The sequence below is a fragment of the Enhydra lutris genome, unplaced genomic scaffold (assembly GCF_002288905.1).
Source record: "Enhydra lutris kenyoni isolate GAN:26980312 unplaced genomic scaffold, ASM228890v2 scaffoldscaffold53, whole genome shotgun sequence".
Taxonomy (NCBI): domain Eukaryota; kingdom Metazoa; phylum Chordata; class Mammalia; order Carnivora; family Mustelidae; genus Enhydra; species Enhydra lutris.
Window position 1 is genome coordinate 1,851,440 of NW_019154137.1, and position 144,179 is coordinate 1,995,618.

At 40.5% G+C, this 144,179-nt stretch overlaps 1 protein-coding gene across 4 annotated transcripts; it reads left to right on the forward strand.

Annotated features, from left to right (window-relative positions):
- Positions 1–16,976: 16,976 nt before the first annotated feature.
- Positions 16,977–104,801, forward strand: LOC111157289 (WD repeat domain 44). Of its 4 annotated transcripts, XM_022518593.1 has the most exons (21): positions 16,977–17,297; positions 47,265–47,298; positions 54,024–54,098; positions 56,582–56,632; positions 60,460–61,093; positions 61,521–61,651; positions 62,748–62,843; positions 64,979–65,115; positions 65,901–65,984; positions 71,837–71,943; positions 72,705–72,856; positions 77,121–77,259; positions 78,506–78,570; positions 90,750–90,863; positions 92,945–93,067; positions 96,938–97,129; positions 97,307–97,408; positions 97,629–97,744; positions 98,616–98,743; positions 99,717–99,851; positions 103,656–104,801. In XM_022518593.1, exons 1-21 carry the CDS (start codon positions 17,221–17,223, stop codon positions 103,748–103,750), a joined length of 2,787 nt encoding a protein of 928 aa, XP_022374301.1. In that variant the 5' UTR covers positions 16,977–17,220; the 3' UTR covers positions 103,751–104,801. The 4 variants fall into 4 exon arrangements, with proteins under 4 accessions (XP_022374301.1, XP_022374302.1, XP_022374303.1 ...); XM_022518594.1 differs by lacking the exon at positions 56,582–56,632; XM_022518595.1 differs by lacking the exon at positions 56,582–56,632 and having other exon boundaries at positions 98,640–98,743.
- The last annotated feature ends 39,378 nt before the right edge of the window (positions 104,802–144,179 follow it).

The following is a 144,179-nucleotide window of genomic DNA, read 5'->3' on the forward strand; positions in this document are numbered from 1 at the left end:
TGTCCTATTAAAGGACCCTCTCAAATCCTTTCACCCCGTTTCCCTAGACACACATATGGTATTTGTGGACCAGGACCATTACCCCTCTCTAAAAGAACAGATCCCTGAACATTCGAGAAGGCCGTGAACTGGCAGTAAGAAAGTGCCTTGGTGCATGTGTGGTCAGAACAAGAAAGCCAGTGTTCAGAAGCAGTTGGGGCACATATCCACAAACGCACACAGGAGCATAAACCAAAGCTACAGACAGCTGGGAGCCTAGTTGTTGGCCGCAGACCTGGTCTAAGGAGGACTGTTTGGATATAAAGGTATTCTTCCTCTTTTCAGGACTTAAGGGGTGAGCATCGTGTTCTTCAAATGAAAGGTCTGTGGGGGCTGTTGATGGAATGAAACGGACCTGGAGGGGTGCCTGGGTGGCTCAGTCGGTTAAGTGTCTGCCTTCAGCTCAGGTCATGATCCCAGGGTCCTGGGATCAAAACCCGCATTGGACTGCCTGCTCAGTGCGGAGCCTGCTTCTCCTGTCCCTCTCCCTCTGCCCCTGCCCCCTGCTCGGGCTCATGCACTCACTCACTCTCTCTCTCTCTCTCTCTCTCAAATATGTTAAAAATCTTGAAAAGAAAGGAAGGAAGGAAGGAGCCTGCATACCCTCCAGCTGGGGTCCTCATTGTTGTTTCTCTACTGACCAGGTCCCTTGGTCTATTCCTAATGCAAGTAAATTTAAAGCACTAAGAGGAAAATCTGGGTTGGGGAGGGAGCTATTTACCTTTGTAGTGATGGCAAAGTACAACTCAACTCCGCATAGCCCGAGCTACTAATTAGGTCCTTCCGGAAGTCCGGCTAACATTCCTTGTAGTATAGAGGACTCCCCATAGTGAGTAAATCCTTACCAGAAGACCAGTTTTGCTAATTAATTTTCCCTACTTGCACCTTCTAATTCCAGATTACGATATAAGCCTTTTGGTCTTTTGAGGAGCAAAGTTCTTTCTTTTTTCTTTTTCTTTTTTTTTAAGATTTTATTTATTTATTTGACAGAGAGAGACACAACAAGGGAGGGAACACAAGCAGGGGGAGTGGGAGAGAGAGAAGCAGGCCTCCTGTGGAGGAGGGAGCCCAATCCCAGGACCCTGGGATCATGACCTGAGCCCAAGGCAGCCACTTAATGACTGAGCCACCCAGGTGCCCCAAGCAAAGTCCTTTCTTGTCTAGCCTTCAGCAGACATGGTTTTGGGCTTTGGACTGAAGCAGCACTAACTTTCTGCCCACCTCTCAACACCCAGAGGGCTAGTTTCCCTCTGGCTGCTCCCAGGATGTCCTGTTTCTATCTCTTCCTCCCTGAGGCCCTGAACCCACACTGTTCCTATCCCTGCCCCTAGGATTAGAGCATCCTGAATGGTCCACAGTCTTTCTCTCTGTTGTCTCTCTCCAGGCTCCCTGGCTGTTGCACCTTCCAACTTCCAACATATATTCTGTACCTAGCTTTCTAAAGCTTCTCTCTGTCCCTGACTCTGGTTGTCCTGCACATTTTCTGTCTCTTCTTTTTCAATAAACACTTTAGAATTTTGGATCTTTTTTTTTTTTTTTTTTTTTTTTTTACAAATCTACCCCTAGGGAACACACCCACCTCCCCCAACATTTCCTTACCTCCCTCTAGTTCAATTTTCTCCCCCATTCAGGCTTGAATAACATTTATCTTCAGAACCATCCCACATATATATGCGAACTGCCATCAAGCATTTGCAAAGACTTAAGATACTTATATTTATATTTTAATAGTCCTGGGGTGCCCGGCTGGCTCAGTTGGTGGAGCATGTGACTCCTGATCTCTGGGTCATGAGTTTGAGCCCCACAGTGGTATAGAGATTACTAAACTATATATATTTATTTATTACTAATATGTATGTATATATATATTTACACTAATATATATAAAAGAAGTATGTTTATAAGTATATTTCTATATAAATATATGTAATATATTTGTTACATATGACATACATAAATATATATTAGAGTATAAATATACACTAAAATACATATATATATATATTTTTTTTTAAAGATTTTATTTATTTGACAGAGAGAGAGAGAGAGATCACAAGTAGGCAGAGAGGCAGGCAGAGAGAGAGGGGGAAGCAAGCTCCCTGCCGAGCAGAGAGCCCGACGCGGGGCTCGATCCCAGGACTCTGAGATCGTGACCCGAGTTGAAGGCAGAGGCTTTAACCCACTGAGCCACCCAGGTGCCCCAAAAATATATATATTTTTTAATAGTCCCACTTTTAGACCCCTCCTCCCCATTGTCACTGTCACTTAGAGAAAGGAAGGCATTTCTTCTATAAACGTCTCTTTCTATAAAAGTTTTGATGGCTGGGATCTTCAGTCCAATGGCCAAATGGCAATCCTTAGGTATGAAAACATAACATGAAGCTTCTTCAAATCAACTTTGTTTAAAGTGTTGCCAAAGCACCACCTGCATCACAGTAAAATGCTGATTTCAGGGGCGCTTGGCCGGCTCATTCGGTAGAGCACGTAGCTCTTGATCTCCGGGTTGTGAGTTTGAGCCCCACACTGGGTGTTGAGATCACTTAAATAACTTTTTTTAACTTTTAAAAAATAAATAAATAAAATGCTGATTTCAGGGTCTTCTCAGAGATCAGATTTGACAGGTCTAGGGTAATGTCCCAGAATCTATATTTTAACAGGCTCCCCACATGAGTATATAGTTTGGAAAGCACTGCAGTGAGACATGCTGCTTCACGGCTTTATTTCCTTCAGGTGTCAGGACCTTGACTGTGGTCATCATGACAAACCCATTAACAGGTGTTTGTGAGAGAGAGAGAGAGAGAGAGAGAGAGAGAGACAGCGTGACTGGCAGAGGTGGGGAGCAGAGGGAGAGGGAGAGAGAGAATCTTAACCAGGCTCTACGCCCAGCATAGAACCTGATTGGGGCTCCGTCTCACATCTCTGAGATCATGACTGGAGCCAAAATGAAGTATTGGGCACTTAACCGACTGAGCCACCCAGGTGCCCTGTGGTGTTTTTTCAAAGATTTTCTTTTTTTTTTTTTAAGATTTTATTTATTTATTTATTTGTCAGAGAGAGAGAGAGAGAGAGAGAGAGAGGGCACAAGCAGGTAGAGCAGTAGGCAGAGGCAGAGAGAGAAGCAGGCTCCCCCGCTGAGCAAGGAGTCCGATGTGAGACTTGATCCCAGGACCCTGATCTTAGCCGAAGGCAGACACTTCACCAACTGAGCCACCCAGGCGTCCCAAGATTTTCTTTTTGAAATCAGTTTCTAACAGATTAAACCTCCATTACTTCCTAGACAGACTAGATACCCTTATACTCTTCCGGAGAGAATGGAGTCTCACTTTCTACCCAAACAGTGCTCGAACCCCTTTCTGCAATTCTCCAGTCCAGAAAAGTAGCCTCTTCAGAACCAGCTGCGGGGTGAAGTAGTTGACACACTACCTGATCCAGGGCCTCAAACATCCTTATTTTTTCAGAGACACTGTAAAATCTGATGACAACATCTCCACCTCCACAGCTATGTTATAGCCTGATCAAGAGAAACCCAAAGGCTGAGCTTCTGTATAGTCACTTTTATTATCTGCCAGACAGACTGCATCCATGACAATTCTCCCAGGACTGAATCCCCCTCTCCAAAGCCCTATCTTTCCGTGGAACAGAACTGAACAGAGGTAATAGAGCAGTGGAGATGGCTGAAGAAATACCTGTAGTATAGCACATCTTAAAATGAGAGATGAGACAGAGAGAGGACAGAGAAACTATGTCCTTTTAAAGATTTTATTTATTTGAGAGACAGAGAGCGCGCGTGAGCACCCACGCCGGGTGCAGGGTGGGGGAGGCAGAGGCAGAAGCAGAGAGACAATCCTAAGCAGGCTCCACGCTCAGCATGGAGCACCCCATGCAGGGCTTGATCTCAAGACCCTGAGATCATGACCTGAGCCGAAATCAAGAGTCAGAGGCTTAACTGACTGTCCCACCCAGACACCCCAGACAGTGTCCTCTTAAAAGCAGGGCTGATGGTTGAGATGGTGGGAAAATAAGAACCAATAAGAAGACATGAGCACTAATCCAGAGGAAACAAAGGAAGCTATGAAGCTGGCTTTTACCCTCCGATAACTACTGCTTCTTCAGGATCCCGGAGAATAGTTTTAATGGGTCAACCAAGTGCAAGGGACAAAAGGAACAAATGGCCCAGGCAAGGTTACAAGTTGGATCAGGCACACAGCATCTCCTTCCTTCTCTGCTTAAAGTCACATCCCCAGAGATGATGTCCTTAATGGATGAAAAGGGGGGAGGGACCACCAACAACAACAAAACACTACCTAGAGGCAGATGGAAGAGATATGTGCTGGTCTTGGTTTTGTCTCTGGATAGAACAGAAAAAGAGGGGAGAGAGAAAGAGAGACAGAGAGACAGAGAAATTCCCTTTAGACATCATAACCCCAAACTTGTACTCAGGCATGTTTGGGTCCAGAATTCACATTACCTATGCAGTTAAAACCCCACACATCAGAAATGTAGCTTAAAATAGGTTGTATTGGCAGTGCAATTGATCCTTGAACAACACAGGTTTGAAAAGCAAAGGTCCACTTACATGCAGATTTTTTTAAATAAACACAATATTGTACTGTAAATGTATTTTCTCTTCCTTGTGATTTTTTTAAAAGATTTTATTTATTTATTTGTGAGACAGAGAGCACAAGCAGGGGGAGGGGCAGAAGGAGAGGGAGAAGCAGGCTCTCCTCTGAGCAGGGAGCCCGGCGTGAGACTCGATCCTAGGACCCTGGGATCATGAACTGAGCTGAAGGCAGACGTCCAATAGACTGAGCCCCCCAGGTGCCCCATCTTCCTTATGATTATTTTTTAAGTAAGCTCTACATCCATGTGGGGCTTTGAACTCACGACCCTGAGATCAAGAGTCACATGTTCTATTGACTGAGCCAGCCAAGAGCCGGTCCTATGATTTTCTTTCTTTCTTTTTTTTTTTATGATTTTATTTATTTGACACAGAGAGAAAGAGCACAAACAGGGGGAGTGGGAGAGGGAGAGCAGGCTTTCACGCTCAGCAGGGAGCCCGATGCAGGGCTCCATCCCAGGACCCTGAGATCACAACTCGAGCTGAAGGCAGATGCCCAACCAGCTGAGCCACCAGGCGCTCCTTATGATTTTCTTAACATTTTCCTTTCTCTAACTTACTTTACTGTAAAATACAGTGTATAATACACACAACATACAAAATAAGCATTAATTGGCTGTTTATGGTATCAATAAGTCTTCTGGCCAACAGCAACCTATTAGTAGTTAACTTTTTTAGGATGGCAAAAGTTATAAAGATTTTGACTACATGGGGGTTGGTACTCCTAACTCCCACATGTTCAAGGGCCAAGTGGATTTCCAGGTGACTCGTAGGAGGAAATACAACTCTCTTCCGGAAGAATTCACTTCAAAACCAGATCTCAAAGAATCTCCAGAGAAGGGTCCAGTGAAGGTGTGCTCTCAAATAAATATCACATCCACGAAAGGAAAAACATGAAGCACAGCTTAAAACATATAAAGGATCTAATGAGAAGGACCAACATGCATCTAATAGGAATTCTAGAAGGAAATATTAAAGAAAATAAGAGAGGTGGGGCACCTGGCTGGCTCAGTCAGTAAAGTATGTACCTCTTGATCTTGGGGTCATGAGTTCAAGCCCCACACTGGGTGTGAAGATTACTTTTTTTGAGACTTTTTTTTAATTAAGAGAGAGAGAGCAAGAGAGAGAGACAGTATCTAAAGACAATGGCTAAGGATGTTCCAAAAGTAATGAAATGAAAAAACCCTCAGGTGTAGGCCACAGTTAGTTAGCAGCCTTACTCTGTCTACTAAACTTACTAGGCTAAGGCCAACCCTTCACTTGCCCACATGAGGTACCCAGTCATGTCTCATCCCCAAAAGGAGCAAAGGACAATTAGCATAGTTGCTTGAGTAAGTCTCAGAAGGACTAGGCCATACCTTGTCATCCTACCACATGGCACATAGTAAGCCCTTAATAAACGTCTACTGAATGAATGAATGGATGATCAAGCCGCCACAGGGAAGCCGGAGAACAATACTGAAAGGTCGTAGTAACATTAACATTGAAACTCAACCCAGATTCTGAACGCAAGGAGGTTCATTCAAGGGTAAAAGACCACAGAAGCAGGGGCTCCTAGTCCCTAATATCACATGGGTAGCAGGATTACAAGGCTTCAGAGATTTTGCAAATGGGGTTGAATTTGGGGGTGTAGTCTGGGTGGGAGTGTACATGAAGCAAGATACTTCTTTCATATTGTAAATGCATGTTGGGTTATTTTTTCTAAATTCACTGTTTTTCTCTTCTGTTGCATTACACCTGAATGTTCGCTCCAGCATGAACATTCATTCCCGAGTGCGTTCAAGGACTTCAGAAAGCAAACAACATCTGTTGACCTATTACACTTGTTTTACCATGACCTACTTAGATCTGCTGTCCTTTTTTTTTTTTTTTTTTTTTTAGATTTTATTTTTAAGTAATCTCTGCACCCAACGTGGGGCTCGAATTTACAACCCAGGGATCAAGAGTCGCATGTTCTGCTGACTGAGCCTGCAAAGCACCCCTAGATCTGTCGTTCTTAACTGGTAGAGGGAGAATAGGAATATTTATCCCTGTAATTGTTTTTTGTTCTTTTTTTAAGTAATCTCTACGTCCAACGTGGGGCTTGAGCTCATGACCCTGAGATCAAGAGTCACAAGCTCTACCCACTGAGCCAGTCAGGTGGCCCTCCCTGTAATAGTTTTTATTGCTTTGTAACAAATGACCCAAAAGTTAGTGGCTTTGAAAAATACAAATTTGTTATCTTGCAGTTCTGTAAATCAGAAGTCTTGGGGACAGTGGCGGCCAGGCTCGGCTCAGGGTCTCACAAGGCTAAAATAAGGGTGTTGGCCTGGCTGCATTCTTGTAAGGAGCTTGGGGTCCCTTTCCCAGCTTGTTCAGACTGCTGGCCGAATTCAGTTCCTTGCAACCACAAAACTGAGGGCTCCAATTCCTTCCTATCAGCAAGGGGCCATTCTCAGTTGGTAGAGGCCACATTCCACACCTCATCAGCAGTTCACAGCATGTTTGCTTTCTTCCAAGCCAGCCAGAGTGCATTGCTCTGACTTCCTCTTTCCCACCAGCCAGAGAAAACTTGGCTTTTATAGGGCTCATGTGATTAGGTCAAATCCACCTGTATAATCTCCCTATCTTAAAGTCAACTGATTTTGGGACTTTAAGGACATGTGCAAAATCCCTTCCTAGCAGCACCTAGATGAGTGCTGAATTGAATAACTGGGAGGAAGGGTGAGTCCACTGGAGCTAGGAAATCTTGGGGTCTATCCTACAATTCTGCTGATCACAACACCCAATGTTGAGATGTACCCATTTAGATTAGGAATATATAAAAATAGAAGAAAGAAAGAAAGATCAACAAGTTGCTTTAATCTTTTTGTTGTACGTTTGTCATTTCTGACACTTCGCTCGTTAACATGGCTCAGTTGCTACAGGCTAGTAAAACTACAGGACACTCTGGGGAGATAATGAATAAAATAAAATAAAAGTGTGACCTTCCGCTCAAATCTTGACCACTGAATGCCAGCTGTGGAACTTTGGGCAAGTTACTTAACTGCTCTAAATTTGTTTCCCTAATTGTAAAATACTATATTCTTCATACATTATATGGATTACGTGAAATAATACATGTAAAGTACATAATAAAGTACCTAGAACTAACCTAATGAGAGCAATTATTAATATATTATCGTTGAATGACGTAAGAGATGTGAAACTATCTCAGAAAGTATAGTTATTCTTTTTTTTTAAAGATTTTATTTATTTATTTGACAGAGAAAGAGAGAGATCACAAGTAGGCAGAGAGGCAGATAGAGAGAGAGGGGGAAGCAGGCTCCCTGCTGAGCAGAGAGCCCAATGTGGGGCTCGATCCCAGGACCCTGAGATCATGACCTGAGCTGAAGCAGAGGCTTAACCCACTGAGCCACCCAGGCGCCCCTATAGTTATTCTAATGTAATATATTATTACTAGGTACACACAGAGAGCATACTGTTAGGCAAGTACCCTACATAAGGGTAGACATGTTTAGCATGTACACATATTAGCCCATACTTCTTTTTTTTTAAAGATTTATTTATTTGACAGAGAGAGACATAGTGAGAGAGGGAGCACAAGCAGAGGGAGAGGGAACATAAGCAGAGGGAGAGAGAGAAGGGCTTCCCACCAAGCAGAGTACCCGACGACGACGTGGGGCTTGATCCCAGGACTATGGGATCATGACCTGAGCCGAAGGCAGACGCTTAACGACTGAGCCACCCAGGCGTACCTGTCCCCTACTTCTTTAATGTACATTTGCGCATTTGAAATTCCCATTTGTCTTTGTCTCTGAACACATTTAGTGTAAACACATCAGTGTATAGTCTCAAAATAAAAAATAATAGAAGACGGATAACCATGTTTAAATAGATTAAAGGTTTTATATAGACTTACTAACCAGAATTATAACCAGTAGATGTAAATTAGAAACACAGATTCGGGCTAAATACAATGAAGAAATTTGTTAACATTTATCAAAAAGTGGGCTAGAAAAAAAAGAACAAAAAAGTGGATTGGGTAGGGGTGTCCTGGTGGGCTCAGTCAGTACAGCATGTGACTCTTGATCTTTAGGTTGTGAGCTCGAGCCCCACATTGTGTGTACAGATTAGCTAAAAAATAAAATAGTATAAAATAAAATAAAATAAATAAAATAAAATCAGGGGCACCTGGGTGGGTCAGTAGGTTAAGTGTCTGCCTTCGGCTCAGGTCATGATCCCCAGGTCCCAGGATGGAGCTCTGCATTGGGCTCCCTGCCCACTGGGGAGTCTGCTTCTCTCTGCCCCTCTGCTCCTCTCATTCTGCCCCTCTCCATGCTCGTGCGCGCTCTCTCTCTCCCTCTCTCTCGGTCTCTCTTGCAAATAAATAAATAAATAAAATCTTTATAAAAAAAAGTTAAAAAAAAGTGGATTGGGTAAATAGTAAACTCCATGTCCCTGAACAACCATTTATCAGGGAGGCTTGTAAAAGGAATTCATGTTTCAGATATGAGGTCTGGACTAGTGATTTTTAAAGTCCCTTCCCGTTATAAGAGTCCATGAAATTCTAATTGTTGCTATTGAGTGTGTCTCTGTGTGTGCACGCAGATGTGTGTATTAGCCTGATGACTGAGATTTCTAAATAAATGTCTGTCATCTGATTCAGTTTTAGCAATTAAAAATACATGTAGGAGGGCCTGGGTGGCTCAGTGGGTTAAGCCTCTGTCTTCGGCTCAGGTCATGATCAGGGTCCTGGGATTGAGTCCCGCGTCTGGCTCTCTGCTCGGTGGGGAGTCTGCTTCCTCCTCTCTCTCTGCTTGCCTCTCTGCCTACTTGTGATCTGTCTCTGTCAAATAAATAAATAAATTCTTTAAAAGAAAATAAAAGTAAATGTCAAGGTGGGGAAAAAAAACCTCTTCTCTAGTTTTTGACCTTAAGTAATATTTGAAGCATAAAGTTGATATGTTTTAGTTTACCCCTGTTTAGATCAGGCCATATATATTGCTTGTTGTTCTGAAAAACAAAATTATGGTTAGTTCATATTATTAAAAGTAAACCTCTAATACTATACTTTGCCTCTAGAAGCTTCACATCAATCCATCATTTCGTAGCTGCTTTGGAAATTTCTATTATCATTCTCTGTGTGTCAGGCCTGCAGTGCAAAAAAATAGTACTTTTTACTGGTAGACTAACTATATTCCAAGATTTGCTTTATGGGTATTTTTTCCAAGTTCAGCTTTTTAGTGGCACTTACTGAACTGGTCTTGAAGCTAAGTGTGACACCTTCAATAGGCCCGGGACTCAGAGTCGTGTATTATACAGGCAACAAATCTCAGCTCTTTATTTTGTATTTAAGTCTACCTTGGATATGATTGGTTATTATTTCTTTTACTATTTTCCCTCATTTATTTTATTTTTTTAATTTCTTAAAAGATTATTTATTTTTTTATTTATTTGAGAGAGAGTGAGAGAGACAGAGGGAGAGAACATCAGCAGGGGGAGGGAGAGGAAGAAGTAGACTCCCCTGCTGAAAAGGGATTCCAACTTAGGGCTCAATCCCAGAACCCTGGGATCATGATCTGAGCTGAAGGCAGACGTCCCAACTGACTGAGCCACCTAGGCGTCCCTATTTTCCCTCATTTAAAAAGTAATATGGGGCACCTGGCTGGCTCAGTCAGTGGAACATATATATGACCCTTGATCTCGGGGTTGTGAATTCAAGCCCTGCTTTGGGTGTAGAGATTACTTAAAAGTAAAAATCTTAAAAACAAAAAATAAAAAGTAATATACATTCACTGTAGAAAATGTAATCCTTATATGAAGATATAAATAAGGCACATATCTCATTATTTTAATTAGCAGCCAAAGACCATCATCACCAATCATTTCCGAACATTCTTCCAAAATTCTCTATGCTTAGACACACATATACATAGATAAATGATTTTACATAAATGGGATTATTCCACATGCAGTATTTCATAACATCTGTTTTCAATTAACACTCACGAGCTTTTGTCATGTCAATGACTACAGAGACCAAGCCATTAATAACTGTGGTTAGCACACTGTTCCTGTCTGCTAGTAACCCTCTTTTGGAAAAAAACAACCACTGCATATTCCATGTGGTCCTAGTGAGAAAGATACTCACAGTTGTCTCTTCCCACTTGGTGTGTAGCAGGGAATCAGCCTGCCTTAGCCTGACAAATAAGAGTTCTTTATGCCCTTATCTAGAGGAATTTCCTAAGGCCAATCAACATCATCTCTGAGACTTAATATATGGCCACTGGGACAAAAAAAGTCTCACTTCTTTTAGGATGGAGAATTATTAGGACATTATAAACTCAAGTTGCCTGTAGCCCTCTTCACTGACTTCAAGAAGGAAGCTGTCTGTGATAGGAAAATTGAAGCCACATGACAAAAAGAAGCAGAGATAAGCAAAGATGAGAAATGGGTAAGAGGAGAGAGTACTCATATATTGGACCCTGGATCCCACTATATCTAAAGCTACTTCTTCTGGACTACAGTCAGTGCTGCCATGGGGTGACACATGCTTTCCTAAAAATCACTCCACTATACAAAGTTGTTCAGTAGAAACCCCAGGGTTTATGTGGAAAATGCGGCTAGGAGTACACCATTCAAAAACTTCGATTATAGACAGGGCGCCTGGGTGCCTCGGTCGGTTAGGCATCTGTCTTTGGCTCAGGTCATGATCTCGGGGTCCTGGGATGGAGCCCCACATTGGGCTCCCTGCTCAGTGGGGAGTCTGTTTCTCCCTCTAATCCTCCTCCCTGCTCATTCTCTTTCTCCTTCACGCTCTCTCTCAAGTAAATAAAAAATGTTTTAAAAAAACAACTTTGTGTATAGAGATGTGAAGTCACTATATTGTACACCTGAATCTAATGTAACACTGTTAACTATACTCAAATAAAACATTTTTTAAAAACCATACCAAGAAAATATGTGTTTCTGAAAACTGAATAACACCTAACTGCTCTAAAAAAAACCAAAAACCCACACCGAAAACCTTTGTCAGTGGCACATACCCAAAACATCCAAACCTAATAAAAATGGTAGTGGCAGGATTTTACACTTATTAAGTGGTTATGAAGTAAACAGATAAATAATGAAACAAATAGGGCACTTTATTTTGAAAAAGACCTGAAGTTTGCTTGTGGAAATGGGTAGCAGAGGGGCTGTAGCTTGTGAGTTATTGTGAATGGTAGAAGGAGGGTTCTCTGAAATCAGACTCAGAAGGAAAGTTCTAGTGCTTAGATATGGAGGGGTGGTGACTCAAAACACACACAATGATCTGAGGTAGCTGGTGGTTGTCTGAGGTAGATGGGTGTGTATTTTGTGCATTCCTATGGGACTTGATTGAGCTGGGTGTACTTTTCTGCTTTTACCTAGTGCTGACAAAAATCTGGCTGACAAAAATCACACTTAAGGAAATGCAAAATTTGCTTTATGCTCAAATTCTTCTCTAATATATGAATCACAAAGGAACAGACAAGCGTTATCACAGTCTATGTTTGATTATGCAAATGAATAAATTCCTTTTTTTGTTGTTTTGTTTTGTTTTGTTTACGATAATCCCAGTTAGTTCGATTCCAGAGTCCTGAACAGAATACACGGCTACTTAGTATTCCATTACATAACAGTAAGACAATTTAAATCCCAAGCTGACTTTCCTGCATCTCTCTTTCTTTATCCTGCCTCTCTCTTTTTTTTTTTAAATATTTTATTTGTTTATTTGACAGAGAGAGATCACAAGCAGGCAGAGAGGCAGGCAGAGGGGGGGGGGGAAACGCCCCCCCTCCCGCCCCGCTGAGCAGAGAGCCCGATGCGGGACTCGATCCCAGGACCCTGAGAACATGACCCGAGCCTAAAGCAGTGGCTTAACCCACTGAGCCACCCAGGCGCCCCTCCTGCCTCTCTTAACACATTTCTAGACTCTCTTTCTCTACTTTCAGTTCTTGTGTGCGCAGATATTGAAAATTCACTTTAATATTAATATCAAGAAAACATCATTAAGAAGGTGGTACGGACCTAAAAAAGGTATAAAGATTCCAAAGCCAAATAGAAATGATTTTTTTTGAATATTTACCATCATAATCTGGAACACAGCTGATCTTTCCAACATAACTGGCAGTTGATGATTACAGAATTTTAGCTTGGTCCTGAGAAATTTTGGCCAGTTTCAGAATTATTTTCTTTTACGGATTCTGATACTCCAAAATCCATAAAAACCCTCACAGAGATTGCAATATTAAATCAGGTAATGTCAATATTGTATCTCAAATCCTGACCCTGTGTATAAAGTTTCTCCCTGCGTTATCACTTTAACTCTCGTTTGTAACAAAAGCCTACCCCCGTGACAGTCTTGTCACTGATCTTCCCAGTGATTACTCTTGAGGTTAGAGCAAAGTTGGCCCCAAGTATACTTCTGGTTTGTATTATTCTTGCCAAGTGAAGAGAGAGAGCATCCCACAGACAAACTCTTCCATACACTGTGACTTCTCGCTTTTTAACTCCTAAGTAGAGTTTATGCTGTGCAGATGAGACAGAAAAAGCTTCCTTAACCCCACTTTAGCCTTAGACCTGGGTAGTTTTTATTTTATTTTATTTTTTATTTTTTTAAAGATTTTATTTATTTGAGAGAGAGAGAATGAAAAAAGAGAGAGAGAGAAAGAAAGAGAAAGAGAGAGAGAGAGAGAGAGCATGAGAAGTGGAGGGTCAGAGGGAGAAGCAGACTCCCTGCTGAGCAAAGCCCAACGGGGGACTTGATCCTCGGACTCCAGGATTACGACCTGAGCCAAAGGCAGTCGCCTAACCAACTGAGCCACCCATGCGCCCCTAGACCTGGGTAGTTTTTAAAGCTACTAGGAATGAGCCGGGGGGGAAAAGTTTAATCCTCATTCTTATTTGTATATATGATTTTGTGGCATTGTCCAATTCTGTTGTGAAACGAATTCAAATAACCATTTAATATGCATGTACTTTCAGTTCTGGGGTACCCTAGACAGTAGCATCCTATGGACCAAAGGTGGGCAAAATTTTGTGTAAAGAGCCTGGTAGTAAATATTTTAGTCTTTGTGGGCCATGCAGTCTCTGTCCCAATTACTCAACTCTGCCCTAAAAGCAGACATACAATACGTAGACAACGAGGCCTGGCTGTGTTCCAATAAAACTTTACAGTAGTCCTGCTTTATCCATGGGGAATATGTCTGAGGACCCCCTGAGAAACTGAATCCTGCAGTACCTGAAACTACATATAGGACCGAACCCTATATATACTGTTTTTTCCTATACACACATACCTACGATAAAGTTTAATTTATAAATTAGGCCCAGCAGAAGATTAACAACAATAACTAATGATACAGTAGAATAATGATAACAAGATAGTCTAAGAAAAGTTATGTGAATACGGGCTATCTCAAAATATCATATTGCATTGTACTCACCCTTCTCGTGGTGATATGAAATGATAAAATGTCTATGTGATGAGATAAAGGGAGGTAAACGATGGAGGTGTTCTGATGTACTGTTAGATGACACGTCAGAAGGAAGAGCATCTGCTTCTGAACCACAGTTGATCTTGGGCAACTGAAACTGCAGAAAAGCGAAACCACAGATAAGGGGGAATTGCTGTTTTCACAAAGACAGTGGGACAGATTTGTCCAGTGTACCATCATTTGCCAACCCCTGCTTTGGATCAGTAGCCTCTGATTTTTTTTAATGGTGCCCTGGGGCAGTCTCTGGACCCTCAGGGACCTGAACTATCCCTGCTTCAACTGGAGCAGTTTTTCTTTCTATGATAAGTAGACTTTAGGTTTAATTAAAAAGTTTCATTTCTAATAAGGAGAAAGGCTTTAAAACTACTCCCTTGGACTAAACCTAAAACCTGCTGCTTTAAAACTTTAGATGATTCAGGCAAAACATCTTTAAAAATGATAACACGGGGTGGGGGGAGGTGGCTGGCTGGCTCCGTTGGTGGGAGTGTGCCACTGTTGATCTCAGGGCTGTGAGTTCAAGCCCCATGTTGGGTGTACAGATTACTTAAAAGTCAAATCTTAAAAACAGTTATGAGGGGCACCTGGGTGGCTCAGTGGGTTGAGCATCCAACTGTTGGTTTGGGTTCAGGTCATGATTTCAGGGTTACGGGATCAAGTCACTGGTCAAGCCCCTGCCCCTCCCCCAACTTGTGCTCTCTCTCTAAATAAATAAATCTTTTTAAAAAAAATTATGACATGTAGTACACATGTGTTTTGATTTTACCAGAAACTCACTGTCTCACATAACTGATAAAAGCATTTAAACAGGCAACTTTAATAGCTCTAATGTTTTCTGCTTATCATTTCTCCACTTTAATTTTTTCTAAGCATAATGTTTATGGTAACTGAAAAGGTCCAAGAGGAAAAGAAAGATCCAAGAAAGGTGATATGGTATAGTGAAAAAAAAGGCACCAAATTAGGAATCCATATTTGGATCTGTTGCTAGATTGTGAGCTCCTGGAAGACAGGAACTAAAATATCTTACTCATATTTTTTTAAATGATCTCTACGCCCAACATGGGGCTCAAACTCAGGAACCCAAGATCAAAAGCCACATGCTCTACCAACTGAACCAGTCAGGAACCCCAACACCAAACTTAATTTTTAAGGCAAACATAAATTCACTACTAGAAGACTAGGAAGAGAATACACTCAAGTAGTTTATCTTCCCATTATCCATAAGGAAACAAAGCATATCTTTCCTAGTGAGCAATAAAACACATAAAAGCTAATAATTACAAGATTGTGACAAAAGGACACAAGGACCCAGAAATCTGCTATTTTGAAATCCAAAAAGCTCTGGAAACTAAGAATTTTCTTTGTAGTTTTAGTAACTTATTTGACAGTCTAATTAATCTTACCTAAACTTATTTGGCAGTACTATCTGACCTGAACCGAATGAGGTTATTCACTGCTATTCATTTACTCCATATGAATTATTACATGGCTTGCTGAAAAAAAATTACCATATTTGAACATGCAGTGTTTCCCCTGAATTCCCTGGGATGTTACGGAAGTTACAGTATATGGCATTTGGTTTCACGCCAGTACACCAGACAATGCCAGGTCTTTCTCTGGTTGCTTTACATGGAGAAATTTAGAACTTCATTTTAGCCTCTAAGGCCAAATGCCCATACCCAATCCAGTCTTTCCTGCTGCCATCTTGAGCAGTAGTTGAGTCTGAGCAAACAGTCCTGAGAGCCTTCCTGTCATGACGTCAATGGTAAACAAATGTGTTTCAGCGATCATATAGAAAGTCAATGTTATCACTTTGGTGGTTAATGATCCGGTAAGAAAGAACATCTTGGTCTTTCAAAAACTATTTTTCTATTTTCATCACTAGACATTGGGCAATCAAGGGTCAGAATAAAGTTACTAGCTCTTAGCTTTGCAACGGTATCTGTTCAATATATATTTACCATTGACTGATCCACCTCTTGGCCGGTCTAAGAATTTCTCTCCCGTTAAGCATGGGCAGCAACAAATATTTGTAGAAGAGAGTAACTGGAGGCCCTATGCTGGCTCTGATCCAGCAATAAATTCATCATTACTTCATGGAATTGGCACACTCCCCATGTATCTCTTGTACCCCACCCTCTGGCCCGCAGAATATTATCTAGGGGTCTCAACTAGAGATTCTGTAGTAAATAGGGTGAGTTATTCCCGTAACGCTAGAGAAGGTGGACCTGCCTATGCCCTAGGGTGGGATATTCTGGGCTTGGATAAATTAAGACGACGTAAATAAATGTAAACCACAATGCCAATGCTTCCCGACAGCATTTCCTCTCAAGTGAAAAAAGCAGACTCAAAACCACCCCTCTGAAGATGCCTCTCTTTGGAACTGCAAAGTTACAGTATAAGATCATCCGCCGGACCCCACCTACGTCGGGCTCGCTCGCTCAGCTCTAAGGTACCACGCCGCTCCTGCGCAGGTTTAGACTCCACCCTCCTCGGCTACTTCCGGCCTTCACCGAACGCCCTCAACGCGCTTGCGCCGTTTTGATAGGCCTCTCGGGTACAAGAAATCTGAGTGCTGCAGCTCTGGAACCGCCCCCGCCTCCTCGTCGCCCCGCCCACGCTTTAACCGGCCCCTCCCGAAATCTCGCGAGGTTAGGTGCGCGTCCGTATTTTGCGGGCAACTGACTCTCTCAGCTGCTGTAATTGCTGCTGCGGGAGAAATTGGAGCTGCTGTCGTCGGCGCGCCCGCCCTCCCCCACAGAGAGCCACCGCCTCTTCTCTCGCTCTCCTTGTACACCTATAGCCGGGAGCGGCGACTGCAACAGTCCGTGGACCTACCGCCGCCTTCTCAGGCTGCTGCTCGGCCGGTCATTCCCTCAGCCCGGCAGCTGACGGCGGCCCCTGCCCCTCGTCGGCTCCTCACTCTAGATCGTCTCCCCGGTCCCTGTCCTCGCCCGGGACCCACCACCCCACGGTCTCGCCGGAGCGGAGGACGACGAGGAGGAGACGAAAGTCACCCTCCCTCCAGGCGGCGCCGGCCCCCTCACCCGCGGGTGTGTCCTATAAATGGCGTCGGAAAGCGACACCGAGGAATTCTTTGATGCCTCTGAAGATGTGCACCTGGGGGGCGGCTACCCTGTGGGGTAAGTAACTGGAGCTATGGCCCAGAAGCCGCGCGCTCCAGTCCCCGGGCTTCCCCGGTGCCTTCCTCCGGCACCCCTCCCAGGTCCCGCTGTGTCCGCCACCGCTGCTCCTGTGTCTCACTCGGGCACTTCAGAGGGAGTCGGGGGAGGGGGAATCGCCCACCTCGGCCAAGCCCCCGCCTTTCTCTGGTGAGCGGCCCCTGGGGCTAAAGATCCCCTCTCCCGTCTGGTCTTCGAGGTGGGACAGCTTACGTGCCCGAGAGCAGGCGATTTGTATTTGTGGGGTTTCTGCGCTTTACCTTCGAAACATCCGTTTTGGCCCTGGGGACCACAGATTAAAGGAGCAGTAACAGGACAAATTGCATTTCCCATGGGTTTTTTTCTTTTGCCACTGACTTACCTGTTCGTTTCAGAGGTAGCTGTAACTATCTGCCGTCCTCTTCGTTGCACCGAAAGAAAAGGAGCGGGGGAATGGTTGGGTATTTTACTTGGGAAAGTCCTCTAGCTGATGTACTGTAGATCAACAGTGTTTAATTAAAATAGCACCTTACGGTGAGGCAAAGGAAATCAAAGCCAAGGTCCTTACCATTAAGGGAGAATGCCGTCTTAAAAGAGTAGCTGGACTCAGTTGTACATAACCAACTACAGAGATACAAACAAGTGCTGAGTAATCTGGTGGTTGGAAGGAGAGCCACAGCTTTGTGTTATTTATCTAATTCTGCAAGATGTTTTAGTGATGATTCGAATGAGAGATTCTGCGTAAGGAAGCGCAGTACTTGGAATGCTTCGCTTGACTGGGACTTCTACTTACCCACTCCTCCACTTTTCAAAGTTGAAACAGGATTTAAAGCTATTTTGCCGAACTCTTCTACCGACTTGTGTGGAAGTAGAGGCAGTGAAATATATTTTCATGCTGTAAGAACTTAAGAATTGGTAAAATTTGTATGTTAATGTAAGTAGACAGTAATACAGTTACAGGAGTTCCACTGCCTTCAATTCCCACACTTATCCCTGGAAGAAATACCGTGTTTGATGCAAATAAAATTCATCTGTACTTTCTAGAAGTCATTCTAAAGCCTAATATATTTTATATATAACATACACCAAAAAAGTTGGGACAGCAAAATCAGAAAGAAATGTACATTCGTGGGCCGCAGATGTGTTTCCACCAACCTCCTATCACTATTATGAGATTTTTGGGTGGCAGTGACCAGTCTTGAGGCGGTACTGAGTCTCCAAGTTCAGTATCTGAAACGAGTTCATAGCTGGATCGTAGAGGATTGAAAATACTTTTGAATTTCCAAATAGATTGGATTCCCTTGAAATTAAATTTTGTTTCCCCTCAAAGTAATGAACTGTTGAACTGTCGATTTAGGTTAAATGACAGACCTAATGCTTTAATGCTTTTCAGTGTGTGTATGTGGAGTGGGGGAAGGAAATAACTATATGATCTTAATCAGTTTAGAAACATGTGAATATTGTTCCTTTTCAATGAATGAAACATTTAATTTTGAAGGATAGTTATATCAGGAGAGGAGTGTATATTGTCTAGCTTAGAACCTGGCGCAGAGAAAGAACCCAAATGTCCATTCCCTTCCTTCTTTCTTGGAATTAAAAAATTTAACTTCACACAGTGGTTACTTTGGGAGGAAGTATGCAGAACTTGGAGCTGTTTAACTTAAACCCAATGAGTCATTTTGATAGAATTGATAGAATCACTTCTTGCTTCTTGGGATAATAGAGCTTCTCAAGCACTTTGATCCTTTGATATTAGGTGAAAAGTAAAAATGTCTCTCCCATGGGACCCAGCCTTCTAATTTTAACTCTGACCTCTCCAACCTCTCCAAATACTAATGGTGTTGAGCTCTATGGGTAAAGCTTTAGTGTCAGTCTGTGAATTTCATGGCTCCATTCTGTACTAGTTGGGGGATGGGGGTTGGAAGAGAATTAGATTCATCTGGAGAATTGCATCTGAAAAGAACTAGCAGTACTGGGAGGACTGAAAATGTTAGCATCATTAACATTTCCTCTGTCCTTTGTGACTGCTTTTGTCTTTTGCATAAGGTACCATAAAGTACCGTGAAGAGAAAGGCAGTGAGAAATCTTGATTTGTGGAAACAGTGGTTATCGCTAGATATCTGGTCATCAGAAGTATCTTCTGTCCCTTGATAATGAATTGGAGTGGCACACCATACAAACTCTGAGAGGTTAACAGACTGAGTTTGCAAACTTTAGTAAATGATCCTTGCTGTTGGGTGTGCCACAGTACACAGACCATTTCATCAAATTGTAGTAAACGGATGGGCAAGTGAGAGTTCTCATATGTTTTGTTAATCAGAATCCAAATACACAATCCTTTGTGTTACCTGAAATTTATTTATTTCTTCTGTTCCCCCCATTGGTGTCTTCAGCTTTGTTGTTCTACTCTTTGAAAGTTCAAAATCAGCCCAGTTTTTTAATAGAAAGATTTGATTGCAGTACAGCCTACTTTTCCACAGTGGCAGATCTCCAGTCACCCAGCTTTGCAATATTACCATGTTAATTTTTTTTTAATTTTTAAAAAGATTTTAATTTATTATTTATTTGAGAGAGAGAGCACAAGTGGGGCGGGGGGGGAGTTGTCCGGGGAGAAAGAGAGAAGCAGGCTTCCCACTGAGCAGGGAGCCTGAAGGGAGACTCGATTCCAGGACCCTGGGATCATGACCTCAGCTGAAGGCAGAGGCTTAAATGGCTGAGCCACCCAGGCGCCCCTTGTACCACATTTATAATGCTTTATTTTGACTTATATTTTAGGTCAGATTTCCTTGTTTTCTCCATTTTTACCTATGAGGAGCCTTTGGCTCAGAGAGGTTTATGAATTGGCCTCAGAGACATAGCTTGTAAGTGACAGAACTGGGATTTGAAGCCAGTTCTTTAGACTCCTCGTCCGGTATTTTTTTTTTTTCCAGTACATTATAGCTGTCTCACACTGTGTATGCATTTGTGTGTAGAGATTCCGGAGTAAAATGCTTTAGGACCAGTTTGCTGAATTGAACTGATAATTTCTGTATATAAATTGTGAAAATCGAAGCCTAGGGACTTGTCCAAGGTGCCACAGCAAATTAATGGCAATTAGATCCAGAATTCAGGTCAGTTTCAGTCTAGCATTCTTTTTGCTACTATGCTGTCTTTTGATAAAGCAGGAAAGGGAGGAGGAAGTGTGGTATAGTAGAAAAAAGCCCTGGACTCTGAGTCATTTCATTTCTTAATCTTTAAATTGAGATTACACTGAGAACTCTTCTTAATTCTAAAAGTCTCTCATCGTTTTGAGGTTTAATAGTGTGCTTTTACTGATAAGCTTTTGTTCTTGGGAAATCTTTCCATTTTTTTTTTTTAATATTTTGTTTATTTGACAGAGAGAGAGACAGGGAGAGAGGGAACACAAGCAGGGGGAGTGCGAGGGGGGAGAAGCAGGCTTCCAGCTGAGTGGGACTCAAACCCAGGACCCTGGGATCATGACCTGAGCCAAAGGCCGATGCTTAATGACTGAGCCACCCAGGCTTGCCCCTATTTTCTTAAAGTTTTTGAAAAAATATTTTATTTATTTGAGAGAGAGAGAACGCACAAGCAGTGGGAGCGGGAGCCAGAGAATCAGGCTCTCCGCTGAGCAGGGATCATGACCTGAGCTGAACGCAGACATTTAACGGACTGAGCCACTCAGGCACCCTTTTTTAGTTTTCAGTTTAACAAATCTGATACTATTTAGTACATGATTCAGGACCCATAGACTTTATTTTTTGTTATTTTAAGATCAATAGATTTTATTTTTATTTTAAAAATTTTTAAAAAGATTCTGTTTGAGAGAGAGAGCGTGCATGTGCAAGAAGGGAGAGGCGAAGCAGACTTCCCGCTGAGCAGGGAGTCCCACATAGAGACTAGATCCCAGGACCCTGAGATGGTGACCTGAGCCAAAGTCAGATGTTTAACGACCCAGCTGCCCTCAGACCCATAGATTTTTAAATTAAATGCTTACTGGGTAAATTATATATGAGATGAATGCTCCTCCTAGTTTGTGTGAATTATACATACACATACTAAAGGCTGGCAGTGAGGACATGTTATAAAAATGAATGTGACATTTTGAGCAGTCTTTATTTTTTTAGTGGCAACCAAAATATTTTTGAGGCCTTGAAAGGATGGATAGAATGGTAACATTTTTATTTTAATGGAACACAAGCAGGGGGAGTGGGAGAGGGAGAAGCAGGCTTCCCACTGAGCAGGAAGCTTGATGAGGGGCTCTGTCCCAGGAGCCTGGGATCATGACCTGAGCCAAAGGCAGGCGCTTAACGACTGAGCCACCCAGGCGCCCCTGATGGTAACATTTTTAGAGAGGAAAGGATCAGAGATCATTCAGTCCAACCCTCCCATTTAACTGAAAGAGAAACCTAGGCTCAGAGAGGGGAAGTCAACACATTGCTGATTAATGGCAAACTTGAAACTGGAACCCAAGTCTCCTTATTCCTCATTTATACCATGCTGCCTTTTCTCTGGAAGGAGGGAAGTATTGATAGCTATTCCTGCTCTAGGTTACTGGCACTTACCCTGTTAGTGGGGCTCTGTTTGTTTGTTTTTCTTTCTTCTTTTTTTTTTCCTGTTAGTGGGGATCTTAAGGTGGTCTTCTATCTAATGTGATTCTGTTTTGTTGCTGTCAGAGGGCATGGACTGTTCTGTCTAGGGTTCTAACTTTTGCCCACTAATTTTCTCCGAATCAGGATGGTGGCAGAATAGTTGATCTAAGAACAGTGATTATTATTTAGTTCAGTTTCAGGAGTCTATAATTAGTATGAACCCCACTCTTTTTTTTTTTTTATTAAATAGGCTCCATGCCCAACATGGAGGCTTGAACTCAAGACCCTGAGATCAAGAGTTGCACGCTCTCCCAACTGAGCCAGCCAGGCGCCCCACTAGTCTATCGTAATGGGTGAAATCTTGATTTTCAAGTCATGAGAACCGAGATCAGACTGTCCTGAAGAATTGTTCAATCTGAAAACAAAAAGTTGCATAGCTGCCTCTGTTGAAAACATAGCTTCTCTCTTTCTTAGGCATTAGATTTCCCTCTGAAGTGAAAATTGATACAAGTTTGAATTTAAAAAACGTTTGTGCAATATGGGTTACTTTAAGAATGTTTGCTTCAAATGGCTGTTCATGGGTTGGATTTAATCAGATTATATTTATAAATACTGGATTATTGTTGATTGCTTCTGATGTTGTGGATTGATAGAAATACATTTGTAAAAGCTGTTTATCACACCCACATAACATCATGTTGAAGTGAGGGGAACCTACATATAAGGTAAATTCAGGCTCTAAATTTAGTGTCCTCCAACTGTCAATTGGTGACTCATGGAGGTAGGACAGTCCTTATTAGTATGGCAATTTGGGGGTCTCAATTTGAATCTGTACAAACTCCTATAAACTAAAAATTTTACTCGGTTCTTGTGATAACCTACTGCATAAAATAGAGTAGATAAAATTTGATTTTGGGGGGGCGCCTGGGTGGCTCAGTGGGTTAAAGCCTCTGCCTTCAGCTCGGGTAGTGCATCCCGCATCGGGCTCTCTGCTCAGCGGGGAGCCTGCTTTCCCCCCCCACCACCTCTCTGCCTGCCTCTCTGCCTACTTGTGATCTCTGTCTGTCAAATACATAAATAAAATCTTTAAAAAATTTGATTTTTGAAATGTATATAGTTTTAGGATGTTGACAGTTCAGTGGTGGACCTACAGAACAGAAAGAAGTTTGTAATTGTTGGTATTTGAGACTTACTGTGTAACCTTTACATTACACAGCCATCCATGTGTTCTCTACATTATTTTAACTTTGAAAAAGTCAGGTGAATTTGCCAGGCAAGCCCCTTAAAGACGCTGTTTGTTTGCCCCTCATACTGGGCTGCAATTCTGGTAATTACCTCCCAGGGTAGTGTAGGTGGAGGATGGGTTTGGTTGGTGGGGGTGTGGTGATGGAGGTAGAGGTGGTGGAGGTAGGCCCAGCAGCTGCCATGGAGACCAGGTTATAAGGCTGCTTCCTGGAGTGTAGATAACTGAGATAAAACAAAGCACACCATTTAGTATTGTTTTAGATTCACACCTACACGGGGCGAATTAAATAATCCTTTTTGTAAGAGATTTAGAGCCCATAAGGAATAACTCAAAATTTAAAGTAACAAAAATTAATAGGTACTTTAGGATGTTCTCCTGATAACTAACTTGATAAATAACCTACATTCTGTTTTTCTACCCAGAGCTAAACTAATTTCTACAGACTTTCACAAGGCCTGTTCTCTTTTAGCTGTGGGATATTAATGAGCTAAACAGCTAAACCTTTAATTGGGTGCTTTCCTTACTCTTCAGAGCAGAAGCCCATTCTCTTCTTTCAAACCGAGTGGTCTTTGTGTTAGTTTGTCATCTGGTGATTGAAAATTGAGGAAAGAAGCACATGAAACATAATGTGGGCCTCATACCTGATGGCAACCCCAGTGTTTTTCCCAAGTCAGTATACAAATTTACCTTGGTTACCCTAGCAACCAGCCTATCAGTTATTCTTCCAGCTCCTTTGCCTTGTCTCAGATACTGGGATTACCATATAATCAGGTTCTGCTAAAGCTCTTCAGGTTTTAGCGTTTTATTACCAGCTGCAGCTGTCCCGCAGTTTACAGTTTGGCATTCCATCAGGGTCAGTTAGTTTTAAGTCCACAAAACCTTTTTGTCTCCCAACATTTTAAGCATACAGAATTTAACAAGACTGCATTTAGGCAACAGTTCCTCACTCTCATGTTCCCAGTTCCATTGTTAGTCCTTGTCCTTGTCACAGACATCCAATGGCCATCCTTTTGTAATATCAGCTAGAGTAAGTTTCAAGATCAAGAGTGGCCATGTAGGGACGCCTGGGTGGCTCAGTTGGTTGGGCAGCTGCCTTCGGCTCAGGTCATGATCCCAGCGTCGTGGGATCGAGTCCCACATCGGGCTCCTTGTTCTGTGGGGAGCCTGCTTCTCCCTCTGCCTCTGCCTGCCACTCTGTCTGCCTGTGCTCGCTCTCTCTCTCTCTCTGACAAATAAATAAATAAAATCTTTTAAAAAAAAAAGAGTGGCCATGTAAGAAATAGTATTTGCAAATGTGATTTTAGACTAAGTATCATCAGAAGCTAGCTCAAGTGATTTAAAAGCCACCTTGATTCATCAGCAGCTACCAAATAAGTAATCTGGCTTATAACAAAAATAATTTCTGTAGGTTATAGAAAGAATGGCCCTTAGATTAATTCATTCTAATTTGGGAAAATTGTTTAGATATGTAATAGGAAAGGTTATCTTTCTTTTTCAGCCTTCGAATAAACAGGAAAGGAAAGGTAAAGACTGAATAGTTGTGTGGGTCATTATTATAAGCCTTTCTATTTACTTGACAAGTGCATTTTTTATTTCTTAAAAACCTCGGAATTCATATAAATATATTAGTTTTGAATTATAAATGTTTACTTGTCTTGCTAAAAATAAGAATATTGAAGGGGCATCTGGATGGCTTTGTTGTTTGTAGAGGGTGTGACTCTTGATCTCAGGGTCATGAGTTCAAGCCCCACATTGTGTAGAGTTTAATTTTAGAAAAAAAAAAGGATGTTGAAATATTTAGGATTTATGAATGGTTGGTTTATGTATTAGTGTTTGTGTTACTGTTTGTCTTTGGTGCTAATGCTTGTTAATACTGTATGGTGTTGTAGTGACTTCTAAATATGCACAATTAATCTCTTGGGTTACCTGAATTGGACATGGTTAATCTGCTAATGATTTAGCCAATACTGGTATCTGTTTCCATATATAAGCAATGTCGATTTAAAAATCAAAGTAGTGGGACACCTGGTGGCTCAGTCGGCTAAGCTGCTGCCTTCAGCTCAGGTCATGATCCCCAGGTCCTGGGATGGAGTCCCACATCGGGCTCCTTGCTCAGTGGGGAGCCTGCTTCTCTCTCTCTGCCTCTGCCTGCTTGTGCTCTTGGTCTCTCTCTGACAAATAAATAAAATCTTTTTTTAAAAAAATCAAAGTAGAATTTCAGTCTTAGGATTTTTTTTTTTTTTTTTACTTTTCAAAACATGTTTATCTTGTTGAACTAGAAAATTACATAGTAAGATTGTAAATTTGTGAAGTGATTACATCTTCCTAGTTTGAATTTTTGTTGAAATCATGATTTGAATGGCTTCATTTTAGGACTGGTGTATCCTAATCAAAACTGTGGTTAAAGTCTGATAATTCTCCAAGGAGAACTTTATTTTAGTTGCACAGATAGATTTAGGGGCAGTAGAAGTTTTACTTTCTCCATAGGGCCCTAATCCTGAACATTGTTTTATAGAAAGCTGGGGGTGTAGTGGGGAGGAAGATAAATAGTTGTGTTGTGTTGTGTTGTGTTTTATTTTAGAAGCGTGAAGGGGGTGCCTGGGTGGCTCAGGTCGTGGTCCCAGGGTTCTGGGATCGAGCCCCGAATTGAATCCAATCGAGAATCGGGCTCCCTGCGCAGCGGCAAGCCTGCTTCTCCCTCTCCCACTCCCCCTGCTTGTGTTCCCTCTCTCTGTCTCTCTCTCTCTCTCTCTCTCTCTCGCTGTCAAATAAATAAATAAAACCTTTAAAAGTAAATAAATAAAAGCATGAAGCATAAAATTTTTGGAAACTTCTGACTGAAAACCTTAACAATATTTTCCAGTAGGCAGCCTGTATAGAGCAAGCCATTCCTGTGTAAAACCTACCAGAGCACTACTAATTGTCATAGACTGTTCCAGTGCAAAATAATTGAACTGTGGGCATTCTTTTGAACCACAGGTCAGACTTTCTAGAGAACCAATAAATAGAATGTAGAGCTGTATTCAAACCCACTTTCTCAGAAGCAAGCATTCTGGTTACTAAGTAGGTTCATGAGAAGAGGTAGGAGTGGTTTTTTTTTTTTTTTCTGGCATTGCTCTTGAACTGGAAAAATTAGCCATGGATGAACTTAATATCAATAGTTCTCTTTTAAATTTGTTCCTGAAAGTGTGTTTAAATTGGGAGACTGAGGGAATCATCTTTCTGGTTATTAGCAGTACTATTAATAATTCGTGTTTTTATTTATTTTTTAAAATTTATTTATTTATTAATAAACATATAATGTATTATTAGCGCCAGGTGTACAGGTCTGTGAATCGATATTTATTTATTTTTAAAAAGATTTTTTAAAAATGTGCTTATCTATTCATGTCAAACTGAAAATGGCAGGTTGTTTGAACATTACTCCAGCCCCAGTTTCACCCCTTTTACCCCCATCTTTCTCTTTTGCTTACCCAATGTCATTAGTACAGAGATTCACTACATATAATAACTTAATTGTCCCTTAGGACGGAAAAGGGGCCCTGATGGCTGAAATATAGTGGGTGGGTCTTTGGGAAGAGGTAGAGAAAGATTGATTAAATAGGGTATAGTGAATGTGTTGGTAAGTGGGATAGGTTAGCATCACAGGTGGGGTAGATTTATTGGGTTAGTGGAAGATAGGTGAACAGAGTGAATAAATAGGTAGTTTGATAAAACTTAGGACATTTGTGAATGAAAGTGAGTATTGTCAATATTTTGCAATTGGTATTTTATCTTTATTGGGTTGGCTTTAGAGATTACGGCTAATGACTGAGGTCAGTTTTTTTTTGTTTTTTTCCCTTTAGGTGAACTTTACTATCCCTATTTTGTTTCAGGTCATAGCTCTTGGCTATTGACTTTTAACCTTTGCCTTATTTCCCAGCACAGAGAGATGTTTACAGCTGCTGTGTAGTAGCAACAAAGGGTTTAGATGGTGATAGGGATGGTGAGTAGGCATGCTCTGTGGTGTTCCACTTCTTTTCCCATTTTCTTCTACTTTTGAACTTCCTGGTTCCCTCAAATCTGCACTCCCACCCCCACCCCAGTTCCTTAAGAGCAAAGAGGGAGGAAAAGAAGGGGGCTGAGGCCAGGACAGTGGTTTGGATTTATGGAACCTTTGTAACTTGAGGACATCCTGTACTCAGCAAATATTAAATGTTAACAGTGAAGCCTTGGGAGGCGTTGCCAGTTATCCTGTAGTCCTATCAATTTCTTGTTATCAACTTTTTCTTCTAGTGATGAATGGGTTCATAATAAGAACCTGTAATAAGAATATAGCCCTACGTGTTGTTACATGTAAAGAATGATGGTATACCATCAAGCAATGTTGGTCATTAGTTTACAAGGTACTTCTTTAGTCTCATTATCTCTTCTGATTTCTTGCAGCTCCGTGAGACAAAAGGACAATTTTTGTGAGATAGGTAGGACAATTATTATGCTAATTTTGCAAATAAAACTCAGCTTGGGGGTAGATTAAGGCCAGCCAGCAGAAGTGGAACTTAACTACTTTGTGATAATTAGGTGATGGTTTTTTTTTTATAATTTTTTTTTAAAGATTTTATTTATTTATTTGACAGAGATCACAAGTAGGCAGAGAGGCAGAGAGAGAGAGAGAGAGAGAGGAGGAAGCAGGCTCCCTGCAGAGTAGAAAGCCCGATGTGGGGCTCGATCCCAGGACCCTGGGATCATGACCTGAGCCGAAGGCAGAGGCTTAACCCACTGAGCCACCCAGGCGCCCCTAGGTGATGGTTTTGAATGAAGATCTAAAACATTAGGTCTCATGGCGCCTGGGTGGCTCAATTGGTTAAGCATCCATCTTCAGCTCAGGCCATGATCCCAGGGACCTGGGATTGAGTCTTGGCATCAAGCTCCCAGCATCGCAGGGAGCCTGCTTCTTCTGCCTCTGCCTTCCTCTCTTTCTTTCTCTCTGTCTCTCATGAATAAATACATAAAATCTAAAAAAAAAAAAAGATTAGGTCTCTCCTTATTTTGCTTTTCTAAACTATAAACATTTGTGATGTCATGTTTTAAATGTGAATTATTAGAATGATGAGACTTAACTCTTCTGCCATTTGGGTATGTATAATTTATTGTTTAAAACAATAAAAAGCAGTATTCTTAAAAAAGATTTTATTAGAGAGAGTGAGAGAAAGAGCGCACACGCACACACAAGCAGGGGGAGTGGCAGGCAGAGGGAGAGAGAGAAGCAGGCTCCCGCTGAGCAGAGCCTAGACCTGAGCCAAAGGCAGATGTTTAACTAACCAACAGAGCCACCCAGGCGCCCCTAAAAAGGAGTATTTTTAATGTTCTTTTCAAACTTTGACGGAATTAATTATGGTACAGTAGCTGGGTCAGAAAATGACCTTGCTACTGCAAGAGCTGGAATTCCAGATACTGCAAACTACATTTCTTAGGGTATGTTCTTTGTTCCTAAGGGAAAACCCCTCAAGATGTGAGCCCCTGCTGATTGGGCTTCTGTGCCGCATCAAAGAAGTCTTAATCCTAGATTTTTTTTTTCCCCTGTATTTGTTTTATAGCTTGTTGTCAGTTTACTTAGACCACAGTTTGGGGGGCGGCGGGGGGGACGGGGGTTAGGTCTTTTGTTTTTTGTTTTTTAGTATAACTGATTCATATTTTTGGCTACAAGCCACTAATTGGAAACACAATGCTTCTTTTTTTCCCCTTCCCCTTCAGAGGTGTTTTCTAGCAGTCACAATGAATGCATGTGGTAGTTATTAATTTCTTCCACCTAATCAAACCTCTGTTGGCTGTCAAATTAATGGGGAAAATGCATTCCTCGTAGCTGAGTAATTAGAAAAATAACATTATTAGTAATTACTATTTAAGATCTAAATAAGATTGAATAACCATTTTTATAATAAATAATAAACTTGCCACTCAGAATGTGATTTTAAAGAGTTTATTTATTTATTTGAGAAAGAGAGAGAGAGAGCCTGAGAGGGGCAGAGGGAGAAACCAACTCTCTGCAGAGCAGGAAGCCAGATGCGGGACTCGATCCCATCCCAGGACTCCAGGTAGTCGCTTAACCAACTGAACCACCCAGGCGCCCCCACTCAGAATATTTTATGTAGGTAAGCATTCTAGGTGATTCGATATTTTTCTAGAGAATTATCAAGTCTTTAATACATATTTCATTAAAGAATGCAAAAGTAGAAATTCAAATACATAAAGCATAGTAATCAAATTTATAAAATAAAATGCTTACTATTAAATGTACTGAAATCTGATCATTTTTCTATTATTCATGATATGGGTGGAGAACATGAACAATTAAAAACTATCAGTTACACCAATGCCTCTGTTCACTCATTAGTTTACAGCCTCCTTTCCCATCAACCTTTTATCACAGATAGCAGTAAATTTAAAAAAAATCAAAAACAAAATAAATGGTTTCGTTTGATTTTTGTCCCGCTGCCCATCTTTGGTGATAAGCAGTAAACTCAGAGAAAAGTGAAGAATCTCAAAGTCTGAATAAACCTGTTCACTGATCATAGAATTGATTTATGTAAAAGTTTTTAAAGGGGGAATTGTGACAGATTTTTTTAAAAGATTTTATTTACGTATTTGACACAGAGATAGAGAAAGAGCACAAGTATGCAGAGCAGCAAGGGCAGAGGGAGAAGGAGAAGCAGGCTCTCCACTGAGCAGGAAGTCCGACGCAGGGTTCATTCCCAGGACCCTGGGGTCATGACCTGAGCCGAAGGCAGACTCCTAACGGACTGAGCCAGTCAGGTGCCTCATGACAGATTCTTTAAAGCTCTAATTTTTATATAGGGTGACCTTAGATGTTATAGGGATTTACTTTTTTTTTTAAAGTAAGCTCTGCCCAACATGGGACTTGAACTCAAGACTGAGGATCAAGAGTCCCCTGCTCCACTGACGGAGCCAGACAGGCACCCCTGGCATTTACTTTTTAAGATTAGTACACCACTGGATGTTTAGATAACTTGCAAAATCATATTAGCACATTAACTTGCTAAAGCTTTTGATATATGTAGACCAACCTCTTGTTTACTTTTTTAAAAAGTAGGTTACAAAGTGATTTAGCATGACTGCATTAGTAATGACTTCTCTAGGCAGTCAAAAATTTTGTTAGCTGTTTCTGTTATGGTTTTACTAAAAATTACTTGAAATCATTAAGAGATGTGATTTTATCTAACCCACTCTGACAAATTGGGACATTGTGAGATAGATGCCCTCTCCTTGAATTACTGTTTTAATGTGGGTATTTATTGAAAGTCTGTAAATGTGCAAAGTAGAATGTTTTTAGTTTAGAATTCTTGAGTAGGCCCAGGGAATGGATATATTTTTCTGTTATTTTTGTCAGTAAATAGATTATCAAGATGTTCTTTTCGGAATATGGCATAAAACTACATGGATTATGTAAATTAGTTTTGAAAAATCAGGTTGTCATTTTAGAAAAAATACATATCATTAAGGATCTACTTTAAGTTTGTAATTACTTCACATGTGACTGTATTTATATTTATGAAGTTTTCTTTTATTACAGACTATTTATAAATGTCACAAAAATACACTGAAAAAAACAGAGCCATTGTGCCGAATTTTTTTCACTATCTATTCCCATTAATATGATGGATAAAATAGTTCTATTAGGTATTTCAGATATATTCTACTTCTTCACTTTCATAGTATTTAAAACTTAAAATGGTCTTTCAAAGAATAATAGAAATAGTAATTCACATCTCGAAGATTCAGTTAATTCCCTATTTGATAATTATAACTATATTCTTGGCTTTTGTTAATCTTGTTAATAAATCAGTGTCTCCATGTATCTAGGGAAATATGAGTCCTATTTTCAACTGCTTAGTTAAAACATGCCATTATAGATTGTACTAGGAAAATAAGACTCATTTGTGATTGCCTAGCATTTTTTTTTTCTGCTCTTCCTAGACTTTTCCGGTTGGGATTTTCACTTTTGATAGCAGCCAACTTAAAATAGAGCTGTGAGAATGGGTGTGGTATTGTCACAAATTATTTTTTTTATTTTTACAAATGATTCGATTTTGAAAGGCCAGCAAATAATTTTCTCTTAGATCTCATTTCTTTAGTTCGAGTACTATTATTTTTTTTTTTTTTTTTTTAAGATTTTATTTATTTATTTGACAGAGAGAGAGATCACAAGTAGATGGAGAGGCAGGCAGAGAGAGAGAGAGAGAGAGAGAGAGAGAGAGAGAGAGAGAGAAGCAGGCTCCCCGCTGAGCAGAGAGCCCGATGCGGGACTCGATCCCAGGACCCTGAGATCATGACCTGAGCCGAAGGCAGCGGCTTAACCCACTGAGCCACCCAGGCGCCCCTCGAGTACTATTATTAATTGAAGGTGTTCTTTGACTTACCACTTTCTGTGGATGATTTTATTGCTTCATATTTGATTAGTAAAACTTACCATAAGAATCTGCCTGGGCACCTGGGTGGCTCAGTAGGTTGGATGTCTGACTCTTGATTTTGGCTTGGGTCATGATTTCAGGGTTGTGGGATTGGGCCCCTCATCGAGCTCCACACTCAACGTGGAATCTGCTTGTCCCTCTTTCTCTGCTCCTCCCCAAGTGCACTTGCATGCGTGCTCCATCTCTCAAATAAATGTTTAAAAAATCTTAAAAAATGTGATTAATAAAATCAGTGTATATACCTCAATTCCAATAATACTGCATACCAAGTTTTATTCATTTATTTATTTATTTTTAAGATTTTATTTATTTATTTGACAGAGATCACAAGTAGGTGGAGAGGCAGGCAGAGAGAGAGGAGGAAGCAGGCTCCCTCCTAAGCAGAGAACCCAATATGGTATCATAACCTGAGCCGAAGGCAGAGGCTTAGCCCACTGAGCCACCCAGGCGCCCCTATTTATTTATTTTTAAAGATTTTATTTATTTGACACAGAGGGAGAGGGAACACAACCAGGGGGAAGGGGAGAGGGAAAAGCAGGCTTCCCGCTGAGCAGGGAGCCCGATGCGGGGCTTGATCCCAGAACCCTGGGATCATGACCTGAGCCCAAGGCAGATGCTTAACAACTGAGCCACCCAGTCACCCGCCCCCTCCCTTTTAAGATTTTATTTATAGAGCAAGATTTAAAAGATAAAACTGTATCTTATCTAAATTTGAACTGTTTTCAGTTTTTGTTCAACCCTGGGTTTTTGTTTTTGTCTTTGGCTTTCTGTTTGATGTTCTTTTCCTGCCTGACCTAAGTGGGGAGAAAATCTTCATGTCAAGGTTTTCTGATCACCAGAACCCTTCTGATTCCTAATTTAGACTTAGCCACTTGGGTGTTGGTCTTAGTTTACCATCATATCTTCCTGTTTCAGCTTACTGGGTTTTAGAAAGTAAAACTCTTTAATTACCTGCTTACTTTAATGATTTGGTAAGGCCTTATCTATGCTCATATCCTATTCACCTCAAGGACCTTAGAATCCCAGCACCCACTTTGTACAGGCAAGGGGTTCTTTGTTCTGCTTGATTCAGTTCCCTGAAAAACTGCTTAAGTTCATTTTACTTTTATATTTTCCTGATGGCAAAGGCAAAAAGAAGAGGAGGATAAAAACAAGATCAAGCTATAGGGTAATTCTCTGTTAAGCCGTTGGTAGTCACCTTCTTATAAGAAAAATGTTCCCCCAGCTTTGTTCCAGTTGATTCACTCTATATTCCTTCTTCCATGTCATTGCTGCTTTTTACCCCTTTAGGACCCTGCCAGGAATTTTGCAACCTGACAAGAGACTTCTTCAGAGCCAGCCACCTTTTTTTTTTTTTTTCTCAGAGCCTAGAAAAAGGTGCATCCTCTTACTGACAGAAAAAGGCTTTGTTCATCCATTTTTCTTTGTGTTGCAAAATTGTTTTGGTATATTCTTTTCATCCAGTATAGTATAAAGTCTGGAAATGTGAATGTTAACTATGAGATTGCTTTTAATATTTTATTTGTGTGCTTTAGGAAGTGGGTCTTTGAGTTCCTAGTCGTTTAGTTGACTATGAAGCAGGTGGCAAATGTAGGTTTAGTTTGCACTCTTCTTCCTTCCTATTGTCAGAAGGCTTACAGATTGTGTTTGTTTGCTTTTCAGATAACCCTCAGGTAAGAGGTAGAGGAACACCAAGCCCAAAGGCAGGATCTGTAACTAAAGGATGAGAAACTAGAGGTAGGGTGGTTCATGGGATCTGGTTTTTTTGAAACCACAGAAATGCAGTATTCTTTTCTAAAGCAGACTTAAGCACTTGCACCATGATTTTAAGGCCTGATTACCATAAAGTGATAGCACATGAGTGATGAAGATTTAAGTTTTTAAAATTGGAAAAGGTGGGGTGCCTGGGTGGCTCAGTGGGTTAAAGCCTCTGCCTTTGGCTCAGGTCATAATCCCAGGGTCCTGGGATTGTGTCCCGCATCGGGCTCTCTGCTCCTCAGGGAGCCTGCTTCCCTTCCCCTCTCTGCCTGCCTCTCTGCCTACTTGTGGTCTCTGTCAAATAAATAAAGTCTTTCAAAAAAAAATTGGAAAAGGTGATCCAGTGATTGCCTAGAGAGAAACCACTAGCTGAAGCTCTGAAAAACCAAGTCTCTTATCTATAATCACACAGGTCAATACCTGATTTCAAAACGTGGGTTTTGCAGTAAGCCAGACAAAACAGTGCATTCAACTAGCTTCTATTTGGGGAATTTAATCTATAAAGGTTCTTAATACACACTTGTATTGATTGCCATTCAAATCTAGGAGCTATTAGTGCTTCTGGTTGTGGAAGGATTTTGAGATTATGTAATGACAGACTTGGGAAGCAAATCCTTCATATTGCAGAAGACTCATCCATTTTTTGGTTGACAAATAATGTATCTGAAGTATTTCTAGTATCCTTTTTATAAAATGAAGAGTGTCCTGGGGTGCCTGGGTGGCTCAGTGGGTTAAAGCCTCTGTCTTCAAATTCAGCTCAGGTCATGATCCCAGGGTTCCGGGATCAAGCCTCGCATCGGGCTCTCTGCTCGGCGGGGAGCCTGCTTCCCCCGCTCTCTCTGCCTGCCTCTCTGCCTACTTAGGATCTCTGTCTGTCAAATAAATAGGTAAAATCTTAAAAAAAAAAAAATGAAGAGTGTCCTAAAAAGATATTGTATATATAATAATTGAATCCCCCCCCCTTTTTTTTTTAAGATTTTATTTATTTGGGAGAGAGAGGGCATGAACAGGAGGAAGCTGCAGAAGGGAGAAGCAGATTCCCTGCTGAGTGGATCATGACCTGAGTCGAAGGCAGATGCCTAATGGACTGAGCCACCCAGGCACCCTGAGAGAATTTTAAGCAGGCTCCATGCCCAGCACAGAGCCCAAGCAGGGCTTAATCTCACAAACCTGAGATCACGACCTGGGCCAAAATCAAGAGTGGGACACTTAACTAACTGAGCCATTCAGGTGCCCCTTATTTATTTATTTTTAAGGGTTTTAGTTCTTTAAGTAATCTTTATACCCAGTCGTGGGGCTTGAACTCAAAACCCCAAGATCAAGAGTCATATGCTCCACCTACTTAGCCATCTAGGTGCCACTTGAATCCCTTTTTAATGACAACATAATTTTAATTGATATTGATCTAGAAAGTTGGCTGTTGATGTTTATTTGAACTATATAGGTTAACCTCACTTTGAACATGTTGACTGAGAACAGCTTCAAAATGATATAAATATCTTTAAATAATGGTTATAAGTCAATTTGCATATCTAGAGGTTTTGTCAATTTCTTACAGTAGCCATCTTGTTTTTTTATTTATTTTTTGGTTTTTGGGGAAGGGGATAATCTAAGCCAAAATAATTAAGCTATTAATACGCCTTCGTACTCTTTGCTGAGTGCTTTTGAAAAATGAAAATGTACTTAACTGTATATATACAGTAGTATTTGCTTTTGGGCATATGCACTGAATGCATTGTGGGAAAGCTTTGAATTCACACATGTGCAAGGTTTTTTTTTCTTTTTTTCTGGTCAGTGAACACTATTGTATACTTTGATGAATATTTATGCAATGATATTGGCCATTCAATTCCTCCCACTTCTTCCCTTTACCACACACTAACAGATCATAGGATTAATTGTCCACTTAATTAACTTGGGTGTGGAGTAGAGTCGCCAAATAAAATACAGGACTGCCAGTGAAATTCCAGTTTTAGGTAAATATACCAAAAATGTATTTGTTATTTATCTGAAATTGGAGTTTAACTGGACAGCCTATATTTGTAGTTGCTAAATCTGGCAGCCCTTGGTGGGGGAGAAGCAGAAGATGACTGGTGGTTATGGGCACAGTTGTGAGATTTAAATACAACTAGAGTGTGCAATGATAAAGGTAACTTTATCACTCTAACAGGTATCACTAACAGGTATCACTACTCTAAAGGTATCACTCTAACAGGAATACTAAAATTTTTGAGTGCAGTGTTTAATTTTGAGTCCAACACTTTTTTCTTTGGAAGTGCATCAGTGAAAACAAAGCTCAGAAACAAAAATGTATTGTTTAGGGATACCTTATTTTTTTTTTTTAAGATTTTGTTTATTTACTTGACAGAGATCACAAGCAGGCAGAGAGGCAGGCAGAGAGGGAGGGGGAAGCAGGCTCCCCGCTGAGCAGAGAGCCCAATGCAGGGCTCACTCTCAGGACCCTGAGATCATGACCCGAGCCGAAGGCAGAGGCTTAACCCACTGAGCCACCCAGGCGCCCTGATACCTTACATTTTTAAATGATAAAGTAAGGGAACAATAAATCAAATCTGGGCTAGTGGTTTCCTCAAAGGGAAAGGCAGCAGATAGAATAGAGCAACACAGTAGCCATGCTGGTCTTGACGCTATTCTCGTTCTCAGGTGACATGGGGAATCATTGTTCATTGTATTTGTTATGCTTCAGAATTACATGCATATGCTACATGTACTTTTTTGTACATATCAAATATAAAGTAAGAGTTCAGAATATGTTTCAGTGAGAAAATTAGACTATATGCAAAGTTTCACTGCCTGTACTTTCCAAAATAAATTCCAAATCCAAAAAGTAGAGTCATTCATTTCCTTCCTTATCTTCTCCAGGTTAGCATCCTTAGTTTTATGTATAATTGGGCTTGGTTTCTAGAACATTCACTAAATTGTTTCTCTTTTTCAGATATGTTCTGTATCATCAGTGCTTCTCTTAAAATGTGGTATCCTAATTGTACACAATATTCTTATTTATTTATTTATTTATATTTTTTACAGAGGGAGAAAGAGTAGAGTGGGTGGGCGGAGAGAGAGGGAGAGAGAATCTCAAGCAGACTCCCCGCTGAGTGCAGAGCCTGATGCAGGACTCGATCTCATGACCCTGAGATCATGACCTGATAACTAAATGTTTTTACCTGGTTTGCTATTAAATCACATCTCCCCAGTCATGCATTTTACCATTATCCCTACTACACTGCAGTCTTCTAAGATTTGGTTTATTGTTCTAATGTGTTATAAAGTATTTTTGGACCTTGTCAGCTAGTATATTCCTTATCCCTCACTTTGTGTCATCCGTAAATTTGGTAGATATCCGTAAATTTGGTAGATAGGCCCTCAGTGTCCACATTCAAGACATTAATAAAAATAAATAGGATGGGGTGCCTGGCTGGCTCAGTTGGTAGAGCATGAGACTCTTGATCTCAGGGTTGTAAATTCAAGCCACATTGGGTGTCAAGATTACTTTTAAAAAAAGGGGGGGGGGAGGAAGATAGAGCACAGGAGAAATTATTTAATAGTTCCTTATGATTTTTCATTGATCCATTAATCAGCATACCTTGAGTAATGTTTAACCAGTTACAAACCTACCTAAGTATATTCTAGCCTACATCTCTTTGCTGTCTATAAGGATATCATGGCTGGCTCAGTCGGTCAAGCATGTGATTTTTGATCTCGGGGTTATGGGTTTGAGCCCCACATTGGATATAGAGATTACTTAAAAATAAAATATTTATTTCAAGATTTTATTTATTTGACAGAGAGATACAGTGAGATAGGGAACACAAGCAGGGGGAGTGGGAGAGGGAGAAGCAGGCTGCCCACCAAGCAGGGAACCTGATGCAGGGCTTGATCCCAGGACTTTGGGATCATGACCTGAGCCAGAGGCAGATGGTAAGGACTGAGCCACCCAGATGCCCTTAAAATCTTTTTAAGAAAAGGGATTTAGGGGCGCCTGGGTGGCTCAGTGGGTTGAGGCCTCGGCCTTTGGCGCAGGGCATGATCCCAGGGTCCTGGGATCGAGCCCCGCATCGGGCTCTCTGCTCGGCGGGGAGCCTGCTTCCTCCTCTCTGCCTGCCTCTCTGCTTACTTGGGATCTCTGTCTGTCAAATAAATAAATAAAATCTTTAAAAAAAAAAAAAGGAAAGAAAAGGGATTTAGTGCTTAAATCCAGATTTTTTTTATGTATAGGTATACCTTTATATTGTAACCCTATCAGAAAAGGAAATTAGGTTAATCTCATATGATTGGCTTTCTGTGAATGCTTACTGACTCTTAATTATCTTTTACCCACACCTAGGGCCCTTAATCCATTTAATAGTATACTCAAGAATTTTGCTTGGAATTGACTCTGTTTATAGTTTTTAGCATCTACCTGCTTTCCAATGTTGACTATCTAGTGTTTTTCTCATTTTCTTCTTCCAGACTCTGATTCTTTAAAGGTTTTAGATAAGGAAGTAAGCTGTGTAAATTCTTGGGGGTATGCTAGGGTATAATTTGTCTGGGACAGGAAAACTGAACTCATTTAGATTATCTAGATACTTTTATCTCTTTGGATGCTTTGGAATTAAATTTCCTCATTCTGCAGTTTTGTTTTTTCCTTTTCTGGTTTGACTATCAGTAATCATGATAGGAAAAAGAAAAAGAATCAAGGCAGCCTTTTACATTATACTATTTGTCTGTACATATAAGCAGACCTGTACCTTTTCTTGTTCTTGTTCTGAATATAAATTAAAATAAAATTTGTGTCTGTTTTTTTTTTTTAAATCCTAGCACATTTTGAGCACCAGTCTTTGTGATATTGTTCTTAGAGGTGTTTGCAGTTTTCTTTGGACAAGTACCTGTTTCCTCCTTCCAGTTTCTTCTGCATGTTTTCCTTTATTTTTTTTTAATATTTTTATTTATTTATTTGACAAAGATCACAAGTAGGCAGACAGGCAGGCAGAGAGAGAGAGGAGGAAGCAGGCTCCCCGCTTGAGCAGAGAGCCCGATGCGGGGCTCAATCCCAGGACCCTGAGGTCATGACCCGAGCCGAAGGCAGAGGCTTTAACCCACTGAGCCACCCAGGCGCCCCCTGCATGTTTTCCTTTAAAATATTTTTTATGATATGACATTGTGGAAATGCAGTCAACAAAATTCAGACCATGAGAATTTCTATAGGATGAACAACCTAGTTTCTTTTTTTGTTGTTTGGTTGGTTGGTTGAAGACCTTTTTTTTAAAGAGCAGTTATAGGTTCACAGCAAAATTGAGAGGAAGGTACAGAGATTCCCCATTTACCTCCTCCCACTCACACACGCATAACCTCCCACATTATCAGCATCCCTTACCAGAGTGGTACACTTGTTACAATTGGTGAGTCTGCATTGACACATCATAGTCACCCAAAGTCCATAGTTTACTTGAGGGTTCACCCTTGGTGTTAGACATTCTACAGGCTTGGACAAATGTATGACATGTACTCCTCATTATGGTATACTCATAAGGAGTAGTTTAACTTCCCTGAAAATCCTCTTCAGGATGAATAACCTATTTCTTCCAATACATGATCTGCAAGAAATAAGAGATTGAAGGGGACCCTACTCATTGAGAGAGACATATCAACTGATTATAACACATGGACCTTATTTGGATATTAATTGAAAGAAACCAGCTGTAAAAACTAATTGAGACAATCTGGGCAATATGAATTCGTGACTGTGTGTAATAGAGTATTGTTAAATTTGATAATAGTATTGTGGTTATGTTTTATTTTTTAACATGTTTTTTTAAAGAATTATTTATTTATTAGACAGAGAGAGAGAGAGAGAGAGAGAGCAAGCAGGCAGAGCAGCAGGGAGAGGCAGAGGGAGAAGCAGGCTCCCTGTTGAGCCAGGAGTCAGATGTGGAACTGCATCCCAGGACCGATCATGATCTGAGTCGAAGGCAGTCACCAAACCAACTGAGCCACCCAGGTGCCCCTGTGGTGTTATGTTTAAATAGAAGTCTCTTTTAGATACATAACATTTTTATGGGTAAAAATAAAACAGTTTCTGGGATTTGCTTCAGAATAATCTGGCAGGAGTGTGGGGGAAGAGTATTGGTATCATTATTGAACATGGTCAATACATTGTACATGTGGGTTCATAATATTCTCCAATTTTGTATACGTTTGAAATGGCCATAATTGAAAGTTGGAAAAACTCCCCCAGAATATATTTTTATGGTCAGTCACATTGTTACTAGCAGATTCAGGACTAAAAGTCCTATCTCTTGATTCTAGCTCATGTTATTTTAGCTAAACTTCTAGCCCTTCAACTTCCAAATTGATGTTATGTTGCCCTCTCGGTCTCTGGGCCCCCCATGTCTTCCCCGGGCAATTTGTGGTGGCACTTTGGATTATCAAGGCTATAATAAGTGGCCAGTTTTACTTGGTTGGCTACATACCCATGTGAAACCATGGTTTTTAGAATTATTAGGGTAAGTTCACAGGCTGCATGGGTTGTTAGAATCAGCAGAGACTTGTGTCCTAGTCCTAACTAGGCCTTTGATCTTAGCTTAAGCTCTACAGTGGTCGGGATCATGTTGGCTTTGTTCATTGTTTCACGCCCAGTGCTTGGCACTGTGCTGGTACATGGTAAACAGTAGGTAAATGTTAAATGAATGGGTTAATGTCTCCTTATTTAGCCTCATTTTCCTCACATATGAAATAAGATCATTAGTATAAATGGTTCTTAAACTTCCTTCAGACACTTAAAAAAAATTATTTTTCCCATGGTACCTGAGTGGCTCGATTGGCTAAGCGTCTGATTTAGGCTCAGGTCATGATCTCAGGGTTGGGAGATCAAGCCCCATGTTGGACTCCGTGCTCAGTGGGGAGTCTGCTCCCTCTTCCTCTGCTCCAAACCCTGCTCGCTTGCCCGCTCGCTCTCTCAAATAAATAAAATCTTCAAAAAAAATATTCTTCCCTTTAAAAAAAAATCCTTTTAGGATTTCAGGGTTTGGTTTTGTTCTGTTTACTTGTTAGGATTTTGAAAAGAATTACTATAAATTTCTTTAACGCTAGGCAACATCAATAGATAGGTATATGTACTTCTGTCCCCTGTGACAGAAAACCCACAGTTATGTTGCATCCACATCTCTTAAAAATAGCCTGCTGCTCTGCATTTTCTGTAAGACTGATTTTGTTTTTCCAAAGTAAATGAGTATGTTCTTGCATTTACTAGAGAGTCAGGTTTAGCAAGTTACAAAGTCAAGGTATCTAAGAGGATTAATAAAGTGTTGTTTGCGTGCATATTTGTTAAGCTTTCACTGAAATTGTATTGAATGCAGTATTATTGTGTCAGAGTGTCGTGGCCGGCGCGACAAATCGACCAGGGTCGAGAGGGTAAGAGGATGCTGAAAAGAAATTAAGAGACAAAGAGATGGGGGCAGGAGGAGCACCACGGAGGATGTCCAATAGTGCCAATTTTATTCAAGGCAGCAAGGCATTATATAGCTAACAGAAACAATCATAAGAAAGTATCTATTTTTAGCTGACTACTAAAGAGTTTGCAACATGCACAGAAAATCCTTCAAGCTTTCCCATTATCTATTTCCCAAGCAACAATAGCAGACCCTCTAGCGCCAGATGTACTGACTTCAAGGCCACTCAAGACATAGTTTATGTAAGCACAGCACAGTCTTACAGTGGTGTAGTCTATAGCCCGTGCAAGGACAGCAAGGACCAGCCAAGAATTTCTGACCCCGACCAAATTGTTTCTATCTGACTAGCAAATGTGTGGGAAGTCACGTAGGTGAGCGCACAACACATAGCACAGACCCTTTCTCAGTGCTACTCGACTTTATCGACCTAAGCCTTTTGTTCGGCTATTCAGCCTTTAAAGGAGGCACAAGTCAGGGCCTGGTTTGGTTCTCGTCTCAAGCCCTACCGTGGCCTCCCACATCAGAGCTTATAAAGGATTGGACATTGTGCTTCCCATGGACACTTGGTGAGCAATTTTTAGGTAAGTTGCAGTTATTGTCCTCAGATCCAAGTCTAGTGACCGGGCACCAGAAGTGTGACCTTATTATTCTAATGAAATTGTGCTGAAGGTATGTATAGGCTATCGCTGGATCAGGTCAGAGTTTATAAAAGAAAAATAACTCCTGTACTGTCTTGCACAATCACCAAGGCAATGTTTTGAAGCCATGTAAATTTAAAAAATAATGACTATCGTGCAGACGTTAAAATGAATTGTTCTAAACACAAATATCCTAGTTGCAAAAGGAAAACTATAATTAAAATGCTAAATGGATAGGGACTTAGAGAAGCCATCTGTCACATGTTATTTTATATACAAACATGAACTTTGTTAGTGTAAGCTCCACATAGCGAGTACATGAAAATAACTTTCTTATACAAAACAGAATATAATGAGGGGCGCCTGGGTGGCTCAGTACATTAAGTATCTGCCTTTGGCTCAGGTCATGATCCAGGGGTCCTAGGATGAAGCCCGGTGCTAGACTCCCTGCTCAGCAGTGAGTTTGCTTCTCCCTCCTCCTCTCCCTCTGTGATCTCGCTCACTCTCACTTTCTCTCAAATAAATTCTTTTTAAAAAGGGTTTAATGACTTGAGATACTCTCTCTGTATTGAGAATTACTGAAGTTCTAGTTTGATAATTTTATTTGTATTCAAAACCCAAGTGGAAGCCACAGTAAAAATAATTTTAATGCTTGATCTGTAAGCCCTGTGGGGTTTTTTTTAGTAGAATACCAGTAATTTTTTTTTTTACAACAGCCTTTATTATAAAGCTGTTTTAGAAATTGCTTGTTTTTCATGTTTAAATTTAATAGTGTCATTGGTAGATACTGTCTTCAATTTCAGAAACTTGCAAACTCAAAGATTTTCTTTGTAACTAGTATTATTAGTATGTTTGAAGTTTTACTTATGCTATTAGGTAGTCAAGGAAGTTTAGCTTTTATGTTTTTGTTCAACTTCATAAGAAGCACATTTATTATTTAAATTAAACTTTGTCAATCAGATATTTAAATATGTTGAAAATATTTCATTAAAAAATACCCTGTTGGGGCACCTGAGTGGCTCAGTCAGTTAAGCATCTGCCTTTGGCTCAGGTCATGATCTCAGGGTCCCGGGATTGAGGCCTGCATCAGATTCTCTACTCAGTGGGGCCTGCTTCTCCCTCTCCCCCTGCCTGCCACTCCGCGTACTTGTGCTCTATCTCTGTGTCAAATGAATAAAAAAATCTTTGAAAAAAATAAAAATAAATAAAATTACCCTATGATAAAACTTTTCAAATGAAAAAATGAACTTTTGAAGCTCTCATTTTGGTTTGTTAGGTTTTATTTAAGTAGGGGTATACCACCAATACATAAATATGTCTACCTATTTGGAGTTTGGTTTGCTTTGGTTTTTTTAAGCAGGCTCCATACCCAGTGTGGGGTTTGGATTCAGGACTCAAAGACTGAAAGTCCTTTGCTCTACCGACCAAGTCAGCCAGGCGCCCCACTTTAGAATTTCTTTAAGATTTCACTTGTGTGGGGTGCAGTAAAAGTTATTTTATGTAGGCATTTAGACTTTTCCTGGGGAAAAAGGTACTGACCTTATCCTGTAAAAACAAGGAATCTATTTTACAATATTTAGTATCTACAAAATTTTGAAGGATTATTTTTCTAGTTAACTAGATGTATGAAGTAATACTGGCCGTTTCTGGATGTGTGTGTTGGATTATGTCAGTGTTTCCTACAGTATATCTCAAGTTTAAGGGAAATCCGAGGGTATAAAATTTAGATCATTAATCATGGTATAAATCAGCATCTTCTCTCCGAAGCTAATGAACGGTCTTAAAATTTCCTAAAATTACAGGAACTCTAAAAAAACTCCTGCTTAAAGGTCATGCAGCTGTTTGTTGGAAATACCTAAAGTAGAACTTAATTTTCTTGACCTCTAGACACCCATTTCTCCTGTCCCCAAACTTGAACATGAATAGTTTAGGCCCATAATCGCCTTGAAATAGTATAGTGTTATCTCTACTTTGAAGTTAGAGACTGAGAAACAGAGGCTGAGTTGAGCTATTGTCCAGAGATACTTAAGATTAGGGACCCTCCCTTACCTGGCCACTTCTTTGGAAATGGATTCTCTAGTACAGCTGAAAATAAGAAGTAATCACTTAAACAGTCTGACCAGTCAACAAAAGTGCCACAAAGTCCACAGTAAAATCGTGTACAAAAATTCTCATGGGGAGACCCCCACTCAGAATTTCTGGATTCTTCCTTTAGTAGATTTACAATTCCATTTTTGAAAACCTGGTTTCCCCTCTCAATGAGGATTAGAAGCAAAAATTAGAAGGGGATGGGGTGCCTGGGTGGCTTAGTTAAGTATCTGCCTTTGGCTCAGCTCATCATCCCAGGACTCCTGGGGTTAAGCTCTTCGTGGGCTCCCTGCTCCCAAGGGGGAGCCTGCCTCTCCCTCTCCCACTGCCTGCCACTCCCTGTGCTTGGACTTGCTCACTTTCTCTCTCTGTCACATAAATACATAAAATCTTTTAAAAAAATTAGAAGGGGATGGGGAGAGAAGCTTTTAAAGACAGGTACATGGCCAACTGTAAGAAGTGACCAATTAAAATGACCACTTAAATTGAAGAAAGAGATTGAAAACTGTAAAACAGACATTCCAGCCATAATAGCCTAGGGTCCTATAGTGTGAAGGCAAATAAAGTCCCTGCAAATAAGTGTCCCTGGAGGGCAGTACTATATTAAAATGTAGTGTGGTATTTGAGCATAATTACTCTAAGTCAGTAAGAAAGGCAAAATTTTATATCCTTTAAGAAGGTATTTTCAAGGGAAAGATTACTGAAATGGCAAGACTTAGCCCACGATGTGCTTATTTACAAACAGCTTTTGAAATGGAAATTCAAAAATAATTAAAATACTTTCAAAAATTTGGCACTGAAAGAGAAGCTTCATCTCTCTTGAAATATTATATATGGAATGTTTCATTATTTTATTCCCTAGTAGTGTCAAATCAATTAGGTGTTAATTGTATGTAAAAGGCAGATTAGGATTCAGAGCTTTTGACTTAATCAGTCTGGTCCAACTCAAGAAGCAGCACTAATTGCTTTTACTTCGGTGTTCATTTATAGCACCAACTAGGATATTTTCATAATCGTCATCTTAACACCTTACCCAGAAAGGAGGCAGTATTGCGAAGTATTTTAGAGAGTGGGCTCTCAGCATCAAACTGCCTGGGGTCTGATTCTGGCCCAACTATTTATTAGCAGTGCAATTTAAATGACCTCATCTGACCCAAGCCTCAAGTTTTGTTGTGTAAAATAGGGAAGGTAATAAAACTACCTCATAGGATAGTTGTGAGGACGAAAGAAGCTGGAACAAGTCAAGTCTTAGCAAGGTTTGGGGCACATGCTTAATAAATGGTGGCCATTGTTTTATTATTATTACAATGCCCCATTAGGAACACTTCCTGTGGGAATACTAAATAATGATTTACTGTTTCTTAGGGTGAAACTAATCGTCCTTTTCTCATCTTGGCACATGATACAAATCATTTTAGCTAAGATTTTATTTATTTGACAGAGATCACAAGTAGACAGAGAGGCAGGCAGAGAGGGGAGGGGAAGCAGGCTCCCCGCAGAGCAGAGAGCCCTACTTGGGGCTCGATCCCAGGACCCCGAGATCACGACCCGAGCCGAAGGCAGAGGCCCAACCCACTGAGCCACCCAGATGCCACTACTTTCACTTTTTACTAGATGCCAATGTTCTATAAATGGTTCAAAAAAATGTATCATAAAAGAATTCTGGTCTTACCTGCAGGCTACCCTGGTAAAGATAATCTTAGGCTTGATTAGCCTAGAAGAAGGTATAGTAGTCTGAAATGTTTTACTGCCTACCAAGGCCATAACAACTTCATAACATTTAAAATGTTTCAAACATGAGTGTCTTTTGTTACTAGTTTTTTGTTTAATGGCATCACAGAATGTAAGCCAGATCCCATTTTAATCACCAGCTCAATATAATCTGATTTTTTTCATAATCCCTGTTGGTAAGTGGGCTGGAGTTTGACAGCCTTTAGGGTATATTTCCTATGTTCAAAAACTGGACTCGGGCTCCCCGCTGCTGACAAACTGCCAGAGTATCTTGGAGGCACTTGCTGAAGCTCATCATTTGTGAGTTTGGATGAAGCAGTTTAAAGCTGCTAAAGAAACTCCCACTTACTGTGCGTGCCCTATGGCTCTCACTTAGTCCTTACAGAAGTTCTGTGAAATAGAGTGCTTTTGCCCTTTTACAGAGGAGATTGAGGTTTGGAGAAATTAAATGATTTGATCAAGATCACATGTAGAGTAAATGGTAGAAAAGACTATTGAAGCAGAGTCCATATGCTTGAAAGCTCTTGCTCTTTTCATTATGTCCCCTTGGCTCTCAGAAGGAAGTAATAAATTACTCTTTACAGTTTGTACATCGCTATATGTAAAGTCCTGTTAGAACCAATCTGGAATATTTCCATGTGTGTCAATAATTGGCCCATAATTTAGATCCTGTGATTCAACAGCCAGAAAGCGTTCTTTATGAAATCGGTTACATAACAGATAAATGTGGTTCCACATTCTGTGTGTATTTTTTTTTTCTTTGACAGCTAAAAAACCTGGTCAGATTTCTCAAAGTGAAGGCCATAGGGAAAGTAGATTTTCTTTTTCTTCCCTTTTCTACCTCATACGGGGCTTAAGGTTTTTTTTTTTTTAATCTTATTTCATCTTGCAGCTACACCTCTGAGGCGGGTGATTTTTTTTTTTTTCCTAATTGGCATTCAGAATATATGCCGCATAGAAATTCAAGCCCCTTCAAGGTTTTTGTTTTTATTTTTGTAATTTTGATTGCACTTAGATTGTTTTAGACATCCTCTGTGTGGAATCTTTTTTCTTTTTTTAAGATTTATTTATTTGAGAGACAGTGTGCTTGAATGGGGGGTAGAGGGAAAAGGAGAAAAGCAGACTCCCCATGGAGGGTAGAGCCGAATGTAGGGCTTGATCTCACCATCGTGAGATCAGATCAAGAGTCCAAGGCTTAACCTACTGAGCCACCCAAGCACCTCTTTTTCCCTTTTTTAAAAAATCATAATAGCCTTGGTCCTAATCACCTCTGGATAAAGAGAATTTGTTACATAGCAGTATAGGTTTGCCCGGGAAGCCAAATAATTGGGAATATATTTTTCATTTCTGGAAATTGTCCTTTGTTAACATGGAATTATATTGTCTGGGTACTACAATTACATGGTGCGCACTATTTTATATAGCTACTGGGGTTTTTGTTTGTTTGTTTTGGGTTTTGTTTTAAGATTTACTTATTTTTAGAGAGAGAGAAAATACACATGACTTGGGGAGAAGGGGTGAAGGGAGAGGGAGAGAGAGACTCTTAAGCAGGCTCCATGCCCAGCGTGGAGCCCTACTGGGGTCTTGATCTCACGAACCTGAGATCATGACCCGAGCTGAAATCAAGAGTTGGGAGCTGAACCGACTGAGCCACTGAGGCACCCATAGAAAATTTACTTTAAAGACATTTATCATGGAAGAGCACAGAATTTTATTTCCAAGGATGCTTATTATAGTGTTATACATCATAAGTACCTGGGAAGAGAAAAGGTACATACACAAATCTTTAGATTGTAGGATTATGGGTCACTTGTATTTTCTTCTCTACTTTTTTATGTTTTCTACATTTTCTATGTGCACAGAAGACATTTTTCAATCACAAACTATATAAATTTTTTTTTAATGTGGGCTTCTCTTTAATAAATGTATAGAAGTATTTCCCTTCTTGATTCCACTCTTCACCTACTTCCTTTTATTTCTGTACAGGTCTCCAGGAAAGGTTGGGATTTCAACATTAAAGGTAAGTTGTGTTTTCTCAGAGTTCTATTTCTACAAGTAGTGTACACTTCTCATTCATTTTTCTATTTTATGTAAATCTTCATTTTCTTGCTTTTGCTGTTACTTATTTTTTGGTAAATAATATTGTCCCTGTGTCCTACTGGGTTTTATTAGGTACTCTAGAAATAACAAATATTGTGCTATAAGGAAGGGACTATAAATATTTTAGATTTCCACTAATTTTGTTTTATAATTTTTAGAATAGAAGAATACTATAAAATACGTGTGTATGTTAATTGAAAAAATAATACTTGCATGACGGAAATGCAGAATAACCAAAACAATTGTATGCTTCTTATGGGCACATGCATTGGTATCATCACTCTATATAAAAATCAATCCCAGCTTTATTTCCAAGCAAAGGAGTTTGATATTGAGATATTATGCAAGTGAGAGCCATTTTAGGTCCAAGAATATCACCAAACAAAACTATTTCCATCAAACAGAATATATACTGTATGTGTATGTTTGAGTATATCTGTGTATAATGTATGTATAATTTCAAACATGCTATATATTTTTTTTAGTACCAGTGTCCCTACCTTCTATTTATACACATTGGATACTGATCTCTTTGATAAATTGTGATATGTTCATATGGCATATTCTACAGCAGCAGATATGAATGAATTGGTAATATACAGTGACATAGATGAATTTCAGCACCATAGTGTTAAGTGGGGGAAAAACAAGTCACAGTAAGATACATACAGTAAGATTCCATTTATATTAAGTTCAAAAACACGTGAAAGAATATATTCTTTAGAATGTAATGTTTAGTGATAGAAACATGGTAAAACTGTAAAGAACGGCGAGCGATGATAAACACAAAATTCAAGGTATCCGGCATCTCTGAGGGGAAAAGAATGTAATAAAAATGAAGAAGGATATGCAAGAGGTTGAAAGCTAATGGTAATGTTCTTTTTCTTAAACTGAGTGTTTAAGGTTGTTCTTCATTCCTTATATTTTTTAATAAAAGTTCTCATATTTACTCTATTTGATGAAAACAGTTTTTAAAAATAATTCCTGACGTGGTTAAAATCTGCTCAGTACAAAAAGTAGATGGTTGAAAATGGAGCTTCCCTCCCATTCCTCATCCTCCACTTCCCAGACCCCACACCCAGAGACAATTGCTGTTTATGCCTATACGTTTTAAAAGCCACTTAGCTCTAAGATATTTATAGGTTATAAGAAATAGGTTTGCGAGAAAAAAAAAAAGAAATAGGTATGCGAAATTTACTTTATCTCAGTAATTATAGATTGTGCTTAACTTGAATAAAATTAGATAGAAAATGTACATATTTAGTAAAAAAAAAGTTGGTTGGTGTTCTTTTTTACTTTTTATTTTGAAATAATTACAGATTACAAGAAGCTGCGAACAGAGTACAGAGGACTTCTGTCTATCTGTCATGCATTTCACCCAGTGGTTTTATCTTAATTATAGTACCATATCAAAATCAGAAATTTGACATTGGTACAACAGGAGTGTATGGTTTTGCTTCAGTTTATTACATGTATATATTTGTGTAACTACCACAAGGTGCAGATCTATTTCATCACCACAAAGATCTCCCTTGTGCCACCCTTTTATAAAGTCACACCTGCCCCCTCCCTCACATCATCCCTAACCCCAGGCAGCCACTAAGCTGTTTTCCATTCCGGTAATCTTGTCATTTGAGAATATCCTATAAATGCAATTATATAGTGTGTGACCTTTTGAGACTGGCTCAAAGGATTGTGAGCCAAATTGTTGCTTGTATCAACAGTTTATTCCTTTTTATTAAATAGTAGTCTATGGTATGAATGTACTCAGACTATTGAGTGCATATCATGTATAACAGTGTATCTATTGGTATTAAGCAGTCCAAAGAAAGATTTGGTATAGTCCTGATTTTTTTCTGATTTTACGGTCTCACAGAAGAGGGATGTATATGAGGTATTAGTGTTTGTAGAATAGAGTACACTTTAAGTGCTCCAAGCAGTTTGGAAGAGGAAGGGGGAGATAGAACAGGAGAGAGCATGGGTACCTGGAATAGCAGAGAAAAGTTTCAGGGAGGAGGTAGAACTTGGGCTGGCTTTGAAAATTGGGAGAGAACTGCATAGGCAGATAGAGAAAAATTGGGAAAGCATTGTATGTTAGGCAATAGTATAAAGCTCATTAGTATGCAAAAGTATAGAATTTGCTGGGAGCATTGAAAAACTGGTGTGACCTATATAAATGTTTCAGCAGTGAAATGATGGAAAAATAAAGTGGGGCCAGATTTTGATGAACCTCAAATGTCAGTTTAAGAACTCTGGGCTTTGGGACACCTGGGTGGCTCAGTTGGTTAAGCTTCCAACATTTGGTTTCTCTTCAGGTGATGATTGAGCCAGGGCTCTGTATGGAGTCAACTTGTCCCTTTCTCCCCTACCCCCCAGTTTCCGATGAATAAATAAAATGCTTAAAAAAAACTCTTGGCTTTAAAATTTTGAAGCAAGACATTTAAAAGTCAATTTTTATATGTCTTAACAGTTGTGCTCTTCAGAGTTTTTTGGCTGGGGGACTTAGCAAAAGATTAAATGGTGGAAGGGTGGGAGATAGTTTGGAGGAAAGAGACTAAGTGCAGAGAGAGCTGTTAAGAGAGAGGCATTTAGAATGTTAAGACTTGAGACTTGGACAAAGGAATTGTGTTGATAGGAATTGATGGATGGACATGACCACTATTTTAAGAATTATTTCTTGGTTGTTTTTCTTTTTTACTCTTCGCAGCAAAAGAGAGTAGAGGTCATGTCTCTAAATAAAATGGTTTTTTATTTTGTTTTTTATTTATTTATTTTTTATTTTTTATTTTTTTTTAAGATTTTATTTATCTGACAGAGAGGGACACAGCCAGAGAGGGACACAAGCAGGGGCAGTGGGAGAAGGAGAAGCAGGCTTCCTGCCGAGCAGAGAGCCCGAAGTGGGGCTCAAACCCAGGACCCTGGGATCATGACCTGAGCCGAAGGCAGAGGCTTAACGACTGAGCCACCCAGGCGCGCCTAAAATATTTTTTAAAATTTCACTTTTGGGGCATGTAACTGCTTCATTCGGAAGAACATGCGACTCTTGGCTTGATCTGAGAGTCATGAGTTGGAGCCCCACATTGGGGGTAAAGGTTAACAAAAAATAAAAACAATAAATAAACTTTAAAAAAGTAAATAAGTAAATACATAAAATTTTACTTCAGTCACTGTTAATAGCTTCCCCTTCCTCACCAGTAAGAACTAGAAGTGACCTGAAGTTTTTAGTGACTGACATTTTTAGCTTACTGTTCTTTAGTAGATAATAATGAAAATCTCCTAGAGTGTAGATTACTTTTTTTTAAGATCTTATTTATTTGGGGCTCCTGGGTGGCTCAGTGGGTTAAAACCTCTGCCTTCGGCTCAGGTCATGATCTCAGGGTCCTGGGATCAAGTTCCGCATCGGGCTCTCTGCTCGGCGGGGAGCCTGCTTCCCCCCACCCTTCTCTCTCTGCCTGCCTCTCTGCCTACTTGTGATCTCTGTCTGTCAAATAAATAAATAAAATCTTTTTTAAAAAGATTTTATTTATTTGACAGAGCACAAGGACGGGGAGCAGCGGAGGGAGAGGGAGAAGCAGGCTCTCTGCTGAGCTGGGAGTCAGATGCAGGACTTGATTCCTGGACCCCGGGATCATGACCTGAGCCCAAGCAGACACTTAACTGACTGAGCCACCCAGGCACCCCAGGTATAGATTACTTTTGTACAAATTATTGGTTAAAATGATTAGTCTTTTATTGGATGTGCTTATTAAAATTAAAAGCTCAAACTGTAGAACTGAGTACTGTGAGGAGGGTACAAGTGGCTTTCTAATATCCAACAGAGGTGGAGGGAAACAGTGGACTGAGTTGCTAGACACTGAATGATCCTACCATACCTCTTTTTTTTTTTAAGGTTTTATTTATTTATTTGAGAAAGAGAGCATGATCAGGGTGGGAGGGTGGATGGGGGGAAGGGACAAAGTTTGAGGGAGAAGCAGACTCCCTGAGCAGGGAGCGGGATGCAGGACTCAGTCTCAAGGCCTTGAGATTATGACCTGAGCTGAAGGCAGATGCTTAACCAGCTGAGCCACCACCCACGCACCACCCCTCCCCCAACTGTACCTCTTAAGGAAATCTATTCCTGAGGTTGTGATAGGTATGGGTTAGAGCAATGGCCTGATGGTGGGAAGCTGGGATTTGGTAGGCCTTGTGCTTTAGTAATGCAGCAGCCCATCTTCCGAAGGAGGTAATAAATGAGGAGTGTCTGAAGTTCTAGTTGGTGTTGGTTGTCTGCAGACACACTCTTGGCTTCCATTGCTTTACCTCCACAGCCTGATCAAGGTGCTAGGGGAAAGACATGGACCTTAGACATACCTGAGAGAGAATCACAGATGACTCTATATGTGCTAGATCAGGTTTTACTAAGAAACCTTCTGATGAACTTCTCTAGAGATTAGATCCTCTGGTAGGTCCATATCACTCCATTAAACTTGTGACTTAACCACAGTTTACCTTATAGAGGTTGATACCTTTCAAAGGTTCAAAGTTCAGGAGAGTTTTGTTAAAGCTAGATAAAATAGAAGTCTAACCACTGCTTGGCAGTTTTGATCAGTGTGACAATGTTAATCTGTGATGGTTGTAAGTACTTAATTCAAACAAATTAAATTGAGGCACAGGAATTATTAGTGTGTATGTTTGCTAGGTTTAATTTAGGGAACATACCCATGGAATTAATTTTGTATAGTGCTTCTGATTTTCCTACTGGTGAACAGTTATTGGAGGATAATTGTATAAATATACTTAATTCGTAAGATAGTTGAAGGTGGTTCTCTAATATGCATTAACTGTACTGGATGACCATCAGCCTTTCAAATATTCTCTGTCCTTCATCTTGTCAAGATTATCATACTAATTGGTTTTGATTAGAGTTCTTTTTCTTTTAGTTTAAAACCAGAATTTGATTAAAGATATATAAACTTAAGGTATGTGTATTTACTGAAGAAATGCCAGAGCCATGCATTATTCAGCATTCATTTAGCAAATGATTACTTTTCCTGGCACTGCTTTAGGTACTGGGTACATAGTGGTAGACAGAACAAAGCCCCTGCTCTCATGGAGCTTACATTCTAACGGGGCAGGGAAGAGACAAAAAAAATAAGCAAGTCAACAGGGTCGTTTCAGATGGGGATAAGTACGATGAAGAAGTGGAAAATATAGATAATGTGATAGAAAGTTAAGCAGGTAAGGATATTTTAAGGTGGTAGGGGAAGGTTTTTCTAATGTGATAACACTTGAGCTGTCACTCTAAGGTGGTAAAAAACCATCCAGTTGGCCACAGTGTGATTGTGGGGTTATGGTGGACAAGGGAGGTGAGAAATAAAGAAGGTGTCAAAGATGTAGGCCTTCATGGGTTGTGGTAGAGTTAGGATTTTTTTTAACCTGACACTTTAAACTCCATGAAACAACTTTTCAGCTTGTAGATATCGGAAATCCTACAGAAATGTCTATTAACGCATTAAATCTTCAGCATTATGTTGATCTGGAGTAATTTTATCACATCACCTATCATGATCATATCCTAATACTTGTATAAGTGCTACCTTCATGCGTACATCGTTATGTGCCTTAGGTTGCTTATCTGTCAAAAATGGTTATTGTGACCTTCTCTGACTCAATCATGTGTGCCAAAAATTATGAAAAGTTTTTTTTCTCAGTATCATTAATAGCATTCAAATTGCTATACTTCTGTAAACATAATGACATTTTAGAATGGAGACAAATAGTATGTTTACATTTGCAAATGTGTAATTGTCTTATTTTACCAGAATTTTTTTTTCCAGCAGAAAAGCCGTATCCATTTCTACGTTGTCTAACCTCCCAAATATATATATATATGTACGTATGTGTATATGAATGTATACGTAGATATATATGTATTTTTGGTGGGTTTAATTTTCATCTGTTACTGTTTGGAGGACTTTATTTAACTTCTGTTGTCTTGATTCCTTTCATCTAAAGCATGTAGCATTTTTAAGAAAACTATTCTCTGAATGTGTTTTTTTTACATTATGTACTTTTATATTTATGCATATTTATGGAGCAATACTCTGGGAAAAATAGGAATTCTGATTCTTGCTTTAAATCCTTCATCTTTTAAGCTACAGAGGTACTCAGTAGTTTTTACCTTCCTGTATGGTTCTTAATGTTAAAAAGATGGGCACATTTATAGGAAAATAACTTATTGCCATAGAAATCCGAAAATTGGGCGCCTGGGTGGCTCAGTGGGTTAAGCCTCTCCCTTTGGCTCAGGTCATGATCTCAGGGTCCTGGGATGGAATCCTGCATGGGGCTCTCTGCTCAGCGGGGAGCCTGCTTCCTTCTCTCTCTCTCTCTGCCTGCCTCTCTGCCTGCTTGTGATCTCTCTCTGTCAAATAAATAAAATCTTAAAAAAAAAAGAAATACCAAAAATTGCTGACTAGTAGTAACCTTATACAAATCACATTTTCCTGCTTAGCATAAAATATCTGGGCATCTTCCTCAGACAAACATCTAAGCCCTTTAGGAAAGGCCTTTGCTTTATTAATGCTGTGTTTTCTAATTTGTACCCATCTTAAGCAGAATTTTAAAGAAGTCATCATTTGATCTGTTTTTCTTTTCTTTTTAATATAGGAAACTGAGAACACTGCACACCAAGTTGGAAATGAGTCTCCTGTGCAAGAATTCAAACAAGATGTGTCTAAAAAGGTTGGTAAGATATAATGCCAGTATTAGTTTAACAGATGTCCTATGTACATGTTGTATTTAAAGTGGAAAATTTTCTATATCATTTGAGTATAGTGCCGTGTACTTGGCAGATGTTCAGTAAATGTTCCTTGAATCTTGAGTCTGAGATTGAAGACACATCAGGCTTTTTAGAGGTCATTTCATAAGCAAACTAGTCTATCATTGTTCCTTTAGACAATATTTTGAAAAATGTTTTGTAATGTATTTTTATTTTTTATGCTCTATTCTATGCTTTATTTTTTATGTTTTTATAGAATAAGCTGTAGCTATTCTTGAAGTTACTACCAAGAGTTAAAAAGGTTTTGAAAAGCTCCGTGCAGCAAATTCTGATGTCTTTAGGCGCTAGAGGTTACAAGAAGTCATTACTCTGATAATGCCTTTGATACCTTTTAAAGAATTGATGCTTTAGAGCTTTAGAGTTCGGTTTACTAGAAGAGACTGAGCACAAGATAACAATTTTGACAACGGGTAGTTCATAGAATCAGGAGAAAACCTGAGGAGAAAGGATGCCGTGTGTTCATTCAGTTACACTGCTTGTGAGTACTTTCTGGGCCTCTGGCCCCACGTTAGCCAGTGGGTTTTTGGAGACCAGCAACATTTAATCAAATTAACTGTGGCAGACAGAATGGCAGGCAGAGGCAGAGGGAGAAGCGGGCTCCCCGCCGAGCAAGGAGCCCATTGTGGGACTAGATCCCAGGACGCTGGGATCATGACCTGGGCCGAAGTCAGCTGCTTAACCAACTGAGCCACCCAGGCGTCCCCAGAATTTATAAATTTAATGAACTCTATATTTTAAGTGTTATTTTATTTTATTTATTAGAGAGGGAGAAAGAGTGGGGAGGAGCAGAGAGAGAGAGAGAATCTTAAGCAGACTCCATGCCCAGCATGGAGCCCAATTCCACAACCCTGAGATCATGATCTGGGCCAAAATCAAGAGTCAGATGCTGAGGAATGCCTGAGTGGCTCAGTCAGTTGAGCGTCTGCCTTCAGGTCAGGGTCATGATGCCAGGGTCCTGGGATCGAGTCCCACAACAGGCACCTTTCTTGCCAGGGGGCCTGCTTCTCCTGTGTGCCATTCCTCTTGCTGTCCTCTCTCTGTGGCCCTCTCTGACAAATAAATAAATAAAATCTTAAAAAAAAAAAAAAAGAGTCTGATGCTGAACCAACTGAGAGACCCAGGTGCCCCATTGGACTCCATATTTTAATATTGATCAGCTTTTTTCCTTTAAAAGGAATTTTGGGGGGAGAAATGGTATTGTGTATCAGCATAAATAAGACAACAAAACTAATACCAATTTTTTTCTTTTTAGATCAGAAGTTGCCCACAGTTCTACACTATAACAAACAGTGGTCTTAATTTTTCAGCATTCCTTTCAGCATTCCTCTCACCCATTTGCATGCATTTTTGTTTTTTTTGGTTTTCTTTGCCTAATAATAGTGTAGATAGAATTCTGTATTTTACTTTTTCCTCTTACCATTATTAGTTTTCATCATATTTCTACACAATTTCAATATTCAATTTTCATTTGATAATGTCAGTTTCTATCTAATGTATTACAAGGCATCTAGCCATTTTTATTGTTGAAAACTTGAAATGTTTCTATTTTTTCCACTAGAGTTCTTCTTTTCCTTTTTAAGAATTTTTTCTTAGGATAAATAATAGTGTCCAAAAAAGGTGATTTTTAAGGAGACTTTAGAAACTGAAAAAATAGTAAACATTATGGAACAGTTGAGTGAAGCTTAAGGCTAAGTCTCACTTTAAGTTCTAGTCTTTTCAGTTAAGTATCACATCTGAATGATAAAGGCTGTGGGAATATACATTGCTCCAGGGAGGACACAGTCCCTGTCCCCAGGAGCTTATTATGTTTTAGTAGAGGCAATTAGTTAAACAAAACTGAATGTAAAGTGTTCGTATAAACTTACAAACTGTAATAAGAACAGAAAGGGAGATTTAACTTCCTGCTTGAGGATAGGAATGGGGAAGACCTCATGGAGGAAGTAACATCTGAGCTGGTTCTTGATGAATGGGTAAGATTTGCACAGGCAGGGGTGAGAGTTGAAAGGCATAACCAAAGGCATGGAGAAGAGAAAATGAGCAGAATGGTTGCAGATGAGACTAGAGCCCCAAGTTAGGGCCAAACTGTGGGAATGCCTCTTATATCATTCTAAAACATCTGGTTTTATAGTCACTGGAAAATCAGTTTTTTGAAGCAGGGGGGTGTTGTGGAGCTGACAGTTGCTTTAGCATGTTTATCTCTATGTTGGTATCTTTTTTTAAATTTCATTTGTCATTATGCTCATTATGCCTTTATTAAATATAAACAACAAAACAATTTTGGGACTGACTACAGCACCATTTGCCATAGAGATCCTTTTAGTTTAAAGAAAGTACATTTTGGAAGTATGTCCAGGGGAGAATATGATAATTCTTTTGTAATACAAAGGGTGAAGTGATGGAGTTCGTATCACAGAAGATGAGAAGGGAAGATAAGAGGGTATGTCCCCTGTTAGTGTGTCTTTTTTTCTCTTCTATTTTTTTAAATTAACATATAATGTATTATTTGTTTCAGGGGCACAGGTGTGTGATTTATCAGTCTTACACAATACACAGAACTCACCACTACACAAACACTCCCCAATGTCCATCATCCAGCCACCCCATCCCCCTTCACCCCCTTCTGCTCCAGCAACCCTCAGTTTGTTTCCTGAGATTAGGGTTTGTCTCCCTCTCTGGTTTGGTCTTGCTTCATTTTCCCTTCCCTTCCCCTGTGATCCTCTGTCTTGTTTCTCAAATTCTTCATATCAGCGAGATCGTATGATAATTGTCGTTCGCTGATTGACTTATTTCACTTAGCATAATAACCTCTAGTTCCATCCACATCTTGCAAATGGCAAAAGTTCATTTCTTTTTTGATGGCTGCATAATATTCATGTGTGTGTGTGTGTGTGTGTACATATATATATACACATGCATGCATACACACACCACATTTTCTTTATCCATTGATCTGTCGATAGAATTCTAGGTTCTTTCCAGTTTGGCTATTGTGGACATTGCTGTTATAAACCTTGGGGTGCACATGCCCCTTCGCGTCACTATGTTTGTATCTTTGGAGTAAATACTCAGTAGTGCAATTGCTGGGTCGTAGAGTAGCTCTATTTTCAACTTTCTGAGGAAGCTCCGTGCTGTTTTCCAGAGTGGCTGCACCAGCTGGGATTCCCACCAACAGTGTTGCATCCTCACCAACATCTGCTATTTCCTGACTTGTTAATTTTAGCCATTCTGACTGGTGTGAGGTGGCATCTCATTGAGGTTTTGATTTGTATTTCCCTGATACCGAGTGATGCTGAGCACTTTTTCATGTGTCTGTTGGCCATTTGGATGTCTTCTTTGCAGAAATGTCTGTTCATGCCTTCTGCCCATTTCTTGATGGGATTATTTGTTCTTTGGGTGTTGAGTTTGATAAGTTCTTTATAGATTTTGGATACTAGCCCTTTTTATCCAATATGTCGCTTGCACATGTCTTCTCCCATTCTGTCAGTTGTCTTTAGGTTTTGTTGACTATTTCCTTTGCTGTGCAAAAACTTTTGATCTTGGTGAAGTCCCAATCTATGTTGGTCTTGATTCTCACTGTTCTTTTGGTCTTTCCCTGCCTGCTACCTCCTGAAACCCGGAAAATAAAAATTACAGGGTTAGGTACTACACGTAGGTGCCATGAGGGCTTGTCAAGAGGGGGAAAATATGGGCCTTGTGTTTCAAAAGCTAATATCTGCTATGGAGAAAATATTTATATAGAGCTAGCCCATATACTACTTTGTGTTTATATTATAGTTCATACTGTAGTGAATGGTAAGACTGATAGAAGTTTAGTGAAGGGATAAGGGATTGGGGAAGACTTACAGTTTTTAACCTCATTTTAACCCCTCTTCTGGCATTAGCCTTTCCGTTATGCATTTCAGACCTTTACAGTCACTTCATGCTCACTGCGCCCACATGTATCCTGTTCGCTTTCAGCAGATAACCTTGTTTCTGACTGCACGAAGACATTAGAGACTAAGAAGCCTGAATTTACACTGTTTCTGCTCTCACTTCCCTTACCTGCAAATTCGTTTTCATCTTTTGCCTCTTTTTCAAGTTTGAGAATTTAGTATTTTTTTTTTCTGTCCAAAGTAGCATGGTATAATATAAAAAACACTGGATTTTTGGGGAAAACCTGGATTTCAGATTTGACTTTGTAGTTTACTAGCTGTAGGACCTTGGACAAAATTTTTTTTCTTGGACAAAATTCTTAATGCCTTTACCTCAGATTCTTGTTTCTATAGAAGGGAGATAATCTAGCTGTCTCAAGGCCTGCGTGATGATTAAATAGAAAATATGTGTGCAGGCCTAATACACAATAGACCCTCTTTCTTTTGTTCTCCAGGACTTTGCTATCTTACTTTCCATTGGCTCCTTCCTCTCAGCTTGTGAAAATGCTGGGTCACTTTCTTACAACCTCTTCCATTTATAGTCAAGCCTTTTGAAAACATGGGTTGTGCTGGCTATCTCTGTTTTGTCACCTCTTACTCATTCTTAAACCCACTGGCTTCTGTTATCACTGAGGTACTCAGTGCTCAGTAACCACCTAATTGACAAAGTAGGTGGACCCTAGTTAATATTCCTGTGTTAAAAGTGTGATCAGGGGCGCCTGGGTGGCTCAGTGGGCTGGACCTCTGCCTTCGGCTCGGGTCATGATCCCAAGGTCCTGGGATCGAGCCCTGTATCGGGCTCTCTGTTCGGTGGGGAGCCTGCTTCCCCCTCTCTCTCTCTCTCTCTGCCTGCCTCCCTGCCTGCTTGTGATCTCTCTCTGTCAAATAAATAAATAAAATCTTTAAAAAATAAATTTAAAAAATTTTAAAAAAAAAGTGTGATCAAAACTAAGATAAGGGGCACCTGGGTGGCTCAGTTGGTTAAGTGACTGCTTTCCACTCAGGTGGCCCTGGGATCCAGCCCCATGTTGGGCTCCCTGCTCAGTGGGGAGCCTGCTTCTCCTTCTCCCTCTCCCTCTCTCTCTGCCTGCCACTCTACCGCCACCCCCCCCCCCAGCTTATGTTCTTTCTCTCTCTTGGATAAATCTTTTTTTAAAAAAAGACTAAGGTAAAAATTTGAAGGTTGAGAAAAATCATTATGTGGACTATGCTAAGAAATCAGAGAGGAATATTATTAAGCAGCAGTTATGTCCGGTTCAAGTCAGCAAGAATTTGTGGTAAGCGAGATCAGGATGGCTCTGTGATACGTTCTGCTAACTTTCTGGAGCCAAGGAATTGAGAAAGCAGAAGTCATCCATAGTTGGGCATGGTGGAAATATAAGTGGACTGGGAGATTTTATGTGGTAATAATGACAGTACTGGGTAGAAAATATCTTTTCTTTTAAATGTTGGTAGAACATATAGAAAACCCATCTGTAATTTTCAGCTACAGAGAAGAAATAAAACAGGAAAGGCCAAGATGAGCTGAGTGTTTGAACTCTTTTCGTGGTCCTGCCATTTCTCTGAATAGTGCAGTATTAGGTGTAGTTTGTTTAAGAATGTTAATCTCCCTGCATCTGCTGCTTTTTCTGTCTTAGGCTTGAGTTCAGAAGTAAACAATTCTTTGTGCTAGGTGGTTTTGAGTCTCATGGTTTTGTTAACTAGGCTCAAAGCAGTAGGTTGTTACTGGACCTAACTTGGCATAAATATGTAAATGAAGAATGATGTGAAGAGTCTGAATGTAAATTTAGGTCTGAACTTTATTTTACAAGGTTGGTTGAACTTTGTGATTATACATGCTAACGGATTCCCTATTATAATGGTTAAAAGTTCAGATTCTGGAACCAAACTCCCAGGATTTTTGCCAACTTCATCACTTACAAGCTCTGTGTCCTGGGACAAATCACTTGATCCCTCTATGCCTTTGTTCCTTCATTTGTGTAATGATGATATTACGAATGCAATCGCATATGGTTATTTGTAAAGATTAAAAATGTAGGGGCACCTGGGTGGCTCAGTGGGTTAAGCCTCTGCCTTTGGCTCAGGTCATCATCTCAGGGTCCTGGGATCGAGCCCCCCATCAGGCTCTCTGCTCAGCAGGGAGCCTGCTTCCTCCTCTCTCTCTGCCTGCCTATCTGCCTACTTGTGACCTCTCTCTCTGTGTCAAATAAAATCTTTAAAAAAAAAAGATTAAAAATGTAAAGTGTTAAGAACATTCCCTGGCACATAGTAAGTACTATGTAGATGGTTAGCTGTTATGTTCTTGTAAATAGCCTCATTTTTTTAAAGCTGTTTTTTTTTAACCTTTCATCAGATTATTGAAAGTATTATAGAGGAGAGTCAGAAAGTACACCTGGAAGATGACTCCTCAGATTCCAAAGGAAAAGGACACTCTGACCAGGCTACTGCCAGTTCTGTCGTGGCTGGAACAGATCTTAGCAATATACCTGGACTATTAGCCATAGATCAAGTACTACAGGAAGATTCCAAAAAGGCAGAGAATCAGAATGCAACTGAAGAAACTGAATTAAAATCAAAAGGACGTTTTCCTTCTGATGACACCTATGAGAAGTCAGTAGATGAAATCACTAAGTTAACTGAAGTAAGTTCAACTGAGCAACATCATGTACCTGAAACGGAAACAGAAGTATTGAAGAAGGAAGCCATGGAAGTCAAAGGAAGTGAGGTTCTAGAACCTGTGTCCTCAGACTCTTCATCTGCTAAAGATTTTGCTGCCATGGAAGAAGTGGCTCCCGCCAAACCCCCTAGACAGCTCACTCCAGAGCCTGACATTGTGGCTAGCACAAAGAAGCCTGTTCCAGCGCGCCCTCCCCCTCCAGCTAACTTCCCGCCTCCAAGACCCCCACCTCCGTCTCGGCCTGCTCCGCCACCAAGAAAAAAGAAAAGTGAATTAGAGTTTGAGGCCCTTAAAACACCTGATCTAGATGGCAAGTATTTAACTGAGAAATAACTTTTTGCGGAGAGATTCTGGAGTTGAAACTCTGACTTTCTGGTTTTGTTTCAGTTTATGCTATATACAACCACATCATGACCATGCCCAAGTTTTAAAAGTTAATTTAGTAATGAAAAGTGAGAATGTTTACATTGGTAGTAACTATGTTCTAAGATTTTAGTAGACTTCAAACTTTCAAATCTGTTACTATGGGAGACTTAAGAGGAATTGAAATGACTTGTTTGAACCCTGGTTTCTCCATATATAAAATGAGAGTAATAAAACCACTTTCCTCATGAGATTGTTGGTAAGAATCAGACAAAGGTTAAAACACTTTTCAAGCTCTATATAAGGTCCTGTATAAATACTAGTTATTGCCATTATCCTCATCATCATTATTATTATCATCGTCGTCATTGCAGTTCCCAAAGAGAATATTACATCTGATACTCTCCTAAGTTCGAACATGGCTTCAGAGAACACAGTCAAGGATTCCCAGCCCTCTCTTGACTTGGCAAGTGCTACCAGTGGAGATAAAGTAGTTACTGCCCAGGTTGGTGAATTCATGTTATATTTGATAGAGGCTTTAACTTTCTCTAGCTGTCCGGTTTGTTGCTTGTTGAACCTTCTTCTCCAGGCAGAATATTTCCTTGTCCTTAAAATCTAGCCTTCCTAAACCCCTTTTTTAGCTCTGCTACTGCATAGCTAGGTGATTCTAACAAACTATTTAATATCTGAGTTTCAGATGTCCCATTGATAAAATGAGGGGAAACCTTCCTTGGAAGGTGTCTTGCAAGGACGAAATGAGCTGAAGTATACCAAGTACCTGGCATGCAGTAGGCAATCAAAAAAATGAAAGATGCTGCTATTTGTAATATTATTATATTGTTAATAAACATCAACTATAGTCTTCATTTACCTTACCTGCAATGGTCAAAATTGAGGACTTCTATTTATAATATCCTCTACCTAATCATGAAACAAAACCTTCATATATAGGCTATATATCTATATATGAAGCAATAGAAAGCACCTGATAGCATGAATTTTTACCATAGCCCAATTTCTGGGACTCAAAGCTTACTTATGTGGTAGCTGTGGTAGGGACAGGTTAGCAAACTGGGAGATATGGCACTTCAGTCTTGTCATAGCCTTAGAACAGAGACTGGCAGTAGTGTGTTTTTGTAGAGTCCCTGAGCTAAGAATAGGCTTTGCATTTTTAAAGGATTATAAGGAGAAAAAAAAAGAATATGTGATAGACATTATATGTGAAGCAGAAAGCCTAAAACATTTACTATCTGGCTCTTTATAGAAAAAGTTTGCCAAGCCCTGCCTTCGAGATAAGCACAAGTATAACCCTGATTAATGGCACTCTTAGTGCTGGCATTCTGCTAATAGAGAACTGCTTTTGGGTCAGGTTCAAATGGAACATTTATTTGCTTTCAAGACGAAGACATTTTTCATGGGCAGCAATGTTTTTCAGCATGTTGGGAATAATAAAGGACCGAAATGGAGTATTTCATTTAAATTTTCAGTAGGCTCCATTATGTGAATTATGGAATTCTTTAGAGCTATGTGTGGTAATGAATAATTGAGTGTTTATAGAAATTGACTCCATCTACTTTCTGTTTATAAAATTATAATTTTAGGAAAATGGAAAAGCACCTGATGGGCAGACCATAGCAGGGGAAGTGATGGGCCCTCAGAGACCTAGGTCGAACTCCGGGAGAGAGCTTACTGATGAGGTATAATTAGATTTGTTTTGTTCTTAACATAAAATATAAAAACCCTAATGAGAAGATGAGAAGTTCTTAAGATGAATGGTGGTGATGTTTGCACAGCATTGTGAATGTGCTTAATACTGCTGAGCTATATACAACTATAAAAATATTTTACCATGATTAAAAAAATTTTTTAAGTTTATTGCTGTTAAGCAAAAAAATATAATGTAGAGCAAAAAAGGAAAATTGATGATTTTCTTAGTTTTTAAACATTTATTTATTTATTTATTTATTTTTAAGCACTACATCCATTGTGGGGCTCAAACTCACAACCCTGAAATCAAGAGTTACATGGTCTACTGACTGAGCCAGCCAGGCATCCCAGTTTTGGGGTTTTTTGTTTGTTTGTTTGTTTGGTTTTGTTTCTTTGTTTTTAAAGACTTTATTTATTTATTTGAGAGAGAGAGAGAGAGAGACAGAGATAGCAAATGGAGAGAGAGAAGCAGGCCCCCCACTGAGCAGGGAGCCTGACTCAGGGCTTAATCCCAGGACCCTGGGATTATGACCTGAATCAAACGCAGACGCTTAACTGACTAAGCCACCCAAGTACTCCAGTTTTTGTTTTTTTAATATTTTAGAACTTGTAACTCTAACTTAAAATTACCTTTTTTATACCATTATGTGGTAGAATAAATGTATTGAGAACAAAGACCAAATTTAATAGAGAGTGGGCTTAAAAAGAACTTGATGTTATAATTACATTATAATTACATGTTTTTATACTTGTTGGGTGATAATACAGTGTTACACAGACCCAGTACTTACTTACCGTTAAAATTTAGTATATATTGATTGGCCAATTCTGAATAAAGTTTTGAAGCAAAATCTTAGTTTTGTTTCTTTTTTTTTTTTTTAAGATTTTTTTAAAGTAATCTCTACACGCAATGTAGTGCTCAGACTCAACCCCAATATCGAAGCTGTATGCTCCACCAACTAAACCAGTCATGCGTCCCAGTTTTCATTTCTTTTAAATGATACATTTTAAAAGATTATTGTACTTTGGAAAACAGTATGGCAGTTCCTCAAAACCTTAGACATTGAGTTACCGTGATCCAGCAGCTTTACTCCTATGTGTACACCAAAGAAATGAAAATATATGTCTACCCAAAAAACGTACACAAGTGGGGCGCCTGGGTGGCTCAGTCGGTCAGGTGTCTGCCTTCAGCTCAGGTCATGGTCTCAGGGTCCTGCATAGGGCTCCCTGCTCAGCGGGGAGTTTCCCTCTCCTTCTGCCCTTCTTCCCCCCACCCCGTGCTTGTGTGCTCTCTCTCCTCCCCTCTCTGTTATATAAATAAAATCTTTTTTAAAAAAGTACAAAAGTATTCATAATAGCCAAGTGTGGAAACCACACAAATGTTATTTCATCGCCCATGAATGGATAAATAAAATGTGGTATGTCCAGTCCACATGGACTGTTTTTTGGCAATTAAAAGGAATGAAGGGGCGCCTGGATGGCTCAGTTGTTAAGCGTCTGCCTTCGGCTCAGGTCCTGGGATCGAGTCCTGCATCAGGCTCCCAGCTCAGCAGGGAGCCTGCTTTTCCCTCTCCCACTCCCCCTACTTATGTTCCCTCTCTCGCTGTGTCTCTCTCTGTCAAATTAATAAATAAAATCTTTTAAAAAAATTAAAAGGAATGAAGTTCTGACACATGCTGCAGTATGGATGAACCTTGAAAACATGGTGCTGAGTGAAAGAAGCCGATCACAAAAGACCACATACAGGATGACTTAACTTATATGAAATGTCTGGAATAGGCAAACCATAGAAACAAAGAGTAAAATAGTCATTGCCAGGGGCAGGGAGGAGAGGGGAATGAGATATGACATTTAATGGGTGTGGGGTTTCTTTCCGACATAGTGGAAATACTCTTAAATAAAGTTGATTGTTGCACAGCTCTGAATTTACTCAAAATCATTGAATTACACACTTGAAATGAGTGCATTTTGCAGTTTATGGATTGTGTATCATGAAAAAAGTTAAAAATTACTGTACACAATACTGAATGTATCTAGAAAGTGCTTAGCTTAAATGTTTGAGGATTTTGAAAACTCAAAAAGATAATTAAATTATAGGTCCTCTTGGTGTTATTTTTTACCTCAGGAAATTTTAGCCAGTGTCATGATTAAGAACCTGGATACTGGAGAAGAAATACCTTTGAGTCTCGCGGAAGAGAAACTGCCAACAGGTATTAATCCTCTCACTCTACACATCATGAGAAGGACTAAGGAATATGTAAGGTATGGCCTGTTGTTACTATTTATCATTCGTAGTATTTCAGAGTGTTGAAGGTTTCTCTGTTAATGAACTACAACAGTTCCTAATTTGGTTTTACTCAGTCTTCTTTTTTTAAATTTGGGATTAAAATAGAGTTAGTTAATGTATGTATTCAACATTGTTCTCTCTTAAGAGCATACAGTTACTTGGGGGAAAACAGTATATATCCAAAATCTCTTAGTATTTCGTTTCTCTTCTAAAATGATTTCTGTAATACTGGAGACATTATTGAAGCATTTTAAGGGTGAAAAACCATGTGAAATGAAGACCTGGTTTCTGAAACCTTGCTTTAAGGACCACAAATTTTATAAGTAATTGTATTATCTGTATAGGTCAGAAAATGGCTTTAGAGTGAGGTGATTGACCTTACTGTGAGATCTATGTAGATCGAAGAAATGATTATTGTGAAAGGAAATCTTAATAAAGTGTAATACATGATGTACCTGAAGAGCAAAGAGGAAGCTAATTTGTCATTTCTGTGCAGCACGTTTTATCCAGCAAAAAGCCTTGTTGGTAGTAGGTTTTCCATTAAGTTCCTAAATTGCTTTCACTTGCATTTGTACATTACACCATGCTTAACGATTCTATTCTTTGATCTCTCAAGTCTTAACATTCTCAGGATCATCATTAAAATTAAAGTATGTTAATGTAGTTTTATTCTGAGTACCTGAGTATATCGTATACATGGATTGTTGGGAGGTGTAGGGGAAATGGCTTCTTTTAAAATGACTTCTTCCCCTTCTTGTAGTAATGACGCGGCACAGTCAGATGATGAAGAGAAGTTACAGTCTCAGACGACAGATACTGATGGTGGAAGGTTAAAACAGAAAACGTAAGTTACAATACATTCCTTTTCTTTATTTCGCACATGAGTTACGGTACATCTCTTTATTTCAAGCATTTATTTAAAAAATATGTGACTTGCCATACTATTTTAAATCTGTGTTCTATCTAGTTTATAAGTCCATCTGCCACCAGCGTTTCCTGTCCCCAGCCAAGGCATTAAGAGTTGTTCAAGGCTGTGTTGGTGGTCATTTCTATAATATCTGACAAATAGTAAATGATCAATAAATTTTGCATCATGCCTGCATTATTTTTCTGATGGTAGGTCCCAGAAGTGTTAGTAGAACATGATTGTTCTTGAAATTGCTTTCAAATCCTATTTGTTTTTCTAAACTCCACAATTTTTCCCAACTACTCCGTGTCCTAGTAAATTTCTCTTTCTCAATTTTAGTGACATCTGCAGTCTGCATAACTTACACTTACATTTTACCTTTATTTTATGTTATCTTAAAGTGTTTTCTGAGTTTTTAAAATTTTAAAAAATATTTTATTATTTATTTATTTCTCTATCTACCAGAGAGAGAGAGAGAGAGACAGCAAGAGAGGGAATATAAGCAGGGGGAGTGGGAGAGGGAGAAGCAAGCTTCCCACTGAACTGGGAGCCGGATGTGGGGCTCAATCCCAGGACCCTGGGATCATGACTAGAGGTGAAGGCAGAGCTTGACTGAGCCACCCAGGCGCCCCTTCTGAGTTTTTTTTTTTTAAGATTTTATTTATTTATTTGAGAGAAACAAACAGAGCATGAGTAGGGGGAGGGCAGAGGGAGAGGAAGAAGCAGACTCCCCGCATGAGCAGAGCACAGGACTCAGTCCCAGGACCCCGGGGTCATGACCTGAGCCAAAGGCCAACCCTTAACCAACTGAGCCGTCAGGCACCCTGTTTTCTGACTTTTATTTTTTTTTTAAGATTTTATTTATTTGTCAGAGAGAGTAAAGCAGGGGGAGAAGCAGGCTACCCGCTGAGCAGGGAGCCAGATGTAGGACTCGATCCCAGAACCCTAAGATCATGACCCAAGGTGAAGGCACATGCTTAACTGACTGAGCCACCCAGGCATTCCTGTTTCCTGACTTTTAAAAGCAAGATAAATGGGTGCTAAATAACTAAATCATATGTTGCAAAAGGATTGTAATCATGACATCCTTCTGATTTCCTTACAAACATCCAGCAGAAATGGTGAGCATATAGATTTTGCTTGACTATACACTGGTCATTTATTTGACAGTAATTCCCCAAAGCAAATTCTCCACTATACTCTGATCTTTGCCTAGTGTGGGAAGTGTATCAATGAAACCACTGAGAATTCTTAGAAAAGATCTACCCACAATACAGGTGTATAGATGAAACCTCAGAGATCTGGAGCTCGGCTGTCCAGCAGTGGCAACTATCAGAAATCAGAATTAGGAATGATTAAAGAGATAGGTAAACACCTAGGAGAACTGTCACTCCATGCATTAAAGCTCATTCTTTTTCTTTATTCTTTTTTTTTTTATTTTAAGTCCTGCATGAGGCTTGAACTCAAAACCCTGAGACCAAGACCTAAGTTGAGAGCATGAGTTGGTTAACCCACTGAACCACCCCGGCACCCTGGCTTATTATTTTTCTAAAAGAAAAGCTCTTTAGGTTTAGTCAAGGCCATTATACTTACTTTTTACATAATTTTTTAAAAATCTGGTCATCTGGTATCTGAGGTCAAAGCAAAATAGAAGTAGCAAACTGTGACAACATGTAAGTTGACACATAAGAATGTCAGGTAATATTGTGATTACACGAAGGGAATCCAGAAAATGATAAAAGGACTCATACATAGCATAGCAATTCCATATGTTACTGCTTTCAACTTTTTCTCAACATAACACACACAAAACACGGTAATAGTTCCTCTGAACACTGGGCAAGCTAATGAATCTGTTAATGGCCAGAGGAGTCTGCCCAGGGTTCTGGCTTCCCTGGATCCTGCTCTGTCACCTTGAAGGCTGAGGGGGAGCTAATATGGCCCATTTACAATCCATATGAAAGGCCCTGGATATATTAAAAGTGAAGGTGGTAACTGGCTGTTTTTAATAAGGAAAGCAATTTATCGAACATTGAGTGCCATTGAAGAAGTCACAAAAACACACATTTTAGAAATGTTCTCATCCAAAATGATTAAAATATGCTTTCTTGCCTAAATAGTAGTAAACCTATAATTATCCAGAAAATACAACTTCTGAGTTATAGGTAGCAGAGAACTTAAAATGATTTTTTTTAAAGATTTTATTTATTCATTTGAGAGAATGCATGAGAGAGCAAGCGAGTGAGAGAAGGTGAGAGAACACAAGCAGCGAGAGGGGCAGAGGGAGAAGCAAGCTCCCTGCTAAGCAGAGAGCCTGATGTGGGGCTCGATCCCAGGACCCCGGGATCACGATGTGAGCTGAAGGCAGATGCTTAACTGACCGACTAAGCCATCCAGGAGCCCCATGATTTTTTTTTAAGATTTTATTTTTAAATAATCTCTACACCCAGCATGGGGCTCTAAACCACAATCCTGGGATTAAGAGTCACATATTCCACCAAGCCAACCAGACACCCCAAGACCTTATAGTGATTTTTTTTTTTTTTGAGCGAGAGAGATTGAGAGCACACATGCAAGTGGGGGGGGTGGGGGTTGTTAGGGGAAGGCAGAGGGAGAGAGAGGGCATGGAGCCTGATGTGGGGTTGGATCTCATGATTCTGAGATGAAATCAAGAGTTGGACACTTAACCCGCTGTGCTACCCAGGCACCCCCTTATAGTAGTTTTTAAAAATAGTTTATCATCTGTGTTTTCTTATTATCAAAACTAAAACAGGGACACCTGGCCTGGCTGGCTCAGTCAGTGGAGCTGCAACTCTTGATCTCAGGTTTGTGAGTATAAGCCCCATGCCAGGTGCAGAGATTACTTTAACAACAAGAACAGAAAAACTAATACAGAAGTACGGAAAACGAGGGTCTCATACTCTCACCCCCAGAAATAACCAGTGTTAATAATTACGTGTATTCTCCATAGAATTTTTTTTCCTCACAAAAGTAGGATTAATACTGTGCCTGTAGTTTGTTGGCTTGCTTTTTTTTGCGACCCCCACCCCCTGCTTTATTTTAAAGTAAACTCCATGACCAACGTGGTGCTTGAACTCACAACCCTGAGATCAAGAGCCACATGCTTTGCTGACTGAGCCAGCCAGGTGCCCCGTCAGCTTGGTTTTTTTTTTTTGTTTTTTTTTTTTTTAATTTTATTATTTTATTTATTTTAAAAGATTGATTTTATTTATTTGACAGAGAATGAGAACGCAAGCAGGGGTAGCAGCAGAGGGAGCGGGAGAAGCCTCCCTGATGGGAGGCTTGATCCCAGGATTCCAGGATCATGACCTGAGCCAAAGGCAATCACTTAACCATCAGAGCCATCCGTGTGCCCCAAGCTTGCTTTTTTAAGAATACCTGATACATAATGTACATCTTTTCATACCAGTATCAATAGTAAATATATTATATAGCCTTTCTGTCAGCCAGATATGGGAGTTCAGTGCTATAAATATAATAGTTAAGACAGTCATAGTCTCTGCCCTCCTAGAGCTTCCAGTTAAACAGGAGAAACAGATACTTAAACATAATTGCACAGATAAATCTAACTACATTTGTAGTAATTGCAATAAAAGAAATACATGGGGTACTGTTGGCATATAAAACAGGAAAACCTTGGGGCGCCTGGGTGGCTCAGTGGGTTAAAGCCTCTGCCTTCAGCTCAGGTCATGATCCCAGGGTCCTGGGATCGAGCCCCGCATCTGGCTCTCTGCTCAGCGGGGAGCCTGCTTCCCTTCCTCTCTCTCTGCTTGCCTCTCTGCCTACTTGTGATCTCTGTCTGTCAAATAAATAAATAAAATATTAAAAAAAAAAAAAAAAAAAACAGGAAAACCTGCTCTGAAGAGTCAAGGAGGGCTTTTCTGAGAAATAATGTTTGGTCTAAGTCCTAAAAGATGAGTAGAAATTAGCCAGGGGAGGAATGTTCCACGCAGAAATAACATGTGCATTGGCCCTGAGGTGACTGAGAGCTCAGTACTTCGGAAGAACTGAGGTTTGCCTCATTTATTTTATTGCATTCCATTTTGAGAATATACTGGCGTTTACTTACGCCTTGCTCTGTTAATGAAAAATCAGTTTGTCTCTACTTTTTATGCTTTTTTTCCCTACTTTTTACACCTTGTAAATAATGCTGCAGTGAACATCTTTGTATATATAGCTTAGCAGCTTATTCAGGAACTATCCTTTAATATCATGAACTTCCATGAATTGGTAAAAAATTTCCTACTATAAATTCTGTTTCGGTTTTAGATATCATGTATATACTGTGCTTTGTTTTTTATTATCTTAATATATGAAATTGGAGACTGAGATTATTAGAAAAGCAATAAGTAAGTCCTATTTATAGAAGCTTGAGATGCATCCTTGCATTACCTTGTGTTTGGTAATACTTCCCGGGAAAGCTCAACCTAACTGTATTGCATGCAAATACCCAAACTGAAAGAGAAGAGACAAACGACCATCATAGGGTACCAAACATTTTATTCTGTAAGTAAATACCTCTTTATAGTTTCTTTCTTTCTTTCTGTCTTTTTTTTTTAAGATTTTATTTTTAACTATTCCCTATATCCAAGATGGGGCTTGAACTCAGAACCCCAAGATCAAGAGTCACATGCTCTTCTGACTGAGCCAGCCAGGCATCCCTATAGTTTTTTTATTGGTAGAAATGTGTTTTTAAGGATTACTCCTTTTTTTTTTTTTAAGATTTATTTACTTATTTTAGGGGGAAAAAGAGCTGGAGCTCACAGTGGGCCAGGGAGGGGCCAAGGGAGAGGAGAAGCATCTCAAGGAGACTCCATGCTGAGCTCAGAGGCCAAAGTGGGACTCAGTATCATGACCGGAGATCATGACCTAAGCTGAAACCAAGATTCAGACATTCAACCAGCTGAGCCACCCAGGCACCCCAAGGAGTATTACTCTTTAAAGCAGTCTTCTCAAAGACATTCTCATTGCAAATTAATGGCCTGATCTGAGACACTCTAAATCATATGATCTGCAGATGGGTCTCAGGTTCATGCTCTTTAAACACTCCCCTCCCACCCCATCCCCACCAATTTTTTATTCACCACTGAAAGCCAGTGCTTGAGGAGTGCCTGGGTGGTTCAGTCAGTTAAACGTTAGACTCTTGATTTCAGCTCAGGTCATGATCTCAAGGTTGTGAGATCAAGCCCCTTGCTGGGCAAGGAGCCTGCTTAGGATTCTCTCTCTCCCCCTCTTCTTGTGACCCCTAACCTTTGCCTGAGCTCTTTCTCTCCCAAAGAAAGAGAAAGAGGGGGGAAAAGGGAAGGAAGAAGGGAAGAAAAGAAAAGAAGGAAAACCAGTGCTTTAGAGTATATGATGCTGTACATCCAGAAGTATCTGTATCTTCTTTGTAGCCATATTGACTTGAATGTATTTATTCCATAGAACAAAGGATACAGGAACTCAAAGACCTATTTTTTATGTTAAAAAGGAGTTATTTCAAAATAATATACTTTTCTTGTGGTCGTTATGAAATTATCTGTGAATTATTGAGCTTTTACAGTTAGTTAATAATTTTGGTTTTAGGGATCACCTGGGTGGCTCAGTTGGGTAGGAGTTCGTGATCTCAGGATCCTGGGATGGAGCCCTGGGTCAGGCTTCTTGCCAGCAGGGAGTCTGCTTGTCCCTCTCCCAGTGTCCCTCTCTCTGCTCATGAGCTTGCTCTCTCTCAAATAAATAGGTAACATCTTTTTAAAAAAATAATTTTGGTTTTTTGTATTTTTGGTAAGGACTCAACTAAAGAAGTTCTTAGGAAAATCAGTAAAGAGAGCAAAGCACCTTGCAGAGGAATATGGTGAACGTGCTGTGAATAAAGTTAAAAGTGTTAGAGACGAAGGTAAGTGAAATAGAAAATTGCAAGTGAATATTTAATTGATTTGTAATCATCCAAATTTAGTCTATAATTTATAAGAGGCATTCTTCTTATTGAAATTAAGAAACCTTGGTAGCAGACATCTTAGCATTTCAGTAAATCATGTTATTCTAGGTATCACTTAATTTTATGAGCAGGAAGAAAAATAAATTTGTTCATCTTGAACATGAATTTGTACATACTTTGTAAGTATGGCAACCTGGAAGAGATGAGTGTTCATTATTCAGTTGTAAATTAGTTTTGTAAGGTTAGTTTTTATAAATATTTTCAAAATTTGGAAAATTTTCTAAATTTGTACAGGTCTTCACTTCCTGTGTCATTTGTTGTAATTATACTCATTTATTTTATTTAATAAGCACTAATTCAGTAATTATTTTGTGCTAGACACTGTTCTAAGCACTTGGAACTATATTCATTCATTTACCCTTCATAAAAACCCTGTGAGGAAAGTACTATTATTATCTCCATTTTACAGATGAGAAAACCAAGGCACCAAAAGGTCCAGTGCTTTGGCTATGGTCACACAGAAAATAAATGACAGAACTGATTTGGACCCAGACAATCTGGCATGAGATCCCGTGCTCTTAACCACTATGCTATTTAGTAATAGACAGATACTGTTTTTCCATTTAATAAATTTTCTTGGTTAACAGTAGAATGACAATCTTGATAGTAACTTTATCTACATCGGCCAGTGATGATTTCTGTATTGCTTTTCTATTCAGTGTTTCATACTGATCAAGATGATCCTTCATCAAGTGATGATGAGGGAATGCCGTATACAAGACCAGTCAAATTCAAAGCAGCGCATGGTTTCAAAGGACCTTATGATTTTGATCAGATCAAAGTGGTGCAAGATCTTAGTGGTGAGCATATGGTAAGCAATCTTTATATTTTTCAGGATTGATTCTGTTTTCATTGAGAGAAGTACTTTGGCTTCTATAAAGCCAATCTCTTATGTACATAATTTTGCTAACCTGATTCAAGAAAAGTAAATTAATATTAATAATGATTTAATGCCTAGGTAATGCAGAGTCTATCTCTGGATTATTGTTTAAGAACTGAAAGGTTTTTTAAAAATTTTGTTAAAGATTTTATTATTTATTTATTTGAGAGAGAGAGGATGAGAGGGAGAAGGTCAGAGGGAGAAGCAGACTCCTCGTGGAGCTGGGAGCCTGATGCGGGACTCAATCCTGGGACTCCAGGATCATGACCTGAGCTGAAGGCAGTGGCTCAACCAACTGAGCCACCCAGGCGCCCCAGGTTTTTTAAATTTTTATTTAAATTTTAGTTCATTAACATGCAGGGCAGTACTGGTCTCAGGAGTAGAATTCAGTAATTCATTACTTATATACAATACCCAGTGCTCCTCAAAGCAAGTGCCCTCCTTAATACTCATCTAGCCCATCCCCCCTCCACCTCCCTCTTTCAACCTTCAATTTGTTCTCTATTGTGAGGAGTCTCTTACGGTTTGGGGCACCTGGGTGGCTAAGTCAGTTAAGCATCTGACTCTTGTTTTCAGCTCAGGTCATGATCTCGGGTTTTGGGATTGAGTCCCTTGCTGAACTTTGTGTTCAGCGGGGAGTCTGCTTGAGATTCCCTCTGTTTCCTTCTCTCTCAGCCCCTCTCTCCACTTGTGCGCGCACGCGCTCTCTCTCTCTCTCCCTTGCTCTCGCTCTCTGTCTCTAAAATGAATGGATAAATCCTTAAAAAGAAGAGTCTCTTATGGTTTGTGTCCTCCCCCGCAACTTCCCTACTGTTCATCTGTTGTTTTATAAATTCCACATATGGGGGCATCTGGGTGGCTCCGTCGTTTAAGTGGCTGTGTTGGGCTCAGGTCATGTTCCTAGAGTCCTGGGATTGGACCCCGCATCAGACTCCTTGCTCAGTGGGGACTCTGCTTCTCCCTCCCCCTTCTCTTGTACTCTCACCTGATCTCTCTCTCTCTCTCTCTCTCTTCCCCTCTCAAATAAATAAAAATAAAATCTTTAAAAATTAAATTCCACATATGAGTGTGAAATCATATGGTATTTGTCTTTCTCAGATTGACTTAGGATAATACATTCTAGCTCCATCCATGTCATTGCAAATGGCAAGATAAAATTTTTTCTGATGACTGAGTAGTATCCCATTGTATATATGTATATACCACATCTTCTTTTGCCATTCATCAGTCAGTGGACATTTCGGCTCTCTCTATAGTTTGGCTGTTGTTGATAATGCTGCTGTAAACATCGGGGTGTAAAAACCCTTCGAATCTCTATTTTTGTATCCTTTGGATAAATACTTAGTAGTATACTTGCTGGATTGTAGGGTAGTTTTATTTTTAGTTTTTTGAGGAACCTCCATATTGTTCTCTGGAGTGGCTCCACCAGTTTGCATTCCCACCAACAGTGCAAGAGGGCTCCCCTTTCTCCATATCCTTGCCAACACCTGTTGTTTCTTGTGTTAATTTTGGCCGTTCTGACAGGTGTGAGATGGTATGTCAACATGGTTTTGATTTATATTTCCCTGATGATGAGTGATGTTGAACTTCTTTTTATGGGTCTGTTAGCCATCTGGATATCTTCTATGGAAAAATGTCTATTCCTGTCTTTTGCCCATTTCTTAACTGTGTTATTTGTTTGTTGGGTGTTGAGTTTGATAAGTTCTTTATTTTGGATACTAACCCTTTATCAGATATGTTGCTTGCGGGGTGCCTGGCTGGCTCAGTTGTTAAGCCTCTGCCTTCGGCTCAGGTCATGATCCCAGGGTCCTGGGATCGAGCCTCACATGGGGCTCCCTGCTTCACGGGAAGCCTGTTCTCCCTCTCCAACTCTCCCTCCCTCTCTGGCTGTGTCTCTCTGTCAAATGAATAAAATCTTAAAAAAAATTTTAAAAGATATGTTGCTTGCAACTATCAAAAAGTGAAAGTTTTTGTTTTTAAAGATTTTACTTATTTGAGAGAGAGAGATCATGAGCAGGGGGATGGGGGCAGAGAGAGAGGGACAAGGAGACTGTGCTGAGCATGGAGCCCAATGCTAGGCTTGATCCCAGGACCCTGAGATCGTGATCAGAGCCGAAGTCAGACACATAACCAACTGAGCCACCCAGGCGCCCCTTAAGAAGTGAAATTTTTTTTTTAAAGATTTTATTTATTTATTTCACAGGCAGAGATCACAAGTAGGCAGAGAGGCAGGCAGAGAGAGAGGAGGAAGCAGGCTCCCCGCTGAGCAGGGAGCTGGACGTGGGGCTCGATTCCAGGACCCTGGGATCATGACCTGAGCCGAAGGCAGTGGCTTTAACCCACTGAGCCACCCAGGCGCCCCAGAAGTGAAATTTTTTGAATAAGTAAACTCTAGGCCCATATCATGAAGAAAGCTATGTAAAGGTACCAGACTTTAAAGGAGTTAAATTTGCAGGGTGGTCTGTGTCTTTGGAAACCAGTTAAAATGTTCCCAGGGTATATTTTTAAAAGATTTTATTTATCGAGAGAGAGAGAGAGAGAATGAGTGAGCAGGGGGAGGCGCAGAGTGAGAGGAAGGAGCAGATGCCATGCTGAGCCCAGGGACTGATAACGGGGCTCGATCTCACGACCAGAAGATCATGACCTGAGCTGAAATTGAGTTGGATGCTTAACTGACTGAGGCACCCAGGCGTCCCTCCCTGGGTGTATTTTAAATAATGAACACAAATACTGCAGTAGGTTCGTGTATTTTGTAAAATGGCAGCTAAAACCAGGAGAGAGAGGTATAAGTTTTCTACCAGAGTTAAAATGTACCAAAGTGGGGATAAAGTGCACAAGTGATATTGTAGTTATACCCCTTAAAAATGCCAGGAACACAGGGAAGCTGGTAATAAACTGCTGGACGGGACAATGATGCTGTCAGTCTTTGATCAGGGAATCTATTTTTCTATTTAGATTTTAAATCCAAGATGTGACTTAACTGGAAGGAAGCGACCGTAAACACATCAGATGGCAGCCAGATTGGAATTTAAACTTCAGTGCTTATGATCTCCACATAAAATATTTGATTTGAATATAGTAACTTCCTTAAGGAACTGATGAACTTCCTTGTACTATTTTGATTCACTTTCATTATTTCCAGTTTTAGTAAAGTCTCATTGTAGTAGGTTCCCAATAACAAATTTCTTAATATGCTTGCATTTTATGGAAATGAATGTTATTTCAGTATATGAACTATTGCCTCTAACTTGGATAATCTTTTTTTTTTCAAGTTTATATTTATTTTTAAGTAATCTCTACACCCAACATAGGGCTCAAACTCATGACCTAGAGACCAAGAGTTGCATGGTCTCGCAACCAAGCAGGCACCCCCAAGTTAGATAATCTTTTTGATTTGCATACATATGTGTTGTAATAGTAGTTATAACAACATTTGTTGTAATAGCATTTGGCTTTTCCAAGTTAAGTGTTCATGTTCTTAAATCACGCCACCCCCACCTCCCAACACATACCCACACACTTCCCTATTGCTAGCAGTATCTGGGAATTCTAACCGTACACTGTTAAATCTTGTTTCTGGGGGGAAAACAGGTTGAGATCACACCATTCCAACACTTGCAAATGTCCAGTGCTACGAGCGTCACAGCTAACATGGGCCTGTATTTCCCTCAGCCTTGGTCAAGGGTATTAGTTGCATCCTGAGGGCTCTGCCTCCTCCAGTGCCACTCCCTCTTCTGTTCAGCTAGGAGACTGAAATCCTCAACTAGGATTTCTGTTTTTACAATGATTTATGGCCTCCTCGGAACTCCGGAACTCCATTTCCATTAATTTGTAGACAAGGCTTGGGGCTTTGAACTTGTTAGTTTAGATTACAGTAAACTGCTGCTATCTTATCCTACTTTTCTCTTAAAAGTTGCTCTTTGTGCTGTTGTGTCATCATTGAACTGTTGGCCTTAAGTGGTATTAGTAACATGAGGATTATCTTAGTATCATTTGGAATAATTCTTTACTTTGGCTTTAAAATAATGTTTCAACTCTTAGGGGTGCCTGCTTGCTCAGTCGGTAGAGTATGTGACTCTTGATCTTGGACTTGTAAGTTCAAGCCCCACATTGGGTGTAGAGATTACTTAAAAATAAAATCTTAAATGTTTCAACTTCTAAAGAAATAACTCTGAACCTTTCTTTGTTTTTATAGGGAGCTGTTTGGACCATGAAATTTTCTCACTGTGGCCGATTACTTGCCTCAGCTGGACAAGACAATGTAGTGAGAATATGGGCTTTAAAAAATGCTTTTGACTATTTCAACAATATGCGAATGAAATATAATACCGAAGGTATTTTTTATTTACTTGTGGGCCTTAAAACTCTAGAGACATCTGGTATTTTTACATTTTAGGTATAATAATGCCCTCTTCTCTGGCAACCGTTTGCAGCAACCACTATTTTTAATAGTAGCCACAAACCTAAAAGTAGAACAGAAGTCAACACCGAAAAAGCATCTGAATCCCATGGAAAACGCTACCATAGAGCTTTTGACTTTATCCCATTTGAAGTATTGTGCAGAGTTTAATTCATCAACTATTGAGAATAAAGTTGCTTGGTTTCCCCTGACAACCTTTAATTCTCTCCTGGGTTTAAAAATGAAATAACCTGATTAATTTAGAAAAGGAATTAGAATAATAATATCCATCCAGTAAGGAAAGAAAAAAGGAGACCCAGCCATGAAAAGGAAATAGGATTTGTCAGTACATCAGAGGTATATGAAAAAAGGTTAAATGGCAGAGAGAAACTTCAGAATGTGATGTGTGTACACCATGATTACAACTATATAAAATATTTCTGTATATTGGTAACTTAACAGGAAAGCATATAGAATTGATGTAGGTAAGAGCTTTATGTTTATGGGATTCTTTTCTTATAATTATTTAACTACAATAAATTTTCTCCACAAACCCCTCCCTTCCACTCCCATCCTCACCCTAGCCCACTAAGACTGAAACCAAGAAGATAAGGGATGGGAGAAAGGAGAATAGGTGGCCATGGCCTGGAGGATAGGGCATATTTAAAGCACCGGATTGAGGAACATAGAAATCTGGGGAGATCCACTAAACTGGCAAATGATCCGTGTATAGTTCAGTGGCCCTATGAGTATTGCTTGCATTATAATACATAATTGAAGATGAAATTGGGTTGGCAAAAAGTTAAACTACGTTTACAATACATTTTTTTTTATTGCCCTGCCTGGAGCAGAAAGACTGTTCCAGTGGCCCTTGCGACTTCCACCACCCAGACCCTTTGTGTCCCTTTATTGTTCATCTTGTTTGTATTCACTATGAATAATGAAGATTTAATAATATTTTATTAAATTGATGATATGGTTATTCTAGATTTTATGATAAAAATGATAAAACCTATTATTTTGGTGCCCAGAGAATTAATGCTTCACTTATTTAGAAAATGTGTTTTTTCAGAATGTTACATTCTATGACTATTAATTAGGTGTTCATGTGTCATTAATTTTGATTGATGTGTGAGTGTGTGTATGTACATGCCTGTTTATAATTATTATTTTGTTTTTAGGACGTGTATCCCCGTCACCTTCTCAGGAAAGTCTGAATTCATCAAAGTCTGATACAGATACAGGGGTATGTTCTGTATTTTATGGTTACTCTTGTTAAGTACTATAATTTGATTTGTTTACCATGAAGTACCTTGTTGTCTGTCAGAAATTACAGTTACATGAAAACAGTTAATTAAGATACATTAGAGACAAGAGTTTCTTCTGTTAGAAGTGGTAAATGAAAAATTGTGATATTTAAAAGCTTTCGTACAGTGCATGATACTACTCCAGCTACCAAACTACTAATACAAACTTAAATAAACAAAATCCCTTCCCCTCAAATCCATGTTACAATTTTAAAAAATATTGGATACTGAATAAGGAGTGATGGAGGAAAGAAAAAAAGTACAGAAATATTTTAATTTTTCCATCTTCTTAGTTTAATAAATGCTTCATCACAGTTTCAGGTAGTTTAAAATATTTTGATGGTTTTCATTTCGTCTGATAGCTGGAAGGTTAAATATAACCAATTTTACACCTAAAAAGCAAACTGGAGAATATTATTCTAAGCTGTCCCTTGTGCTTCTTGTGTATTGACCTAGACAAGGGTGATGTAAAACGAAGAACCTAAAATGTCCACCAGCTCAACAGTATTCTCCTAAAATTTCATTGTCTTTATAGTATTTGACACTAATGTTTCCCTACTCTAAACATATTCCTCTCAGCTTTCTAAGGTTCTATTTTTCCTTGTTCTCTTCCTACACCCTTGCTGTCTCTTCCTCTTTCTCTCACTTAAATGGTGCTGTTTTTCAGAGTTGTGTCCTTGGCCATCCTTGTCTGACATATTCATTTGTTGCCTCCAGACCTGAATTGGCTTTTACCTTCATAATTCTTATTGCCTTTGAGAATAGCTTGATGGTTTCTAAACAAGCAGAAGATCTTACTGGGCATGCTACCCTTTTCACGTAACAGTGTGTGTAGGATCTCTCCATCGGTGTATTCACCATGCACACTGGCTGATAGGTCTAAAACTGAACTCCCTCAACAAATGTTTTTTGAGTGCCTGTTAATGTGCCAGATACTGCTAGATTGTGCAGAGTCAAATGAGACATCGTCTTTGCCTGGGGACTATGCTGACTGGTGAAGTCAGTGTATCCACAATTCTAGTATTGGATGGGAATATTCTACAGAAGGTACTACACAAATAGAGGAGTTTCAGTTATCCCAACAAATCAGAGCGTGAGGAAAGTCTTCCTCGAGGCGTTGTGTGCGAGCCAGGAGTTCCCTGTGTGAGAGAAGGAAGGCAGCAGCGCGTGGGAGCGATCAGCTAGTGCAGAGGCCTGGAGGCAGAGACGGCCCAGCACGTTAAGGGTGCTGTGGGAAGTTCCCAGTGGCTGGAGCCAAGCGGGCGCGTGTGAGAGTTGGAGGAGAGGGAGACAGGATTGGGATTTTCAGTGGTCCTTTGTGTTAAACCAAGACGTTTGGACTTTGTCCTGTAAACTGCAGGGGAGTGGGAAGGGGCTTTCAGGGGCTTCAGTCAGGAGTTTAATTAAAATATTAAGATTTTTGTTTCCAGTAGAGCTTTCTGGTAAATACTGTAAAGGATCAGCTAGATGGGGGCTCCAGGCTAGAGACAAGGGAGACTACTTAAGAGGGTATTAACCCAGGAGAGAAACAGTACTTTGATTATGAAGCAGTGAGTCTAGAAACCATAATGATGAGCTGAATTTGAGAGACTGTGGAAGAGATAGGATCTCTGGCACTTGGTGACCGACTAGCTGGGTTAGCAGGTGAATAGTTTAGGATGATTCCCAGCTGTCTGGCTTGAGTAACTGGCTAGATGTTAATGTTCACTCATGGAAATATTTTTATTACCTAACCAGAACCCTGCTTCCCTCTTTGAGTCTTTAATGGCATCACCATCCATAAGTTAGTTTTTTAACTTCGTCAGAAGATACTCCATTACTTTTTTCCTTACCCAGATATCAAATGAGTTACAAATTTCTATCCACTCTGCCTCCATTTACAAATGCCTGTGGAATCTGTTTGCTCATTCTCCGTTGTCACTCACATTCTCTAGGCCTTCAACATTCATTGAGATGTTTGCTGTAGCTTCCTAATTGCTTTTTCTGTCTCCGGTCTCTACGCAATTAAATTTTCTATACTGCCACCAGCTTTTTTTCAAAATCCCAATCTGATGCCATTTTGTGGTTTAAAATCTTTTGATGGCTCCTTGTCACCTGCAGAATAAGGCCCTTCCTGATACTGCCTCATCTTACCCTTTTAAAAAAAATTTATGATAGCAAATGCAATTTTTTAAAAAAGATTTTACCTATTTGAGAGTGAGAAAGAAAGAGCATGATTTGGGGAGGGGCAGAGGGAGAGGCAGGCTCCCCGCTGAGCAGGGAGCCTGATGTGGGGCTCGATCCCAGGACCCCAGGATTATGACCTGAGCTGAAGGCAGATGCTTAACTGACTGAGCCACCCAGGCATCCCCTCATCTTACCTTTTTAACTCTGTTCTAATTCCCTGGTGCCTATGCAGCCTACTCACCAGGCTGGACATGGGTCTATACCCTAGCCATTCTTTTACTTTCCTGCCTTTGTCCGTGCTGTTTGCTTTGCCCTCAGTGCCCTCCTTTTCTCACTGCCCTCCCTTTTCTCACTCGTCAGATCCCTATTCATCCTTCAAGATTCAGTTCAAAAAAAAGAAAAAGGATTTGGTTCAAATATCTTATCGTCTCTTAATATTTTCCCTGAATCAGGCAGGCAGAATTGTTCCTCATTTTTATTCCGACAGAACGTTACAGGTATTTTGACACTGATACTACTTACCGTGTCTTCTTTGGCAGTTTGTCTCACTGGCTAGACTCTGGGCTGATTTAAGGCAAAAAACTGTACTTCACAGATCTTAGTGTCCTTGGAACCTAACCCCATGCCTGAGTGTAGTGGGCCTGAATCACTGTTGAACTCCTCCTTCTGTGCCTTTGTTCCTATCCTCCTTATCTGGAGGCCTGTAATCTCCTTTCTTTCTGTTCGAAGCTTGCTGGTTCTTCAAGGCCCACTTCCTCCATAAAGCCTTCACTGATTAATGTAGCAGTAAAAATTTTAACCACTTTGCTTTGGGGGAAAGATTTTGCTTTTATTAGTTTAATTCACCGTAAAGCTTCCAGGCATTGATTATTATTAAAAACCGGAACTATTTGTCCCAACTTGTATTGTGCTTATTTCAACAATCCTACAAACAGATCATTTTATGTATTTTTTAAAAAGATTTTATTTATTTATTTGACAGAGAGAGAGGGAGATCACAAGTACACAGAGAGGCAGGCAGAGAGAGGAGGAAGCAGGCACCCCGCTGAGCAGAGAGCCCGATGCAGAACTCGATTCCAGGACCCTGAGATCATGACCTGAGCTGAAGGCAGAGGCTTAACCCACTGAGCCACCCAGGCGCCCCTATCATTTTATGTATTTTTTATTTATTTTTTTAAAGCTTTTACTTATTTATTTGACAGAGATCACAAGTAGGCAGAGAGGCAGGCCCGGGGGGGTGGGGGGTGTGGGGGTGGGCGGGGAGAAGCAGGCTCCCTGCTGAGCAGAGAGCCTGATGTGGGGCTCCATCCCGGGATCATGCCCCGAGCCGAAGGCAGAGGCTTTAACCCACTAAGCCACCCAGGCGCCCCCGTTTTATGTATTTTTTAAGATTTTATTTATTATTTATTTTAGAGAGAGAGCACAAGTTGGGGGTAAGAGCGGAGGAACAGGGAGAGAGAGAATACTAAACCAGCTCCAAGCTGAGCTCCGAGGCCTCAATCCCAGGACCCTGAGATCATGACCTGAGGTGAAATCAAGAGTTGGAAGTTCAACTGACTAAGCCAGCCAGGCTCCCTCCTACTGAACAGATCCTTAACTACCCCACTTCATCCCTGCAAAAAGCCTAAGTAACTTCCCATCTTGTTTGAATACAGGCCTTTTATTATTTTTTTAAAGATTCATCTATTTGAGAAAGTGAGAGTGCAAGCCTGTGGGGTGGGGTGGGGCAGAGGGAGAGGGAGAAAGAAACTCCAGCAGATTGCATGCTGAGCACAGAACCTGAGGCAGGGTTTGATCTCACGACCCTGAGACCACAACCTGAGCCAAAAATAAGAATCGGGAGCCCCAAATACAGGCCTTTTAAATGAGGAGCCTAACAGTTCTTTGGCACAAAAAGTAGTGACCCCCCCCTGGAGTACTGAGCTTTTTTCCTGTAGTAGTTGAGAATCATTTATATCTGTTGTTTTCAAGAGTAGATTGGGGGGCGCCTGGGTGGCTCAGTGGGTTAAGCCGCTGCCTTCGGCTCAGGTCATGATCTCAGAGTCCTGGGATCGAGCCCCGCATCGGGCTCTCTGCTCAGCGGGAAGCCTGCTTCCTCCCCTCTCTCTGCCTGCCTCTCTGCCTACTTGTGATCTCTCTGTCAAATAAATAAATAAAATATTAAAAAAAAAAAAGAGTAGATTGGTATTTCTTTCGCTTCTGTCATTTTGATTGGGGATGGTTAGAAGAGGCCTGTATTTCATATGCCTTTGGATTATGGTACCTGCTGTGTTATCTGGGAACCTAGTGCTAGCTATAACGAGGGGCGGTATGCACAGTGTAGTTTATTCATTTATTAATTTTCCTGATGTGTGTGTTCTTTTTTCTTTTCTCATGATAGTGATGTATTTATATCTTTTTAACTATATCCTCACTCTTGTTAGCACTCATGTAAAATAGAGTACCTGAAAGTGTACCTATAGTACTGTTGGGCATGTAGAGTGGCACACCCAAGATCCCTAACTTATTCATTGGTCACGCCAAGCCTAGAATTCTCCCTGCTGTGCTCTCCATTCCTACTGATTTCCAAAAGCAGCTCAGTGCATGTATGCAAGAAAGGAAGAGGGCCTGCCTAGCTTGCTCCATTATGGTATATTTGTAAAATTTCTGCTGGAAACTAGAAGTCGTAACTATGCTGTTAACCTAGGAATTGGCGCTTTGCTCGGGTTCGCTCTGTGTTGGGTGTGCTTGACTAGTGGAAACATCAGTATGGGTGCCTCAGCATTTCGCTGCTGCTCGGAATTCTTGAGAGAAGATTGTAGGGAGGGAAAAAATTTGCTCTACTCTCTTGGGTTCCACAGCAATGATTTTGCAGCTGGGATCCATGAATAACCTGACAAATACAGTTTCACAGGAGAAACAGTTTACTATGTATGTGTGTATATAGACACACACACTATATGGAGGCCTTCATAGAAAAATACTGAAAGCAAAAAAAAAAAAAAATGAAAGAAAGAAAGAAAAATACTGAATGCCTAAAGAGGCAGTTAGACCCAGGGGTTTATATATGATTTTAATAAAGAATGGTAAGTTTGTTGAGAAGTGACAAGAAAAAGAGGGGCGGTGGGCCTTAGGGGCAGTATATTGTGACCAGGTAAAAATATTGGGGGAAACTAATGGAGGATAAGGATTACTTAGTACTATCTCCAGAGGTAAGATTTATTTTCCCCTTCCTGGCAAGGAAGAGGTAAAGGGGACACACCTTCACAAAGAGAATTTCATGCCCTGCTTTCAGGTAGAAGTAAGGAGGGCAAAGACTTTTTCTTGTGTCTGCTTATTCTCAGTTGCCTTTAGCTCAAAATGATCTTTATGCAAAGGGAATATTTTGGGGTGACACAGTCTGATCTCCTTCAAGATTATTAGGATCTAAAACTTGGATGAAAGGAGTTAACCATAAGGGGGTGAGGTAATTTTTGTGAAATTGTACATGTGCAACATTTTATTTAAAAAATATGTATTGATGGGGCACCTGGGTGGCTCGGGGTCATTAAGCGGCTGCTTTCAGTTCAGGTCCTGATCCCAGTGTCCTGGGATCCTTGCTCAGCGGGAGGCCTGCTTCTCCCTCTCCCACTTCCCCTGCTTGTGTTCCCTCTCTCGTTGTGTCTCTGTCAAATAAATATAAAATCTTTAAAAATATATATGTATGTATCACTGGGCACCTGGGTAGCTCAGTTGGTTAAGCCTCCCACTCTTGATTTTTGTTCAGGTCATGATCTCAGGGTCATAAGATCAAGCCCCTTGTCAGGCTCTGCGCCCAGTGCAGAATTTACTTAAAAATTATCTCTCTCTTCCTCTGCCCGCTCCCCACTTTCTCTTTAAAGGAAAAAAAAAAAAAAAAGAATTGGCTGCTCCCATATTGGGGGCATAGATATTTACAATTGTTAGATCATCTTGGTGGATAGTCCCTTTAAGAATTATGTAGTGTCCTTCTGTATCTCTGACTACAGTCTTTAGTTTAAAATCTAATTTATCTGATATGAGAATCGCTACCCCGGCCTTCTTTTGAGGCCGATTGGCATGAAAGATGTTTCTCCATCCCTTCACTTTCAATCTAGGTGTATCCTTAGGTTCGAAATGGGTCTCTTGTAGACAACATATGGATGGGTCCTGTTGTTTTATCCGATCTGCAACCCTGTGCTGTTTATGGGCGCATTTAGGCCATTCACAATGAGACTGATTATTGATAGATACATTTTTATTGACATCGCATTACCTTTGAAGTCTTTACTGCCTAGAGCCATCTATACTTTCTAATGGCATTCCGATCAAAATTCCATTGGTATTTTTCAAAGAGCTGGAGCAAATAATCCTAAAGTTTGTATGGAATTAGAAGAGACCCCAAATTGCTAAGGAAATGTTGAAAAAGAAAAAACTGGGGGCATCACGTTACCTGATTTCAAGCTTTACTACAAAGCTGTGATCACCAAGACAGCATGGTACTGGCATAAAAACAGACACACAGACCAGTGGAACAGAGTAGAGAGCCCAGATATGGACACTCAACTCTGTGGTCAAATAATCTTCGACAAAGCAGGAAAAAATATACAGTGGAAAAAAGACAGTCTCCTCAATAAATGGTGCTGGGAAAATTGGACAGTTATATGTAGGAGAATGAAACTCGACCATTCTCTTACACCGTACACAAAGATAAACTTAAAATGGATAAAAGACCTCCACGTGAGACAGGAATCCATCAGAATCCTAGAGGAGAACATAGGCAGTAACCTCTTCGATATCAGCCACAGCAACTTCTTTCAAGATATGTCTCCAAAGGCAAAGGAAACAAAAGCGAAAATGAACTTTTGGGACTTCATCAAGATCAAAAGCTTCTGCACAGCAAAGGAAACAGTCAACAAAACAAAGAGGCAACCCACGGAATGGGAGAAGATATTTGCAAATGACAGTACAGACAAAAGGTTGATATCCAGGATCTATAAAGAACTCCTCAAACTCAACACACACAAAACAGATAATCATGTAAAAAAATGGGCAGAAGACATGAACAGACACTTCTCCAATGAAGACATACAAATGGCTATCAGACACATGAAAAAATGTTCATCATCACTAGCCATCAGGGAGATTCAAATGAAAACCACATTGAGATACCACCTTACACCAGTTAGAATGGCCAAAATTAGCAAGACAGGAAACAACGTGTGTTGGAGAGGATGTGGAGAAAGGGGAACCCTCTTACACTGTTGGTGGGAATGCCAGTTGGTGCAGCCACTTTGGAGAACAGTGTGGAGATCCTTAAGAAATTAAAAATAGAGCTTCCCTATGACCCTGCAATTGCACTACTGGGTATTTACCCCAAAGATACAGATGTACTGAAAAGAAGGGCCATCTGTACCCCAGTGTTTATAGCAGCAATGGCCACGGTCGCCAAACTGTGGAAAGAACCAAGATGCCCTTCAACGGACGAATGGATAAGGAAGATGTGGTCCATATACACTATGGAGTATTATGCCTCCATCAGAAAGGATGAATACCCAACTTTTGTAGCAACATGGATGGGACTGGAAGAGATTATGCTGAGTGAAATAAGTCAAGCAGAGTCAATTATCATATGGTTTCACTTATTTGTGGAGCATAACAAATAACACGGAGGACATAGGGAGATGGGGAGGAGAAGGGAGTTGAGGGAAATTGGAAGGGGAGATGAACCATGAGAGACTATGGACTCTGAAAAACAATCTGAGGGTTTTGCAGGGGCGGGGGGGGTGGGAGGTTGGGGGAGCCAGGTGGTGGGTATTATGGAGGGCACGTATTGCATGGAGCACTGGGTGTGGTGCATAAACAATGAATTCTGTTATGCTGAAAAGAAATTTTAAAAAGGAAGAAGAAGAAGAAAGTCATGGAGGTGTAGATGGGGCAAACAATGTGTAAGCCATTACAGGGACTGTGGCTTTTACTCTGAGAGAGATGGAAGCCAGTGGAGGGTCTTTGAACAGAGAATGACAAAATTTAACATATTTTAAAAGGTTCATTCTGGCGTTTAAATAGTGAGACTAGATAATTAGAAACTAAGAAATGTCTTATTTATTTTGTTATCTCAAATAACTAACACAGTATCTGGTATATAGTCAGTGCTAATAAATATCAAAAGGCTTAGAAGTTTTCATAGCAGTCCATCTTTAAAATGACATTTTTAGATAACCAGGATATTTTAATATGGATTAGATATTAGATGATATAAATGGTATTTTTTAGGTGTGATACTAGTATAGTAGTTATATTTGAAAGAGGGCTTATTAGTTAGAAATACATAAAGAATATTTACTGATAAAATCAATAGTGTTTAGATCTTGCTATAAGTGTTCCAGCAAAAATAAGCAAATATGTAAAAGTGGGAGGACTGATAAAACAAGATGAGTAAAATACTGATAACCATTAAAGCAGGTGACGGATGTATGGGATTTGTTCTACTATTTATTACTATTTATATTATATTTACTATTTATTACTATTTATTCTACTTCTGTGTATATTTGAAATGGCCATAATAAAGTTGTATATATGTTTATATAGAGACATAAATATATATTTATCTTTCTAGATATAGATACCTGTTTATAGAGATGTATACATATAGATAAAACACATAACATTTTACTTGGTGATTATACCTTTAATAATTCTACCTTTAAAAATCTATCATGAAGAAATAATCAGATCGGGGTACCTGGCTGGCTCAGTCAGTAGAGCAAGGGACACTTGATCTCAGGATCCTGAGTTGAAGCCCCACCTTAGGTGTAGAGCTTCCTTTTAAAAGAAAAAAGGAGGGGTGCCCGTGTGCCTCAGTTGGTTAAGTGGCTGCTTTTAGCTCAGGTGGTGATCCCAGGGTCCTGGGATCCAGCCCCCCTCCCCCACTTCCTTCCTCAGCGGGTAGTCTTGTTCTCCCTCTCCCACTGCCCCTCCCCCCACTCGTGGGCATGCTGTCTCTCAAATAAATAAATAAAATCTTTTAGAAAAAAAAAAGAAACCATCACATAGGCTCGGATGTAAATAAAAAGATTTTCATCTTAGTATTCTAAAAATAGCTAAAATTTAAACAACTACGTTTTTAACAGCTGGAAAATAAAAACTATGGTATTATTGTTAAAGTAGAATACTCTGCAGTCCTTAGGTTGTTTTCAAAGACTATTTAATGACTTTAAAAATATTCAAAATAAAATGTTAAGTGAAAAAAGCAGAATGAAAAATTGAATACAGTATTATCCCAGTTTTTACTAAGCATATCTAAATACTTTGTAGATTAAAATTTCAAAGAAATACACTAAATCTGGGGCACCTGGCTGGCTCAGTTGGTAGAACATGCGACTCTGGATCTCAGGGTTGTGAGTTTAAGCCCCACATTGGGTGTAGAGATTACTAAAAAAACAATCTTTGGGAAAGAAAAGAAATATACTAAATTATTACTAGTAGCATCTCTAGGTGGTGGGATTTTAGGTCTTTTTTTCTTTTACTCTTTATACTAATCTGTACTTCTAAAATTTTCATTATTTTTCTTTTAAGATTTTTACTTATTTATATGACAGAGAAAGAGATAGAGGGAAGGCACAAGCAGTGGGAGCTGCAGGCATAGGGAGAGGGAGAAGCAGGCTCCCCACTGAACAGGGAGCCCGAAGCAGGCCTAGATCCCAGGACCCTGGGATCATGACCTGAGCCAAAGGCAGACGCCTACTGACTGAGCCACCCAGGCACCCCTAAAATTTTCTTTAGTAAACATACCTGCTTTTATTAAAACAGATAACAGAAGATACTGTCAAAGTCTCAAGCTCATAAACCTTTTGACCATAATACCCTTTATATTAAGATAAATAAATAATAAAATAGACATAAAGATTCATGTTCCAGGATGTTCATTGAATTGCTATTTATGCTAGCAAGAAACTGGAAATATCTAAATGACCAACCAGTTGGAGAATGATTAAATTATGGCACATTGATGTGCAGCTAGTAAATGTTTTCAGAGAGTGAATTACTGAAAATACTCATGGTATAATAGGAAGATACTGAATCGTGTGTGATTTAAATTAATGTTTTTTAAAAAATGAAAGATGAAGGCGGTCATCGTGTTAGCAGAGAGTTGTTTTAATTTTTGTTTTATTACTTCCTGTGCTTTCTGAATTATCTACACTGGCCATGTATTTATAATCAAAAATGTAATTAAGTATTTTGAAACAAAATACCGAGTACAAGGAGAAGAACATGGATGTTTGAGGAGAAAAATAAGATCTGGAATCACTGCTAGAGGATTAATGCTGAGTACTTAATGAAATGTAAATGATTATTAAACAAAAGGTTGGACTTTATGTAATAGGTCAAGCCTGTTTAGTTTTCTGTGTTCCAGCTGCGCTCACCAGGCTGGCAGCACAAGGAGAGGCCAGAGCCTAGTCCTCTAGGATTAGGAGTGCTTGGCAGAAGGTCAGGGCACCATTGTAGCTGCTGTACCTCCACAGTGGTATGAAGATGCTTTTCTACACCGTCAAGTTCTAGGCAAATAGTAGTGGTAGTTCTCTTCTGTCCCTTGGCTCCCGGCCTAGTTGCAGCCCTCCTTATTCTTATTCACACTTACTGACTTTCTTTCTTTCTTTCTTTCTTTCTGCCTCCACGCTTCCTCCCTACCATCTTTTACCTTCCTGCTTAGCTTTCTCTTTCTAAAGCACCAGTCACGTCGTGTTATTCTCTTTTCGGAAGCCTGTGCTGGCTCTCCATCTCCTTAGAATATCTGAACTTTTAAGTCACAAATGCGAGGCTCATTAGGATCTGGTCCCAAAGTACCTTTCCCGCCTGATCCCCCGCTGTATATCTCCATACACCTTTTTCCTGGGCCTCGCCATCCTACCTGTCCTTCCCTAAGTAAGCAAAGCTTGTTAGCTGACAACTCCGTATTTTTGCTCTTGCTACATCCTCTGAAGCATTTGAGGGACAGTCTTTGGACTTATAGTTGTTATTTCTGCTTTGGTTCTGCTGTTTACAAGTGGCTGTGTGAGCTTTAATATGTTATTTTGATCTCTTTGAGCCTCAGGTGTTTTTCTTAAATTCTTCATCTTCATAATGTTACTACCTACCTGACAGAGTTGTTAGGAATTCACTCTGGTAATGAATACAAACGCATGTTGTAAGCTAAATGCACACACGTATGGCATTATTTTCTACCTACCTCTGTCAGGATGCTTTTGACTTCAAATAACAGAAATCCAACTGAAAATGGCTTAAACAATGAGGAAGCAAGTCTGGAGGTAAGGTGGTTCCAAGGTTGGTTAATGCAACAGCTCAGTAGTGTCATCAGGGACACAGGGTCCTGCCATCCTCCTGCTCTGCTCTTCTTTGTTATTCTTGGGTTTGTTCCCCTCATGGTAGTAAGATGGCAGCTACAGTGTTAGGTGTCACACAGATGGCTATGTTCAGAGGAAGGAGAGAACATCCCTTTAGTATGCCCCTTAGGAAATCTTTCTGGAAGCTTCTTCCCTGTCTCCACCCACCGTTTTCCCCCTATAAACTTTCCATCATGTCTGATTGAAAAAAACTTCAGCACATGCCCATGCCTAAACCAGTCATCACTGGGAAAGGGAATGAGCTCATCTTAATTAGCTCAGACCAATCATGACTCACCCCCTGGTGCTGGCTCCCATCTCTCCGAAAGGAACCAATGCTCAGAAAAGGACAAAGTAGGGGCTCTGTTAGGGAGGGAAAGATTGCGATAGCACAGGCTTCAGGGATGATCCTGGTTTGTTGGAACAGGGAGGTAAATGAGTGATAAGTAGTAGATTCATCGTAAAGGGGAGTTTGTTTCTGGTAGATCAAGATTTTGGTCAGGCAGCAAATGATGAGAGGACATACGGGGTGGGAAGAGTGTGAAGTTTTTGCTTTTCTCGTTTTAACATTTGTCTTTATATCTAAATAGGTGTGCAGTGGAGCTGACGAAGACCCTGACGATAAAAACGCACCGTTTCGGCAGCGGCCATTTTGCAAATATAAAGGACATACCGCTGATCTCCTTGATCTTTCATGGTCTAAAGTAAGAAATTCTTACTTGGAGAGTGTATTAATTCTACATAACTATGACTTCAGGATAAAAACAGATGTTTTGTTTTTCAAGTGTTTTGTTATGTGTACTACATGGGAGTTACCTACAAAGTAATCGGTTAAAAGAGGAGAAACATTCAATTAGGCTAATACAATGTTTATATTAAGAGCTTCTGTCTGGATCTGTCTTTATACTTTTATTTTTGGCTTCTTTATAAACTAATTTTGCAAAGTTGCTGTTCTTACAAAATGAATATATGATTTCAGCTACAGTGCTGAAGTCAGATCTATCTAATCAAGACTGCTTTGGTTAATCTGCTATATTTATTAAATCATTAAGTTTAACAATATATGACTCTTTGATAAGTCATCACTTTATGTGTTTTTTCCCTTAGAGCAAAATTATTTCAGAAGTAGAGGGCCTGTTTTGCCACTGAACAAATATCTTAGCAGTTTTGCAAAAATTTAAAGAGATACTTTTAATTTTATTTAAGGCATTTGAAGCATGAAGCAGTGTTTAGAATTCCATCTCCTACCCAGCTCCCCTCCAGCAACCCTCAGTTAGTTTCCTACAGTTAAGATGTCTCTGTCTTTCTCAGACTGATGTAGTTCACTTAGCATAATACCCTCTAGTTCCATTCACATCGTTGCAAATGGTAAGATTTCATTCTTTTTAATGGCTGAGTAATATTGTACCAGAATTCTATTTTTTGGTTGTATAATACACTATCTATTTATTTTTATTTCTTTTTAAAGATTTTATTTATTTATTTGACAGATCACAAGTAGGCGGGGTGGGGGGAGCAGGCTCCCTGCTGAGCAGAGCCCAATGCAGGGCTTCATCTCAGAACCCTGAGATCATCACCTGAGCCAACGGCAGAGGCTTAACCTGAGCCACCCAGGCACCCTTACACTATCTATTTAAAAACAAGTAGGGGTACCTGTGTCACTCAGTTAAACATCAGACTCTTGATTTCTGAGAGTCTGCTTAAGGATTCTTCCTGTCTTCCTCTGCTCCTCCCCTCCATGGCCGCAGGCAGCACGCGTGCGCATGCTCTCTCTCTAATTAATTCATTAAATAAAAACAGGTAGACTACATAAAACATACACTTTTACAGCTAGCCCCAAATGTCATATATTTATCAGAGCAGTAACATATCCAAGTTGATATTTGCGCTTAGTATTTAACATCTCTGTGCCTCAGTGTTCTCATTTGTGAAGGAGGATAATGATATACCTAGTTCATAGTATAGTGTTAACAATTTTTAGTACATTGCAGGTACTCAATAAATGTCATCATTGCTTTGATTTGCTTAGCACCTTTAGGAATATCAGAGAATACTAGGGTCTCTTTGTGTTGCCTCATTCAGTATAACACATAGGTCTTAAATTATGCCAAAAAGTTAAAGAACTTCTGCCAGCTGGAAACTTTTGACAGATAGATGTTTGGATCCTGGGTGATGGGCCATCATCGTGCCTAAAGCAGTTACACTCCCCTCTTCTAGCTTCTAGAAAATTCTGTGATCTATTCTGAGATGTTTGACGATTTCTCGTCTCTCATTTTCTTGCCTTGGGTGTGACAGGTGCACAATAACTTTTCATTTCCATGCTGCATTATAGGGTAATCTTTTTGAAGGCATTTTAAGTGGCAATTAGGGAATTCTTGTGAGTTAAAATTCACCAGTGTTGCCAATGTCAGAATAACTAAAGTGACAATCATGTGAATGGATGTCTTATATTCATAGCCTGGTTTCACTATATGGGGACTATAAAAACTAAGGCACACCTTAGTCGTCTTGGTGCTTAGCAGATTTATTTTAACATAGATCGTAAGATAATCCTAATTTCAGAACAGGTCATATAAAAAAAAGTCTTAGAACCAAAGGAATATGGCATGTGATGGGGAGAAAAATAGGATCTTCCAAGTGAATTGGATAATCTTTTGTTCTTTCTAATGCTAGGTATAACAATAATAACAAAACTGTTGAGATACATAGAACTGAAAGTTTGCTTTTATTGTGCAAGTAGTGTTTTCTTAGGGTGATAAAATGATCAATGTCAATTTCTCACTAGAACTACTTCCTGCTTTCTTCTTCGATGGATAAAACAGTCAGGTTATGGCACATTTCCAGAAGAGAATGCCTTTGCTGTTTCCAACATATAGATTTTGTCACTGCCATAGCTTTCCATCCAAGAGTAAGTAATTGTTTTTTTGTTTTTTGTTTTTAACTTTATTTATTTATTTGACAGAGAGAGATCACAAGTAGGCAGAGGCAGGCAGAGAGAGGGGGAAGCAGGCTCCCCACTGAGCAGAGACCCCGACGTGGGGCTTGATCCCAGGATCCTGAGATCATGACCTGAGCTGAAGGCAGAGGCTTTAACCCACTGAGCCACCCAGGTGCCCCAGAATTGTTTTTATATATTTTTTATTAGACCATAAGGAAGGTGAGGGAACCTGGTTTCTCTGGAGGGCTGTTGAACTATAGGAAAAAAATCATTAACAGCCACATAGTTAAGAATAACTTAATTTAGTCTTTCTCTTTCTTTCCTTCTTTCCTCCCACCTCCCTTCCTCCCTTCCTCATTTATTTATTTTAGCGTAGGCTCCACACCCGGCATGGAGCCCAGTATGGGGCTTTAGCTCACAACCCAGAGATGAAGACCTGAGCTGAGATCAAGAGTTGGACTCTTAACTGAGCCACCCAGGCAGCCTCTTTTTTTTTTTTTTTTTTTTTTTTTGGTTAAGATTTATTTATTTTGAGAGAGAGACACCAGCATGAGGTGGGGTGGGGAGGGAAAGAGGGAGGAAGACTCTCCAGCAGACTCCCTTCTCAGCGCAGAGCCCAACAATGTGCGGTTCAATCTCATAACCCTGAGACTTCGGCCTGAGCCAAAACCAAGAGTCAGATGCTCAACCACCTGAGCCTCCCAGGCGCCCATTAAGCATCTGACTCTTGATCTCAGCTCAGGTCTTGAACTCCAGGTTGTGAGTTTAAGCCCCACCTTGGGTTACAAGCGTGTAGCCTATTTAAAGAAAAGAGAAGAAAGGAAATATTCTGCCAATCTGTATTAGAACTAGAAACGTAAGTATAATAATGAAAAGCCATCCCAAATCTTTAATAACATATGCAGGGTGTAAATAATGTATGCTGTTAAAGATGAGAGAGATTGGAGGTGGAGGAAGAAGAGACAGCAGGTGGGTAAATAAGCTAGGGAAGCATATAGGGAAGAATAGTGGGAGGGGTGGGGTGAGAAGAGACAAAGAAGGAAAGGTTGAAAGAGGCAAAGACCAAAATTCATTATAAGGTATACTGAATTCCTGTATAATGTCTGGAAATACTGTTTTTGGTTTTTTGGTTGGGTGTTGTGGGTTTTTGTTTTGTTTTGTTTTGTTTTGGTGAGCTCTGCACCCAGTATGGGGCTTGAACTCAACGACCCTGAGATCAAGAGTCTCATGCTCTAGAGACTGAACCAGCCAGGCGCTCCTGGAAATACTGTTAATCATGAGATCCATGTTAATTCATTTTCAGTGTAGAAAATCCCTCACAATCTTTCCTCTGAAAAGGAAGTATTTCATATGATAGCAACCAAAGGAGGAAAATTCATCTTGGAATTGCTGACTTTATTATGTTCTTATAGGATAAAGCCACCAAATGAGTAAGGCTAAATTAATTTTCGCTCTTTACAACTATAAGCACAAGGGAAGGCCCGTGCCAGTGCTGCTCCACTAGCCGGGCTGAGATAAGTGGAGGACTTGAGCTGACCTGACTTACCCTCCCCCATGTTGATGTATAAATCCTATTTCTGTTCACGTCCCCATCTCTGTATGTTTAACACCCATTGTCATGTTAATGTAGCATTTTATTTACACTCATATTTCTTCCTCTTTTTCCCCAAATTAAGAGAGAAGAATGACTTTTTTCCCCCTTCAATATCATTTCCCTCCCAGGGCGGGCTTATAATATAGACCCTTAGAAGACTTTGGTTCAGAACTTGGCAAATTAAAAATGCTTAATCTTTGCAGATACCTTATCAGTTTGGACCGTCAAGCTTTTTGAGGCTTCTTTCTGAATAACACCCCCATCCTGTCAGCCAACGATGCAGCAAAAGAATGGCTTTACTCCTGTCAGCAACTGTGAACAAAATCCTTCCCTCACCTCTATTTTAACTAATATGTCAGGGTGGAAAGGGAGAGGTATTAGGTGTGATAGTCACCTGTGTAGTACTTTATTATTAAGGTTCCTGTTTAGTCAGTACTTTTTCTATACTTACATTTGGTTTCATTTTTGGAAACCGAAAAGCCCTAATTCTAAAATTCTATAGATCTGAAGGATTTTTAAGAGGGGCTGGGGTAGGATGGTGTGGTATTAACATTTTCTTAGGAAACATGACTCTATTAAAATAATGTTATCTAGAAAGAAGGAAGCAGAATTATAAAAGAAATAGCAAAATGAAGATAATATATGCACACACATATACACACACGTATGCATGTATGTAAATAAAATTCTGATTTGTAAGACCAACATGAAGTCTTTTTACTTGTTCTGCTCTTCTACTGGTAGTCATTAAGTAGAGCCTACTATACCACAGCCATAAAAATGTCCTTTCTCTATAAATGTCTTTGACAAGCTTCAGAGGTGAGTAAAAATGATAGTCTTAAGCAGAAGGGAATACTTCTTGTTTTGGCATTCCAATTATTTTACTCTTAATTCTTACGTTACCAACAGACCAGTTTAGGTGATCATTTTTGCAACATACACAAATCTTGAATCATTACGTTATACCCCTGCAACTAATATAACATGGTCTGCCAGTGATCTCTCATTATGCCAGCTTGGTGGTAGGCCTGCTTTAGTGTATAGCAGGGTTTCTCGTTCTTGGCACTTGACATTTTGAGCTGGATCTTTCTTTGTTGTAAAGGTAATAAATTCTGTCCTGTGCATTGCAGAGTGTTTAACAGGATTCCTGTCCTCTCCCCACTAGATGCCAAGAACATCCCATCCCCAGTTGTGACAGTCAAAAATGTCTCCAGACATTGCTAGATGTCCTCTGTGGGGCCAACTTGCCCCCTGTTGAGAAGCCCTGCTTTGGGATTGAGAATTTGAATACTGAAGCAATTTCCTACTGACATGGTGTCAAAATTGACCACAAAACAACTGGTTCTCTGGGCTAACCAGCGTTAGTCTTTTATCCAAGTACTACGTGGATCCCAGAGGAAGATCCGGACAAACATATCATTACAGGATAGTTTCTCCCAAAGCGTGTTCCTTGAGGGTGCAAACCCTGCTAGGTGTTCCTGCCGACTCTCTCCCAACCACAACACCCCCCCCCCAAAAAGGTCCCTGGTTATATAAGTTGGAAAGTGCTACCTACTTTATTCCTCTTTTGGAGATTGAGAATGCATATTAACTGAGAATCCTCTCTAACTTTCTGTAACCCAGAATCTCTCAAACTAAACGTGAACCATTCTCCCACACAACCATTCTCCAACACATTATCCATTAACATCCATACTTTGGGAAAAGCAGTTTAAGGATATGATAAAGTAATTAGAAAGTCATTTTTCTTTTTTGTTAAGATTTTATTTATTTATATGACAGAGATCACAAGTAGGCAGAGAGTCAGGCAGAGAGAGAGAGAGAGAGAAACGGGCTCCCTGCTGAGCAGAGAGCCCAATGAGGGGCTCGATCCCAGGCCCCTGAGCTCAGGACCACCCACTGAGCCACCCAGGCTCCCCTAGAAAGTCATTTTTCCAAAGTGAATACTGAAATTTCTAATAGTTATTTTTAGTGAATAAAATAATGCTTGCTTGGGGGTGCCTGGCTGGCTCAATCTGTAGAGCATGTGACTCTTGATCTCCTTGGGGTTGTGAGTTCAGGCCCCACATTGGGTATAGAGATTACTTAAAAATAAAATCTGAAAAAAAAAAATACTTAATAGTATTTTATAAATGGGATCTAAATATGTTTTAAGCATTAATTCTAACAGGCTTTATGTTTTGATTTGCTAATGAATTTTTCTTGATCTGGTAAAATGAGAGCTTTCTCTTTTGCAACACTTTTAGGATGACAGGTATTTTCTAAGTGGGTCATTGGATGGAAAGCTCCGCCTTTGGAACATACCTGACAAAAAAGTCGCTTTGTGGAATGAAGTAGATGGTCAAACAAAATTGATCACAGCTGCAAATTTCTGTCAGAATGGCAAATACGCAGTGATTGGGACATATGATGGCAGATGTATTTTCTATGATACAGAGGTAAAGGATTATGTTGTGTAAATTGCATGATGGAATACTTAACAGTTTCGTATAAGTTGGTATATCCTCTCTGGGCATATAAATTGGGGTGAATGATACTCGGCCTCTCTGTAGCTTGTATCAGATGATCTTTGAGGTTCCTTCTAATCCTATTTTAAATTTGTGATTTCTTTTCAGCATTTGAAATACCACACACAAATACATGTCCGGTCTACCAGAGGACGCAACAAAGTTGGAAGAAAAATTACTGGCATTGAACCTCTACCTGGAGAAAATAAGGTACTAAGTATTCAAAACCATCTCTCCTCACACTGTATATAGACTCCTGAAAATTCTTATTGTCTTGGCTTAAGAATGTATTTTCAGTCATGTGGAATATAGGCTTTTCTAGTTTTGAGGTATATTCTCTCTGTATATGTGTATGTAATACCCTTTTTGGTTATACCTTAACTTAGATTAAAAGATGGCATTTTTAACTTTTCCTTTGATTTATTTTTAGATACTGGTAACCTCAAATGACTCCAGAATCAGACTGTATGATCTTAGAGATTTGTCACTGTCCATGAAGTATAAGGGCTATGTCAACAGTAGCAGCCAGATCAAAGCAAGTTTCAGGTAAACTGGCGATGAGAAACTGCCAAAAGAGATAGTCCTCTTCTACTCCCATATTTTCTCTGATCTATGCCTTACGTCTCTATGGTGTTTTTCCTTTCTTTGCACTTTTAAAACTGACCGCTCACGTTGTCATCCTGCAGTCCTAACCATGTCTACCTGTTCAGTCAACAGAGTTGAGTTGCCCCTATTCTGCAGACAAAGAAACCGAGACTCAGAAAATGAAGTGATTTGTCTGAAGTCACTGGTAGTTGCAGAGCTGGGATTAGAAGACTCACTCCCAGCTCTGGAATTTGTGGTTTTGTACTTTTATGTCAGCTTTTCTAAAAGGAAGCTTACCTGCCACCCACCCGTGGTCTTGATCCTTTTAGGTACTGAAGCCGATAAAGCATTTTAACATTTTAACACCCTGAAGTCCGGCATCCTGTATTTATACCTTTACATCACATTATTATTTGAACTCTTAATTGGGGGTCTGGAGGCACTCCTGAAATTACTGCGTCTTCTTCCTCATAGCCCTCTTTCATTCAGCCCTTTCCTTAACAGTTTCCTTTCTTCTTGAATTACCCAGTAATTACCAAGAAATTTAGTTGGTGAAGTGTTCTGCTTCTCTCTTTCATCTCTTAAGTAGGCGTTTCTCCCAGTGTGGGTTAACAGACAGCACAGTTATCTAGAGCTTTCGTGAAAATCCTTGTGCCTCTGGGCTCCATGATAGCCCTGCATGTTCAGAACCTCTCGAGTGAGACTAGGAGTCTGTATGTCAACAAGCTCTCCTGGGTGTTCGCTTGGGAGTCTTAAAGTTAGGAAGGGCTGATAGAAGGAAACCTAAAATATCCAAAACTGACTTTTTTTTTTTTTTCTTTCCCAAATTTAGCCATGATTTTAGTTACCTCGTCAGTGGCTCAGAAGATAAGTATGTTTATATCTGGAGTACTTACCATGACCTCAGCAAGTTTACTTCAGTCAGGAGAGACCGGAATGATTTTTGGGAAGGTATTAAGGGTAAGTAAATGCCTGCTCCTGTGTGTCCTCCAAATGAGTAAAGTTAAGATGGAGATGTATTAGGGGCGCCTGGGTGGCTCAGTGGGTTAAAGCCTCTGCCTTCTGCTCAGGTCATGATCCCAGGGTCCTGGGATCAAGCCCTGTGTCAGACTCTCTGCTCCGCGGGGAGCCTGTTTCCCTCTCTCTCTCTGCCTGCCTCTCTGCCTACTTGTGATCTCAGTCTGTCAAATAAAAATATTTTTAAAGAAAAGATGGAGATGTATTACAAGTAAATGTGAATAGGCATTACTTCAGAGACAGTCTGGCAGCCATAACTGCTTTTGCTTTGTATTTGGCTTTGTTTGACTTTTCTATACCAAGGCCGAACTGATACAGGTGCACCTCATTTTAATTAAGCTGGGTACGTTGTTTTTGTACCTAATTCTGTTGCACATTAATTGACTGCAGCACAGGATAGATAAAATTTTTATATATGCACTGGCAAACAGAAAAATTCGTTTGACTTGCTTAACTGCAATGTCCGCTTTTTTACAATGATCTGAAACAAAACCTGCAATATCTCTGAGGTATGCGTGTATGGGGTATTTTTTTTAAGCACATATATTTGGGTTTTAAATAGTTCTTAATGGGGCGCCTGAGTGGCTCAGTGGGTTAAAGCCTCTGCTTTCGGCTCAGGTCATGATCCCAGGGTCTTGGGATCGAGCCCCACATCGGGTTCCCTGCTCAGCAGGGAGCCTACTTCCCTCTCTCTCTCTGCCTGCCTCTCTGCCTACTTGTGATCTCTGTCAAATAAATAAATAAAATATTAAAAAAAATAGTTCTTAATTACTTATGTGCTAATTTTAAAGGATACTAGCTAATAACATATACTGGTTTTAAAAATACACTATTGTATTGTTTGCATATGACACTTTCTGTCTGGATGTTTAGGATCAAGTTTATTAGTTATGCTGAAGTACATTTTTTTCCCCAGCACATAATGCAGTTGTTACATCAGCCATCTTTGCTCCAAACCCAAGTTTGATGTTGTCTTTGGATATGCAGTCCGAAAAAGCAGAAGGGAATGAAAAAGGTGAAGATGCTGAAGTTTTAGATACTGTGCCCTCTGGTAGGTACTCATAGTTTATTTGACCTACATTTTTTCTAGTCAGCACTTATAGCTTCATTGACCTACGTTGGGTATCGTGAGTTTTTTGTGTGTGTGAAGAAATATTTCTTGTTTACGACTTAAGTGTGAGTTTCCCCTTCCAAACATTTCAGTAACCTCTTTCTTGCAAGTTTTACTTCATTTAGATTTACCTTTGAATTAAAAATGAAAATTTTGGAAGTTCTTTTTTTTTTTTTTTAAAGGTTTTTTTTTAAGATTTTATTTATTTATTTGACAGAGAGAGATCACAAGTAGGCAGAGAGGCAGGCAGAGAGAGAGAGAGAGAGGAGGAAGCAGGCTCCCTGCCCAGCAGAGAGCCCGATGCGGGACTCGATCCCAGGACCCTGAAATCATGACCTGAGCCGAAGGTAGAGGCTTAACCCACTGAGCCACCCAGGCGCCCTTTTTTTTTTTTTCTTTTTGAAAGAGAGCACAAGCCAAGTGCTTGATCTCAGAACCCTGGGATCATGACCAGCCGAAGGTAGAACCACCCAGCTGCCCTCATCATTATTATTTTTAAAGATTTTATTTATTTGAGAGAGTGAGATCATGAGCAGGGGGAAGGGTAGAGGGAGAAGCAGACTTCCCGCTGAGCAGGGAGCCCAGTGCAGGACTCAGTCCCATCATGACCCGAGCTGAAGGCAGACACCTAAATCGACTATGTCACCCAGACTCCCCAAAAGTTCATTATTTTTTTTTTATTATGGTCAGTTGTTCCCTTTGGAGAAGTGCAAACAAGACACGCAAATACAAAATTTCTTTGTTGTCTGTCTCTTCTAACAGACTGCCATTCTGAGGACAGAGACTTATTATGTCCTATATATTATTCTAATGCCATTGCCTACATATAGTTAGTCCTAATAAGCATGGGTTGAACAAATGAATTAAACCAAATAAAAGTAGTGTCCTTTTCTACTTGCCACAAACTGATAGCTTTATAACTTCTCAGGTAGCTGTTTACAAGCCTGTGATTTCTTGTGATTTGCAGCATATGTTTAGGGAAATAAGGAGTAATTCCAGTTATATAAAATGGTCAGATTAGGAAGTAAAAGGAAACCACCAAAAAGTTGTACCGAGTGTCAATTATATAAAAATGGTTCCTGTTAGGGGTGCCTGGGTGACTCAGTCGGTTGAGCGTCTGACTCTTGATTTTGGCTCAGGTCATGATCTCAGAGTCGTGAGATCAGCAGAGAGTCTGCTGGAGATCCTCTCCCTCTCCCTCCCACCCAGCTCTCTCTCAAATTTAAAAAAAAAAAAAAAGAAGAAGAAGAAGAAGTCCCTGTTAGCCCTTAAGAGTATGGTGAGACCATATAAATTTAGAAAACAAATGTATTGTTGAAATGAATTTCAGAATAGTTGATTAAATGTTCTTTTTCATTCTAGAGACTATAGCTAGACTTTTTAGAGAGTTTTAAAGCCACAACAAAAGTTACAGTGTACAAACGGCTCTTCTAAAAGTATTTGAATACTTTAGAGTTCACAAGTAGTTTATTTCATTTAATCTCAAGTAATTTCCCTTGCGGTATTATTTACACTGTGCATTACACTAAATACACTATTTCTTCTGTCTGTGATAGCAAAGATGAACTTCAGTCTAGCACTTCCTTTAGTTACAAGATTTAGAAATATACCAAGTCAGCATTATTAAACCTTTACTAAATGCCTGTTTGGCAATTTTCCTTTTTCTTTTTTTCTCAGAACCAGATCCAGTGTTCTCCTTTAACTCATCATTTGGGCTGTTTTTTTCCCTCCCAGTGATACCTTTTTATACTCTGTGCGTCTCCCCTCCACATTTCACTGAAAATTCTAGCCTTTTTAAAGAATTTTTTAAAAGATTTTATTTATTTATTTGACAGAGATCACAAGTAGGCAGAGAGGCAGGCAGAGAGAGAGAGGAAGGGAAGCAGGCTCCCTGCTGAACAGAGAGCCTGATGTGGGGTTCAATCCCAGGACCCTGGGACCATGACCTGAGCTGAAGGCAGAGGCTTTAACCCACTGAGCCACCCAGGCGCCCCTTAAGGATTTATTTTTATAGAGAGAGTGTGAACTGTGGGGGAGGGCCAGAGGGAGAGAGAGAATCCCAAGGAGTCTCCACGCCCGAGTGCAGAGCTCTCACAAAAGTCTCACAACCCTGATACCATGACCTGAGCTGAAATCAAGAGTTGGACGCTTAACTGACTGAGCCATCCAGTTGCCTCTGAAAATTCTTACGTTTAAAACAACTTGAAAGATGAAAAAGTCCTTTTTAAATATTTTTTTCAGAACTCCACCATATTAACAAGGTTCAGTTGACTTGCTGGGTCCTTTTTATAGTGGCACAACTTTTAATGGATTATACTCAGATTTGTGTTTGCTGTTTTGTACTCATCGAGGTAAAATGTAAAAAGAAAACTCTGAAAACTGGTATGAGATCATAAAATATATCTGATTGCCCTCTGTCTGACATAGTTGGCAATTTATGCTTCAGTTTTTCTCATGTATAAAGTCATGATAATCCCTAGTTTATAAGTTTGTGATAAGAATTAAAGAGAACATCTAAAGTGTCTAGCAAAATGCCTGCTGTGTAGGAGACGTCTTTATTGTTGTTGTATCTTACAGAGCATTTATCTGTACACTAGGAATTATGTTCTTCTCCAGCCTTTCTCATCATCTCCTATCGCAAGTCCTTTGCTGCCTCCTGCTGCCTAGCACAAGGTTGAGATAGGCCAGAGAGTGGGAAGGAATGTTCACAGGCTTAGGATATGTTTTTAGCAAATCTAAATGAAGCCATTTTGTCTTGACCCATTCTGTACCCAAGTTTCCAGTTAAAGTTTGGATTATTTTCTTCCTTACTAATCAGTCCTTCATAAATCTATAGTTTTTACCTGTGCATAATGGAATTGTGAATTTTGTTTGTTAAATGCTTTTTACTGGTAAATGTCAGAGGTAGGCATTTCGCCCTTCAGCACAGCTACACGGCTCTTCATACAGACCGTGGAAGCAAGTTGCTGTCCGCATTCACAGAGGCATCATGTGTACTTCATTTCCCGGCAATTTCAGTATGTCTGCTGGACCGTGAACCTTACTGTCAGCCTCACTAGAGACCCCTGATAACAGCACACTTGGCCCAGCTGATCCCATTCTGCCTGCATTCCAGTTCTGGAGCTGAACGACATGCTGTCCTCTTGCCGTGAAGTGAAGCATTGGACAGTTTAGAGGCCTAGGCTGCCTGGGAGTAAATCCAGGCATCCAGGCCCCAAGGGACTGTAATCTCCCCAAACCGGGGAAAGACCGGCTAAGGCACCGGAAGTGGAAGCGAGCCTCAGAGAGGAGGAGAGTGCAGGAGAATGAAAGGATTACTGGAGTGAGCTGGAAAAGAGACTGGCACCTGGCTGGCTTGGTCAGGGGAGTGTATGACTCTTGATCTTGGGGTTGTGAGTTTGAGCCCCACTTTGGGTGTAGAGATTACTTAAAAAAAAATCTTGGGGCGCCTGGGTGGCTCAGTGGGTTAAGCCTGCCTTCGGCTCGGGTCATGATCCCAGGGTCCCGGGATCAAGCCCCACGTCAGGCTCTCTGCTCGGGGAGCCTGCTTCCCCCTCTGTCTGTCTCTGCCTGCCTCTCTGCCTACTTGTGATCTCTGTCTGTGAAATAAATAAATAAAATCTTTAAAAAAAATCTTGGGGGGAAAAACTGAAAACGTGGGGAAAATGTGTGGGGTCACGGGCACGTGACACTTAAAACAGCAGACTTTATATTCAACTAAAAACTTTTTTTTATGCTTTTAAGGTATCATGAAGACAGATAATACAGAAGTTCTTCTTTCTGCTGACTTCACTGGAGCAATCAAAGTGTTTATTAACAAAAGGAAAAATGCACCTTAATTTGAAATGACATTTAAAATAAACATATCAGTAAGTTTCTGTATGTATCAGAACTGAAAAAAGTATATTATAGTGTTTCAGGCTAACATCCTTTTTTTTTGTTTAATTTTTATTGGAAGTTGTTCAAATATAATATATTTTTTGAGTGGCAGTGTTAATGACCTATAAACCCTGGACTGATAGACTAGACAGAAATGTGGCTAGAATAACATTGCCAAACATTAGGCTTTATGTTTTGTTATATTTGTGTTTTTGTTACTTAATTGTGAACATGCACAGGTTTCTGCATGAAAATATATTAATATATTAATCCATGTGTGTGCCTTTTGGTTACATGCACTAAATCTAACAGAGTTAAATTATTTCAGTGGCCCTTTTGGCCTCTTACGGTGGCGGGGGGGGGGCGAGTCTTGTTTCTAGCTTATAAAGTTTCTTTGCACAAAACTTGATTTTTCAGAAAAGTGGTATTGACTGAGTTACTGTTTTGAAGATGTTATTCAGGTTTTCAATAGGTCAACAACTATGTGTAAATGGTTTTTATAAATTTCTCAATTTGGGGACAAGATTTTTTTTGTGTGTGGTCTAAATTGTGGACTTAAGATTCTTTTCTTTGTATGTATATATATAATTTTTCTTCCTTTCTCTTTTTCTTTATCTGCTTTTGTTTTTCTTTTTCCCATTCTTTTCTTTCTTTCTTTCTTTCTTTTTTTTTTTTTTTTTGCTACACTGGAGCACAATGTTTCTATGTAAAAAATTCTTTTCATTCTATATCCATGAGCACCAGGCTTTGCTCACTTAAAAAAATTAAGCCGCATTAAGGAGTGAGTCTTCTTTTTTACAATAATGTAAAAATGAACTGTTTACATTTTTTTAAAGCATTGTAGTTTTAAAAATTAAGCTGTTTTGTTTTGTGTTGTTGAATTTGAAAGCCTTTGTAAATATTGATATAATGTACCAATGAAATAACATCTGGGGCAATGGAACCCTGATCATGTTGTTGATGGTTAGCATATGTTTCTGAAAATTAAATATGTATTATTAAAAGTTGGTCACCAAACACTTGTTAAATATGTGACTTTATTTTCAGATGACCTTGGGAAACTGAGAAATGTAAGAAAAACAAAGTCTTACTTTATACTTTGATTTTTAACGAGCAGAAGACCAGATTCTGGACCCCTGACTTACAGTGCATTAACCACATACCTTATAAAAAAATATTTTTCTAATTCTAAACTGATAAGAGTTCACCTGTATGCTTATGTGTTCTTTATTGCATTTGGTTTTGGTATCTGCGTGAGAAGCTGGAAAGCCATGATCATATCCTTATTCATCAGCGTGGTCTTGGAGTCTTGGAGCCTTGGAGCGTGGTCTTGTTCTGGATATTCTGTTTCATTGCATGTTGTTTGCCTTGGTTTCACCCCTGTGCTGCCTTTTTTTTTTCTTTTTCTTTTTTTTCTTTTTGCTCTTGCCAGTGCTGTGCTCTCCCCCTTCTCTGCTCGCTCTTCTGTACTCTACCTGACACATGGAGTTGTTAGGCCATTGGCTCTGTAACCGGTCCGTTGCTTTAGTCTCAAGATCTGGCTGGTAGTTGGATCGATCTAGTGTTTCAGAGAATTTGATGTCTTCAACTCTTAGAGGCAGCTTGGCTTTCACTGACTTCTGCCCAAAGACTTGTAGTATTGTTGTGGCACTAATCATTTCAATTGCAGATAATTGGGGCCTTGCCATATGAATATTTCCTGATAGGTTTCATGTGGTTTCTGGAACGAAAAGGCAAAAAATAGTTGGCATGCAAGTTTGAGAGACTAATACTAACCTTTCTAGGTTTAGTTTTTTAAATGTTTGCTGACACTACATAAATAACATGCAGATTTACAAGTCAGAAGGTGAATTTGAAAACAGAGACTCAAGATGTATACTAAGAAAAACTGATTAATATTTCTCTGTAAAATGAGTATTAGAAACTCACTATAATAAGTGGTGCGGAAGAAAGAGCATAGAGTGTAGAATCAGATAAACTTAGTTTTGGCTCCCTCCATTAGCACATTCCTTGGGTAAGTTATTTATCCTATATTAATTTCCATTTCCTTGTCTATAATAGGAGAACACCTAACTGAAATTATGAATTTTTACTGAGAAATCATGTATGTCTAAAGCTTGGTGCCTGGTAAGTAGGTGTTCTCAACAAATGTACACTTCTCACTACCTTTCCCAAATCCCTTCATGCCCTCTAAACCCTCTTCCCCCGTAAAAAATATATAGAAGTGCTTTCTAGACATCTGAGATTTCTTGGGTGAATAGCCTTTTAGGGGTTGACATAAGGCACCAACTTTTTTTTTTCCAACTTGATGCTTTAATCTTAAACCATCTACCATCACCTCTTCAGAAGAGAGAACATTTTATTTTTTTTTAAAGATTTTATTTATTTATTGGACAGAGAGATCACAAGTAGGCAGAGAGGCAGGCAGAGAGAGAGGAAGAAGCAGGCTCCCCGCTGAGCAGAGAGCCCGATGCGGGGCTCGATCCCAGCACCCCGGGATCATGACCTGAGCCAAAGGCAGAGGCCCAACCCACTGAGTCACCCAGGCGCCCCGAGAACATTTTAATAGTTAAAAAAAAAGTCAGCTATAATCTTACCATCTTAGAGCAGTGAACAATCTATTAAAGTGAATAAACCTAGCTTGTGAAAAAAAAAAAAGTAACCATACTCTCCTTTTTTCCATTTTCTCCTTCTGTGTATTAAAAGCTCTTTGAAAAGTCATTTTGAGCTTTTTTCTCTCTCTCTCATTTACCTTAATTGGAATTAAAATATTAATGACTCAACATAATTTAGCATGCCATTTTCTATGATCTTCAAATGGTACAGCTGGGCAGAGACTTTTTGTTCTTAAAATAACATGTTTAACAATGTATTATCCCTCAAATCCTGATTTCAGTTGTGTAACTTTGAGAATCAGAGGCCAGATATCCCTACTCATGAAAAAAAGAATATTTTTCTTAAGGATTTTAGTTATTTTTAGTTAAAGAAAAGCAGCCTTTTCCAAGGGTTAGAATATTTTTAAATAACCTCCGTTACTATGAGGATTCAAGGTGAAGACCTGTTTGGGATTTAATGTTTCCCCATCACTTTTCAAAAGGAAAACATTCCCAGTTTTACTGGTTTCTAGCTCTCTGACTTACTTATTCATGAAGCAGGTGTCTGTTGAATACCTGCCACACACACAGCACTGCTGGGACTGCAGCAGAATAAGACCGCATTCCTGTGCCAGGAGAACTCACAGTCTGGCGGAGAAGATGCCCACAGAAACAAGTAAGAGGCTTGGAACCATCTTGTGGCTGTGGCCCCAGAAATGCCCCTTCTCGTCCTCAGCCCTGTCTGTCACACCCTTCCTGGTTACTGGTGGCAGCCACTTGATCTCAGGCCAGTCTTTGTTCATCTGATATTATCAGCCCCAAGGATAGTATTGGTAACAGAGTTCATAAGTAAGCCAGAGAAAACCGAGTACCCTCCGTAGTGACATTTTCCCTGGTCTCTGGTCCTCTCCTCCCGGCCTGAAATCTTTGTCTTATTTCCCCCCAAAATCTTAACTGTCTTCTGTTGTGAGCTAACTCCAGCTTAATAGACCCCTGCGCTCAGCTGCTCTCCGGTTCCCTTCAGTTCGGAAGCTTTGCCTGTTCCGTTTTGTTCTGTTTTGTTCTCTAGATTGGAGTCATCCAGGCTTCCCTTCCTAACCACAGGCACTGCTCTGGTATAGATTCACACACGTGAAAGCCATTCAGGTGGACGCAGCGAGGTGGAGGGCGGTGGCAGCGTAGACCGCAAGGAGAGATCTGTCGCAGAGTCCCAAACAAACCAAATGCGTTCATGGAAGTTAGCTAGGGTGGTCCAAGCAGATAGTTTGCTCCATCATCCAGCTACCCTGCATTACATTTTTTAAAATAAAATTTTTACTTTGGAATAACTTTAGATTTACAAAAATGTTGCAGAAAATACGGAATTCCCATATACTCCTTTCTCAGTTTCCCGTCATGTTGAAATCTACATTACTATGGGGCGTTAGTCAACACTAAGAAACCAACCTGCTACACTACTGTTAAGTAAAGTCCAGACTCTTCAAACTGCGCAGTTTTTTTCCTCTAGTGTCCTTTTTCAGTTCTAAGATCCAATACAGAATACCATATTGCATTTAGTCATATGAAGTTTTCTTAATTTAAATAAACATTTTATTTGAGAACATTAAGGGGCGCCTGGGTGGTTTGGTTGGTTAAGCGCCTGACTTGATTTTGGCTCAGGTCTTGATCCTTGGGGTCGTGAGGTCGAGCCCTGCATTGGGCTTCGCTGCACTCAGCGTGCAGTCTGCTGGAGATTCTCTCTCTGCCCCTTCTCCCCACCTTCAAATAAATAAATCTTTTTTAAAGAGAAATAGTTTAGGGGTGCCTGGGTGGCTCAGCGGGTTGAAGCCTCTGCCTTTGGCTCAGGTCATGATCCCAGGGTTCTGGGATCGAGTCCTGCATCGGGCTCTCTGCTCAGCGGGGAGCCTGCTTCCTCCTCTCTCTCTCTGCCTGCCTCTCTGCTGACTTGTCATCTCTGTCAAATAAATAAATAAAATCTTTTAAAAAACTAGTTTATAAGATTTTCAGGAAAGTTTGCAAAGAGTTCCTATATCTCCCATACCACTTTCTCTGTTGTTAATGTCTTTCGTTACTGTGGTACATTTTTCACATCAAAAAACCAACAATTGGTACATTACTACTAAACTGTGTGCTTTATTCAGATTTCAGTAGTTTTTAAGCTAATGTCCTTTTTCTGTTCTGGGATCTCTTCCAGGATATGATATTACTGTGCTTGTCAGGTCTCCTCAGTCTCCTCTTAGCCATTACGGTTTTTCAGATTTTTCATGCTTTTGATAACCTCAACAGTTTCGAGAAGTACTGGTCAAGTATGTTGTTGAATGTCCCTGGGTTTGGGTTTGTCTTTAGTTTTTCTCATCATTTGACTGGGTTTATGGACTGGGAGGAAGACGACAGAGGTAAATTGCTCCTTTCATTGCATCACGATAAGGAAACGTACTAAGAACATGACTTAGCACCTGGCTGAGGCTGTTTGTCAAGCTTCTCCACTACAGAGTTAATGTTTTCTTTCTTTCTATAAATCTGCTCTTCGGAAATGAATCACTAAGCACAGCCCAAACTCCAAGTGTGGAGAGGAGTCACGGCCCGCCTCCTCGAGTGGCGAGTAGCTCTGCAACTTACTTGGCGCTGTCATGTGCTGAAGATAGGCCTCCTCTGTCTCATTTATACGTATTAACTCAGCCCTTTCTTGATGTTGGCATGGGCTCGTGGGTATTTATTTTATGCTTTGAGTTGTAAACCAATACTGTATTCTTTTGTCGTTTAACTGGTTCCAGCCCTTAACAATTAAGAATTCTTTCAAGGTGGCTTCTGTGTCCAGTTGACAAAGCCCCCCCCCTTTTTTGAGCATTTCCTTGCTTTCTGTCACTCCAAGATGCTCCAGGCTCCTCTTATCTGTTTCCTGCCCCAGCCATTTAATCAAGGAGCCCTGGTTCCTTTTATGGGAGAAGGGCATCAGAAACCACCATCTGGGTGGTAGATGTGCTCATCGCCACCAGGTGTCCTTTCTCTTAGGCCTTCTCAGCTGGCAGAGCAAGGACATATGTGTGTATGCTAATATCTGTATATACAAATTACAAATATTTCTATGTAACTATCAGTATTTAATTAAATATGAGTTCTTATTGATGTCTCTGTCTAATCCATTAATACATAGATCTTTCTAGTTTCTTCTGCTTGCTTATCAGTAACCTCCAACAGTGGTTGGCTCCACTGGCTCCCACCATTTACTCTATCCATTTACTTATTTATTCAATCCCAGCACAGCACATTCAGCAGTTTCAGAATTGGTAACCCATACCCCATGAAAAACAACTTTACCAACAGGAGTGCAGTTTTTACGTATAGTCCTTTATCTTTGGTGTCATGGTTCTGGTCACAACACTGTCTTCTAAAGTTATGTAGGTGAGCACCTTTCTCTCCATCCACATTATCTTTTTTAATATTAGATTAAATTATCTGTCCCTTTATAAAATCACTTGGGATTCGATGACGTACATAGCCATCCTTATGTAATAAGCTGTGGCATTTTTTTGTAGACCACTTCCTGCCTTGCTTTCCGATGCTTATTCCTAAATTAGTTACTGTTCTGTCCTGTTACTGCACTGAGGTTCCACTCATTCAGCAAACATCAAGGGCTTAGTCTGTGTCAAGATCTTAAGGGAGTCTAAAAGGAGAAACAAACAAGAATGTAATTCTGTTAAGACTGTGTTTACATGATTAAAGTGGTCATCTCTGATTTTCTTGCCTCAGTGTCGGCCCATTTATTGAGGGAGAGGGGAATATATATGTATTTGTGTATATAAATAACTTACATGAAGAAAAGAATTTATGGGGCGCCTGGGTGGCTCAGTGGGCTAAGCCTCTGCCTTCAGCTCAGGTCATGATCTCAGGGTCCTGGGATCGAGCCCCGCATCGGGCTCTCTGCTCAGCGGGAAGTCTGCTTCCCCCGCCCCCACTGCCTGCCTCTGCCTACTTGTGATCTCTCTGTCAAATAAATAAATAAAATCTTTAAAAACAATTTACAAGGAATACATAAGTCTCTACATATGTATAAAGAATGTCAGTTTCCTAGAAACCCACTTCTCGAATTCATCATGCAGGCAGGTGTTCATTACACTTGGCTTATATATAAGCAGGATTCTGAGTTGTCAAAAAGCAAACATTTGAGAATACATGATTTAGTGACATGAAGAATTAGCAATTCTTTAGAAGATAAGAAAGGCATTCTTTCCAAGAAGGTCATTTCTGACTTGGTTATGCACAACTTAATCCTCTCTCTTGATGAAAAGCCACTGAAGTACCCCCATTCTAAGGGACACTGTAGAAGTTGAGGGCACTGGTGGTTGGGATTCATACTGTGGCTCTTCCTGGAGGCGAGCCTGACAGCCCATAACAGTTACGGATGAGTCTGCCTGCATTCATTTGCTTGCTCTGTCATAAAATACCACAGCCTGAGTGGCTTCAACAACACAAACTTGTTTGCTCATGGTTCTGGAGGTTAGAAGTCTAAGATCAAGATGCTGGCAGCTTCGGTTTCTTCGGAGGCCTCTCTCCTTGGCGGGCAGATGGCCGCGCTCAGGCTACTCTTCCCGAGGTCATCGCTCGGTGCACACGTGTCCTGATGCCTCCCTTCATGTCCTGATCTCCACTTCCTAAAAGGCCACCAGTTAACATTGGATTAAGCCTCACCTGAAGGCCTGACTGTATCACCTCTTTAAAGGCCCTAACTCCATATAATAGAGTCACATTCCAAGGTTTTAGGGATTAGGGCTTCAACATAGGAACTTGGGGGCAACATAAATCAGTTCATGACACTGCCCTGACAGTCATTTTATTTAAAATGAACCTAAAAATTGACAAAGAGGAAACGGGGAAATTAAAAATACTAATGACTGGGCGCCTGGGTGGCTCAGTTGGTTAAGCGGCTGCCTTCGGCTCAGGTCATGATCCTGGAGTCCCGGGATCGAGTCCCACATCGGGCTCCCAGCCAGGGGAGTCTGCTTCTCCCTCTGACCTTCTCCCCTCTCATGCTCTCACTCTCTCTCTCAAATAAATAAATAAAATATTTTTTAAAAATACCAATGACAGCTTCCGAGCTCAGAGTTATACATGAAATCCATCTAAAACAGAAATCTCAAATATGAAAGTGACTGTAAAATAGAATGTCAAGGCTTATAGATTTATATATACACATTTATATATACACATATACATTATTATCTATACACACATACATAATGCACATTTTGTATATGCACACACGGCCCTTGAACGACATGGGAACACAAGTTTGAACTGTGTAGGTCCACTTATAAGCAGAATTTTTTCTTGAAAGGTTTTTTGTTTTGTTTTTTTAATGTCAATCTCTACACCCAGTGTAGGTCTTAAACTCACAACCCTGAGATCGAGAGTCACATACTCTACACACCAAGCCAGCCAAGCGCCCCTATAAGCAGGATTTTTTTTCCCAGTAAAATACAGTTCTGTAAATGTATTTTCCTTATGATTTTCTTAATATTTTCTTTTTCCTAGCTTACTTCGTTGTAACAATACGGTATATAATACATGTAACACAGAAAATACGTGTTAATCAACTGTTTATGTTATCAGTAAGGCTTCCAGCCAAGAGTAAGCTATTAGTAGTGAAGTTCTTAGGAAGTCAAAAGTTATAAGTGGATTTTTGACTGCATGGGGGTGCAGCCCCCCCAACCCCTGCATCGTTGAAGGGTGTGTGTGTGTGTGTGTGTGTGTGTGTGTGTGTGTAGTGTTTACACATATACAGATACTAAAATGTCAAATTCAAAGTCATTCCTTCTCGTGCACTTTTAAACATCTTTATTGATGTAAAATTCACATGCCATAAAATTCACCCATGTAGTGATGTGCAACCATCACCGCCAAGTTTATAATATTTTCATCACCCCAAGAAATCTTGTGCCCACAGCAATCACTTCCCACTTCCCAGTTCCATGCACCCAGCCCCAGCCCCACTAGTCTACTGTCTCCGTGGATTTGCTTATTGTGGACATTTCTTACAAATGGAATCATTAAATATGTGTTCTTTTGTCTCTGGCTTTTCTTAGTTAATATTTCCATCCATGTTGTATCATATATCTGTATTCCATTTCATGTCTAAATAATACCCCGTTGTACCTTTGTCTTATTTCCCGTCTTTGGCTACTATGAGTTTTGAACTTTGGTGTACATCTTTTTATGTGCACATTTGTTTTCTTTTTCTTTTTATTTTTAAGGTTTTATTTATTTGGCAGAGAGAGACATAGCAAGAGAGGGAACACAAGCAGGGGGAGTGGGAGAAGGAAAAGCAGGCTTCCTGCTGAGCAGAAAGCCAGATGCGGGCTCGATCCCAGGGTCCTGGAATCAGGACCTGAGTTGAAGGCAGCTGCTTAACGAATGAGCCACCCAGGGGCCCCCTGGGCACTTGTTTTCAATTCTCTTAGGTATAAACCTAGGAATAGAATTGCTGGGTAACGTGGTAACTTTTTATTTAGTTTTTGAGGAACTGCAAAGCTGTTTTCTTCAGTGGCTGCACCATTTTGCCCTTCCACTAGCAGTGTGTCAGGGGTCCAGTTTCCTCACATCCTCATCAACAACTGGTTATAGTCCGTTTTTTAATTACAGCTATCGTTGTGGAAGTGAAATGTATTTTCATTATGGTCTTGATCTGCATTTCTTTTTTTTTTCTTTGAAAGATTTTATTTATTTATTTAACAGAGGGAGAGAGAGATCACAAGTAGGCAGAGAGGCAGGCAGGGGGGGGGGAACAGGCTCCCCGCTGAGCAGAGAGCCTGATGCGGGTCTCGATCCCAGGACCCTAAGATCATGACCCGAGCTGAAGGCAGAGGCTTAACCCACTGAGCCACCCAGGTGCATCTTTTCATGTGCTTGCTCGGCATTTGTATGTCTTTGGAAAAATGTCTATTTAAATCTTTTGCCCATTTTTAAACTGAGTTATTTTTCTTTTTGTTACTGACTTGTAAGAGTACTTTATGTATTCTGGGTACAAATCCCTTATCAGCTATATGATTTGAAAATATATTGACCATGATGTGCCCTTCGAAGCACAAGTCTTTCTAATTTTCATATATTGATTTTTTTCTTTTGTCATTTTTGCTTTTGATGTCGTATCTAGGAAACCACTGCCAAATTCGATTAGAGATTTATTCCTAAGTTTGGTTTTTTTTTTTTTTTTAATAAAAGTCTTACGGTTTTACTCCTTACATTTAGGTCTATGATCTGTTTTGAGTTTTTATTTTTTTATTTTCGTTTTTATTTCTGGGGTCGCAATTCTGTTCCATTGATCTATATGCCCATCCATATTCCAGTGCCAAATTGTCTTGATTACTCCACCTGGGTAATAACTTTTGAAATTGGGAACTATGAGTTTTCCATCTTTGTTTCTCCTTTTCAAAATTGTTTTAGCTTGGGTGCCTGGGTGGCTCAGTGGGTTAAAGCCTCTGCCTTCAGCTCAGGTCATGATCCCAGGGTCCTGGGATCGAGCCCCGCATCAGGCTCTGCTCAGCAGGGAGCCTGCTTCCCTTCCTCTCTCTCTGCCTGCCTCTCTGCCTACTGTGATCTCTGTCTGTCAAATAAATAAATAAAATCTTTTTAAAAAATTGTTTTAGCTGTTCTGGGTCACTCGCATTTCCACGTGAATTTGAAGATCCTCTTAGCAATTTCTGCAAAAACTTTTGGTATTTAATGGGAAAAGTAACCCTAATTTCTCTGACAAAATATATTTTTGATGTACTTCTGAAGAGCTCATCAGAATTTCAAAACTCCGTGTGCACCAAGTTTGAAGCAGCTAATCGAGGCTAAAACAAGACAAGAAAAATTTCAAAGCAAAAAATTTTCAGATAATCACCTAGGTTGCCTTGAACCATGTGTAATGTGAATGCTTTGGATCTTACTCATGAAAGAGTTACAATATATGATTTCAATTATTTTATTGCATGTTTTCTGAGTTCCTACTATATTAGGTACTGTAAAGGGCAGAAAGATAATAAGGTACAGCCCTTTCCCTCCAAAGTCACAGTCAGAACACCCTTCATTAATTGAAAGCTTTCCCACTGTTAGAATTGGTAATAAAGCCTTTTCAGATTAATGCAAGAACATAAACAACGTGAAGATCCGTGACATGTATACTCAAGTTTCAGTTTCATGAGAAACCTAAATCTTAAGAAGATTTAGTGAAAATCTATGATTTTTAAATCATATATTTTTTTTTTAATTTTAAAAAAATTTATTTTTAAAAATTTTTAAATTTAAAATTTTTTTAAAAAGCCATGATTTAAGGATTATGTACATGCAAAATATTACCCTTGGGGCAGCATTTGTGGGACCAGAGTTGAGTTCTATATGCTGATTGCTGGCTGGGACTAGTAGCAAGGCTTAGACATTAGAGATGATTCGGTTGCTGGCATAACAGGTGTATAAGCTGACACAAATTCATAAGAAATCTTTTTTAACTTAAGATTTTATTTATTTCACTTTAATACTTGCTCATCATAGAAAACCTGACATATACCAAACAGTATAAATAAATAATCACCCGGAATATTGTAATTCAGAGATAACCAGTACTAATATTTTAGTGTATTTAATCTTATGCATATATATTTTTAAGAGCTTATACAATTATACAAGGTAACTTGAATAATATGCTACATATGGGCAGTTTCCGTATTTTTTATGGCGTATAAATGTTCTATCATATGGACACGGTTTAAACATCTATTAAACATTCAGGATGTACCTGTATTTTATTACTATGAGTAACAATGAGAGATATAGACATAAATATCTTTGTCAGAATTTCTAATTAGAAAAATAGGGCATTGAAAAAATGTTGGAAGAAAGGGAAGCAGAGGGGGTTGCCTGGGTGGCTCAGTCGGTTAAGCATCTGTCTTCAGCTCCGAACATGATCCCAGGGTCCCAGGATCAAGCCCCACATCAGGCTCCCTGCTCAGCTCAGCGGGAAGCCTGCTTCTCCCTCTCCCTCTGCCGTTCCCCCTGCTTGTGCTCTTTTTTTTTTTTTTAAGATTTTATTTATTTGACAGACAGAGACCACAAGTAGGCAGAGAGGGACGGGGAAAGCAGGCTCCCCGCTGAGTGGAGAGCCCGATGCGGGGCTTGATCCCAGGACTCTGGGATCATGACCTGAGCTGAAGGCAGAGGCTTTAACCCACTGAGCCACCCAGGCGCCCCCTGCTTGTGCTCTCTTGATCTCTCTCTTTCTCTGTCAAATAAAGAAAAATCTTTTTAAAACGATGAAAGAAAGGGAAACAGGGGAGATAGGAATTGCTTCTGGGGCTGGCTGTGCTAGACCCAGAGTAACTAGGAACCCCAACTGGGCCAACCCCATCACCCCGTCTCACCCAGCTGCCAGGACAGGTCAGGCTTTGTGCTAGTAACGTTTTTTTTTTTTTTTAAATATAGTTGACACACAACATTACATTAGTTTCAGGAGTACAACTTAGTGATTTGACAAGTTTATAGCTTATGCTCCGCTCCCCACAAGCGTAGCTCCCATCTGTCCCATTGCTCACTATGACAGCATCATGGACTTTACTCTTTTTGCTGTGCCTTTTATTCCTGCGACTCGTTCATTTGGTAACTGGAAACGTGAATCTCCCGCTCCCTCTCACCCATCTTACCCAGCGCTCCCCTCTGGCAGCCATCAGGGTCTGGTTCTGCTTTTTGTTTATTCAGTTGTTTTTGTTCTTAATGTCTTTATGTTCTTCTGATCTGTGGCACCAGAATGACATAATCAGTGACCTGGGTTCTAGACCTTGAATTTCCTTTTTTTTTTTAAACAATTTTTTTAGAAGATTTTATTTATTCATTTGACAGATTACAAGCAGGCGGAGAGGCAGGCAGAGAGAGAGGAGGAAGCAGGCTCCCCATGGAGCAGAGAGCCCAATGTGGGGCTCGATCCCAGGACCCTAGGATCATGACCTGAGCTGAAGGCAGAGGCTTTAAACCACTGAGCCACCCAGGCGCCCTAGCCCTTGAATTTCTATTTACAACTGGTCGTGCTTCACATCAGTATACTGAAAAGCATTTTCCCTAATGTTTTTTCCCCAAACACATGCATCAGCAGGATCAATGAATATTGCCTCCCCACCTGGTACTCAGCATTAGTGTACAGTATTCATTATCTGGATGAGAAAACCAAAAGCATGACTCAAATTCCTAGAAGAACAAGGGCTTAGATTTTCACCAGCCCCAGCTGGCGAGGGGAGTGGGGAGGAATATCACAGCAAATGGCAGTACTTTGCTTCTCCTGGGACCAGACCCAACAGAAGGAGCCAAAATACAGGAATGAACTGAACCCCCAAACGAATTTCACATCTATTTTATTGAAGCGTGAAACTGACCTGTTATTTACAAAATAAAGTGTTTAGCAAAACAGTGCTTTACTAAAAGCAGAACCAGAACGAAACCGATTTTCTTAAAATGTTGGCTCTGAGTAATTAAAATAATGGCCACAGAGAACTTAAATCGAATCTCACTTAGATAGGTCAGAGTCCATAATCAGGAGAGTCTTCAGAAAGGTGAGTTTTGGATGAGGCAAAAAAGAGATACACTTGGTCTTTATGAAGCTCCGTGTGTGGTAAGAGTGAACCCCAAACTATGAGGCCCGTGGGGTACAGACTACAGAGGCTGCACCAGCGGAGACAGACACAGCGGGCAATGGGACTGGAAGGTGGTGGAAAGCCTTAAAACCCTCTGGGAATCAAGTTGAAATAAACACAGAAAACAAGTGAATCATTCCTCTTCCTTGTTAATTATTACGGACTGACCGTAGGTGCATATGACAATTGATCCCGAGGCCTTATAAGTATGAGGGGCGCCACAAATGTTCCATCTGAATTGTGTCTGCTGCGTTGCACAGTACAATGTGGAAAAGGTTAGAATAATAGAAGAGAGATTGGAAATTACATGTGACTACTTTGGTTCGATTTTTGCCTTGACATGAGCATTCACTAAATGAAAGGAATAAACCATTAGAGGCAGAGTTGGGTCAGCCAAGCTCTCATGCATCTCCATTAGAGAAAGGGTTTAAGTTTATAAAATATAAACAAGTACATGAAAGCTTTTTGCCCTCATGCATTCATGTCAAGAACAGGACATTTTGTTTCTCCTTTTTCCAGTTCCTCTCCCGTTGCTCTGATGTTCTCAAATTGTGGTCTGTCTGGTTGGTTCACCTTCCTCTCCTCGGAAGCACCTGGGGGCTTGTTAAACATGCAGACTCCTGGGTCACACTGAGTCAGAAATGGCGGGAGGGGGGAAGAGGGTCAGGAATCTATTTTGGAAAACTTTCTAGAAGATTGTTTGGACCCTCAAGTTTAAAAACCCCTGAGCTAGGAATGGAAGTTCAAGGAACTAACTCAATTTGGTAAAGGCTAAGAGGCAGACAGGCAAGGCCACCAATTTGCCCAAGGCCAACAACCAGCGGTGGGCATGCAGAGAAGGGCTTGAACAGATGGCGCTCTAAAAGCGAGCCCTGATTCACAGCATATGCCATTTTTGTTGTGTAAATACACTCACTGGAGCCCCTTTCTGTCTACCAGCGACCCAACCCTAATGCGCAAGGAGCAGAGGCACAGGGCAGAGCGCTTTTCTGTGGCATTTCCACCATACAGAGGTGATAGATGGAAATAATCACAAGATCGTAAGTGAGAGCAAAAAGTGAGGAAAAAATTAGGAAGGGACATGTCCTGAGTATTATTTTTTACCTTCGTCTTTATTATATTTTTATTTTGCTGCAATTAAATTTTCTTTTTTCTTTTTCCTTTTTGCAATGTGAATGGTAACTAGGACTCTTGAACAAATGGCTTGCAGCTTTAATGACTGGCTCTCACAGGCACTGCAAGCCGACACCAGCTTAACGCCGTCCCAGCCATTCCTGGAGGACACACAACCTACGGTTGGCCTGTGGGCCCATCATGGCGCATGACTAAACTCAGAGAAGCTGCCGCCTGCCCGGCGACCAAAGAGCAGGGTGTCCAAAGAGCAAGGGTGTGGAGAGGGTGGAGGACGGGCTGTTTAGGGAAGGATTTTGCCAGCGGCCAGCATGCATGAATTGCTGTTGGTTTGTTCACTCCACTGGGACTTAACATGGCCCTCATGGAGCCCACTAGGCAGCTACCTGAGCCTCATTCAGAGCCCTGCCCTTGACCCTGAGCTAAGCGAAAAGGGCCCCAAGTGGTTGCGTATCTGTGCATGCCTGCAACCCACGAGCAAACTGTCCTCTGCCTCTTGAACTCTAGCCCGGGCTATCCTGAGTGTCAAGCCCAGACAACGCGCACCCTATGGGAAGGCGGCAGTCCGGGGGGGGGGGGGGGCCCCCGATTATGCATCACAAGGAACCAGCCCCAGAATCTGCTTCTTTACAAACTCGCCAAGCCATTCCGGGAAGCCGTAAAATCTTGGAACTCCTGGGTTGCAGCTGCTGGGAAGGACACATGCCTCCACTTTCCTATGTTCTCGGAGTTCCTAAAATCCCTCTGTCTGAGGAAGAGGCAGCATGGAGACTCTCCTTTCCGGAGCACCTGTCTCTCCCCTTGACAGACAAGAGAAAATCCTGCTTCTCCTCCAACCCAAGACTTACTGCAGGGACTGGCCCCAGGGCAGAAAAAGCTCCCTACAGACAAACAGAGGGACGATTCCAAATACTGGTGCCAGGGGCCAGTCTAGTGGTTTCTGATGCTTTGCCCACAGAAAATTGAAGAAATACCTCGTCTGGGGCTCAGTCCCACCAGGCTCAGTCGGTAGGGCCTGAGACTCTTGATCTCGGGGCTGTGAGTTCAAGCCCACGTGGGGTGTGGAGCTTCCTTTGCAAAACTAGCTTTGATAATAGATCACTGCGTTCTTTATATATACTTGGAAAGGGTTCAAAGAACTGAGTGGCATAGCTCTAGCAAAATTGTCACCTACTGAAAATTGTGAATAAGGTTCCTCAATGCTTTTATCTATAAAAGGAAAGAAAAATAAGAATAAAATTGAGGCTGAACCCCGTCTCCTTTTAGCAGCAAGAAAAAGTGATCCGCAGGGGCGCCTGGGTGGCTCAGTCGGTTGAGCATCTGCCTTTGGCTCAGGTCATGATACCGGGGTCCTGGGATGGAGCCCCACATCGGGCTCTCTGCTCAGCCCGGAGTCTGCTTCTCCAGCTCCCTCTGCCCCCTCCGCTCCTCCCCGTGCTTGTGCATTCTCGCTCAAGTAAATAGATAAAATCTTAAAATTTTAAAGAAGAGTCATCCACAGAAATATGAACTAATTTAAATATAGTCCCATACCCCTCATTTAGAGCTGTACTTCCAATAAAAATTTACTTCTCAGGGGGCCTGGGTGGCTCAGTCGGTTAAACGTCTACCTTCGGCTCAGGTCCTGATCCCAGAGTCCTGGGATCCATCCCTGAGTCGGTCTCCCTGCTCAGCGGGGAGCCTGCTTCTCCCTCTCCCTCTGCCTGCCCCTCTCTCAAGTAAGTAAGTAAAATCTTTAAAAAAAAATTTACTTCTCATGTTTAATAATTACTGGTTAAAATTGATCAAGTGTGCGGCAACAAAACTGTAAGACTAACTCGCTTCAAGAGAGGTGTTGAACATTTAGAGCACTATGGTCACAGGAAATGAAAAATACAAGTTTAACGTGTGTATCTCTCTGTACTGCACGGAAGTATGACGGGATGATCAATATAAACGCTTTCAAGAATAAAGATACATGGCATTAGGATACAAAGAGGAAGGGAAAGGAAGTACAGTCCATCCCCCTTATCCGTGGGGGATATGTCCCAAGGTTCCCACTGGATGCCTGATAATGCAGATAGTAATGAACCCAGTATATACACTATTTTTTCCTATACAAACATACCTTTGATGAAGTATAATTTATTAATAAGACTCAATAAGAGATTAAGAATAATAATTAATGAACTACATAATTATAGCAATAAACTGTAATAAAAGTTATGTGCATGCGGCCTCTCTCAACCTATCTTACTGTACTCCCCCTTCTTGTGATGAGGGGAGATGAGAAAATGCCTACGTGATGAGACGCAGAGGTGGGAATGACATCAGCATGGTGATGTAACATTAGGCTCCTAGTGACCTTCTGACAACGTGTCAGATAGACCAACATCTGCTTCTGGACAGTGTCGACCGCAGGTAACCGAAACACAGATGAGGGGGACTACTGTATATATTCAAGGAGAAAAAGAGAACCAATGGTTTTCAACTGTTAAAGAAACTTGTCTATGTGTTTGTTAAAGAAATGGTGGTAGCTATCAAATTATTATGGTACGAATCTTATGATATATGAAATGTATCTTAATAAAGCTATTATTCAAAAAAAATTGGAATAGGATGGAATATATGGTATTTTGGAATAACTAGTAATTGCCCCTCCATTCCTAAAACTAAATTTCTGGGGGCGCCTGGGTGGCTCACTCGGTTAAGAGTCCAACCCTTGATTTCAGCTCAGGTCTTGATCTCGGGGCTGTGAGTTCATGCCCCGTGCTGGGCATGTAGCCTACTTAAAAGAAATAAAATAAGTCAAATGGGATTTCTGAAAAATATATATTGGATGACAAAATACTACAACATTTAAATCAGTTCTGCTTTCAACCGGACTAAGTTGCGTTTTGTTTTGTTTTGTTTTGTTTTTTTAAACAGAAAAGTTTCAAGGATTTCTTTAAAATGATGGTGGATACCAGGAAAGAGAGTATATTCTGACTCTGCCATTAGCTTTACGACTGAGCAAGTAGCTTGCTCCCTCCCAGACCTCAGTTTCCCTATCTGCGAAAGAAGGGATTGGACACAAAGGTACTTCAAGTCCTTGCAGGTCTAGCTGGTGATCTCAACACCCAGCTCACCTAGCTGGTTGTTTAGTCTTCAAGCCATTGTATCATTTCAGCTCATGTCCACTAGAGGGTAGCCAGAGAAAGGAGATCAGACTCCCAACACTCGCCTGTGTTCTTTGCATTTAGTCCTGACCCCCCTCGCAACATCCCACCCACCGCGCAAAAAAAGTGATTCAGTGATGTTACACAGGCAAAAACAAAACAGGAATTTCTGTTGGTTTCCTTTATTTTAGCTGTTGTGCTGCTAGATTACACAAGGAAATTATGAGAGAGATGTTTTGCAGAATGTTCTTTTTATTCCATTCGAGGAAACCAAGAATATACCTGATTGTCAGGGCACCTGGCTGCCTCAGTCAGGGCGGCACGCGTCTCTAGATCTCAGGGTTGTGAGTTCGAGCCCCACGTTGGGGATCTTGAGGGGGGGGAGAAAATAAACCTCTGGGGGGGGGGGAGAAAAAAAGAATATACTTGATTGGCAATGCCATGTCCAAACAGTCTACCCCCAGCCAAAAATGTCGATCTTCACCAAACCAGCCCTTCACATTTTTCTTCCTGGGATTTCCAATTGAGAATTCTGATCAGGAACTTACAGTGATTTCCGTTTGCTTACCACAAGAAATCTCAGCTCTCTAGACAACTTTCTAATCAACCTTGTCTCCCATCACTCCCCAGAAATTATCTTGGCCCCTCGAAAGGCACCTTTCCATAAAAATCTCACAAACAGGGACGCCTGGGTGGCTCAGTTGGTTAAGCGGCTGCCTTCGGCTCAGGTCATGATCCCAGCGTCCTGGGATCGAGTCCCACATCGGGCTCCTTGCTTGGCGGGGAGCCTGCTTCTCCCTCTGCCTCTACCTGCCACTCTGTCTGCCTGTGCTCGCTCTTGCTTCTCTCTCTATGTCAAATAAATAAAATATTTAAAAAAAAAATCTCACAAACATTGTCTTGGTGTTGGCAGGGCGGACCCTGTTGTGGTGTGATAGAAAGAGCCATAAATGGGGAGGCCTGGGTGGCTCAGTCGGTTAAGCATCTGCCTTCAGCTCGGGTCATGATCCCGGGGTCCTGGGATTGAGCCCTGCGTGGGGCTCTCTGCTCAGTGGGGAGCCAGCTTCTCCCTCTCCTTCTGCCTCTCACCCTGCTTGTGCGTTCTCTCTCTTCTTCTCTCTCTCTCTCTCAGCTGAAGAAATAAAATATTTAAAAATAAATAAATAAAAAGGGGGCACCTGGATGCCTCAGTGGGTTAAAGCCTCTGACTTCGGCTCAGGTCATGATCCCAGGGTCCTGGGATTGAACCCCACATCAGGCTCTCTGTTCAGCAGTGAGCCTGCTTCCCTTCCTCTCTCTCTGCCTGCCTCTCTGCCTACCTGTGATCTCTGTCTGTCAAATAAATAAATAAGAAAGAAAGAAAAAGAAAAGAAAGAGTCACAAACTGAACTCACAGAGCTCCTTGGAGAAATGGCTGATTCCGGACTGGGCAAGGTAGGCACAAGATAAGCCGGGAACACACTGTTATGCCAGAAATTAAGGAAGTGCTCAAAATAAATGACTGGGGGATGCCACAAGGACAGGAACCAGCTTGACAGGGCCGTCGGCCAAATCTGTGACAAACTGAGAATCAAAATAATTCAGTACAGTAATAAATTATGAAACATTGGAAAAATAGAACGCCATGAGTCTGTACCAATAAGAAAAGGAACTGAATAACTAACTAAACAAAATAGACTAGGAGGGAGGGCTCTCATTTACTGTGAATGCAGCTGGTGAAGCGAAGGCGTGTGGGAGTTGGAAAATCAGCATTTTGCAACCAGCACATTAAATATCAGACAAGGGCCATCAATGGCTTTCGATTAGGAGTAGGATATTTGCATGGTCTTAAAGCATTACCCCACAAAGCGCTTGTTCACTGCACAGTAAAACAATAATTATACAGGGAAAAAATGGAACAACACCTTCCCCGAGTGATCAAAATTACCACCACCTGTGTGGTGCAGATGGCCACGTATCTCCAGACGTGAGACCCCCAAGTAGGACCCAGCATCACTGGGTCATGCAGTGCTCTGAGCAAAGTACGGAGATGGACTCAGGGCTTGATCTCATAATCCTGAGATCACGACCTGAGCTGAAACCAAGAGTGGGAAGCTTAACTGACAGTGCCATCCAGGCCCTCCAAGAATATCCTTAAATTATGAAATAAACACTGAAATATTTAGGGGTAATAGGTCATACATTACGTAACTTCTCAAATGGGTCAGAAAAGAAGAAGAGTACAAACACACAGAAAGAGAGCAGGTACCAATGAGCTGTAAAGATAGTAATAGGAGTTTTCTGTACCATTCTTATTTTTGCAACGTTTCTCTAATTTTGGAATGATTTCTCAATTTCAAAGCTTAAAATAGAAGATGTGGTTGCCAATCCTGGCCATGCCCCTTAGATCTCTCCGACCACAGACTACATATATGAATTCTCAGCAGAGACAGTTACCAATCACTGAGCACTTACCATGGGTCAGGCACCATGGTGAGCATTATCTCAATCCTAAAAATAGTACTTCAAGAGAGGTTCCATCTAGGTTGGGATCAGGAAACCGACGCTCAGAGAAGTTAAGCAGCTTACACAACATCACCCGGTTATTAAGTGGAAGGGTTGAGATTCGAACCAGGTCTGAAATTAATACCCCATTTCTTTTTTTTAAGGTTTTATTTATTTATTTGACAGAGAGAGAGAGATCACAAGTAGGCAGGGCAGCAGGCAGAGGGAGAGGGGGAAGCAGGCTCCCCACGGAGCAGGGAGCCTGATTCGGGGCTCGATCCCAGGATCCTGGGATCATGACCTGAGCCGAAGGCAGCCACTTAACCGACTGAGCCACCCAGGTGCCCCTTTTTGCTGTAACTTTTTAAAAATATTTTCATTTATTTTCAGAGAGAGAGCAAGAACAAGCCGGGGGAGGAACAGAGGGAGAGGGACAAGGAGACTCTGCGCTGAGCGCAGAACCTGACATGGGGCTCGATCCCACGATCCGCCCAAGAGCCCGACCTGAGCCGAAACCAAGAGTCAGATGCTTAACTGACTGAGCACCCCCTCCCCAGGCGCCCCTGCTGTAACTTTTGAATGAGTTTGTATCTTTCAAGCAGAGACCCTATCAGTTCTTTCAAAGCTTGGGGAGCAATGGAAAGTCTCCTGCTCACAGAACAAAGGTGGGAGGGCTTCTAGCTTGCATGCTTGTGATCAGCTGGACAACAGCCAGGCAGGCCATAGGCACACTCTGCTTCCATCTACGAAACATCTTGAAAGCACTCAGTTACTGGAAAGTAATTTTAAAATATGGGTAGTTTCCAATCTTTTTTGGCTCTTGGACACTTGCAAGGAAACCCTTCATTTCCAAAGGAGATAGATTTTCTGTGCCATTGGAAATGAAAATTTGATGGTAATATCTCCGTTCTAGGAGCCCCAAGAAAGGCTAAAAAATCTTGGGGGACTGGCAGGAGGGGGAAACTCAAGACCAGACCAAACAACATGGAGATCTCAGGCATGTCCTTGGTCCATTGTGCTGGCTCCACCTTAAGGAGGAAAGAAACAGAAAGAATGAGAAAAAAAAATATGTCAGCCAAACAAGAGGAAGAGGTAGTGTGTGATTGTCATGAGAACATGGTCAGGTTTTGCTAACCCCTTAATCCCGGGCCCTAGCCTAGTGCCTGGCATATAGTAGGTACTCAATAAATATCCATGAACTGACAGGCTGTCTGCTTTTGTTGCAGAAGCTGCCCCACACGTCTCAGATACTTACGACCAGTCTTGCTCTTTTGCAAGAAGGAAGCCCAAATGCAAGAACACAAAAGCCAAAATACAAAAATACAACACCTCTTACAGCCTCGGCTCAGAACATTGAATATGGGCCAAATGGAGTCCGCGGTCAAGATAAGACATGGGACCAAGGTCAAAGTCAATGGAATGGGGAAATGTATTCCACTTACACTACCGGGTGTGGTGTGCTGCGACGTTGCACAGCAAAGGATGCAGATGTATAATTTTATTGTAGGGAGAAGGTAGAGACAAGAAGAATCATCCCACATCCCAGGCACTCTGGTCCACATACCAGAGAAGAGCTGAGAGGGCTGTGAAGGCCTCTTTATGTTATTCTGGTTATAATCATTCATGCATTGTGACTTACTTAATTAAGACCTACCTCTTGCACTGGATAAGAGCTCCTTGAGGGTTGGGATGGTGTTAGGTTTGGCTCATCAGTGAATCCCCAGCACCTAGAACAGTGCCTAATACATAAGAGATGCCTTCTTTTCTTCTTTTTTTAAGAACAACTCAGCAAAATAAAATTCCTTTTTACTGTTGGATATATAGTAGATACTTAATAAATATTGTTAAAATAATGGACAAATGAATGGCACGCTGTGTGTCCCACTGGCATTTCTACATGATCCTCCACTCCTAAAATCTCAGTGTTTTCACAGTTCAGCCCGAAATCCCCTGCAATCACTTCAGGGAACAAAGGTCACTGTGAGGGTTTGGAAGAAAATATTACAAAAGGACAAAGGTTTGCTTAAGAGATTCTAGAAGAGGAACCTACAAGCTGGAATTTAGGTCTGATTCTGCAATCATAGAATGTATCTGGAAAGCCTTGATAAGAAAGTCCTCTGGGGTGACACTTGATTTCTGGCATATATCGAGTAAAGTTGAATAGAGACAACATTGTTACCCAGTCTCGCACAAGAACTTGAGGACATAAACCATGTAGACAAGGAAGAAAACCTCTTTGTGCAAGCTTTGAGGGAGGAAAAGAAATCATTATTACCCATTTGCTTAGTTGTGTTGAATGAATCTTTTTTTCCAGTTTTATTGAAAAAATCATTGGAGCCGCTGACTGGCTCTGTCACTAGAGCACAGGACTCTTGATCTCCAGGTCGTGAGTTCGAGGCCTATGTTGGACATAGAGCTTACTTTCTTTATTTCTTTATTGTTTTTTAAAAGATCTTATTGAGTTATTATTTATTTGAGAAGGGGTAAGGAGCAGAGGGAGAGGGACAAGCCGACTCCACGCTGAGCCCAATATGGGGCTCGATCCCACGACCCCGAGATCACAATGTGAGCCGAAATCAAGAGTCAGATGCCCAACTGACTGAGCCACCCAGGCACCTCAGGTGTAGAGCTTACTTTAAAAAATAAAAAGGAAGAAAGAAAAAATAATTGACATATGTCACTGTATAAGTTTAGGGCCTAGGGCGTGATGGTTTCATTTACACATATTGTGAAATGAGTGCCACAATAGGCTAATCTAGGATCCATCTTCTCACAATCACAATGAAAGGAAAAGAGGGGAACCTGGCTGGCTCAGTCGGTAGAGTGTGTGACTCTTGATCTTGGCGTTGTAAGTTTGAGTACCATGTTGGGTGTAGAGATTACTTAAAAATAAAAAAAGAATCTTAAAGAATGAAGAAAAGGAAAAAGGGGGAAAAATCCTCCTTGTGATGAGAACTCATAGGATTTACTCCCTTAAGAATTTTTCTATCACACAGCAGTGCTAACCATTGTCATCACGCTGTTACATTCTGTCCCTAGTACTTATTTATCTTATAATTGGAAGTTTGTACCTTTTGACCACCTTCCTTCAATTCCTCCTCACTCTTGCCCCCACCTGTAATTACAAATCTGATCTCTCTCTCTTTCTTTTTTTTCTAAAGTAAGCTCTGCGCTCAATGTGGGGCTTAAACTCACGACTTCAAGATCAGGAGTCATGTCTCCACCCACTGAGCCAGTCAGGTGCCTCTGATCTCTTTTTTTAATTGGAATATAATTAGCCCAAAATAGTATGTTTAGTTTCAGTAGTACAGTATATTGATTCAACAATTCTATGTATTACTTATGTGCTCACCATGATAATTGTAGTCACTGTCACCGTACGACATTACTATAATATTATTATTATTTTAAGATTGATTTATTTATTTATTTTAAAGAAAGAGAGTGCAAGCGGGGGGAGGGGGCGGAGGAAGACAGAGAGAGAGAAAGTTAAGCAGATTCCTTGCTTACACGGAGTCAGATACAAGGCTCGATCTCATGACCTCGAGACAGTGACCTGAGCTGAAATCAAGCATCGTCCATTTAACCGACTGAGCCACCCAGGCACCCCTACTACAATATTATTAACTATATTCCCTATTCTGCATTTGTCATCTGATCTCCTTTTCTATGAGTCTGGGTTTTCTGTGAGAGTGGGGCTTGAACTCACAACCCTGAGATTAAGGGGCTCAGGCTCCACTGAACTGAGCCAGCCAGGCGCCCCTATGAGTCCGGAGTTTGTTTTGTTTTGTTTTAGATTCCACATATGAGCTTGTACTGTATTTGTCTTTCTTTGTCTGACTTATCTCACTTAGAATAGTGCCCTCAAGGTTTTACCTGTGTCACAAATGGTAGGATTTCTTCATTTTTTTAAAGATTGTATTTATTTATTCATGAGAGACAGAGAAAGAGAGAGGCAGAGGGAGAAGCAGACTCCCCACTGAGCCGATGTGGGGCTCGATCCCAGGGTCCTGGGATCATGACCTAAGCCGAAGGCAGACACTTAACTGACTGAGCCGCCCAGGCGCCCAAGAGTTCTTCATTTTTCATGGCTGAATAATATTCCAATATATATACTATAATATAACATATAATATATTATATATAATAATATGTATTATTTGTATATATATATATGTGTATACACACACACATATCACAACTTCTTGACTCCACATAAATGCCAAGTTGTTAAATAAAATGAGACTTATTCTCAGTTACTGCCCCTCTCCCACCCCTGGACTCACTACACAGTCAGACAGAGATGTTCTGTGAAGAAACCATATGGCTCAGATACGGGGAGAAATTAGATGCCTACCTAAGAGAGAAGTAGAAGTACCCCCTTCTGTACTTGCCACATTTTTCTATAGAAATAGTCTGAAGTAGAGGTGTATGAATGCTGTAAGCATAAAATTTCACTGAAGTCGGGTTTTACTTTAAAAATCCATGCAAATTGTGATTTATCCATGTGAAATATGTGGATAAAATATGAAATATCCAAGTTTGTTATAATGTAAAAATGTCATTTGGGACACCTGGCTGGCTCAGTGGAGCATGTGTCTCTTGACCTTGGGATTGTGAGTTCTAGGTCCATGTTGGGTATAGAGATGACTTAAAAATAAGATCTTAAAAGAATTTTTTAAAATACTGTTTAAAGTTACTCATCATCTAATAAAAATGTACACGCCAAGAAGATGCATTTTGTTGACGTTGTTAGCCGTATCATAACATTGAGATCTGCCTCGATACATTTTTCCACCTCATACAGGAGGGATTTCCAAAAATGGATGTCAGAAGGGAGTCAGGGGCTGCTAAGCAAGCAAAAAGCAAACAATGAGAAGCCAAGTGAGATATTTCTCCAAGGGGCTTGGGGGTATTTTTCCAGAAGTTCTGTTGGGGGCGCCTGGGTGGCTCAGTCATTAAGCGTCTGCCTTCAGCTCAGGTAATGATCCCAGGGTCCTGGGATTGAGCCCACCTCAGGCTCCCTGTTCAATGAGAAGCCTGCTTCTCCCTCTGCCCCTCCCCCTGCTGGTGCTCAAATAAATAAATAAATAAATAAATCGTTAAGAAAATAATAAATAGGGGCGCCTGGGTGGCTCAGTGGGTTAAGCCTCTGCCTTCGGCACAGGTCATGATCTCAGGGTCCTGGGATCGAGCCCCACATGGGGCTCTCTGCTCAGCAGTGAGCCTGCTTCCTCCTCTCTCCACCTGCCTCTCTGCCTACTTGTGATCTCTCTCTCTCTCTGTCAAATAAATAAATAAAATCTTTAAAAAAAAATAATAAATAAATAAATGAAATCTTTAAGGGAAAAAAGGAAAGAAATTCTGTTGTGAATGGCATCGAAAGAAGCAGTGAGCTCTTTTGCTATCCTGTTCTCATGGCCTAACTCGGGATGTCACTCTAAAATTCCACTCCTATGGGGGCACCTCGGTGGTGCGGTCAGTTGAGCATCCGACTCTTGGTTTTGGCTTGAGTCGTGATCTCGGGTCATGGGATTGAGCCCTGTGGGGGGCTCTGTGCTCAGTGTGCAGCCTGCTTCAGATTCTCTCTCCCTCTCCCTCTGTTCCTCTGGTTTGTGCTCTCTCTCTCTCTCTCTAAAATAAATAAATCTTTAAAAAAACAAAAATAAGGGGCACCTGGGTGGCTCAGTCATTAAGCGTCTGCTTTCGGCTCAGGTCATGATCCCAGGCTCCTGGAATCGAGCCCTGCGTTGGGCTCCCTGCTCCACAGGAAGCCTGCTTCTCCCTCTGCCATTACCCCCGCTTGTGTTCCCTCTCGCTGTGTCTCCCTGTCAAAAAGAAAAGAAAAGAAAAGAAGAGAAGAGAAGAGAAGAGAAGAGAAGAGAAGAGAAGAGAAAAGAGAAAAGAAAAGAAAAAGAAAAGAAAAAAACTTCTGGGCGCCTGGGTGGCTCAGGGGGTTAAGACTCTGACTTCAGCTTAGGTCATGATCCCAGGGTCCTGGAATAGAGCCCCGCATCGGGCTCTCTGCTCGGCAGGGAGCCTGCTTCCCACGCTCTCTACCTGCCTCTTTGCCTACTTGTGATCTGTCAAATAAAGAAATAAAATCTTAAAAAAAAAGAAAAACACTTCTTAAAAAATATAAATAAAATAAATTTAAAAATAATAAAAATCCCATTACCATGGAATCCCCACCCCCACAGAAATCACCCAGTTTGTTTGCACAACACAAAGGTGTCTGCCCTGTAGGCTATAGATTATCCAATCGGGTTAGAGAAGAGATTTCTTTTTATGACTACAAGAGCAATTCTTTTTTTTTTTTTTAAGATTTCATTTTTAGGGGCACCTGGGTGGCTCAGTGGGTTAAAGCCTCTGCCTTCAGCTCAGGTCATTATCCCAGGGTTCTGGGATGGAGCCCCGCATCGGGCTCTCTGCTCGGCAGGGAACCTGCTTCCTCCTCTCTCTCTGCCTGCCTCTCTGCCTACTTGTGATCTCTGTCAAATAAATAAATAAAATCTTTAAAAAAAAAAGATTTTATTTTTAAGTAATCTCTACACCCAACATGGGGCTCCAGCTCTAAATCCTGAGATCAAGAGTCCCACGCTCCCCCCACTGACCCCGACAGGCGCTCCTACAAGAATAATTCTTACTCACGCTGTAACAAACCGAAAAGTATAAAAAAGCAGGAAAAAAGTAAGCTGAAAACCCAGAGCAACCCCATTTGGGCGTATTTTCTTCCAGCTTCTTTTCCTGCCTTTTTTGGTTGGTTTTACACACTAGAGATCATAGGACATATGTACATTTTTATCTTGATTTTGTCAGTTAATAGTATAGCATTTTCCATGTCCTTAAATATTCCTCTAACGATTCCGTTTAATGATTGCACCGAGTCCCTGTTTCTAGAACTAGTTGTTTGAGTTAGATTGTTTCCAGTTGTTCCGTTTTCTAAATAACCCTTAGATGAACACCTCTGTGCACAAATTTTCATCCACAGTACAGAGCGTACACTTAAGTAAATGTCCTAGAATGGGGACTCAACGTGCACATTTAAAGATTTTCATTTATTTAATTGACAGAGACACAGTAAGGAAAGGAACACAAGCAGGGGGAGTGGGAGAGGGGGAAGCAGACTCCCCACTGAGCAGGGAGACCGATTTGGGGCTCAATCCCAGGACCCTGGAATCATGACCTGAGCCCAGGGCAGACGCTTAACAACTCGGCTACCCAGGCGCCCCTTTACGATTTTATTTGTAATCAATCTCTACATCCAATGTGGGGCTCGAACCCACAGCCCCGAAATGGAGCATCACAAGCTCCACCGACTGAGCCAGCCAGGTGGCCCCGATCAGTCAGGATTCTTGAAATCAGGAGCAGTAGATGCTGACTCTGGAAGGTCAAGCCGAAAAGGAGTTTACCGAAGGATATTGAGTTTTTCGCAGGATTGTTGGCAGGACTGGAAAATCAGATCTAAAATGCCAGAAAAGATGCCACAAACCAGGTCAGCGAATAAGCTTGACGCAACAGATCATAGCCTAAGTAAATGGCACGTCCCAGAGTTGTACATATACGGCGGCTTTGAACCTCACTATAAAAAACCCCACTGCCCTACACTGTCGCCAGCCCCAGAAAAAAGCAGAATCTCTCCTTTCATCATCCATGTCAGCAAAAAGAGAAGTTCCATGCAGAGTCTGGTTTAATTACCACCCTCACCGTCAAATCTCAGTCTCCTGAAAGCAAAGCTGAGGTCACCGGCTTACAGGCTAGCGGCAAGACACACTGAGAATCTGAGAAAGGGCTTATATAGACTTGGAATGTCCACAAATATAAAAAAGGGGGTTGCCAGATAAAATGCGGGTTAAGTTCAAATTTCAAAGAAACGATGAATAATACTAAATGCGAGTCTATCCCGAACATGGATGGGACATCGTTACACTTCCAAATGATTTGTTGTTCGACGTGGATGGGACTAGAGGGTGTCATGCTGAGCGAAATAAGTCAATCAGAGAAAGACAATTATCATATGATCTCACTGGGATGAGGAATTTGAGAAACAAGACAGCGGGTCATGGGGGAAGGGAGGGAGAAATGAAACAAGAGGAAACTGGAGAGGGAGACAAACCGTAAGAGACTCTTAATCTCAGGAAACAAACTGAGGGTTGCTGGGGTGGGGGGACAGATGGGGTGACTGGGTGATGGACATTGGGGAGGGTATGTGCTATGGTGAGTGCTGTGAAATGTGTTAAGCCTGACGATTCACAGACCTGTACCCCTGAAACAAATAATACGTTATATGTTAATAAAAAATGAATTATTTGTTGTTTATCTGAAGTGCAAAGTTAACCAGGTGTCCTAGATTTGTATTTGCTAAATCTGGCAACCCCTAACAGAAATGTTGAAACTGTTGAAAACGTGACGGGCAGCCATGAATGAGTATTTCAAACACCCACGTTGCTTTACTGAAAAGCAGCACGGGCAACGAATAGAAGTTTCTGACAGACTCACTTCAAAAAAAATGTTTGCTAGTTTGATGGGCAAGAAATGACATTTAATTATTGTTTTAATTTACCTTCCTGGGATTTTTAGTGGGGCTGAACAACTTTTCAGTCCTTCATTATGTTTATCTCCCCCTTAGCGAACAGATCCGTCTTGCGCACGTCATTTCTCTGTTGTGTTCGTTACCAGAGACAGTGTCAGATCTCCGTGCAATGAGGACATTATTCTTGTGCCTGGCTTATTGTTAATCTTTTAATTCATAATCCTTTTATTTGCAGAGGTTTACACGATCAATCTCTTGCTTCCCTGCCCCCATACATAGAACAATCTTCCCCTTCTAGAGATCAGATAAATATTCACTTAGAACGTCTTCTGGATTTTAATGGTTTTTGCTAATTTATTTTTACTCTTTAATGTGCATGGAGTGGGACGATGATAAATAGACTTTCTTCTAAACAGTTAACTAGCGGAGGCGCCTGGCTGGCTCAGTCAGTGGAATGTGTGACTCAGGGTCCTGAGTTCAAGCCCCATGTTGGGTTTAGAGCTTACTTAAGAAAAAAAAAAAAATATATATATATATATATATGTGTGTGTGTGTGTGTGTGTGTGTGTACATATATATATAAATTCAAGAGGATTCTATATACTAAGTAGGACTAATCAAAAAATAAAATAGAAAAAAACGTACTCATAATAGGACAAAAGCTATTAAACAACTAGATTTTTGTTAAGCAAATTTAACAAAAGATACGTAAAACCTTTCTAATGACAATTAGATGACATTACTAAAGAGAGAGGTACACTATATTCAAAGATGGGAAGACACAATATCATAAAGAGATCCATTCTTTCCCAAATGATCTATATATTTAATACAATTGCAGTAAAATTCCCTGCAGTGGTGCGTGCGTGTGTGTGTGTGTGTGTGTGTGTGTGTGTGAAATCTGATAAGCTGGTCCATCAAATTGTATGGAAGAGAAAAGAGTCAATGACTCCCACATTCTTAAGGACAATAAGAGTGAATTTTCCTTACCAGATAGGATGACTTGTTATAAAGATACAGGAATGGGGGCGCCTGGGTGGCTCAGTGGGTTAGGCCTCTGCCTTTGGCTCAGGTCATGATCTCGGGGTCCTGGGATGGAGTCTCGCATTGGGCTCTCTGCTCAGCGGGGAGCCTGCTTCCCCCCACCCCTGCCTGCCTCTCTGCCTACTTGTGATCTCCGTCTGTCTGATAAATAAATAACATCTTTTAAAAAATTTTTTAAAAATACAGCAATGAAGACATTATGGTATTGGCCCAGGGACAGATAAGAGTCTCAATGGAATGGAACAGAGAAACCAGGACAGACACACTCATATATGGAGACTTGCTACATGACTAAGGTGACTTTATAAATAAGAGGAGAGAGGATGGACTGCTTATTAAATGGTTCTGGAAAAATTGGTTGTCCAAATGGAAGACATTGATAATGTTAGATCACTACCACGTGCCATGGACAAAAATAAATCCCAGAATAATGAAATATTTCAGCATGAGAATAGAATGTGAATGCTTTTAGAAGGAAGTCTAATCATAACAATGATTAGGAATTTTCATAAATTGCTAGTTCATGGGAAAGGTGAGGCTGGTCCCAGCTATACCAACTCCAGAGAAACTCTTACCTGGGCGCACAAGGAAACATGTCTAGAATGGTTGTTCCACTGCTCACTTGGGCAACACATACACTGAAATTGGAACGACACAGAGAAGATTAGCATGGCCCCATGCAGGGATGACAGAGAAATTCACGAAAGTTCCATATTTTATTTTATTTTATTTTTAACAATTTTATTTATTTATTTTTTAATTTTTATTTTTGTTGTTGTTTAAAGATTTTTTATTTCTCTGAGAGAGAGAAAGAGCGCACGAACCGGGGGGGAGGGGGGCAGAGGGAGAGGGAGAAGCAGACTCCCTGCTGAACGGGGAGCCCGACGCAGGGCTCAATCCCAGGACCCCAACACAATGACCTGAGTGGAAGGCAAATGCTTAATCGACTAAGCCACTCAGGAGCTCCTAAAGATTTCACTTTTTAGTAATCTCTGTATCCAGTGTGGAGCTCAAACTCACATCCCCCAGACCAAGAGTCGCAGGCTTCATTGACTGAGCCAGCCAAGTGCACCACGTTCCCTATTTTCAAAAAAAAGTCACCCTAGCGTAATTGGCGATGGTGAAAAAAATGAAACAAACCTGTGAGTCAGTAGGAGAACAGGTAAATAAATTGTAGCGTATTCATACAATGGAATCACTTACAACAGTTCAAAGGAATGAGCTGTATATGCATGTATTAATATGAACAACACTCAAAAATCACTGTTGATTGATACTTGGGCTCTTTCCATATTTTGGGTATTGTGGGCACTGCTGCTATAAACATTGGGGTCCCATACGTCCATCGATAGATGAATGGGTAAAGAAGATGTGGTATATGTATGCAAGGGAATATTACTCAGACATTGAAAAAAATGAAATCTTGTCATTTGCAACGACGTGGATGAAACTAGAAAATATTATGCTAAGTGAAATAATTCAGTCAGAGAAAGACAAATACCATACAATTTCAGTCAGAAGTGCAATTTAAAAACAGATGAGGGATGCCTGGGTGGCTCAGTCGGTTAAGGGTCTGCCTTTGGCTCAGGTCATGATCTCAAGGTCCTGGGATCAAGCCCTGCATTGGGGGCGGGGGTGACCCTGCTCAGCTGGGAGTCTCTTTCTCCCTCTTCCTTAGCTGCTCCCCCTGCTTGTGCGCACACACACACTCTCTCTCTCTCTCTCTCAAGTAAATAAAATCTCTAAAAATAAAAAATAGATGAAAAAACAGATGAACATAGGGGAAGGGAAGGAAAAATAAAAACAGAGCGGGAGACAAACCATTAGAGTTGTTTTTTTTTTTTTTAAGATATTTATTTGACAGAAAGAGCGAGAGCCCAAGCAGGGGAAGCAACAGAAAGAGAGGGAGAAGCAGGCTCCCTGCTGAGCAGGGAGCCCGAAGAGGGACCCTGATCCCAAGACCCTTGGATCATGACCTGAACTAAAGGAGACGCTAAACCCACTGAGCCACCCAGGCGCCCCAAGAGGTTCTTAACTCTAGGAAACAAACTGAGGGTTGCTGGAGGGGAGCTGGGTGGGGATGGGGGTTACTGGGGGATGCACATAACTTGATGTTATGTGCAAATGATGAATCATTAAATTCTACCTTTGAAACTAATAATACACTATATGTTAATGAAATTGAATTTAAATCTAAAAATTTTTAAAAATCATTATGTTGAATTACAACAGCAATCTGTAGGACATTGGGTACAATATGCCATTTCTGTAAAATTTTTAAATACACAAAACAATACTCTAGATTGTTACTAGATAAATGCATATATAGTAAGAGTAGCAAACCTTGTGTGGAAGTTGTACACAGAATTTAGATAGTGGTTACCTCTAAGGGAGCGGAGAATAGGATTGAGGAAAGGGACAGAGGACATTTTGTATTAACAATGTTTTATTTCTTGAGAAACTCTGAAATTTTTTTTCATAACTATATGGTGAGATGGATATTAATTAAACTTATTATGGTAATCGTTTTACAAAATATGTACCTCCAATCATTGTGCCCTATGCCCTAAATTTATCCAGAGATGTATGTCAATTACAGCTCAATAAAACTGAAACAGGCTGGCTCAGTTGGAGGAGCATGTGACTCTTGATCTTGGGGCTACGGGTTCAAGCCCTGCCTTGGGTATAGAGATGACTTAAAGAAACAAAACCGTTATATATATTTAAAAAAAAAAAAACCTGGAACAAAAATTCTATTTATTTATTTTAACTTTATTTATTTAAGTCCTCTCTACACCCAAGCAGTGCTCGAACTCACAACCCTGAGATCAAGAGTCACGTGCTCTTCTGAAGGAGCCAGCCGGGTGTCCAGCGGAACAAAAGCTTTAAGGAAAAAAGAAAAACTCTGAAACCTGTGTGGCAAAACATTAGGATTTGTCACGTCTGAGCTGTGGTTAAACAGGTGTTTATTTTCTGCTCCTTTCTATGTGTTTGAAATATTTCATAAGTTCAAGCCATTTTTTTTTTTTTTAAGAATCGACAAGACTAGGTGAGTGTGGGTGTGAAGTCAAGAAAGGAGTCAAAGATGACTCAGGTTTCATGGCTGGTGATGATGTCATTGACAGAAGACGAGAAGCTAGGAAAGCTGGCTTTGTTGAAGATAAGGAGCTGTATTTCTGGCATGTTCGACTTAAAGACACAGCGGGACAACCAGCTAAGAAACACGCATTGGGATGTGAGCAGCCAGGGGGCCTGCGAACAGGGAGTGGCAAAGCAGGACCTGGGCCCCCGGCCTCACCCTCTCGTGTCGCAGGGAGCAGGCCATACCAGTCTTTTTTTTTTTTTTTTTTCCTTTTTTCATAGGAGCCTTTAATGGAGAAGAGAGTCAAGAGGGAGCGAACAGGGGGCACCTAGGTGGCTCAGTGGATTAAGTCTCTGCCTTCGGCTCAGGTTATGATCTAAGGGTCCTGGGATCGAGCCCCGCATCGGGCTCTCTGCTCAGCAGGGAGCCTGCCTGCCTGCCTCTCTGTCTGCTTGTGACCTCTCTCTCTCTCTCTCTGTCAAATAAATAAATAAATAAATAAAATCTTTTTAAAAAAAATACCACAGACTGGATGGCTCATGAACAACAGAAATTTGTTGCTCACACTTTTGGGGGCTGGAAGTCCAAGATCAAGGTGCCAGTCAGCACGGGTGGGTGAGGGCCCTCTCCTGGGTGGCACACTACTCATTGTATCCTCACAGGGAGGAAGGGGCTAGGGAGCTCTGTGGGGGTCTCTTCTTAGAAGAACACTAATCCTGGGACTCCTGGGTGGCTCAGTGGGTTAAGTACCTGCCTTTGGCTCAGGTCATGGTCCCAGGGTCCTGGCATCAAGTCCCCGCATCGTCATCCGGCTTCCTGCTCAGCGGGGAGCCTGCTTCTCCCTCTGCCTGCCACTCCCCCTGCTTGTGCGCTCTCTCACTATCTCCGTCTGTCTCTCTCAAATAAATAAATACAATCTTAAAAAGAAAAAAAAGGAAATAAGAGCACTAATCTCATCTGTGAGGGCTCCACTCTCATGACCTAATCACCCCCAAAATCCCCACATTCTAATACCATCACATTCAACATTAGGATTTCAACATATGAATTTTGGGGGACACAGACATTCAGACCACAGCAATAAATATACATAACGGACTATATCTTGATCACTGACAATGCTAATTAAGAGTATTCAAAATCTGCCACAGAGAACAAATAAATACAAATATACATACACATATATAATGATAGGTATGTATATTATATATCTGTGGGATTTTTTAGCTTGTGCAAGGAGGGTATGAAGAAAGAATTTAACATTTAGAATGATCCCAACCTCGAAATTTCAAATGAACTACCATTTTAAGTTGCAGAAAAAGAAAATTTCCGGGGACGCTTGGCTGCCTCAGTCGATGAAGCGTATGACTCTTGATCTCAGGGTTGTGAGTTCGAGCCCCATGTTGGGTGTAGACATTACTTAAACAAACAAACAGACTTCTTAGAAAAGTGTTTAGAAAAAGAAAATTGCAGAAAGCTTTTCACACGTACTACTCTGAGGAGGACAAGGAGTCAAAAATACACTGACTCTGTTGACATTTTTAGCCATTTCAAGAGAAATATGAAGCCAAAGTCAATAACCATTAAGGATTAGATACAAAAATAAATCCTCTCAGAGGGGAAAATTGAAAATTTCTCCCTAACTACTCGTGGAAAAACAATATAATGGCAGAACACTTGGTGTGGAGAGATTCGGGCTTTCTTACATTAACAAATCAGAACAGGGGCACTTCTCTGACTCAGTCTATGGAGCCTGCAACTCTTGCTCTCAAGGTCGTGAGTTAGAGCTCCGTCTTGGGTATGGAGACTACTTAAAATTTTTAAAAAATATTTAAAAAAAAATCTGGAGAAGAGCACACGACCATGTAAAGTCACCAACCTGAGGGACATCCAGAAAATTAGGTAAAGGACCAAGGAGATGGAGTAGTTTCTATCTTTTCTTTTTTTAAACTTTATTTATTTATTTATTTTTAAAGATTTTATTTATTTGAGAGAGTCAGTGAACGAGAGAGCACAAGCAGGGGGACGAGCAGAGGGAGAAGGAGAAGCAGATCCCCCGCTGAGCTGGGAGCTGGACTTGGGTCTCAATCCCAGGACCCCGGGATCTTGACCTGAGCTGAAGGCAAACTCTTAACTGACTGAGCCATCAAGGTGCCCCTGGAGTAGTTTCTACAGTAGACCAAACAGCACTTCCCACACGTATGTGAACAAGGGACACTCTTAAAATTATCGTGTGTGGCTGGGACTCCACCAGGAGCTCGAGATATAATACCCATTTGAATTCAAGCGGATAACCAAACAGCAGAAACATTTTCTGGCAAATTAATTGCTGCAAGAAAGGATTACGATTTGATTTGCATGCTTTAGAAATTTTATAAGATGCCAAAATGCCAATGCTAGCACATTTAGAAGATTAAATTATTATTATTTTATTTCTTTGTTTTTAAAAAACCCAGGGGACCTGGGTGGGTGGCTCAGTCAGTTGATTTCAGCTCAGGTCATGATCTCGAGGTCCTGGGATCAAGCCCCACATCAGGCTCCACACTCAGTGGGGAGTCCACTTTGGGATTCTCTCTCTCCCCCTGTCCCTCTCCCTCTTCGCTCACTCTCTCTCTCTCTCTAAAATAAACAAATAAATACACTTTTAAAGATTTTATTATTTTTTAAAGTAATTTAAAACATGGGGCTCAAACTCACAACTCCAGATCATATCCACATATGCTCTACAAACAGATCATATCCAGGTCATATGCTCTACAAACTGAGCCAGTCAGGTGCCCCTATTTTTATTTTATTAAGAACAAAATATATTAAGCTCAGATATTTCTTTTTTTTAAGATTTTATTGAAAAAAATATTTTATTGATTTATTTGACAGAGAATGAGAGAGAGAGAGCAAGCTCGAGAAGGGGGAGGGTCAGAGGGAGAAGCAGGCTCCCTGCTGATGCAGGAATTGATCCCGGGACCCTGGGATCATGACCTAAGCCGAAGGCAGTCGCTTAAAACAACTGAGCCACCCAGGTGCCCCTAAGCTCAGACATTTTTATTTTTAAGATTTTTAAAATGAAATCTGACATACAAGAACCAATGTTAAACATTGTTTAAATTAAATAAGAAATTGTAAGTTTTGTTTAAACACAAGAATAGTACGGGGTGCCTGGCTGGCTCAGTCGGTGGAGGGTATGACTCTTGATCTTGGGGTTGTAAGTTTGAGCCCCACGTTGGGTATAGAGATTACTTAAAAATAAAATCTTAAGGGGCACCTGGGTAGTACCATTGGTGGAGCGCCTGACTGTTGGTTTTAACTAAGGTCCTGATCTCAGGGTTGTGGGATTAAGCCCTGCACTGAGCCCCGCACTGGACTCCACGCTCAGTGCAGAGTCTGCTTGAGTGTCTCTCTCCCTCTCCCTCTGCACCTCCCCTCCCCTAAAATAAATAAATAAATCTGAAAAAAATCTGAAAAAACAAAACAAAACAAGGACAGTGCATTTATGTCTTTGTTTTGTTTTATTTAAATTCAATTTAGTTCACATATAGTGTATTATTAATTTCACGGGTAAAATTTAGTAATTTGTCAGTTGCCTCAAACACCTAGGGCTCATTCCATCACATGCCTCCTTCATGCCCATCACCCTGTTACCCCAGCCCCCCACCCACCTCCCCTCCAGCAACCCTCAGTCTGTTTTCTATAGTTAAGAGTCTCACATTTGTGGGGCGCCTGGGTGGCTCAGTGGGTTAAGCCTCTGCCTTTGGCTCAGGTCATGGTCCCAGGGTCCTGGAATCGAGCCCCGCATCGGGGTCTCTGCTCAGCAGGGAGCCTGCTTCCCCCTCCCCCTCTGCCTGCTTCTGTACCTACTTGTGATCTCTCTCTCTCTCTCTCTCTGTGTGTGCCAATAAATAAACAAAAATAAACAACAAAATAAACAAAATAATAAACAAATAATAACAAAAAAATAAACAAATAAACAAATAAAAAACAAAAAAATAAACAAAAAAAAAGCTTTAAAAAAAAGAGTCTCACATTTGTATCTTTTTATTGCATATTTTCTTCATATTATAAGCAAGGTCTGCTGGATAGGAATTTTATTAGTTAGCCATTCCACAAATATTTGTTGGCCACCTATCACGTGTCAAACACTGTTCTAAGTGCTATGGTTACAGTGATGAATAAAACAGGCAAAAAATTGCTTGCATAGAGCTTATAATCTACCGGGGGAGAGACAAACACTAAACAAAATATTTAGGTAATAAGTGCTTTGGGAAGAAAATAAAACAAAGAAGAGAAAAAAATGAGTCTGGGGGGTGGGTGTAGGTTGCAGTTTTAAATAGGATGTTCAGGGAAGGTGTCCCTGCGAAGGTGACATTTGAACAAAGCTGAACGGAGGGGAAGAAGGAGCCACGTGGGTGTCTGGGGCAACAGCATTCCAGACAGAGGGGACAGTAAGTGCAAATACCTTAAGGTTGAAGCTTGCCTGGTATGTCTGAGAAAAGGCCAGGAAGCTGGTAAGCTTGGTGTGAGCTGCCCAGGGGGAGAGTACAGAGGAGGGCTGAGAGGTTGCTGGACGGCGCAAATTGTTGTAAGAACTTTAGCTTTGGGGCCCCTGGGTAGTTCAGTCGGTTGGGTGTCTGTCTTAGCTCGGGTCATGATCTCAGGGTCCTGGGATCGAGTCCCATACTGGGCTCCTGGCCCAGTGGGGAGTCTGCTTCTCCCTCTCACTCTTCCTCTGTGCTCTCTCTCTCTCTCTCTCTCTCTCTCTCTTTAATAAATACATTTTTTAAAAAAATCTTTCAGGGACGCCTGGGTGGCTCAGTTGGTTGGACGACTGCCTTCGGCTCAGGTCATGATCCCGGGGTCCCGGGATCAAGTCCCACATCGGGCTTCCAGCTCCATGGGGAGTCTGCTTCTCCCTCTGACCTTCTCCTCGCTCATGCTCTCTCTCACTGTCTCTCTCTCAAATAAATAAATAAAATCTTTAAAAAAATAAAAATAAAAATAAAAAATAATAAATAAATAAATAAATAAATCTTTAAAAAAAAAAAAAGAACTTCTGAGCAGAGCTGTTATAGTTTGACTTTCGTATTACAGTTGACCCTCCAACAACACGGGTTTGAAACGAGATCATGACCTGAGCCGAAATCAAGAGCCGGACACCCAACGGACTGAGCCAGCCAGATGCCCCTTGGCTAGTGGGAGATTTTAAATGATATATGCCTTCAGGCATGCCAACATTGACACACGTATATCTGTGTGTGTGTGTTTTTTTTTAAGAATTTATTTATTTATTTGACAGAGAGAGATCACAAGTAGGCAGAGAGGCAGGCAGAGAGAGAGGAAGAAGCAGGCTCCCTGCTGAGTGGAGAGCCTGATGCGAGGCTCGATCCCAGGACCCTGAGATCATGACCCGAGCCGAAGGCAGAGGCCTAACCCACTGAGCCACCCAGGCACCCCTGTGTGTGTGTTTATATAAATACATATACAGTATATAAACATATATTGTACATACAGAGACACACTCAACTTCATTGAGCTACCATTGTAAGCAATAAAGCACACTTGCTTTTTATATATATGAATATATATGCAGATACATTTACCCGCTCCCCCAGTATATATACTTTCAAAGATTTTATTTATTTATTTGACAGACAGAGATCACAAGTAGGCAGAGAGAAGGGGGGGGGAAGCAGGCTCCCTGCTGAGCAGAGAGCCCAATGCGGGCCTCGATCCCAGGACCCTGGGATCATGACCTGAGCTGAAGGCAGAGGCTTTAACCCACTGAGCCACCCTGGCGCCCCTATATTTTGTTTTAATTGTAGCTTAATCTGAAGGAACCATTTTGAATAGATTCGCTGGAGAAAAGGGAGGAACACAACGCCCCTGTTTCACAACATGTAGGTAGTCTTTAATTCAGCTGCTTCAGAAATCATTAGTATTTCGCTCTAGATAATTCAGCTTCTGAGTTCGGAGAAATCAAAGACTCTCGTTGTTCACGTTCACTTGTAATTACTATAACTCTGCCTCGGTGAGATTCATACCCTCTGAGCCCCAGAGGACTCTGGTTTGGGTTTATTTCCTTTGTTTGCTCATAACTTCTCTCTCAACCCCGGTATCCCTGGGGAGTCAGGTGAATGAGTTTATACAGTGCAAGGCCACTTGGGTCCTGCTGAACAGACTGTCCCTGCGTATCTCCAAGGGGGGTGCCATTCACACAAATCAGGATGTCATCGGTGTTCTCTAGAGTCGCTCAGTACGCCAGCCGTGGCTGTGCATGTATTTAATAAGTATTTCTGAATGTCACAGAAACGGCGCTCACTGGGGAGGACTATACGGTTCAGTAAGATGTTTAGTTGGTCAACGTTGCTCATGCATTAATGCTCTGACGAACGTGTTTTCCTTCTCCTGGTGATCTATGAAGTTCCGGAAGTTTCTGGGCACAGCAAACCCTTTGAAAAGCCAGAAAGGTCATGTAATAAGAACAACTCTATGAACATGTTCCCTTAGACATCATGGTTCCCAACATTCTCTGGCTTGTCAGTCTTTTTATTTATTTATTTTTTTGGCCTTTGTACACCCTCCAAACCCGCACACAGAAGCAGTTTATCGGGCTGTGATTAACTTTTGACTTTCAGATTAAGGAAATTTCTGAAAACAGACAACATGTATAGTGTTGCTACAGTTTTAAGGAGCACAGTTTCTCTATTTTTTTTTTTTAAGATTTCATTTATTTATTTGAGAGAAAGCGTGTGTGCGCCTGGGAGGAGGGGCAGAGGGAGAGGGAGAGAGAGAATCCCAAGCAGACTCCACACTGAGCACAGAGCCCTGTCTCATGACCCTGAGATCATGACCTGAGCTGAAATCAAGGGTTGGTGCTTAACCGACTGAGCCACACAGGCACCCCTCAATTTCTCTATTTTTAATTATGGAAAATGTTATATACAACATACATAAAAGCAAAAAAAATTGTATAACTAATCCTCATGTCTTTTTGCTGTGCTATTTTTTTATTTACCTGAAATCCACATAACGTACAGTTAACCATTTCTTAAATTAAAAAATTAATTCTGACTCTGGACCTCAAGGTCATCGGGTTCAAGCCCCATATTGAGCATGGAGTGTACTTAAAAAAAATCAATTGTGAATAAAAGCACATAATATAAAATTCATCCTCTTAACCATTTTTAAGTGTACCGTTCAATAGTGTTAACTATATTCTCATTGTTGTGAAACAGATTTCTAGAAACTTCTTTATCTAGCAAAACTGAAACTCTATACCCATTGAACAACTCTCTATTTCTTCCTCCTCACCCCACAGCCCCTGACAACCGCCCTTCTACTTTTTATTCCCATCATCTTGACCACTCTAGATGTCTCAAGTAAATGAAGTCATACAGTAGTTTTCTTTTTTTCGTGACTGGCTTATTTCACTGAGCATAATATGTCAAGGTTCATCCATACTATAGCATGTGACAGGATTTCCTTCTTTTTTTTAAAGGTTGAATAATACTCTGTGGTTAATCATTTAAAAATGTGCAATTCAGTACATTCATCACCACCTCTCTCTAGTTGCGAAACTTTTTCATCATCCCAGAAGAACACCTCATACCTGTTAAGTAATTACTCCCCATTTCCCCATCCAACACCCCCTGGCAACCACTGCTTTCTATCTCTATGGATTTGCCTTTTCTGGGTATTTCATATAAAAAAAAATCATACAGGGACTCAGTTGGTG

Bases quoted from the DNA above. Each gene is read 5' to 3' on its own strand.
- LOC111157289 (XM_022518593.1), top strand. From the start codon at position 17,221: ATGGCGTCGGAAAGCGACACCGAGGAATTCTTTGATGCCTCTGAAGAT. The intron at 72,857-77,120 runs GTAAGCAATCTT...TTGTTTTTATAG, and splicing joins ATCTTAGTGGTGAGCATATG to GGAGCTGTTTGGACCATGAA. The intron at 98,744-99,716 runs GTAAGTAAATGC...TTTTTTCCCCAG, and splicing joins TTTTTGGGAAGGTATTAAGG to CACATAATGCAGTTGTTACA.